At 35.9% G+C, this 141233-nt stretch overlaps 3 protein-coding genes across 5 annotated transcripts; 1 reads left to right on the forward strand and 2 right to left on the reverse strand.

The window, feature by feature from the left end:
* Positions 1-35338: 35338 nt before the first annotated feature.
* Positions 35339-58872, reverse strand: MS3_00005413 (uncharacterized protein). Its single transcript, XM_051213486.1, has 5 exons — positions 57900-58872; positions 52632-53233; positions 42270-42509; positions 40925-41221; positions 35339-38464 (listed from the first exon to the last, which is right to left on the reverse strand). Exons 1-5 carry the CDS (start codon positions 58297-58299, stop codon positions 37880-37882), a joined length of 2124 nt encoding a protein of 707 aa, XP_051069467.1. The 5' UTR covers positions 58300-58872; the 3' UTR covers positions 35339-37879.
* Positions 58873-86175: 27303 nt separating this feature from the next.
* Positions 86176-89600, forward strand: UQCC1 (Ubiquinol-cytochrome-c reductase complex assembly factor 1). 2 transcript variants are annotated; one of them, XM_012944921.2, is made up of 3 exons: positions 86176-86358; positions 88587-89154; positions 89191-89600. In XM_012944921.2, exons 2-3 carry the CDS (start codon positions 88795-88797, stop codon positions 89572-89574), a joined length of 744 nt encoding a protein of 247 aa, XP_012800375.2. In that variant the 5' UTR covers positions 86176-86358; positions 88587-88794; the 3' UTR covers positions 89575-89600. The 2 variants fall into 2 exon arrangements, with proteins under 2 accessions (XP_012800375.2, XP_051069468.1); XM_051213487.1 differs by having other exon boundaries at positions 86176-88760; positions 88809-89600.
* Positions 89601-97452: 7852 nt separating this feature from the next.
* On the reverse strand, positions 97453-116206 carry ABCA3_10 (ATP-binding cassette sub- A member 3). 2 transcript variants are annotated; one of them, XM_051213488.1, is made up of 8 exons: positions 116016-116206; positions 115915-115982; positions 115601-115880; positions 113616-113859; positions 109261-109512; positions 107480-107610; positions 106261-106369; positions 97453-104903 (listed from the first exon to the last, which is right to left on the reverse strand). In XM_051213488.1, the coding sequence occupies exon 8, from the start codon at positions 99673-99675 to the stop codon at positions 97648-97650; it is 2028 nt and encodes a 675-aa protein (XP_051069469.1). In that variant the 5' UTR covers positions 99676-104903; positions 106261-106369; positions 107480-107610; positions 109261-109512; positions 113616-113859; positions 115601-115880; positions 115915-115982; positions 116016-116206; the 3' UTR covers positions 97453-97647. The 2 variants fall into 2 exon arrangements, with proteins under 2 accessions (XP_051069469.1, XP_051069470.1); XM_051213489.1 differs by having other exon boundaries at positions 104658-104903; positions 115915-116206.
* Between the last annotated feature and the right edge of the window lie 25027 nt (positions 116207-141233).

Raw genomic sequence — 141233 nt, forward strand, 5'->3', positions numbered from 1 at the left:
AGTTTACTATCAAGTTATACTCATAAAAGTTCGTTTAAGCGTTTCATAATGGTTACTAGCGAAATCCTATAAGTTGTAAAGGATGAGTTTGCTGAAATGATACCATGCGATACAATATACTAAATTGTGATAAGAATAGTAACTGTTCATAAAGTCATGTTTAGGAAAGCTTTTTATATAACTTTATGTAATAATAAACGAATTGACATAATTATCTAGATTATTCGTCATAACACTAATTTGTTTGGGTGTGTTTTGTTCATGAAACGAGATTCTGCGTATTAAATTAACTTAAACTATGCTCAGCATGACTCTCAGCATGTGATTTATCATAATTCTAGGTATTTTTCATGTGTGTGACTTTTTGTTAATTAGTAGACAAAATGGGTGAACAATCAATATATCAATATGTGTATTTCCGAATAGTGTCGCTGTCATGTTCTGGGTTTATTAAATCTTCACCTGTACCAATCTTGCGTGGATCACCCAACCGCATCATGTAGCAAGAGCTAACTTAGATGCCTGAAGGGAAGAAGAAAGTAAGTATTGGAAGCAAATATAAAAAAGATGAATAGGGACTGGAAAGAACTGGGAAGGATTTTCCATGGCCGAGTTGGATGGAGAATGCTGGTGGGTGGCCTTTGCTCCTCCACGCGGGTAAACAGGAGAAAGTAAGTATGTAATGGAGGATGGCTTGATTCAGTTGGACGTTAGCCAACAAGGCTTACAATAAAATAATTCAAATACAATCGTAAGGTTCAAAATTCGCTGTAAACAATTCATATCCAATGAAATATTTGAAGTAAGTTTGAATGGAATAACGAATGTATCGAGAAATAATGAGGTGGCTCATAACAAACATCGATAGATTGGAAACTGGTCAGTTTGACTTCGAATTTGAAGAGAGAAGAAACCATTGCAATTTTTATGATAGATCAGATGAAAATAGAACAAATATTACATTCGATGAATTTTCTTTTAACAATTCCAATAAACTTACCTTTCAACCGAACTAACAGCATATCTGTATTATCTTGGATATTATTAGAATATTTGTAAGAGGAATCAGCACTCCTACTAGATTGTGGAAGTTGTGATTATATAGTGTACAGGGTTAGAAGAGGACATAATGACAGCCTAATTTCATATTGCCATTCATCATGGCCTAGATAAATATTTATATTCCCAAAGGTGAAAACGTCTGTAAAATCGAAAATACATTTAAAAGATAGACCACTTGGAATTTTCGTGACTGGAAGGTACTGTCTTAATTATGTCGAAGGTCTTACAATCTACTTGATGTTAGTGGTCGCATCAAAGGAGAGCAAATGCTGATTACAAATGTTTCGTTCATAATGATTACTAGTAAAATTCTGAATACATTTCAAGGAGAAGTATAAAACAACTGTATGAACATGGTTTAAAATATTATGAAGTGAGATTCAGATTCTCCACAATCACAGAATGATAAATATCCCAGAAATCTCCAATACTAGTTCATTGTTAATCAGTAATTGGAATTAAGTTGGTTCGAAATGTTTATTATGCTTTTCCAGTGAGTTTGAATTGTTTCTTCATCACATAAGATTAGTTTGAGTTTCTTAACATTTGAGTTATGAAGTGACTATCCAATACGAAATTAAACGTACCTCCACTTCAAAACAGAAAACTCGTATCGGTATTTAATCTCTACTTCTGTACATGCAATATCGAGTACACTGGATAGAGAGACACAAAAACATATTTAAAAAGGGTATTTGAATTCCAGGTACATGTGCCAATTTACGGATTAATTCGTTATTCATAGTTCCTAGTCCAAAAATGTATGTTCTTTTCAACAAGTTGAGTGAATATCTCTCTCATCTGATTATTGTTGTGTTTCGAATGTAAAGTTGTGTTTACAAATGAAACTAATCGTGATTAGCTTTTTGTTATAATCAAACAATTATCTGTGATTCTATCTGTTTCACATTCCAACTCTTCATGTCCAGTATGCTGTTGATACACATAATGGATAAATACACATGTTTGATGCTAATACACAATGCGAAGAGATCTGATTTCCAAGTCACATATAATGCATTGATTTAATTTGTTTCTGATCATTTAGTTTATGAAATATAACCAAGCGAAACAAATGCAGAAATGGAAATTGGACAAGAGATATATTTATTATTCAGATCATTATCGATCCAAATAATGAAGAAAATCAAAATCCAGTAACAGAGGTACATACATATAGAATAATTCGCTAAATAGGATGCATCGATGTTATGACCTATATAAGTGATTTATTTAACCTTTCAATTAACTGAACATGTGTGTAAATTCGTGACTGGACCGGACTACATGGATTATTCAATGTTAATCGGGCATGCTAATGAATATTAATTTCTAGGTAATCATGATATTACTGTTGAGTTACTGTAAGAAATGGGGTAGTGTAAATGTGCTTTGAGTTCCTAGTTACTTCAGGTTATGAGAGCAAAAGTTTGTCTTATGTCCAACGATTCACTCTTTAAAATCGCTTGCGTACTAACATTGTATTATATACATTATGAATATTATTTACGAATTCCGCTCCTCGTTTTGTCGATTTGGTCACGTACATTACTCTGATTTTTGTATGAAACGAACTTCGGAATCTGGAGAGCACATGGGTTGACTTCGATAAAACTAGGAGGAAATTCTCAACAGATTTTACTAAAAAGAACGTTACTAATCTGATACTTTATGTTGATAGTTGTGTTCGCAATATTTTGTGGTAGTGCTAATTTCCAGTTAACCGTACATGACGATAATTTAGAAGTGATCGAGATTTCACCAAACCCATAAATAATTGTTGCTTTCAAATGATATCAGTCTGATGATGATGATGATGATGATGATGATGATGATGATGATGATGATGATGATGATGATGATGATGATGATGATGATGATGATGATGATGATGATGATGATGATGATGATGATGATGATGATGATGATGATGATGATGATGATGATGATGATGATGATGATGATGATGATGATGATGATGATGATGATGATGATGATGATGATGATGATGATGATGATGATGATGATGATGATGATGATGATGATGATGATGATGATGATGATGATGATGATGATGATGATGATGATGATGATGATGATGATGATGATGATGATGATGATATTTTAGTTGGTTTAATATGCATTTGAAGATGGTTCGGTCGCAAGTAATAAAGCTGATTCATATTACTTACATACTTACTTACTTGCTTACGCCTTTTACTCTAAATGGAACATAGGCCACCGACCAGCACTCTCCATCCCACTTTGTCCTGGGCCTTCTTTTCTAGTCCCATCCAATTCTCGTTCATTTTTCGCATGTCTATCTCCATTTCTCGGCGTAATGTGTTCTTTGGTCTTCCTCTTTTCCTTTGACCTTCAGGTTTCCATGTGAGGGCTTGTCTTGTGACGCAATTGGGTGCTTTCCTCAATGTGTGTCCTATCAACTTCCAGCGCTTCTTCCTGATTTCTTCCTCCACTGGGATCTGGTTTGTTCTCTCCCACAGTATGTTGTTGCTAATAGTGTCCGGCCAATGGATTTGAAGTATTTTGCGTAGACAATTGTTAATGAACACCTGTATTTTCTGGATGATGGCTTTTGTAGTTCTCCAGGTTTCTGCCCCATACAGTAGAACTGTCTTGACATTTGTATTGAAAATCCTGACCTTGGTGTTGGTTGACAGTTGCTTTGAGCTCCAGATGTTCTTCAGTTGTAAATATGCTGCCCTTGCTTTGCCGATTCGCGCCTTCACATCTGCATCAGACCCACCATGTTCATCAATGATGCTGCCCAAACAAGTAAAGGTTTTTACATCTTCCAAATCTTCTCCGTCAATTGTGATTGGATTGGTGCATTCTGTGTTGTATCGGAGAATCCTGCTTTTCTCTTTGTGTATATTGAGATCTATTGCTGCTGAGGCTGCTGCCACACTGTTTGTCTTCTCCTGCATCTGTTGTTGTGTTTGGGATAGAAGGGCCAGATCATCTGCGAAGTCTAGATCATCCAACTGCATCTTAGATGTCCATTGTATCCCGCGCTTCCTTCAGACGTTGACGTCTTCATGATCCAGTCGATCACCAGGAGAAAGAGAAAGGGTGAGAGTAAGCAACCTTGCCTAACACCGGTCTTCACTTCGAACGACTTTGTCAACTCTCCTCCATGCACGATTTTGCAGTGTAATCCATCATATGAACTCTGTATGATATTGACTATCTTCTGAGGCACGCCGTAGTGTCGAAGAAGTTTCCATAGTGTTGTTCTGTCCACGCTATCAAATGCCTTTTCGTAGTCAATGGATTTGATGTAGAGTGATGAATTCCATTCAATTGATTGTTCCACAATGATCCGTAGAGTTGCGATTTGGTTTGTACACGATCTATCCTTACGGAATCCTGCCTGTTGGTCACGAAGTTGGGCGTCTACGCAGTCCTTCATCCTGTTTAACAATACCCTGTTGAAGACTTTTCCCGGTATTGAGAGAAGAGTGATGCCCCTGTAGTTATCACAGTTGCTGAGATCGCCTTTCTTCGGTATTTTGATCAGAAGTCCCTCTTTCCAGTCTGTTGGTACTTGTTCCTCATCCCAAATCTTATTGAAGAGGATGTGGAGTATCCTTGCAGTTGCCGCTACGTCCGCCTTTAGTGCCTCTGCTGGGATGTTGTCCGGTCCTGCTGCTTTGCCACTCTTGATTTGTCTGATGGCCATGCTGATTTCTTCAATTGTTGGTGGGCCAACATTGATTGGGAGGTCCGTGGGTGCTGCTTCGATGTTGGGTGGGTTCAGTGGAGCTGGTCGATTCAACAGTTCTTTGAAGTGTTCTACCCACCTGTTTTGTTGCTCTTCAATGTTGGTGATTACCTTGTCTTCCTTGCTTTTCACTGGTCGTTCTGGTTTGCGGCGATTTCCAGAGAGTTTCTTTGTCGTGTCATACAATTGTCTCATGTTTCCTTCGCTTGCAGCCTTTTCCGCCGTCGTTGCTAAATCTTCCACATATTTACGTTTGTCGGTTCTGATGCTCCTCTTCACTTGCTTGTCTACTTCTGTGTATTCAGCTTGTGCCTTGGCTTTTTCTGCTCTTGTTCGGCTGGTATTGATTGCTGCCTTCTTGTTCCTCCTTTCTTGAATCTTATCCAGTGTATCAACAGTGATCCATTCCTTGTGGTGGTGCTTCTTGTGACCCAGGACCTCATGACATGTTGAAGTGATTGCCTCTTTGATCCCCTTCCAGTTGCTCTCCACAGTAGTTCCTTCTCCATTGAGTAGATCATGAAGGGCCTGGAACTTATTGCTGAGGACTATCTTGAATTTGTTGAGTTTGTTAGTATCCTGGAGAAAGGCCGTATTGAACTTTTGCGATACTGTCTGCCCCGTTGTCCAGTGCTTCTTGAGTTTCAATTTCATCTTGGCGACCATCAAGTGATGATCTGATGCTGTATCAGCTCCTCTCTTGGTTCTCACGTCCTCTATAGTCCTCCTGAACGTTTTGTTGATGCAAATATGGTCGATTTGGTTTTGTGTAGAGTGATCCGGTGAAGTCCATGTGGTTTTGTGTATGTCTTTATGTGGGAATATGGTGCCGCCTATGACCAGCTTATTGAAGGCACATAGATTTGCAAATCTCTCACCATTTTCGTTTCTTTCTCCCAGTCCGTGTCGTCCCATGATGTCTTCATATCCAGTGTTGTCCGTTCCAACCTTGGCGTTGAAAACTCCCATCAGAATGGTCAGGTCCTTTGTTGGGCACTTCTCGATGATTGACTGCAGCCTGTCGTAGAATTGATCTTTAGCGTCTTCATTGTAGTCGTTGGTAGGCGCATAGCATTGGATGATGTTCATTGAAATGCCCTCTTTCTTTGTTTTGAAGGAGGCTTTGATGATCCTTGGTCCATGAGATTCCCATCCTATAAGTGCATTTTGTGCTTGTTTGGACAGCATCAATGCAACTCCTTGTGTATGTGGAGCATTTTCTTCTTCATGGCCGGAGTATAACAGAAGCTTCCCTGAAGCTAGTCGTTGTTGTCCAACTTGCGTACAATGTGTTTCGCTGATCCCAAGCACCTCTAGGTTGTATCTTCTCATTTCTGCAGCAATTTGGAAGGCTCTCCCAGTGTCCCACATTGTACGAACATTCCATGTACCTAAATAAATGGTGGCTCTGGTTGTCAGAAGGGGCATCGGCCTCGTAACTTCTGAAGGAATTCGGCTTTCATCATGAGGCGTCATAATTCTTCTAAATGAAGACCTTCTAACTCCCAGGGCAGAGTTTAAAAGGTTTGAATAATTTTTTCTGGTTAGCGTTTTTTTAGCGAGTTAGTTTTCTACGGGGGGGACGCTAACCCCATGCCCAACCCTCCTCCTTTATCCGGGCTTGGGACCGGCAGTAGCCCCCGGAGGGACTCCAGGCGGAGTTGATTCACATTAGTAATTTCCAGTATTCAAACTATCATTCCATCTAGTTGAATTAACCCCAAACAATAAATTGTCTTCAAAATACACAAATGATGAGGAGCAATTCGTCGATCACCTGATAATTGCTTCGAATTGTTTAATTGCCAACATAACTGTTGATATATCCAATATGATTTGTGGTGATAGTGATTTAGTTTCAGAATTTAGGTAATTTGATATTTAATATACATATATATATTGTCGAATTGTCGACAGTTAGCATAGTGTTATCATATTGAAACGTACTGTTGTAGGATATTGTTAGTTGACCATTTTCCACCTTGTTAAAAGACCAATTAATTTATTGTTTTGCCGATTATCTTCTCAATTTCGTGTCGTCATATCAACCCTGTTTATTTGTAGAATACGAACTGTATGTTATTGAAAATCCCATGTATTTACAGACTTTATGATTATCAATCAATGTGGAAAATAATTCATATGAGATTAAGTCAAGATTTCATTTGTGAAATGTTTCATTTTGCGAACAAACGAGGTGACAAGTCGTAACTTCAGTGTGAATTCGTTCAACGAATATAATGGTGGATGGTCGCGCAATGTTGTGGGTTGGTTGATGTTAGATATTAACGTCATTGGATGCTGATGATGCGTCTGTGCGCTATACTGAATGTCTTGTGTTCAAGCTCCGCGTGCGGTATCTTAAATGAGTACTTTTTAGGAGTCTCTTACTAGGACGAAACAGCCGTCTAATTCTTCCAGGTTTTCAATGATGGTCTAACATTCATCCACTCGTGATATCAATTGAAACTCAAATGAAATATAATTCTTAGAAAGTGTGTTGTCTGTTTCTGAAATGCATGTTAGTTGATAATTCTTATTGGCCTTTCGAATATCTGACTCAGGTTGGATCGTTTGATTATGGTTATCAACCTATACACTTTGTCGTTCCTCATATATAATTATCGACATAAATAGCGTTAGTGAATAACGGAATTAAAAATAAGTCAAATACGAGAATCAGGTTTTGAATACGTGTATTCTGTACTATCGTTCATCAGAAAAGACAATCAGAGAAGCGTAGCGAAGGAAGCGGAGAGTAAAGAGCGGAACGAAATGATGCATGGTGTAGAAGGTATTTAAACTAACTCGATTTAACCAAGCGTTAATAGATATTTATAATCAGACAAAAATAAGTTACAGACATGTGATGAGTAAAATTGGAAATGCACACACATACGCCCACATAAAAGCAGTCGTGGTCGATAAGCGAATAGTTAACAAAGTCAAAATGTGACTCAAGATGGATGAATAAATTGGTCTGTCCAAATGTGGCCTTCACATATCAACCGATACTACAAAGTCAATAACGAATACTAATGAGTGTTCAATTTAAGAGTGAGTTACAAGAATAAATGAGATTGATCAACAGAATAGCTTTAGGATGATTTTATATCTGAGAGAAGATGGATTTGAAATCTGTATGAAGCAATCAAAGAAATGTGGTGTTCCGTCAGCTCGAAATGACATCATTATTTATAACAAACTGTATGTTATAATATTTCAATAGGAGTATCCGAATATTCAGAAACTCATATGATTAATCTAATCTTACTCAAGTCATACATTTTTGAAAACTAAAGAGTACATCACTTATATATGTTTTTGCAACTTGATAACATTTTTATGATTATCCGTGAATTCAAGCATCTTTGTTTGTATCCTATATTAATGGTTCTTTTAATATTACTGCTAATCTCCTAATTTTATGCACACATATTGTCCTGGTGATTGTAGATAGTGTTACAGAAATTTATGGAGTGATATTCTTAGAAAACCTATGGTTTTGTATAATATTCACTAGTCGATTCCGATTACTGATTATTCCGTTGTTGTAATCAACAAATAATCTAATATAAGATTTTAGTATTTAGTTAGTTCTTCATTGCTTATGCACCAATAGTAATAATAATAATATATTGAGCTCTTTTGATCTGTCCTTAATCTGAGTTAAGACTTTTTCTGCCATATTTCTATTGAATTTAAATGTCATGTTACTATCACTAATGTCCGGACAGACGGAGAGAACACAAAAAAATAATATTGTTCAAGGATATGTGAACTTTATGACATATAGTTGTTTTGTGATTATTATTGGAGAGACTGCATAAATGTAACTATTTTAAAAAAATGATACTTGTCTTATAAAATAACGATCGAATATTAGGATTTTTCGTGAATACTCACTTAACTTTTGATCGAGTTAAGTTTTCAGAGTTAGATGATTTGAATATGAAGGTTTTATTATCTTGCTAGACAATAATATATACTCGAATTCATAAAGATTGAACTTTTCATATCAGTGTTGTTTATGTCAAAAGTGTTAGATTAACAATTTGATATCCGATTTAGTGAAAACGTCGATTATTATGTAGATGTTGATAGTGTTGAATGGTTGAATATCATAATTATATAGTTTAACTAGAAAATCAATAATCATACAACGTAACTAGTAAAGACTAATAAAACAATATAACTAGAATTTATATTTTAACATTAGAGAAAGTAAGAAAGAAACAATACCCCTCAAGAATACTATCAGTATTAAGCATAGAACATCACATGGAAATAGTCGACCAAGTGAGCACTCGTACAAATTATACTTTTAATGAAACATAAAATAAATGTTAACCAAGTTTATTTATTTTCAATTTATTCCAAATTATACAAATTGACTATAAAAGTAATTTAATGTCATGAGTCAATTGAAGCTAGACCACCATGGAAAACCTAGGAGCACTGGACGGTCGTTTCGTTCTATTGTGGGACTCCTCAGCATTGATCGGTTTAGGGTTCGAATCCCTGTAGGCGAGGTCGTGGATGAGCATTGATGAGGAGTTTACTGGAAACAGAAATTGTTTCTCATCTGATCACGTAAATTATATATTAAAAATTAAAAACACGAAGTTCAGCGAAGGGATCTCTTTTCAACGAATTTATTATCACAATGTACAATCGTATATACATGAGAAATTTTTGTTAAAGTACCAGTTCCGTGAAGACATGTGAATACGAATAACCAAGATGACGTAATAGAAAGATTATAAATACCAGATTACGTAATAAGAACAATAATAATAAGAAGAAGAATAAAAATAATGGACTTAGTAAATTAGCAATGAATTATAACATGAATGTAGTAAGATGATTAAAATGTTTTTGTTACAATAATTAAAGATCATGGAGATGTGAAATAAATAAAGCGATAAAATGAGCATTTATGAATAAAATAATAAGAATATGAGACATAAGTAAAAGGGGAATGCAGTAATAATAATAATAATAATAATAATAATAATAATAATAATAATATGAATTAAGGTCGAGATGACGGTTACGATAAGGCGTACTTCTTTTGTACGCATAGTTCTGGTTTGAGCTCATAGATGGTAAGAGCTTCAGCTATTTTTAGGAGTTGGATACGAAGAAATGTAGGTAGATTTCAACGAATCATATATACAACCTTAGAATCAAATTGTGGATCTGTAGAATGATTACAATAGAATTGCTAACTGCTTTCCTCTCACTCTTGTAGAACCAAACTGGAACGTGTTGCCGTATCCTAGTTGAAATTGGAATTATCTGTCAATAAATTATATATTCTATCTTAAATAATTTTCCTACCAGTTTGAAATAAAATGTTTATAATTGAATTCTATCAAATTTTATTCCTTTTATTCTATATTTCTATAGAATTCATTCTTAGATGTGATTCAAATTAGAATAAATGATAAATTATTGCATGTCTTAGTTATATTTTTATAACTGAAATACACATTAAGATTAATTTTCATATTCTTATTCAAAATATTGTGTAATGATAGATTTAACTTTTTCTCTTGATGAAAAGAAGTACAAAATAAAGATTATTTTCAACAGTTTCATTTTTCTTCTCAGTATTTGCACATAAACGATGTATCTAGATCAAAAGTGAATAAATTTCATATAAACATAGATGAAAGAAAAAATTTTTTTTATAAATCTTTCGATCATTTGATTTATGTCAATAGATTTTTTATGTTACTATACAATCATATATTAATTAAGGTGAAGGAAACGTTAGTGGGCGAGTAATCTCAGAATGACCAAGATAAAATTATCATTATTTATTTATTTATCTGAACACATAAATATTGGTACAAGGGAGCACCAGATATATATGCGCCACAAAAAACAATGAGAATGCGAAGGGAAAAAGAATGTAAGGTGGGTATGAGAGAAAAGAAAGAGAAAAGAACAATAACAAACACGGATTAGTTTATGATAGTGTGATATTAATAATAATAATAGTGTGGGAACGAAAAGGTACAACGAGAAGAATTCTTTGAGTTAAGAAAGTTACAACCACTTTTTATGAAGAAAGTAAAAGGTTACAGCAGGATCGCCACTGGCTTCTATTATGAGCCATATCTGATAACGTCTCTAGCCACTGTGTAGCACCATCTCTCGGACCCCAACCGGAGAGTCGTGAAGGACCGTCACAAGCCAGTCCTTTGCAGCTTTCTTCCATACCACGACACCATGTCATATACTGACCACCTCTCCGCTTTCTCCAACCAGTCCCAGAGTCGGCAAATAATGCACGACGTGGAATTCTCTGGGAGGACATTCGTAGAACATGTCCAAGCCACCGTTGTCGATGTCTCACGATGGTGACACCAATTGCATTATCGTCTCTGTGTCCGAACACACGATGCCGAACCTGTACATTACTAACATGGAGTTGCCACTGGATGTCAGCAATCCTTCGGAGACAACGATGATCGAAAACAGAGAGTCGTCTAACGTCCTCAACTCGGAGAGGCCAGGTTTCACAAGCATAGAGCAGAACTGCTCTCACCGACGCGAATGCATCACATTTTCCAGATCAACTCCGTCTTCTCATTATTCTATCGAAATTTATAAAAGGGACAGATTGCTTTAAATGAGCAAATCGGTTGTAGTATATTTTGTATAAAAAATTTGTTCCAGAATCTTGAAAATTAAAAAATAGAACTATTTTAAAGTGAAGGAATCCCTTTTGTTTTAGTTTATGGTTTCAACAGAGTTTCAGTCGTTTTTTGCCTTATATATTAAAATTAAATCCACATGTTTTAAAGTGCTAATGTTTTTTTAGTCAGATAATTAACTTTTAGTATCAGAAGGGGTTTTGTGTAGATTGTAGTAATTTCAATAGTTTAGATCATGAGTCAGTTGAAGCTAGACTACCATGGAAAACCTGGAAGCACTGGACGGCCGTTTCGTCCCACCGTGGGACTCCTCAGCAGTGCGCACCCACTACCCTGCCTCACGGAATTCGAACCTAGGACCTACCAATGCTGAGGAGTCCCACAAAAGGACGAACCAGTCGTTCAGTGCTTCCAGGTTTTTCATGTTGGTCTAGCTTCAATTGACTCATGATCTCAACTACTGAAATTACTTTTTATCTAATAACTTTCAATTTTTAGGTCTTTTTAATCAACACTGAAATATTAGTAGAGAGTAATTTAATATATTATTTACAGTATAAAATCGGAACATCACATATTGTTGCATAAAACTCTCACTTTGTTCACTCTACTTAAAGTCATTTGCCCATATTTTACAATAATTAGTTCTGTCATGATTGTTGTTAGTCATTTTGATTATATCAGAAGTGAATTTATACAAATTAGAAATGTAAGCGTAACTATTCTCTATTAGTGAACTTAATTACTGTATATATATTCCATACAAAATCAAATTCTAAAAATATTTTATTTATAAAATTATTATTTAAGCAAATAATTCATGGGAAATTCATATTCATCAGTTTCGAAGTTTCATAATATGCAGTAAATTTTAAAATGAAGTTAACTTATTGACTGACACATTGAAAATAAGTACACGATGAAGTACATTAAATTAATTGAATTCTATAAATATTTGTCATTCTCATTATGTACGTATTATTCCATATTCAACATAAAATAGAATTTTTTTAATAGAGATCATGAACCGATTGATGTTAGACCACCTTTGGAAACCTGGAAGCACTAGACGGCCGTTTCGTCCTATCGTGAGACTCCTCAGCAGTGCGCACCCACGATCACGCTCGCGGGATTCGAACCCAGGGCCTTCGGTCTCGCGTAGTGGAGATTATACTGGTAACTAACATGTGCTCACTAGTGATTAGCTTCGTGGGGGAATTCTCGGAGTTCTAGTGAAAAGGCGTGACCAGTGGAGCTAATCCATGTCTGGTGGGGACAGGTATCTACCTCAGAACAATGAAAGATGGTCGCGCAATTTCGTGGATTGATTGATGTTAGAAACTATCACCATTGGATGCCGGCTCAATGGTCGAGTGTGTTTAGCGTTTGTGCGCGAGACCGAAGGCCCTGGGTTCGAATATTGTTTGTTTAAGTAGAATGAATCTAGTTTTTGTTATTTAAATGACATTCATTATTATTTTACATAAGAATTCCTAATTATTGTGTACAGTATAATGTAACAACTGATTATTTATTTTATTCATAGCGAAGATTAATGAAGCAGAATATTGTTAAAAAAAAGAAGCCAGTTATTCAATGAATCGACAGTAATTGACAAGGATTTCGGTAAACGAAGGAAATAAATTTCATTTGAATGAAACACTTCCAAATGAATAAACTATTAAACAAATACTAAAAATAGAAGTTATTTGTAAATCATATAGAAATATAGAAAAGAGCGCTTGTATTTGTAATACAGCCTATCTTTTAACAATATTTACAAATGTTTCATTATGTATTTCAATGTGAAACTTTAGCCAAATACATTGAAACTGAAAGAAGTGGTTTGGAAAATTGTTATATTATCAGTATACTTATTATTATTATTATTAGCTTTATTCAGTATTATATTTTTGGTACAATATAGAATTCTCAGTACAAAGTATTTCAACATGTTTCCGTTTCTTACTTCTTCGTGGACCCTGATGATAAATATTATGTGATCCCCAATAAGAAGTTGGCAGCCCAGTCAATCGACATCTAAATAATGTACATTCTTTGTACTGCATATTGACAGCAACCACAATATCTCTGATTGGTCCTTTTATAACTTGTACAACGAAAGGTTGTACACTTTTTCAGAAACGCACCTGAATAGGTTATGCGATTAATTCCCATAATGATGTATTAAAACAAACAAAATTAGATAAGTTGTTGAGATAACTAGATGATAGAAACAGGTAGCCCAGATATTCAATTAGGCCGATATCACAAAACTAGGTAACAGTTGCTTTTCTTATAACTACATAAATAATTTCAAAATGTATTAGCATTGAATATCATTTGCTAAACTGAGTGAACTAATCATGTAAAAGACAGGTAAAATTCTAGTATTAAATGACTGAAAGTTGTCAGTTTGAAGTTAAATGGTACTTTATAAAAAAAATCATTTTTATATGAGTAGTATATATACGTCAAAACATAAGATAATTACACCATTAATAATCATCAAGTATTTTGAGCACATACCTCACTTTTTCTCTCGGTAGATTAAACACTATATACATAGTTATTTACTTTATCATTTGCAAACAGAAGATATCCTACCAAAATATTAATATAATGATATCAGAATTCATATACTGCAATTGTTTATGACAACTGACAGGTTTTCAGTCAAGCAATAGAAAGATTCTTTTTGAATCACAATCTAGGTGTATTTGTTACCCACTAGTAAGCATATGAATTAAAATAATGCAATTCGAATATAAAAGAAACCTAGTTCAGTAGGTCAAGAACAACAAAGAGCTTGGAAAAAATATGTGTCAAACAGAATTGACACACCATATTAACATGACAGAACGAATAATTCAAGCTCGTTTTCTATTTAAAAAACTGTGTTAATTGACAATTAGCTCATCAATATAATGAACATAATTCTCAATCTTTGACGAAATATAGTTAACGCCCTCTATTCTTTAATACTATAACTGATTAACACTTGTAATAAATAGTAGTTGTTCACTTTTAAAGGCGGCAAATAAACAACAAAATAGTTCATCTTAAATTTACTTTTTATGTCTCAATTGAGTATCATATAATATATCAGTTGAACTAGCCAAGTAATGAGGTCAAGCATGTGCAATTAATGATTCTGTTTGTAATCGAAATTTAAGCTTTCAAGATAATAAAAATGCTATGCATGACATTATCTCATTAAGGTGAAGAAATAATAAATCGTTCGTTTTATAAATGACAGCGTTATTATTCAAGCCGACATTTATAAAAAGGTAGATTATTGAATAAATTTCAATGTTTTGAACAATATAAGAAAGCTGAACACCCAGATATTAATATTACAATAGATACTGAGATCGTAATCAATCTTAAATAAAAAACTAAACTGACGAAGAAACGTATAGGGTAACAGTAAATAGTAATCTATAAAAATGTAGTCCAATTTCATTAATTCAACACATCAACAGTTGAAAATAAGAGATTATTTCATACAACCACCAAAATGCACTATAAAATCAGTATAATTTTATATTCAATCATATGAATACTGTAGTTTGTTTAATTCAATATAAAAGTCCTTGAAGTTATAATGATTAAAACGTTAAACTATGGAAAAAAAATTAATGTGATACTGAAGTACTACCAGATAAGCACTAAACTCTGCTATGTAGATGCCTTTTTTTATTGAAAATAATGCATTTGAAATTATTAATTCAAATTTGTTTCTGGCTTTATTCAAACTCGTCAATTTTGTTTAGTCATATTAACAATTCCTAATAAAGTCCATATTCTATTTACATGGTTGTAGTGTATTTTTAAAGAATGTTACATGACATTTAAATCCTAATGTAAACTTTCATCCAAGTTGTGATTGAATAACATTCTTAGTTTTGATGACATCTCTGCATTAAGAAAATGTTTAGTTCTCGATTTAGTAAAATGACCTATCAAATGAAGTGTTCAACAATCAAATATCATACTATAGTAACACAGTACATGCTTGGGACATGATAAATACTTAATCAAGTTTACAGTCGTATAGTGAATCGATTTGACATTGATAAAACCAGTTGTGTGAAGTTATCTAACCTTTTCATGTGTAAATGTAATGGTATTGATTATATTGTAAGTAATCAATCACATTTAATTTCGTCCTCTCATCTATGTACATCTTACATCCACATGCTTGTCCACTTTTGTTTATCTATATTATCCTCGTCTATTTGAACGATAGAAGCTAAACACAGTAAATTACATAAACGATTTTACTCAATTCATTCGCATACGCTTGAGTGATTGCCTGATGCTACAAAAATGTATGAAACATAGTCATTTGGTGGTTCTTAGGATTTAAGCGTTCATATTATTGCACTCACAATTGCATATCTAGAGAATAATTATATATAAAAGAAACCTACTTTTATAAAATCTTAACCATATAATATCAAACCTTATAGATAGACAGAGCAATTGAGTCTTAAAGTTAGACAGTTCACTACTGAGTTAGAAACAAGACTAGTTTTCAATCTACTACACTAATTCCTGATTGATAATACCCTTTAGAATTCATGTGATTGGTAAGATGTTTTGATAATACTAAAATAATTTTATAAATTCCTCCCTTGTGGATAATAAACAAATTTAGTGTGGAATCTAAGCATTTAGTGATTTGTACAATTTATTTGAAATAAATGAATTTACTACGGGAACAAATAGTTGCTGAAGATTTTAAAAATTATTATTAAATTAAACAAAAATAAAGCGTTTTGATGTTTTCAACAGTGATTCATAGAGAAATTAGGTGTTACAATTATTAACACAATATCACTTAATTCCCTAAGAGACTATTATACAAGTCAAATAAATGTAAGTTGAGTTGTACAGTTTTAGTAAATACTGTCAAAAAGAAACCTTTATTCATTGAATCTTCATGAATTCTTATTCCGTGATACATTTTGTGACTTTATGGCCCCCTAGTTATCAAGTAATTTATTCGCCAATACGACTAAACTAATGACGTTCTACCGGTCTGACCAACATAGCGTCCTACTGGTTCGTTGCTCGCCTAGCCCGTCTAGTTGAGTCCAAAATGCCAACAACAGCATCCACTATACGAATCATTTAGTTCAGACATACTTCGTTTATATACCAGCCAAACAGACCGCATCGCACCATAAAATAGGAAATAACATTTATATAAAATAAAGCCACAAAGTGGCTATGAATGTGGGAGACAGTAATTAATAAATGGTGTATAATTTAAGAACAGTGAATCGCACAATAATAACCTATGGATCAAAATGACTCTTATAATAAGGGGAATATAGATGTTCACAGTTTAGTAACTGAATAGTTATACCATAAGAATATATAGATAATATTAGTCCATTAATAGTTCTCAGAATTTACTCGTAATGTAACCTTCACTAGGATATAACAATACAATTATAGATTATTATTTAACACTTTAAACTTTATCTGGTCACTAAGCAACTATACATTCAATTCCTTTCATGCAAGAATCTACTTCAAATTAAATTTACAAAACTAACTTTATTATAGAAACTAAATTGGACACAATTTATATATTTAAAATTTACAAATTTTTTATTCATTATTCACGGTACAAACAATATTAAAATGTAAATGTTATACTGACATAACAGTCCTAAAATCATTTCAACTTATCCGTATGAATAACTAAAATTGATATATTATGTAACAAATCTAGTTAAAATTAAGTGTATGAATATCCAATCGACTTAATCACAAATAAAGTTTATTTTGTTTAAAATAAAAAGAACAAGATTTGAAAGATAAATATCCTCATAGTAAACTAAATGAGTGTCCATTTTGTTTTACTGGTAGAATGAATGTAAAATCAAAAAACAAATTACATTTTCTTCATGAAATTACTGTAGTTACGACATCGTTCTTTTTTCTTTCTTCAAACTGAAATACTTTGTTACCATAGTACATTTTTACTGGATAATTCTATTCAATGAAAAAACTGGTTAAATTCTTTCTGATGATTTGAAATCCACGTTTATTCTTATGTTTCTAATATTCAAACTTTCCTGGAGAAAATAAGAATGAACGTTATAAAAGAAAGTGTAATGTTAGGTGATTTGGATAAATTTGAAAATAACTTTTTCAATCAATCGATTATAATTTACATTCTTTGTGTATTCAGTCTATGACATTTCCTCTGTAATTATATTCAATCCAGAATCTTATGAAGCTATGTAAGTCAATTCTATGCGGTTTTGTGATTGATTTTTATGAGATTTTAAATTTTTCCCTTCTTCTGGTTGTCATCATGAATCCAGAATAAGATCTTTACCTTGATTAACCAGTGTAAACCAAATATAAGTTATTCCTTTTGTCTGTATAACATTCTATCCGACACAACTGATAAGCGTATAGAAGTAAGAATATGATTATTTTCTCAATGCATATAAAGATACTGATACCGTAAGGAATAGCAATGATTTGTTGAATTTATATTTTTTTCTTTTCAGTGCTCTCTAATTTTCAGCTTCATGTAACCATATAAGTCTCACAAATCTTTATTACATAAACGTTAAACAGTTTGACTGATAATCAAATAAAAATTTAGAATCATATATGAAGGTGGTTTTTGTAGATATTTTGTTTGTTCTGAAGTTACTTTTTATCGAAAATTGAAAGTAGCTAAACAAAATCCATTGAAAATCAGAAAGGATTAATGGTTATTTTTTATATTTAATAAATCCTTAACAAACCCATACTATTTTAAATCTTTAAGGATAACAGTTAGCAGAGTGCAGTTATACAAATAAGTTAAAACTCAATAGTTCTCGTTTTCCATATGTAATACAAACGGATCTTTGTCAAAAGTTATTGTTAAATCAATGTCTCACTCAAAACCTTATTAACTTCTAAAACCAAGATTTTTTTAGTGGAATTTCACTAAAAAACGATATCTGTTATTAGGTTTTGTATGGATTTTTGTTTATCTTGAAAGCACGTTTAAAAATATTATAGTCAGTCTCATAGAATCGTTGTTTCAATAATATGTTTCAGAAGAATAATGATATTCTTGATTTGCTTTATTTAACGTTTTAAACTGTAGTGTCAGTTACTATGTTAAGCCCATATAACTTATTTTACCTTCTGGACAGGCCAATTTATCTTTTCTTCTTGAATCACGTTTTGACCTTGTTAATTATTTACTTATCAACCCCGACTTCTTATATGGGTGTACGTGTATACATTTCTTATCCTATGCGTCACATGTCTATAACCTATTTATATCTGGTTATAAATTTCGATTAACGCTAGATTAAATGGGAGTTGGCTCATTTGACTTTTCCACTGCACGTCATTTGGCTTCTCTCTCTTCTCTTCGCTTCATTCCTATGATTGTCTCTCCAGATCAATGATTTTACAAAATATATATTCAAAATCCATTCTCGTATTTGGCTTATTTAATTCCATTATTAACTAACGATAATTATATACGAGGATTGATGATATATATATTGACAGTAATCATTCATACAATCTAATTGGAGTCAGATCCCAGACTACAAGAAAAACAAAGTAAGAATTTCAACTATTCTCTCGGATAGAAAGTGTACTCAGTTTATTAGTTTATAAACACGATATTTCGTTTCCTTCATACTAAATCAAGTCATCTACAAGGATGATAAAGTGGTGCTTCGATTCAAATTACCAAAGACTTCTATCCAGACATTTATAGGTTAAACTTGGTTAAGAACCATAAACCTCGAAGATTAAGATTTTAAACTAGTAATCAACTAAGTTAATTTTGTTTCGTTTCGGTAGATATATTTTAAATTCATAAAATCCCGTCTTTTGCAATATCTAACATTTAAAGTTGCATAGTAAACGAGACTTAGTGGGGAAAACCAATTTATTATTTTTTGCATAATTACACAAGACTTTCGTAAAATAAAAAATCAGACATTCAATACAATAATTGCACACCTTCCTTCAGTTGTCCTGTATACACATTTTCATCCTTCAAATTTAGTTGTCATTTGAATTCCTCCCTATTTTAATTTCTATTTTATTTAATTCAGTCTTCTCAACCTTCTGATGACAATGATTCTACTTCTGATTGATGCTACATACTTCTTATATCTGTCAATATAAGTAGATTATAGCGTAATAGTAGACAGATATTACAGACATAGTCAAGTAAATATGACGAAACGGCCGTCCAGTGCTTCCAGGTTTTCCATGGTGGTCTAGCTTCAATTGACTCATGATTCCAATCTGTGAAATTTCTAAAATCTCCACAAACCCCTTCTGATAATATTCATCTGCTCATTAGTGACTGACTTCAAGAGATACTCCTGGAGTTCTAGTGAGAAGCCGTTACGAGTGGAGTTCAACCAGGTCTGTTGTGAGATATCAACTCACTTAAGACAATGGCAGATGGTGTCGCAACTTCGTGGATTGGTTGGAGTTAGACATTAACACCAATGGATGCCAGCTCAGTGGACTAGTTGGTTAAGCGCCTGGCGCGAGACTGATAGGTCCTGAGTTCGAATTTCGTGGGGTGCGGGATCGTGGATGCTCATTGCTGAGGAGTCCCATACTAGGACGAAATGGCCGTTCAGTGCTTCGAGGCTTTCCATCGTTATCTAGCTTCAATTGACTTATGATTTCAATCTGTGCAATAAATTTTAATTTTAAAAAATCACTTTGATAAAATGACATTTCTCTTATAAGTATTCATAAGGGGAAGGGTTAGTATGGATAATATGAAATGTTTTGAATTCATGTTAATAATTCTACTATCACCTTTATTATTTGCGTTTTATCATTCTTGCACCATCAGTAGATATCCCTAATCACTCACTCTATAAACGTGGAAAAGTGAAGCTTGTAAATTATCTAATTTTTAACGAACTATTTTAAATTTTTTATAAACATTTGTTTACATTTCAATAAACAGTTAGAGGTAAATCTCACTACAATTATGAAGATTTTAGATTTTAATTATTTTGTTAAAGATACTTAGACAAGTTGTCATTTACATTTAGATCTTTGATATTAATTTCAATTTGATTTTTTATACCTAAACGTTTATATCCATTCTATTTCTAATTAGAATAACTCAGTTTTATTATTGGTAAATAATGAAACTGTTAACTGTTAACTGGGAAAAGGAAATAATCCGTTTAGTATAAATGTATGAAGTTTCACCTCATATATGAATGAATTGCAACATTGTATCAGAAGGGCTTTTATGGAAATTGTAGTAAATTTAACCCCTCCTAATACTAATCAACATATGCTCACTAGTGAATGGATTCAAGAGGTATTTCCTGGAGTTCTAGTGAGAAGCAGTGATCAGTGGAGTTCGACTGGGTCACTTGTGAGGTAGTAACTCCCTGATGACAATAGCAGACGGTGTTGCAACTTCGTGGATTAGTTGACGTTAGACATTAACACCTCTGAATGAGAACTCAGTGGTCTAGTGGCTGAGCGCTCGCGCCCAAGACTGATAAGTCCTGCGTTTGAATCCCGCGAGCCAGGGTCGTGGATGTGAACCGGTGGTGAGCCCCACAATAGGACGAAACGACGGTTCAGTGCTTTCAGGTTTTCCATGGTATTTTAGCTTCAACTGACTCATGATCTCAACTTTTGAAATTGTAACACTGTTATTTGTCTAAAATCTATAAGTATGTATAAAGACTAATCATTCAGTAAAATATTCATAATGATGAATAGAAAAATCCAAAGATTTAATTTTTTCAAACGCTTTCAACCAACCAACTTTACTAGTATAATATGATGAACTTTTTCCACCTTTTATCTTTTAGATTTTCCATTCATAATTAAACATTTAAATTTTTTAAAGTACTCTTATCCAAGCATTTTAATTCAAAATAAAAACCAAGCAACCCTTTTAGATCGATACAGTACAGTTCATATAAATTATTACTTTTAAGAATGTGAATAGGGAAATAACATTAACTGAAACAGAGTAATAGTATATATTGATCATGTATTGTCAATTCAAATCGGCTACTGGTATATATTAATACAAAATATCAAAAGGTTTTGCAACAGTATAATCACCATTTTTATAAACTAATGAATAAATTGTATTGGAATATTTGAAGTTGGATGGGAATGATTTGACTAACCTTAATCTATGTAATGGAAAAAAAAGTGAGGTAATTCTCAAGTATGTGTGAGTAATGACGCTTAAGTAACTAAGATCTACAGATAAGCAACAAAATTTGAAATTTACTTTTCAATTGAAGAAATTTTTCTTAGAAAAAATAAACGCTATAAGCTAACGAATTAAATGAATTGTAAAAGTAAATCTGTGTTTAAGTTATGTTCGATAATGAACACTGTTAAGTACAGAGCAACTCTATTAGCTTGATGAGTAGATTTCCACAATACTTAACTAACTACTTTATTTATTACAAACTTAAAATAATTGATTTTCTTATAAATTCAGTTTCATTGTTGTTTAACTAAATGAATGAACTCGACAAAACTTCTGACCAACTGTTTTTTTCTCTCCAACCATTAAAGGAATCTTTATTCCATCTGTTTAGCCATAAAATGATTATAGATGTTTTTAGAGTACAGAAAGCTTTGAATAGAACTTGAATACTAGTTGATTCAGTTCTAAAATCCATTTATCCGACTTAAAAGTATCCTATGTTTTCATTGCATTGATTGAGTAAAATGTATACCGTTAAGTAATAAATATTCATCGATTGTTCTTAGCCAAATTATCATAAAGAAAAGATACATCAAAAACAAGTGTATTACAATCAAATGTCCAAGCAAGTTTTTTTTATTTCTTCTAACAGTCTAAAGTAATGAAATGTATACACACAACAGATTCATTTAAATTAATAATTTTTAGTAGAACCGGACTTTATATAGATAGATCTTGCCATGTATATCGTTTACTCAACCAATCAAATGTTGAATTCTTAGTAAACCCATTTGCAAAAAAAAATCAATTACATCATAAAAACAGGTTGTAATATACCTCAAAGTTTATTTAAATTATATTTCTATGCATCATATGTGGACTTAAAGGCAATCAAAACTCTCAGCTAACATATATCATAATTCTTTGTGAGAAGTCGAATTTGATCACACGTTTTAAAATGAATGTTGAGCTATATTTTTGAATACCTATAATAATATCTCGCCAGTCACTATACTCTAGAAATAAAAAAAAGCGTTGTTACGGCTTTTAATGATCTGTCAATCTACCATTTCATTTAGTACACGTCAAATGTCGGTCTACTAACTTAAAGTTTTAGAGTTCAATAAAATAGTTTGCAAGACACCACAAAACTGTATAAGTACACACAAAATATATGGTGATAGTCGTTTCGAGAAAATCTAAAACAATAAGGTTATTGCAATATTTGTACAACTTAAAAAATAAATGTGTATAGAAAGATCAGTAAATGAGACGTTACAACCAGTTCTCTAGTTCAATTCATGATGAATCTCAATTTCTGCTTTGAAGAGAAATGGTTTATTTACAAAGGGTTTTATCATTTTATTGTTCCTTACGTAAATTAGAAGCATAGTAATCTAGAACATTTAGTTTTCATTGATTTTGTAGAAAGAATATTAAACATATAAACGTTCTCCACAAATTGATTGTTTGAAGATAGTGAGTTACACTACTTCTAGGTACTTTATTTTGTATCAAATTTTTGAGATTTTGGTTACTATGATTATCTTAACTTTTTTTTGCTATTCATTTTATTAATTTAATTTGGGGTGCGTAAATATAAGAAATTGTTTTGATATACATTTATTTCAATCTCTACATTAACTGAGACAGCATAACTTACACAACATATTACATCATATGTTTGTTAGTTATATATATATTGTAACCTGATTAATACCATAGCTATATGAAGCGTCTTAAGTATTTATGAAGTATTTGTAACCACCTATTTAATATTTCATTTGAATTTTTGATATAAAAAAAACATTTTTACATTTTATTTTGCCATTTTACTTATTTATTTTATTCGAACACATAAATATTGGTATAAGAGGGCACCAAATATGTATGCCCCACATATTTTCATTATCATTATATTTGAGTGTGGGCTATGATACTGCGCGGGCACCCAAACCGAAGCAGGTGGTTTTCTTAGAGGACCACACCCCGAGCCTTCGACCTGAAGGTCTGACCCACAAGGCAGTGTAGCATCGTAAGGAGATGCAGTCAAATGGAAGCCGGTGACCAACGACTGGTTCATACGCCATTTGTTCCTTCAGGATACTGGAGCCCATGTGCACCATTGATTTGGAATCAAGGTTTTCCAACTCGCCTAGGTGGACTCTCCATGTCCATGTCATCTAAATTTCAAAGGGTTGAACTTCTACCAGGAGATTCACTTGTTGACTTTGAATATGCCGATGACACAGTTCTATTTGGTGAAGACGCTGACAAAATGCAGAGTCTTCTGACCACTCTAAGCAACAATGCAAGCATGTTCGGGATGCGATTCTCCCCCTCGAAATGCAAAATGTTGCTTCAGGATTGGGTTGCATTGACACCCGAGCTAATGATAGGGAGTGAAGTAATTGAGCTTGTCGATCGCTTCACTTATCTTGGAAGTCTCATCAGCCCTTGTGGTCTGGTGTGTGACGAAATCTCAGCACGGATACAGAAGGCTCGACTAGCTTTTTCCAGCTTGCGTCATTTATGGCGTAGGCGAGATATCCGTCTATCAACCAAAGGACATGTTTACTGCGCAGCAGTTCGTCCCGTCCTACTTTATGGCAGTTAAACATGGCCGGTAAGAGTAGAGGATATTCATAGGTTAGTAGTATTTGATCATAGGTGTCTTCGAAACATTGCTCGTATATCCTGGGACCATCGAGTAAGTAACGCAGTTGTTAGGAAACGAGTACTAGGTAAGGATGGCAAATCAATTGATGAAGCAGTGAAACTTCATCAGTTGAGGTGGCTTGGACACGTGTTACGTATGCTCAACCACCAACTGCCTCGATGTGCGATGTTTGTTGTATAGGAGTAGGTTGGAAGAAAGCTAGAGGCGGCCAAACCAAGACATGGCACAAGTCCATGAAGTCACTGACAAGTGGACTGAGTCATGTTGGTAGGTGTAGACTACCTGGTTGGGGACCGCGAGATGATAGCAACCGATGGTTAGAGACCCTGAATGACATGGCTCAAAATCGTTTGCAATGGCGCAGGTGTATACACTCTTTGTGTCCTCCCAAATTTTGATCTCCTTATTCCTCCTCGTCTCTTTTTTTCTCTTCCCAAATTTATTTTACTGTATTATACTCTTTAAATAACATCTCCAAACACTAATTTTCCCGATTACTGTTTATACTCTTGCTACCTCTACCACTGCGGGATTTGAATCGACCACTGCATCTCTATGCTAATATGGTGTGACAACTCGAACTGATGTACGTACGTACGAAGTTGTATGTTGTTACTGACTGACTGACTGATCAACCCGGTTAAAGCACCGGACATTCGCTTTTCGTCCTTTCAATTTCATAAACAACACCCCCGCCACGAGAAGGCAATGAGTAGGACTTCCCTGTCAGATGCTGTATACGCGTGGCCATGTGAGAGCATTTGGAGAGGGTGAGCGGACTCTCCCCACTCTCGGCCATAGCAGGGCATTTGGGGGCTTATTTTGCTATAGAGAAAACCATCATATGAAATATGGTCATTAATATTTTTACAGATAATTCCCATTTAAACATTAAAAATTTAAAACATGAAGTTCAGCGAAGAGATCTCTTTTTAACGAATTTATTATCAAGTTGTACAATCATATATGTATGGAATTTTTTGTTCTTTGTTTTTTGTTAAAGTACTAATTCCATGAAGAAATTTGAACCCGAATAACCAAGATGACGTAATAGAAAGATTAGAATACCAGATTACGTAATAAGAATAATAAGAATAGATTTAGTGAATACCATAAGATGATTAAAATGTTTTTGTTACAATAATTAAAGATCATAAGAGGTGTAAAATAAATAAAGTGATATAATGAGCATTTGTGAATAAAATAATAAGAATATGAGACATAAGCAAAGGGGAATGCAGTAATAATAATAATAATAATAATATGAATTAAGGTCGAGATGACGGTTACGATAAGGCGTACTTCTTTTGTACGCATAGTTCTGGTTTGAGCTCATAGATGGTAAGAGCTTCAGCTATTTTTAGGAGTTGGATACGAAGAAATATAGGCAGATTTGAACGAATCATATATACAACCTTAGAATCAAATTGGGAATCTGTAGAATGATTACAATCGATTAGGTGTTCAAGTTTAGAACTTCTAACTGCTTTCCTCTCACCCGAGTTGAAAGTGAGCTCTGGCTACGTCCAATGTGCCTTACTCATTAATATTTTTTTTCAAATCAATATAAGTTTCTCAGTCAAACTTGATTTTTAATTGAACAAAATCATTCATTTGTTTACATCAGTGTGTATATTTAATATATTAGTCCCTTTGTGTCAATCTGATTTCTACTTTACTTTTACTCATTATCATAGTCTTGTGAACAAAACGGTAATATGCAGGGAATTAACATAATAGAAATAACTCTTACGAACATTATTTCTTTTTAGCAATTTACCTTCCACATACATTGAGTAGAAAAAAAATAATTAAGGTACTTCAAATACCTTAAATTATGTAAAAACAGATTTAACAGTAAAGTATTACACTTTATTATTCATTTTAACGTCTAATTCATTTTCATTTGAATATGAAGTGTTTTAGCAAGCCTTCTTAAATAGATTGAGAAGGTGGAATAGATTTCTAGCTTTGTGGTGGTCGGTATTCAATATAATCCTTAAACGTCTTATACAGTTCGTCTCGATAACCGTCACTAGATAACGCCCCAACAGCATATTAATCAGAAGGCGAATACGAAGTGTTGATTACGTTTATTATGGGACCACACACAGATATCCCAAATTACAGGTGCGTTAAGCAAGCATTAAAGAGTAGTGCTGAAAAACAAGAAGGCAAGCGAGGGAGTGAGTCAGCGAATATGAGTACGAGTAATCGAGTACAGATAAGCGAGATCAATGAACATGAATAAAATGGACATAGTGAAATTAATGAATCATCGAATCAATTAAACGGTCAATGGTAAGGCTAGCAGTGTGAATAAATGCGTAGGCAATAAGCAATGCTCAAGCATACATGTTCATACATTCGCAACAATAATAAGGATACAATGATATAGATAAGTTGTTGTTGTACGGATGACTTAGTTCGTTAATCAGTTAACCAAATGACCTAACCGAATTAAATATGAACAAACTCAATTGCACGTGAGTTGCTATAATATCTCTCCCCCAGCAAACAGTTTAACTGGACGATTTTGATGGAGTTTTGTTCTCTTATTAATTGAATAGTAATAATTAATGATATGAACATTTTAAAAAAATGTGGGATATATTTCTTTTAATTTTCAAGTGTTGTATAGTGAAATGATGTTTTTCGAATATGTATCTAAAACATAAACTGTTTTAAACATCAGCTTTAAAAAACATATGATAACTGTTTTCTACATGAAAACAGTGTAACCTAATAATTTTTGCCCCCAAATGTCCTGGTATGGCCGAGAGTGGGGAGAGTCCGCTCACCCTCTCCAAATGCTTTCACATGGCCACGTGTATATAGCCTCTGACAGGGAAGTCCTACTCATTGCCTTCTCGTGGCGGGGGTGTTGTTTACGAAACTGTCCGGCGCTTTAACCGGGTTGGTGGACATGGAGAGTCCACCTAGGGGAGTTGGAAAACCTTGATTCCAAATCAATGGTGCACATGGGCTCCAGTATCCTGAAGGAACAAATGGCGTATGAACCAGCCGTTGGTCACCGGCTTCCATTTGACTGCATCTCCTTACGATGCTACACTGTCTTGTGGGTCAGACCTTCAGGTCGAAGGCTCGGGGTGTGGTCCTCTAAGAAAACCACCTGCTTCGGTTTGGGTACCCGCGCAGTATCATAGCCTTCACACATATCAAATGAGATTTGTGTGGCACATATGTATTTGGTACCTCCTTGTACCAATATCTATGTGTTAAAATAAATAGATAAATAATTTATGTATAAATGAATATGATAAGATTTTTCTGTCAATGTCACAAGTTTACATGATACTTGACACAATAGAATCTGTCCTACGTCCATCATCACTTAACAGAATCCAAACAAGTATCAATCTAAGTTCAAAAACCATAGTCAGCTCAGTGAGAAAAAATAATGAAAGGACAAAAAGAAGTTAAAGTTATTATTATTAAAATTTTATCTTACAATTACAGAATAGCTAACAAATTCCTAACATCCTACCACATATCTCTTTACTGGAAATTACTAAGCTGAGAATTTTCTTAGATATTTTTTAGGATTTTGACTTTGATAAAATCCCTAATCAGCTGTTATTCATAAATTGCATGCATGAAACATAATTCAGTTGTGAAATCTATAGCTGTGCTTTAATAGAGTTTTTGTGCATCTGTAATGATGCAAATAATACATTGTGAATGATTGAACTTCTGTACTTCTGATTCTTTGTTCAATCTTATATTTCCCATTTGCAGAATAAATAAATTTCACTAATGACAACAGGAAAGCAACAGTCCAAATAAATTTCTATAATGTCAAAAGGCCATAATAATAAATATCATGCAACCACACCATTTTTACACCATCCTCCATTACAGAAACCGATAAAACGTTATTTCCATAGTTTGTGTCGCATGTCATACAGTCATTTCATGTTTCACCTTATAAGGACAAAAGTTTCATAATTATTTTACTTATCAATTGAAAATGTTTGACTGAAAATCTGTGTTTTTTTATAGATATGTCAGACATTGATAGATCTTACAGAAAAGTCCATTTTGTTCTAAGCACTTCATTTCATTAAATATAGTGATAAAATTCGTTGGACAGATCATTAATTATTTGAAACCATCTTTAAATCGGCAAGTATTATTCATCTTGATATCTACTTTGTTATCAGACTAATGAAGCTGATTAACTGCAAAAGTAAGTACTTATCATATGGGGAATTATTATCCAACATATTCTTGTCAATATAATGTTTGCTTTATTATTTGAGTGATTAAAGTTCTTTTTATTTATTTCGGTTTCTTTGATTATAGAACAATCATACACATGGCTTTTAGTACATAGTTGCCATTTTATAAAAAAATTCCCCTTTCTGAAATCAAAGGTAGTTTAATGTTTCTACATATAATAATTACTGATTCTAAATATGTTTACCGATAAACCCACTTATATCATTCTAGATAATATACAGTAAAACTTGTTGTTATGGTTACATAAAATTTACGCATCAACATATTCTACTTTATTCTGCTTATGAAAGCTATATTTTATCTCTTTTAGAAGTAATACAATTAAATTCTCCATCCACATATGAATAATTTAAGATATTCAATGAGCGAAAATTTTGCATTTTCCCGAGTAACTTTCCATACTGTTTCGTTTATTGTCGTTGGCGTCCTCTTAAAAAGGTTCTTTTTTACGTGGTGGGGTCACTAACCCCATGTTCATTCCTCCTCTACCCGGGCTTGGGACCGGAAGTAACATTAGGAGAGTTACGAGCAGATTTACAGTGCATTAGACCACAACCATCATAAAAATATGCAAGTATTTCTAAACAATCGTCTACGCAAGATACTCACTGTTCGTTTACCGAATTCTATCAGCAACAACTTACTGTCACAGAGAACAAACTAGTTTCCCTATGAAAGGGAAATTGAGAGAAGACATTGGAAGTCGATAGGACATACATTGGAAAAATAATTAAACCGCATCACGAAGCAAGCACTAACTTGAAATTTAGAAGGGAATAGGAAAGTAAGAAGTTCAACGAATACATTGCACCGACAATCGGAAGGAGACATAAAAAGGATGAATAGGAACTGGAAACAACTGGAAAGAATTGTCCAATTCAGAATTGGATGGAGAATATTTGTTGGCGGCCTGTGCTCCTCTACTAGGGGTAAAAGGTGTAAGTAAGGAAATAAGTCTCATACTTTTATTGTTTAATAGTAACATTAAATGTTTCTGTTTGTGCTTATTGTTGTGACTTTAAGTCCGGCGAGTTATCACATAATTTCTTCACCAATCGAAATACGACTAATTCACTCTTGTACTGTTCTAAACCAATGACGGTCGACAGGTCTGACCAGCATAGCGTCCTTATTGATCTTTCGCTCACCTAGCCCGTCTAGTTGAGTCCAAAATGCCAACAACAGCATCCACTATACGAATCATTTAGTTCAGACATACTTCGTTTATATACCAGCCAAACAGACCGCATCGCACCATAAAATAGGAAATAACATTTATATAAAATAAAGCCAAGAAGTGGCTGTGAATGTGGGAGACAGTAATTAATAAACGGAGTATAATTTAAGAACAGTAGATCGCACAATAATGATCTATAGATCAAAATGACTCTTATAATAATGGGAATATAGATATACACAGTCTAGTAACTGAATAGGTATACCATAAGAATATATAGATATTATTCCATTAATAGTTTTCAGAATTTACTAGGATATAACACTTATAGCTGATAACTGATGATTTCAATTTTTGTTCAATATAAATTAAAAGGAAAAGAAAAAATTTACTTTATCAAATAAAAATGTTCAATAACGCTTATTATTCAATGGATGAACTCATCTGATTGAAACAACCCTAAGATTGATAAAAAACCTGTAGTGTTTTATGAATACGAATGATTTATGATTACTTTAGTTCGTTTTATGAACCTTTTTACTGAGATTTCATAAATGAACTGTACAAAACCATAAGTGAATGTAGAAGAAAACTCGTCTTGATTTGAACTTAGTTGTAAACTTGTTCACTTAATATTTCCATGATTATTTATCACCAGAATTGTTGATTTTGATAATCTTGTTAAGAGATATTTTGTTGTGTTTTCCTATGGAGTAATGACACACGACTTTGTGTCAGTTACACCTTGCTTCTAATTCCCTTCTTTTTATTCTTCTTTTTTGAAGTACATCTATCCATTGATGTATATATTCAACGAAAATATCATGTTTATGGTCAGTTTAAAAACAAATCAATTTAAAAATACACTCATTTAACATACATGGTAATATTGTCTAATGAATTTAATAACAGATTAAACATATTGAAACGTTTAAAGTGATAAGAAAACAATAAGTTATGTAAATATATCTAAGAGAGTCTTGTAAAACCACTGGACAATGAAGGCTGTATTATAAATTATGTTACTGTGTATATCATTACTGTAGAACTAATAAGTATCCAAGTAAATTATACACACATATTGTTTAATAACATATCAGAACCAAATATGTATAATTTCAGTTTTTCGTTAGGTAAACAGAAATTAACACACACAAAAATGTTTCTAATGCATCGGTAATAAGTTTAATCATGAATTGAAAATTGTAAAAACTATAATTCATAAACAGTATAACAGAAAATTAACTCTCAGAATCAACTAAAAGAAATAAAGTATAACTTGATGATATTTTTCATTTTGAAGAAGAGATTTTATGAAGTTAACTTTCATCATAAATTGATACTCAATAAAGAGGCTTTAAATAACAGAATGCATTAGATAATTATTTCATCATCAAATGTATTCATTTCATGTGGAATTTAACCAAGGATATATGTATACTGTAAACACGAATTACTAAAATCACTAAATCAAAATTCGATAATTTATACTTCTGATTTCAATCAATTCAGTAATATACGTTTAATGAATAAAAATTTCAAACTTCACCAATTATAGGTTCTTAACTAAATCATTTTAACCTCATATGAATTCCTGCTTCCTGTATCCTATTTCTTGATCTTTATATTTAAATCCTAAGTAAAATAAGTCATAAAATGTGAAGTAATGATGTTTATATAAAAATTATAAAAGGAAATAAACCACAAGCAAGCCATATTTATTAGAAAAGTAATTATGGTAAGGAGACATTTCATTTTAAATGGATTTTTTTTCTAATGATGAATTCAAATAAAAATAAATAATCGAAAACATGATTAAAATAGACACACAACAAACTGGATATGATATTCTTTTTTTATTTGTTAAGTTATTGATAAATTGATTTTCAGGAAGAATTTGTTTTGACTAGTTTCACTATTCCTACCAATATTAAATAAAGAAAAGCTTATCGAACTATTTAGAAGGTCAGATTCACAATCTCTCTCTCTCAGGATGCCAGCTCAATGGTTTACAGGTTAAGCGTATGCACGTGAGAACGAAAAATCCTGAGTCCGAAGACCGCGAGTGGGATCTTGCATGGGCACTAATGAGGAGTCCTATATTAGAACGAAACGGTCATCCAGTGCTTTCAGGTTTTTCATAGTAGTCTAGTTTCAATTGACTCATGATCTCAACTATTGAAATTACTATAACATCCGCTAAAGCCGCTTATGATGTGCATCAACATATATTCACTAGTGACCGGCTTCAACAGGTATTTCCTGGAATTCTAGTGAGAAGCAGTAACCAGTGGAGTTCAACCGGGTCTGTTATGAGATAGTAACTCACTGATGACAATGGTGGATGTGTTGCTTAATTTCGTGGATTAGTTAAAGTCAGACATTAATACCGTTAGATGCCAGCTGGCTCAGTGATCTAGTTGTTAAGCGCTCGTTCGCGAGACTGATAGGTCCGGGGTTCGAACCCCGTGAGTCGTGGTCGTAGATGCACACTGCTGAGGAGTCCCATACTAGGCTTTCCATGATGGTCTAGCTTTAATTGACTCATGATCTCAACTATTAAATTACTAAAATCTCCACAAAACCCTCTTCTGATAAAAAAACCTTATCATTTAATAAACAATTTTTTGAAATATAAAACGCGATTTCAACAAAATAATCTTAAATAATAAATCTTAATTGTTACAAGAACGTTATTTATTTCAAAGTGGGAAATTTGTAATACCCTAAATTATTTCAATTTTATGATATAAAAGTAATTGAAATCTTTTTGATTGTGTTCATTTCCTATTGTTAAATATTTTGTTTGTTCTTAAAACTTTTATTCAACAAAAAATCCTACATTTAGATCACATGTTACTTAATTTAGTTTAGATATTTCTTTCATACGCTTTAAGGTGATCTATTTTATTTACTCAATACAGATAATGATAAACGGTAGTTCTTGAAATTTGATCAATGTAAAAATATAGTGAATAGTTAGTAGGATTGTATAGTTGAGTAGAATATTCTCTGCATTGTGAAAGAAGTTATTAAACTTGTCTTTGGATGACTGTATCCCAACTATCATTATTTTCCTACAAACTGTTTTCGAATAGATAATACTGATTAAATGTCACATTCTCGAACATAGCACACTTTCAACTCTATCAGAAACCGGAGTATGGGGATTCAGTGATTAACATTCTCATCTCCAATCACTTGTTGTTACCAAACTTTCATGAACGCTTCCAGTAAACTGCCTCCACGGCACGTAAACGTCTGATACTCAATCAATTTAAATCATGATCATGAAGCATCTTTGAAAAACTTACCTGGAACTCACGAGGCTGTGATTAAGTGGATAAGTGATATGACTGAACATAATAATAAGTAAAATTGATTTACCTCACCAAGTTTAAAACAAAATTTTGACCTTAAGCGTTATTTAAAATCATACAATCCTATAAGGAGTGTTAGATAATATATTCAGAGAGATGCCCTGATAATCGACCGATACATTAATGATGTTGTTTTTTTTCATTTGTACAAGTAAATAAGGTTTCTGGCACACAACCGCTACAACTTCAGCAAGTGGAAGTTAGGTTCTGTTAAAACCTTGAAGAATTCGATTGTATATACTCTATGTCTTATGTCATCCAAATATTTATAAAGTAAACTATTATAAGCTCATATTCTACATAATTACTACGTCTTGAAAAACGTTTAAAAAATTTATGGTAACATCTTCCTTGTCTACCAATGTAACTGCCATGTTTGATATGTACAATACTATTCACGAAGTCTGAGTTAACATGAGGAAGAAATCTTGCAACTTTCGATTGTGCTGATAAACTTAATGTCTTATACAAGGTGATCACTTTAGTAATAGAATATGTTCAGATGATTTGGTTGTTTAGCCTTCTATTTATCACCACTACCATTAAAAACTTTTTTTAATTCAAATCCATATGTCAAATCACATCACTTGTTTCGGGTAAATGAAGAGCTTAAAAAAATTGTTAAGCGAAACATAATATTTTCAATCTAAAATAATCCAAACTGATTGTTGGATTTTCGAACTAGACTATGTAAGAAATTCATTACTGAGTTGTATATTTATTCACTAGTAGATAAATTAATAAATTATATCCATAGTTTAGAAAGTATTCAACTCTGGAATATAAACTAACGACTACTTTCAAATACAATTGATATAACATCAACAAAACATAAGTAATGTATATGGTTCGCTAAAGATATTTGTTTCGTATATTGTACATTGAATATATATATATATATATATATATATATATATATATATACATTTTGTTATATAACGAAGAATTCATTAGGTACTTATGAACAGTATCACCAATTAAGGAATCCTGATTTTCCCATTCAACATCATTCATTCGTTAAGCTAAATCTGGTCTTAACTTTATTGAATTTTGTTAAATATTATATTTTGCATATTCTTCCTTTTATTATGAAATTTTGCCCCGTTTTGAAGATTCACTTGAGCTACATCAAGATAAATATATCAATCTTTAATTTACAATCACAATATTCTTTGTAATTTTATAGTGTTAGAAGCTGATACAAAACCTTGAAGTAAAATAATGAATTCAATTGGTTTTGTAAATCTCCATGGGCTTACTCTGTTTAAAATTATCTAAGAAATTAAATATATTCGATGAACAGAACTAAAAATGGATAATGGCTAACACTGGAATCCAGGACTCGTCAGCTGGATGTACCTGCATCTCCGAGTTGATACTTACTCCACTTCAAACGCCATCACACTAACCACTTAGCTAATGAGTCCTGATAGTCACTTGCTTGTGCAATGAGATGAAGTTCAAATTCACTTGGTATTGTTTACTTGAATATTCCCATTGATCTTCACGACTGCAACTGATCAGTCTCTTATCAGCATATATGCATCCTGTGTGGATTGCTAGCCACCATCCACCTTTGTTATAATGCCTCTAACTTAAATCAATATCAAGGAAATCCACACTTGTTGCACATATGTTAATAAGAGACTGATCAATTGCAATCGTGAACCTCAACAGGAAGATTCAAGTAAACATTCCCAAGTGAAATCAAACTAATTAATGTTTAGTAATATTGTTATTATTATTTAAATAATTTTAATTAGTCATAAAGAAGATTCCAGTTGCATTAAATTATTAAGTGAATATGGTAACAGTTTTAGTTTGTTACAGAAATCAAATATCACTGAAAATCATATGATTAGTTAATAATAATACTTTTTAATTATTCATCACGGTTCATTGGTTGACTTTTATTAATATTATGAATATTACATGAATAGTACAGTTATTAATTCCTACTTTTCATGATGTATAGTGATAGTAGCCTGGGTAATGAAAACATCATTCTAACCTGGAGATTTCAACTATATTATATAGTATCAGATGGGTTTTGTAGATATTATAGTGATTTGAATGGTTTAGATCATGAGTCAGTTGAAGCCAGACCACCATGGAAAACCTAGAAGCGATGGAAGGCCATTTCATCCTAATGTGGGACTCCTCAGCAGCGCGCATCCACGACCTCGCTCCCTGCGAGATTCCAACCCAGGACCTACTGGTTTCGCGCGCGAGCACTTAATCACTAAACCACTGACCCGGTATCCAACGGTGATGATGTCTAACTTCAACTAATCCACAAAATTGAGCGACACATCCACCATTGTCTTCAGTGAGTTACTATCTCACAACAGTAGGTCCTGGGTTGGAATCTTGCAGGGGGAGAGGTCGTGGATGCACACTACCGAGGAGTTCCACAATGGGATGAAACGGCCGTTCAGTGCTTCCAGGTTTTCCATGGTGATCTAGTTTCAACTGACTCATGATCTTAACCATTAAAATTATATTGTATAGATTGTTACTAAGCCACATAATATATTTGTAATACCCCAATGAGTAGAAAAATTAAATTTTCTGACTTTTTGTAACTCAATGTAAGCCGCTTATTTGAAGAATAAGTTAATTAATTTAACTAACCCAAGTTTAAACAGTAGAAAGGAACAAAGCAAATATATTTAGTACGATCAGTCAAAAAACAGATCTGACCAACTTAATGTCATATCACCCCGGTCACAATAATTTATGTGTAACATGCTTGTGTATTTGTATGTGTTAATGAGTGAAAAATGTAACATTTTTAATATGAAAGGAGAGAGCAAACAACAGAAAAAAATAAGACTATTATAACCGAAGAGAATTAAAAAAAGAACGGTAGCATATAGTTAACATTTTACAACTTAATGATGTTTTGAATTTGTAAATACTGTAATAAGCCCTTGAGTTTCAGATTTGTTAGAAATGAATAATTATGATTGTTAGTTACATATGCTCATAGACCGTTATAAATTACTTACATAATAGTGATAAACTCAAACCGAAACAACATAGTGGTTAACATAATTTTTTTTCGTTTTCTATCTTTTTAAGAAGCGAGAGATGAATACATTGGAATCCATGTATCTAGTGTATGATGGATGAAAAATTTGTTACATCAGCTAACTGAGTATGGAAGCCAGATAGTGGCTATTAAAGACATTTATAAGATGTATTTACAGTTTTTATTCACGTTAAACAAAATTAAATGATATACATCAATCGTTTCCCAAATTTTAAATTGGAAACTATTACTTTATCAGCGCATTCTCTAAATTACTGCTTACATTTGATTTATTCAACACAGAAATTCAATATTACTGGAGTATTAAGACAAACGTAGTATCGTGTGACATTCAATTAAGACTAAATTTTCTAGCTATAATCCTTATGAAAAGTTTTACAAATCATATCTCAGTCAATTTCAAATGAACAAGTGAGAGTAATTAAAGAGGAAGAATGTATTTGTAAAATCTCAGCGAATGAATTTTGAAGAAAATCTAGCGCTTCCCCTGGCAATCTGGTCAAAGCTTTTTCAAGGAAATATAATCAAACATCAAAATTATCGAATATAAATAGGTACATGGTTTTCCGGTTCACTGTATACTGAATAGGTTATTCAATCAATGTTAACAATGTATAAAGTAGGTATTTACATTAGTGTGTAAGAGACGTGTGGTGTGAAAACGAAAGGTGTTAAGATAATAGATTGTGTGTATACGTAAGTGATAAGAAATTTTATTCACTATATAATGTCTTCGGTCGGTGAATATTAAGAAAACATATAATTTTTTATATATAATATGAATCGAAAATGTCACATGATGCATTAAATTGCCAGGTGAAACGTTGGATTTACTTCAAAATTCATTCGCTAAGATTTTACAAATACATTCTTCCTCTTTAATGTCTCACATTAACTCGGCGCCAAAATACTGTGAAACTATTCGATCAAATTTAGACAAAAGTTCTTAAGTGAGAATAATGTCTTACATTTTGTGCGTTTTTTTTAAGTTCAACTTATCAAGAAAGCAGTATAGTAAATTCACATCATTTTCAAATTCAGTGAACAATTAATCAACATCCTTTTTTACTTCGAATATAATTGTCTTCGGATAACTTTGAACATATTTACCTTAAATGAGTTACAAGAAACTTATGATAGATGTTCATAAGTAAATAGTTCCGAAAAGGTTTTGTAGCGAACAAGAACATGAGTGGAGACAATCGAATGCATTTGGCGCAAAATTACAGGACTTGTTAATAAAATCTAACAATCAAATAGTAAATGTTTAATTTGCGAAATGTCCATCAGTTGTCTCAAAATGACTCAGACTTCATTGATCTTGCGTTTTCATACAAATTGCATTCTGTTTCCATTCTTTACCGTTTGATCCTCTTGTTTCTCTGTTGCCAGACATTCTGTTCACGACTAACATCATATACTATTTATGTCGGCAAAAGTAGCACACACCAAGGTTTTACCTCATATTTACCTGTATAATATAATTGTTTTACTCGAAACAGTAATTTTTAGATGATAAAGGCAAAGAATGTATGTCATGTTCAAAATTAAATAAGCAATAATTATAAATAATGCTCAAATAAAACTTTTTATGAATCTAAGAAAGTAATTCGAAACTATAAAAGAATAAATCTTAAGATTTCTCAGATTGTCTATCTTTCCAAAGAGTTTTTTTAAACCATTCACGAGTAAATGAAATTGATGGTGCATTTGGCTCTTCAATTCTTGATAAATCATCCATAGAACTTTTCCAATTATTTTTTAAATATACACTATTATGTGTCGAAAGGTAATTCTTGTTTTCATTTTGCTTTGAAATAGTCGTATCAACTGGTGATAAAGGTGTTATATCATCTGGAAGTTTAACAGTTTTAAAATTTGAATTTGTAACAACAGGTCTTTTAAATTTGGCTTGTGCTAGTCGAACATAGTGTAAACGTTTGCCTGATAAATCTTGAATATCACTGAGTTCTGGTGGTATTTGATCTTGTTGCATATCGGATCGTTTCCCCAAAAGTCCAGACCATAAACCACAATAAGCACTAGCTAGACTTAACTGTTCAGAGTTCAATTTATTTTCTTCAGCTGAACACTCATTGAAGTTATTGTTATTTAACATCTCTTGGCTGATCATTCGGTTATCAAATTTAAGCGATTTTAAATCAGGTGACTTTGATCGAGTATAATCTTTTTCTATTGAATTAATCAGTAACAAGACCTGAAATGAAAGTGAAAATTAAGTATTAACTTCTGTTTTGTACACGTCTTTTAAGACATTTGCCATTATCTGTTCCCTATTAAACATCATTAGAATTATTTAAGTAGTATAATTAGACTTCAGATATTGTTATTTTATATATTTGAATACCTGTCTATTATTATGTGCTAGAATTTGCCTAAAACCACAGAATAACGGATTCTATCTCATAATGTGAAAACAGTTAATGTTGTAGAATAATGAGACTTTATCTCTTTTCATCTGCTTTGACTTTCAAATATACATTAGTTTTCTAAGTAAAATATTTCGTATTTTAAGTTCAACTGACATTTTCTTGATGATTAATTTACTGTTACTTCTACATTTCTTTTTTCAGTTTTTTTCCCAATTAATCTGTAAACTTCACAAATATTCCTCATTCTCTCTACCATTATTCACATAACTACAATAACACGTTCACAATTGATTGATCACTGGGTGGTGATCAATGTCATGCTTGTCTAGTCCTTATTAGTGCAGATCGAATGCTATCGATCATGTTGCAATGTGGCCACCAGTCTAGGTGACTCGACACTGCGGGCACTATGTATTGAGATTTAGATGGTGGTTGGAGGTAGTCAACAGGAAACCCTGGACCCGGGTTTCGTGCTACTTGGCACTCGTTAGCAGTGTCGAGTCACCTAGACTGGTGGCCACATTGCAACATGATCGATAGCATTCGATCTGCACTAATAAGGACTAGACAAGCATGACATTGATCACCACCCAGTGATCAATCAATTGTGATTACATCTCAGTCCTACAGGAGGTTAGTCAAGGCTCGGATAGCTCAGTGGTAACGTCTCTGACTGTGAAGCTGGGTGACACGAGATCGAATCCGCCAGGGAGCACCAGTTCCCTCAAGATTACAGGTACACCTTGCTGACGAGTGCCAAGTAGCACGAAACCCGGGTCTAGGGTTTCCTGTCGACTACCTCCAACCACCATCTAAATCACAATAACACGTTATCATACATTTTAGTGAGCATCTATATTTTAAAACTATTACTACAATATTCTTACAATTATTTGGATTATTATTGTCGTTTAACTCCTCCTCCCCCAAAAAAATCCATCGGTTCTTCCATTCTAATGATTATTCCTATTCTAAATTTTCAGAACATCTTGTTCTACAATAATTTGTTCACCATCACCATTATTATAATCAATTAACTATCGGGTTTTGTAATTACTACCAAGCTTATCATTTTGTCTACCCTATTAATATATATATTCCTACTGGCTTGACCTCATCATGATCTCACCCACACTGTTTCTGTATAAATTGAATATATTCACTTGTGGAAATTGATTTTAGCCATCTCCCATCAGTCAGTTAAATAACTTTACAACATTATATTTGTAAAATATTTAGTTGAAAATATTTTTCAGTATTTGAAAGAGTAAACTAAAAATAATTAGTCCACTTGATCACATAACATTATTTATTCTTGCTTCATAAAAGATTGTCAACGAAAAGGATATTGTTTATCTGGATGTGTCACTCAATTTCGTGGATTAGTTGAAGTTAGAAATGAACACAATTGGATGCCGGCCGGTTCAGTGGTCTATTGGTTAAGCGCTCGCGCACGAGGGACGAGATCGTGGATGTGCGTTACTGAGGAGTCCCATACTAGGACGAAGTGGCCATCCAAAGCTTCAAGGTTTTTCATGGTTATCTGGCTTCAATTGACTCATGATTTCAACTAGTGATAGTTAAAAATGGTTCATTATGTGAATGACTTAAGTTATCTTGATAAATCAATTGAAAATAGCAAATCACATTCACAACTTATAATGTTTCATCAGCTGACTTAGAATTATGTATACTCTACGGTATTGTATAATGATATTCCCATTCAGTTTAAGATTTCATACAATCAATGTCAAAATAGTATTTTATACCAGCTAACAGTGATATATATAAACAATAAAAGTAAACATTAGTAAAAAGTAACATGTTTTACTCTATTCGTGTTTGTGTATTTCAGTGAAGCTTGTCATCACAAATAGAGGAAAAACAAGTGTTCTGCCTTTTGAAATGTTAGATACCTAACCCTCTTATTATCAAGAATAATAACATCTATGTTTAATAGACGGAATTTAATTAGAACATATGTGAGTAGTGGGTTCCATCGCTAGTCAGTACTCAACAAACAAATACAAGCATTAATAAGACTTCTAATCAAGGAGACTATCTGTCAACAGTGACTGAATAATATACTTCAGAAATGTAAACAGTGTCAAGTTTTAAACCCTCACAAATGATAATATCTCATAGATAATTTTTTAACTAAAAGATTTCTAAGGCATCATTTTCCTATCAAATAAACTTGAACAGGATTAGTAACCCAAATTATATGTAAATGTGAACAAAACTGTTGAAATGGAAAATAAATAAATGGTTATATAACTACATACATTTGACCATATTTCATAAGTCGCTCTAGCTTTCAGAGACTTGACTCCTTCACAAGCTAAGTCTGAATGTTCGGTAAAAAGAACTGGATAGAGAGAAAACAGAATTTCTGTGACAAAATTCGAACTCAATCCTGTTACTCTACCAAATTTCACTTGTTTGTTTGTCTCCGATTTTGTATAAGAATTTTGCATTACTTTGGAGGTATGCTCTTCCGTTTTGCCAAGTGTTTTTGGTGAAGTCGGTTGTGATGTGGCTTCCTCGCGGACTGAATTATCTTGTTTTTCATTTTCCTTTATCTAATATAAGAATTGTCAAAAATTATAAAATAGTATTGATATCTATAGGTTGAGTGACTAAATGGTTAGTTTAAAATAAGTATTAAAAAAATAAGGAGACAGATTTCAGTCTTATACAGGCAAAAAGCTATGAAATAATCAGTTCATAATTTTGAAGCATTTAAAGTGATTGTATGCAAAACGTTAGAACCAAATTGTCAATTATGCAAGCTGGGATAGATCTCTGTATGAAGATGAGAAGTACTTTAGTTTAATCAACTTAGTTTACTGTTCACTTGCACCTGTTCGTTTATTACTGTATACTTTATGAAAAGGCTTATATATTCGTTCAGGAAATGAATTAGTCAAAAAGTTACATGTGATTATCACAATAAAGCAATGATTGTACATTATATGTAAAGATAAATAGTCAGTGACTGGATAATCTTCATTTGTTCTTGAAGCGTTTGGAAATTGAATCATAAAAGCAGATGCTTTTCTGAAATTCTGAAAGCTCAAAACATGTCTAATATGAACATAAGATTATGATAACTACTTTTCTTACTGTTTCATTTTGAAATTATTCACTGTTTAAAACTTGCGTGAATCATAATCAGTTCTCGTATCATAGAATTTAAGAAAATGAACTGATGTAACTGACTATTGATCTAATAAACATTGACCTACGATACACAATCTCTTGGCCAATAATTATATCTATATAAGTCAGACCAAGGAGAGAATTCGCTTTGCTCCAAGAAACAATTTACTTGTCAATCAATATTCAAAATTTTATTATATCAAGAAATGATCAAACGTAACGACATGTGAAAAACTGAGTTAACATTATTCATAAATTCAACTTTATTTATGAGTAAAACCTTTAAATGAATGAGTATTTTTTCGTGTGATAGTTAACAAACGTTCATCTTCATTTCAGATCACGTATTTTCCGGATTTGCTTACCACTTTTAGAAAATTAGAATCTGAAAGATTTGAGTAGCTGATATTTAGACCATATAATGTAAACGATATTATATAACTAGTATAATAACCATAAAAAACTTACTACTTCTAGTTTCATGGAATTCATATCACAAGTATGCCCATCGTCATCCACAGAATCAGATTCTTCAAATTGTAAGGGCATATCCTCTGAATATTGGTTATTGAAAGGATTAAATAAACAAGCCAATCTGCATAGTGATACTCTTGATTGTTTAGATACACATGATGGAGAGTATGCACTATATTGTTTCATCAGTGCAGTCAATATGTGCATACGATTGTGCGAATTAAATGTATACTCCTGGAAAAATAATATTAAAGAAAATGAATCAATCCAATGTACCTTTGTAATATCTTTACTGTGATTTGTGCACTTAGATAAAAGTGAAATGACTTCGCACATTTATTTTAATCATCTATAATAAGAACTAAAACTATGATACTATCATTCGTTAGATTTTAAAAATCGTTTTCACTCAGAATTTTCAATTATAAATTAATGTATTTAATCGTCATCTAAAAATTGGCAGATACTGACTTATCAAAAAATAAAGATTTCGGTATTCGAAAGATCCATAGATGTCAAGTTTCATATAGTGAAAGTCCTCGGAAATTTTCTATAATCCTGTAACATACGATAAAACAAGAACTTATTACCAAACTTATCGTTGTCATCTTATATTGGAATAATGTACTGTCATGACTGTGTCGTTTATTCTCATAACTGAAAGAACAAAGAAACCCTGTAGTTCCCACGATGTGAAGTAAGAATCATAAGATTAGTACAAATGAAGACTTATTAAACCCAAAACACGACGGCGACCCTATTCAGAAATACACATATTGATATATTAATTGTTCATCCATTTTGTCTACTAATTAAGAAAAAGTCACATACATGAAAAATACCTAGAATTATAATAAATCACATGCTGAGTGTCATACTAAGCATAGCTTAGTATCCTGTTATATCAGATACATTATTTACAATCAAAAGATTCATACACAAATTATGCTTGGAATTATCTAGATAATGATGTCAATTTATTCATTAATACATAAAGTTATATAAAAAGCTTTCCTAAAAATGGCTTTATGAACAGTTACTATTCTTATCACAATTTAGTATATTGTATCGCATGGTATCACTTCAGCAAACTCATCCTTTACAACTTATAGGATTTCGCTAGTAACCATTATGAAACGCTTAAACGAACTTTTATGAGTATAACTTGATAGTAAACTGATTTAATGGGCGATTTGTGAAGTGAATGAATATGATGGATCATGAATATAACTCGGACTGTATTTTTGCGGAAATATACTAACTTACTTACTTACACCTGCTAACCCTCATGTGCCGCTCATCAGCATTCTTCATACAAATCTATCATGGACAATCCTCTCCAGTTGTTTCCAGTTCTTGTTCATCCTTCTCATGTCTACTTTTAGTTATTGGTGCAATGTTATCTTCAGTCTTCCTCCTTTCCAGTTCCCTTCGAAATTACAAGTCACTGCTTGCTTCGTAATGCACTTTGATGATTTCCTCAATGTATATCCTATTCACTTCCAATATCATTTCTCGATTTCCTTTCCATCTGGAAACTCGTCTGTCCTCTATCATATTAGACGGTTGCTGATGATATCCAGTCAACAGACATTGAGTATCTCACGTAGACAACTGTTTAGAAATACTTGTACTATTCGGATGATGGTTGTAGTGGTTGTGCAAGTTTCATCTCTTTATAGTAGAACTGTGTTGACATTCGTATTGAAGATCGTGACCTTGATGTTGGCTGACAGTTGTTTTAAGTTTCACATGTTCTTCGCTTGTAGGAATGAGGACCTTGCTTTGCCAATCCTCATATTTACGTCTGCGCCAGATCCTCCTTGTTCATCGATGATGTTGGTGAGAAGCTACGTGAAACTTTCCACCTCTTCCATAGCTCCTCCATTAAGTGAGATTGGATTGGTTTTCTCCCTGTTGTATTTTATGATCCTGCTTTTTCACTTGTGTGTGCTGAGGCTGCTGTCACACCAAATGTTTTCATCTGCATTTGCTGATGCACATGGGATAGAAGAGCTAGGTCTTATTCGAAGTCCAAATCCTCTAATTGATTTCGAGCTGTCCATTGTATTCCGTGTTTCCATTCAGATTTAGAGGTCTTCATAATCTGGTCAACCACCAGATGAAAGAAAGAGAGTGAGATTAAGCATGTTTGTCCGACTTCGATCCTTACTCGGAATGTGTCTGTCAGCTGTCCTCCATTCACGAATTTACATTGTATTTCGTTGCATGAATTCCGGTTGATGCTGACGAGTTTCTCAGGTACTTTATAATGTCGAGGGAGCTTTCATAATGCTCTCCTATCCAGACTGTCAAACGCTTTTTCGTAGACAAAGAAGTTGTGTGACGAGTTCCATTTAACTGAATGTCCAACGATGATTCCTAGTGTCACGATTCGGTTTTTGCATAACCAATCCTTACGGAATCCAGTCTGTCAATCTCATAGTTGGGTGTTTATTGAATCTTCTTTTTGGTTCAGCAACACTGTTGAAAAACGTTTCTGGTACCGATGCCTATGTAATTCCCACGCTTGGCAGAGCTCTTTCCTTCAGTATCTTGATGAGGTGTCTTTCTTCCCAGTCTGTCAGCACTTGTTCCTCCTCTCATTTCTTCCCGAATAGAGTATGGAGCTTGTTTGTAGTTACTTTTATGTCTGAATTCAGTGCTTGAGCTGGTATATTGTCAGGTCCAGCTGCTTTTCTACACTTGGTTTGTCTGATAATCATGCTGATTTCTTCTATCATTGGTGACGTAACATATACGGTAAGGTCTATGTGTGCTGCTTCGGTGTGCGGTGGATTCAATGGAGCTGGCCTATTCAGAAGTCCCTCGAAGTGCTCTACCCACATATTCCTCTGTTCTTGAATCTCAATGATTGACTTGCATTGGTCGCTCTGGTTTATTATGTTTGCCTACCAGGTTCTTCGTTGTGTCATATAGTTGTCTCATACTGCTTTCGTTTGCAGCATTTTCCGCTGTCGTTGCCAGGTCTTGCATGTAATATATTGCAGAAATATACTTCGCACAAATCAATCTCAAATAATATCTATACATTAAAAATTGTAGTTCATCATCCAGCAGTTTCAGATAACGTACTTTAACATGTATCTGTCCACCATCCAAATTTTACAGGCGAGAAATCAGTCTGATCGTGTAACTGAACTTATCGGAGAAAGATTATTAGCGTCAGTTATCCGTTCAGGAAATTTGAAGTCAAATCAGGATTTTGTTATATTGTTATCGATTTATTATTATTAGTCAATACGATTAGACTTACTCCTGGATAACATCATATAAAAACGGAAGTGGTAATTTGAACTTAATTCTTTCAAATCAATAATTGATATCAATAAGTTAAAACATAAAAAGACGTTTTTCTAGTTATTTTCCTAAATACAATTCTTTGCGAGGTGATTCTCACAGAACGTATGCATCCTAAAATGTTGTTTATATTTTAAGTCTATCATTTTGATAATGTATGTTCAACAGATCAGCAGCATTTAATGTAACAAAGCCAGTATCTTAAATTATATGTGTCAACAAAATGAAATTTAAGTGAACGACTAAAGTCCAGAAAGTTTTCTACCGATATAGTAATACCCCTTATTACAGTCTGAAACCAATCTATAATTACAGAGTAAATGTCAGCAGTACCTATTGTGTTAAAAACGACGAAAGTTAGGAATTCGCAAGTTTGTTGTACGTTAAAAGTCGTTTACTCTTTAACTTTTCTTCTTGCTAATTCGTAATTTTATTTTATACGGCAAGAACAATATGTCCTCACAACATTATAATAATGCAATCATGACCAGTGTTTCTAACTTCTAATCCAAAACCTGAGTTGTCCAACAGTTTCTTAAATCATTCTTTCCAAAACCTCTCATCTCAAATTTATTGGCTGATTAAGAAAGTCGTTTCGATGAATATGTGAGAGTTTTTGTAGGTGAAAATAAAGTAGACAAAAGGATTTAATATCATGAAAATTGATACTGATCTGATTAGTAATGATGTAATTTTTTCAAATGATTGACTGTATCACATGTGATACATTAATGAAGTCAATTCACCAAACGTATATTTGAAACAGAATATACATTTCATAATTGTTTCACATCAAATCCACCAACTAATTTCAACTATATTCAGCATAGAAATATTTTTTAGTCAGTTGTACTTAGGAATATCCCAAGAAACAAACTCATACTTCCTGAGAAATAGCTTGACAAAATGTGAAGCATTAACTCTAACAGATTTGGAGAGGTATTTCGTCAGTATTTCGTGAGTCGAACATACTGTAACAAAAAACCAATTGTTGTAATCAGTAAACTATTTTTATTCTATGAACATAATTCATAATAAATAAATTAAATTTCCATATAAGCCATTTTCCTTTTCATATGTTACTGAACATTTCACATCATTCGCTAAGTCAGTTATAGACAATATACGTTATGATGAAAATATGTATGCATTTTAAGTTCATACTAGACTTCAATAGAGTGAGAGAAAATCAACAAGATGTCAGACAGGGTAAATATAATTTGCAATCTTTATTAGCGGGAAGGTAAATACAAGAAATATAATTGGAAATTAACTAACATAGTTGAAGAATAAAAAGCCTATTGACATTAATCTGTTGACTTAATAGAAAAGAAATAATATGGAATGTTCATACATCCACGCTGAATAACTTTCAATTATCATCTGATTTCTGTAAAGAAGGATTACACTTATAAGCAAAGATGGATAGTGGCTAACAGTGAAATACAAGATGCGTGTTTTGTCAGCTGGGTGTTCCTATATCTCAGAGTTGATGCTTACTCCGCGACTCGAACCCACTACCATTCTCTTCGAAAGCCATCGCGTTATTCACCTAGCTGCTGAGTCCTGATAGTCACTTGCTTGTGCAATGAGATGAAGTTCAAATTCACTTGGTATTGTTTACTTGAATATTCGCATTGATCTTCACGACTACAACTGATCAGTCTCTTATCAGTATATATGCATCCTGTGTGGATTGCTAGCCACCATCCACCTTTGTTATAATGCCTCTAACTTAAATCAATATCAAGGAAATCCACACTTGTTGCACATATGCCAATAAGAGACTGATCAATTGCAGTCGTAAAGATCAGTGGGAATATTCAAGTAAACAATACCAAGTGAATTTAAGGATTACAGTTGACTAACATTTTTTACCTAAGAAGTCCATATCTATAAGCATAATCCAGAGTGGTAGAAAAGAGCTTCGTAAACTAATGTGATATTTTCAATCGGCTTGTTTTATCTTTTTTCCAATTTAATCGTATTTCGATCAAGAATTCACATTAAAATATATTTTCACACTTAAAATTTAGTTTTAATCTAAAAATCTTGATTCACATTCAATAAAGATGAAGATCGTTACTATATCCCTTCAATTAATTACATTAGAATAAATATATTATTTGTTATATCCAAATGAGTGTAAAAATTTTATTTCCGACGTTTCGTGACTTGACATAGGCCACTTCTTAAGAGTAAATAGAAAACAGTAGTGCCTTGGTACCACTTAAAATTGTGTTAATTTAATTCGTTTATTTATCTACTATAAAGAAGTAGCTTACATTGAGTCACGAAACAATAGAAATTCAATTTTCCTACTTTTTGGGATATTAGAAAACATATATTTATGATTATTTCTCTACCTAATGCTTAATTTATTTGAAACTATCATGTCCAATCTTGGCAATGATACCCACTAGTTACACTATGCTTTGTTTCAAGATCATTATAATGTTAACTAGTAACATGGGTAACATTGATTTGATTTTATTCAAATAACGATAATAAACATTCTCCAATATTTGATTATATGTAGTAAAATTCCAGATCAAAGTATAAAGTATGTAATATTCTGAAAAAAAATGTGAATTACTTCAATAGTTTAAACAGTTTTAGTATTTTGTCGTATTATATTACATATAGTTGTATACATTTTTCTTATTATCTATCCAGCTTTAATATTTTCATGTATAATAAATCCCATCCAATGGTATGTTTTAAAGTATTCTACATACATATTCACATTATTACACACTATACTAGAATTTTACTTCTATTGTTTATATTTTAGACCGAAAGGATTAGGAAAGCATAAAAGTTGACTGGAAATATGATATATTTCTTTAAAAGTTTATTTAAAAGGGTTAAATGATCATGGTAGTAGATAAGCACCGCCATATCTACTGGTAAATCAACCATAAAATAAGTATTTCTTTATAAGACTACAAAAAAGATGATATAGCACTTGTATTACTATTGCCCTTAGGCAGTCATCCGTTTTACTCAATATTTTGTCAAAAAATCACTCTTCATCTCTACATGATAACCAGTTAAAAAATGTTGAGACACTTGTTATGATACAGTTAGTGAATATCAATTCAACTGCATACCCTTTTCCCATATTTAAGTGATTTAAATATCCCATGGGATACACAATAAACTATATGAGATTTGGTAATATTTTATTGTGAATTATTTTAAATTCTGATATAAAACAGAATGAATAAAAACATTAAGTATCAGTATTATAATCTTAATTTGTACAAATATGGATATGTACTAAAAATGAAATCCTGAAGAAATATCTAATTTTAGCGTTAGTCACTAGATGATTACAAACGTTTTACCATTATCCATCAATCTCTTTACTACTCACTATAAACATGATATCGATGGATAATTACTAGTCATTCGCAATTAACATTTGTTCATAATAATAATAATAACAAATACCTATTTATTTATCTATTTCCTGTGAATATTTTTTATCAGAAGAGGAAGACCAGTCAAATAGCAATGAAAATGAGGAGATACAACTTAGCAGTACTGGGAATCAGCGAAACCCACTGGACCCAAGCTGGACAGAAAAGGCTAGCTACGGGAGAGATGCTGCTATACTCCGGTCACGAAGAGGACAATGCTCCACACACTCAGGGAGTCGCTTTTATGCTGTCCAAAGTAGCACGAAATGCGCTTGTAGGATGGGAATCTCACGGATCCAGAATCATCAAAGCATCATTCAAAACAAAGAAGGAGGGGATCACAATGAATATTATCCAATGTTATGCACCCACCAATGATAGCAACGACGAAATTAAAGATCAATTCTACGACCGGCTGCAGTCAATAATTGAGAAATGCCCAAGAAAGGACCTAACTATTCTGATGGGAGATCTAAATGCCAAAGTCGGAATAGACAACACTGGATATGAAGATATTATGGGACGACATGGACTGGGTGAGAGAAACGAAAATGGGGAAAGATTTGCAAATCTATATGCGTTCAACAAATTGGTCATAGGAGGCACAATATTTCCACATAAGCGTATACACAAGGCTACATGGATCTCACCGGACCACACTACAGAGAACCAAATAGATCATATTTGCATCAACAAAAAGTTCCGAAGGACAATGGAAGATGTGAGAACCAGAAGAGGTGCTGACGTAGCTTCAGATCACCACCTAGTTGTGACCAATTTAAAACTGAAGCTAAAAAAGAACTGAACAAGTGGACAAACAGCACTACAAAGGTTCAATACAGCCTTCCTTCGAGATACTGACAAACTCAATGAATTCAAGATAGCTCTCAACAACAGATTCCAAGCCTTTCAAGATCTACTGAAGGAAGAAGAAACCACCATGGAGGACAACTGGAAAGGCATCAAAGAAACATTGACTTCAACGTGTCAAGAGGTTCTGGGTCTAAAGAAATACCATCATAAGGAATGGATCTCTACAGAAACACTGGACAAGATCAAAGAAAGGAAGAACAAGAAGACAGTAATTAACAACAGCCGAACACGAGCAGAGAAAGTCCAAGCACAAGCTGAATACATAGAAGCAAACAAGCAAGTGAAGAGGAGTATTAGAGCCGACAAGAAGAAATACGTTGAAGAACTAGCAACGACGGCAAAAAAGCTGCTAGAGAAGGAAATATGAAACAGCTTCACGATACAACGAAGAAACGAGCAGGGAATATATAGTAAACCAGAGAGGCCGGTCAAAGACAAAGAAGGCAAGCCAATCACCGAAATTCAACAACAGCGTAACAGATGGGTAGAATACTTCAAGGAACTCCTGAATAGGCCGGCTCCAATGAATCCACCGAACATCGAAGCAACACACACAGATCTTCCTATAGATGTCAATCCACCAACGACGGAAGAAATCAGAATAGCCATCAGACAAATCAAGAAAGGGAAAGCAGCAGGACCCGACAACATACCAGCTGAGGCACTGAAGTCAGACATCGAAGTACCTACAAACATGCTTCACCTTCTATTCAAAAAGATGTTGGAGGAGGAACAAGTGCCGATGGACTGGAAAGAAGGACACCTCATCAAGATTCCAAAGAAAGGAGATCTGAGCAAATGTGAAAACTACAGAGGCATTACACTACTGTCAATACCAGGGAAAGTCTTCAACAGAGTTTTGCTGAACCGGATGAAGGATGCAGTAGACGCCCAACTTCGAGATCAACAAGCTGGATTCCGTAAGGATCGGTCGTGCACAGACCAAATTGCGACACTACGGATCATCGTCGAACAATCAGTTGAGTGGGACTCGTCACTATACATCAACTTCATTGATTATGAAAAGGCATTCGACAGTGTAGATAGGAGGACATTGTGGAAACTTCTTCGACACTATGGAGTTCCTGAGAAGATTGTCAATATTATCCGGAACTCATACGACGGACTACAGTGCAAAGTAGTGCATGGAGGACAACTGACAGACGCATTCCAAGTATGGACCGGAGTCAGACAAGGCTGTCTACTCTCTCCCTTCCTCTTTATTCTGGTGGTCGACTGGATTATGAAGACCTCGACATCTGAAGGAAAACACGGAATACAATGGACAGCTCAGAACCAATTAGACGATTTGGACTTCGCAGATGACCTAGCCCTCCTATCGCATACACATGAACAAATGCAGATAAAGACAGCCAGTGTAGCAGCAGTCTCTGCATCAGTAGGCCTCAGCATACACAAGGGCAAATCCAAGGTCCGCAAATTCAAAGCGGAGAACAGCAATCCAATCACTCTTGATGGCGAAACTCTGGGAGATGTAGAATCCTTCACATACCTGTGAAGCATCATCGATAAACAAGGAGGCTCAGATGCAGACGTAAAGGCAAGGATTGGCAAAGCAAGGGTCGCATTCCTACAATTTAAAAACATATGGAACTCAAAACAACTTTCAACCAATATCAAAGTGAAAATCTTCAATACGAACGTCAAGGCAGTTCTACTGTATGGAGCTGAAACTTGGAGAACTACAACATCCACCATCAAGAAGGTACAAGTATTTATAAATAGCTGTCTACGCAAGATACTCAACATCCATTGGCCGGATACCATCAGCAATAGCCTTGTGTGGGAGAGAACAAACCAGCTTCCAGCTGAAGAGGAAATTCGGAAAAGATGATGGAAATGGATAGGACATACATTACGCAAATCGTCAAACTGCATCACGAGGCAAGCCCTAACTTGGAATCCTGAAGGGAAGTGGAAAAGAGGAAGGCCAAAGAACACATTGCGTCGGATAATAGAAGCAGATATGGAAAGGATGAATAACAACTGGAAGGAGGTGGAAAGGATTGCCCAGGACAGGGTTGGATGGAGAATGCTGGTAAGCGGCCCATGCTCCTTCACGAGGAGTAACAGGCGTAAATAAGTAAGTAAGTTTTGCGTAGATTTTTAGAAATTTCAGTAGTTGAAATCATGAGTTAATTGAAGCTAGGGCACCATGGAAAACCTGGAAGCACTAAACGGTCGTGTCGTCCTAGTTTGGGACCAGGTCTGTTGTGAGATATCAATTCACTGAAGACAATGGTGTACGGTGGTACAATTTTGTGGATTGGTTGAAGTTAGTCATTAACACCGTTAGACGCTGACTCAGTGGTCTAATTGGTTAAGCGCCTGGCGTGAGACCGATAGGTCCCGGGTTCGAATCTCGCGGGAGACAGGATCGTGGATGTGTACTGCTGAGGAGTCCCATACTAGGACGAAATGGCTGTTCAGTGCTTCCAGATTTAAGATAGTGGTCTAGCTTCAATTGACTCATGATTTCAACTATTGAAATATTTTTTCTCTCAGATTACCCAAATGATTTTAAGTTTATCAGACTCAGTAATTGATTTGTTTGTTTATTTTTGTTTTGCAAACACTGTTGAAATCTTACCTCAGAATGGAATCTAACGATCTACTCAAAATCTTTCCAATACTATTATAATAATTATTATTTTCTTCTTCTATAAAATACAACTTAGAAAATTACAATATTAAAATGTTTATTAATATAACTTACAGGAAATTTTTTATTGAAATATAATTCATTTATAAATTGATTTGATTGTTTTTTTGTAATTGTATATTGATTACATAATTTAATATGATTTAAATAATCAATTTTATTGATTTCATTAGAATTTAATAATTCATTACAATATATCGTTGAATTATATAATATCACTGGATTAAAATTTTCTTCATTTATTATATTTAATACATTTTTTTGATAAATTTGATAAATAGTCAATAAAAAAATTTCAAAAATACTAATTAAATTCATTGATTCATTGAAATAATTCATTGATAATTGTTTTTTTGTATTTTGTTTTATTAATTTATTATTACTATTATTAGTTAATTTTATATTATTTTCTGATTTCATTAATAATTCATTAGATGATTGAATTATCATTTGTGATTTTGTTTTAATTGTATGTTTATTTACATTAATTAATTTATTTGATTGATTATTCATTAATTGTGAATAATCTTCATTTTGTTTTAATAATAATAATGAAGGAGGAATTTTACCAACATTTTTGAATTTCATAAATTTTATATCCAGTTTATTAGTTGTTATTGGTTTGTTTTGATGAGATTTTTTTGATCCAAAAAAAACTATAAAGGAAAATGAGGAAATTTTTAAGAAGAAATTTAATTATAAAGAATAATTAATTAAAGACTAATAGTTTATTTGTTTGTTTTACTAAATAAAAATAGTTTATTTGAATAAATAAACAAAGTTTATCAGTAGTTTAGATCATGAGCCAGTTGAAGCTACATCACCATGGAAAACCTAGAACCGGCCATTTTGTTCTACTGTGGGACTCCTTGGCAGTGCGCATCCACAACTCCGCCTCACGGGATTCAAACTCAGGACCTATCGTTCTCGCGCACGAGCGCTTAACCATTAGACCACTGAACTGGCTAGCATCCAACGGTGTTAATGTCTATCTTCAACCAATTCACGAAACTGAGAGACACATCCACCATTGTCGTCGACAACTTACTATCTCACAACTAATCCGATTGAACTTTACAAAATTTAAAAAAGAACCAATAAGATATATGAAAATATGTATGATTTTTATGAATATTCGTCAAGATTAGAACAAATAGTTTGACAAAATTTAGGCGTGCAGTGTAGAAAATTCGCTTTATGTGAAACTTATATTTGAGATAATCTCAGCGATTGAAATTCAATATAATTCTAACGTTTCGTCTAGCAAACTTGTCTGGACTTCTTCAAGGTAATTGTCGAAATCATCAAAGAAATACTTAGCGTCTTAACAATCAAATCAGATCAAATCTATACTGTGTTAATCCAATCATGTTTGGATGTTTATTTTTAGTAAATAGAATAATATGGGTCAGTTAAATGTGAATCATTTGAAAAGTTCATGAAGTAAAGATAAATGATTGAGCGAATTGTCTGTGCGTATATGTGTATGTGAAAGATTGAGTCAATTAATAGTTGATATTAGGTGTTAATATGTTTTTATTTGAAGAAAAATAAAAATATCATTCATTAATAACTAAATGAATTTGTGAACAGTGATCGGCTGAAGAACACTATTTGCAAAGCTGCTGCGAAGAACGGTTTATTTAGAGTCGAAAACTTTTTTAAGGATATCTGTAAAATAAATAACCAAATCAAAAACTTGGATGAACTCTAATTTAGTTATTTATTCTCTGGAGAAGAGGCTTACATTAAGTCACAAAACGTTAGAAAATCTAATTTTTCTACTCATCGGGATATTACAATTATATTATTTATTTAAAAGAAAACCTTTGATTCATCTTTCCACATTTAGTGTATTTGTATAATATCTAAAAAAATACTTTGAAAGTTATTTGACTTCTACTTTAGTTATACATATTTAAATGAGAAATACTTAATTATAATACTTGTTTATTGAAAGAAATTAGCTTTATTTAATAAACTGTATTCTAAACATATTTTTTTCAGAGAGGGGTTTTGTGAATATTATAGTAATTTCAATAGTTGAGACCATGAGACAATTAAACCTAGACCACCATGGAAAACCTGGAAACACTGGACGGTTATTTCGCTCTATTGTGGGACTCCTCACTAGTGCTCATCCACGACAAAAATGTAAAATACTGATCCTAGGAAATAATTTTTTATAGTAAACAACTAAAAAACAATATTAAAATAGGAACTATTTTTATTATATAATAAATTAATAGTTCAACTAGGTTTATGAAGAATTAATTGTTTTACACTAACAAAAAAAATTCAATTTAATTACAAATCACATTTGTTTCCCTTTAAAACAAAATTGTTTCAGATTGATTTTTGATTAAACAATAAAATCATTTCCTTTTTCAGTATGATAGTTATTTCTTTTTTTTTTTTAAAAAATAACTAAAAAGCGATCAATTAATTAAGGACAACTTGTATGTTACTAAGCTTTTCTCAAATGTAATAAAATAAGTTTGTCCAAATTTTGGTCCATTTATTAAATAAAAGAAAGAAAAGAAAAAATTGATTAAGATTTTAGGATTAAAATGAGTTTAGAAAAGTAATTTCTTCTCTTTCATATAACTAGGAAAATTCTGTTAAAGAAAGTATCATGATAAAATAAACGGTATGGTTCACCTAATTGATTTATTTTATGATAAAGCGAACAAATAAAGAAGAATTAAGTCAGTTATTGCAAATAGTATTTCAATGTGATTATAATAGTATTAGTAAAAATAACATTTGTTACCTCTTAGTGACTAATCAATATATGTGTTTGATCCTTTAAAGTTCTATCTCATTTAATAACTCATTCAATATCAATGTCATTGAGACGACGTATTTGACGTGAGTCCCAAACAATACCTTTAAGATTTTATGTACTTGCTGTTGATAGATTTGAAATTATAAACAAACTGTATTTTACTAATTGCCTTCATTACCTTACGCTGGAAACATTACCTCTATAATTTTAGCTATGGCATTTGTAGAATTTCTACCAAAAAACTACACTTCATTTTGCAACTTAAATCAATGATTTTCAAGTTATCAGATGATATTTAATGCAGAATTAAAACTAGAAGAATCTTACTTACTTACTTATGCTTGTTACCTCTCATGGAGGAGCATAGGCCACCAACCAACATTCTACATAAAACTCTGTCTTGGACAATCCTTCCCAGCTGTTTCCAGCTCCTGTTCATCCTTTTCATATTTGCTCCCAATTCTCAGAGCAGAGTGAACTTTGGCCCTCCTCCTTTTCAGTTCCCTCAGAAATTACAAGTCAGTGCTTGCTTCGTGATTCCGTTTGATGATTTCCTCAATGTATGTCCTATTCACTTTCAATATCATTTCCCGATTCCCCTTCCATCTGGAAACTCGTCTATTCTCTTTCACAGTAGACGGTTGCTGATGATATCCAGTCAACAGACATTGAGTATCTCACGTAGACAATTGTTTAGAAATACTTGTACTATTCGGATGATGGTTGTAGTGGTTGTGCAAGTTTCATCTCCCTATAGTATTGAAGATTCTGACTTTGATGTTGGTTAACAGTTGTCGTGAGTTTCATATGTTCTTCAAGTGTAGAAATGCTATCCTTGCTTTACCAATCCTCGCCTTTACATCTGCATCGGATCATCCTTGGTCATCGAAGCTTCTTCTCAGGTAAGTGTCTTTTTACACCTCTTCCAGAGTTTCTCCATCAAGTGACATTGGTTTGGTGCTCACTGAATTGTATTCGAACCTTGCTTTTTCCCTTGTGTATATTGAGGCCCACTGATGCAGACGTTTCTGCGACACTGGTTGTCTTGACTTGCATTTGTTCGTGTGTAAAGGATAGAAAAGCTAGGTTATCTGTGAAGTCCAAATCATCTAGTTGCATACAACCTGTCCATTGTATTCCTTACTTCATAAAAATCTTAAAATGTTATCACATAGTGTTTATCAGTCATTTTCATTCTTATGACACACAAATCTCCATTTTCAATATTATTCCGTTTATCTTGTTATTTACTGAAACTGTATGGTGAAATTCTAAAAATCTTTTGTCTTTAGTTCTTTTTTAAATTGCTTAATATTGAACCTGTTCAGCAGATAAATGAATTACCAAAAAACTCAATTATTATCCAACTTTATATTCTGTTAAAGTTTTATATTTATTATAATAATTATGTATTTGATGACAACAATTCATTATCAGCACAGAATATGCGATATTGGAACGAATTCCAGTTTAATGTTCATGTAATTTGCGATTACACAAATTATATGCATTAAAAAAATTATATCTAAAAACGATTAGGCGCCTCAAACTTCTTTTTCACCAATTTTGATTTTAATAACACTTTTAGTCACACCATAATATCGTCTGCACATGAATTTCAATTTCGTTTCTTTAAATGCAAAACAAATAGGAAAACAGCACAAGAACAGTGGTGGTTGCACTCGGATTTTACAATAATTTGCTTCTCAGTTGTTCAACTAACATAATTAATTTATTAAAACAAATCTAATATATGAAACTTTATGACAAAATTTATAAAGTTGAAAAGTAGATTCTGTTAATGTTTTAAACACAACTGTTTTATTTAAGAAATAACCTCATTGATGTCTACCTAAACCTTAGATAAAAACGTTTTTTGACAAATATCAATATAATTATCACCGATAGGAATATATTTTTGGCGAGACCCATAATTTATGTACGAACCAATCAGATATAAGGTTTCAGATCTCGGATTTTGGCATGAAATTCACTCATCCATTTGGCTGAATAGAATCTTAACATTATAGCTGATGTTAGTTCGTGATGAAAACTCTAAATCTAATTCCTAACTTTAACCATTAACTGTAAATTATAATTTGAATACCTCACACTAATTTATAACCTTCATTTGGTCCTAGTTATTAGATGGACATTCTCAAGATCAGTCTAGCGTTGCTCAAAGGTCGTCCATAAATTATAGTCTCACCATATTTTTTTAAGTGCTCGCGCGCGAAGCCAGTAGGTCCTAGGTTCGAATCCCGCAGGGGGCGGGTTCGCGGATGCGCACTGCTGAGGAGTCCCATACTAGGACGAAACGGCCATCCAGTGCTTCCAGGTTTTCAATGGTGGTCTAGCTTCAACTGGCTCATGATTTCAACCTGTGAAACTATAAGTAAATATGAGTAAAATAATCAAACCATGGTGGTCTAGTTTCAAATGACTCATGATTTCAACCATTGAAATTACTATAATATTCACACACAAAAAATACCCTACTGACATTCACAATAGTCTAAGATTTTGAAACTTACTAAATAAACAAAAGTATACATAAATAATTGTTGGTAATAATTCAATTGTAATGAATTGTAAATCATTAAGTAGATTTTTTCTATGTATATTTGATTGATTGATTGTATCTGGCTTATTAGAACAATCATCTTCATTAACATCATATAACATGATTAAATTTTCACAAATCCATTGAGCAACTTCATTGGCACCATTTTTAATTATTTGTTTAGAATTTTTTGGTATCATTTCAAGTAATAAATTTTCAATACCACCAATTAATAATGGATTATAATCAATGAATTTTTCATCAGTATTATCTGTTAATAATATTGAATCATTTTGAGATTGAATCTTTTTACGATAATGATGCAATGAATTGAACCAAATCTGTATTGGTTGCGGTATACGCATAGGCATTGTCTTCAGTTGATATTAGTTGTTTTCTTTTAAATTTGTATTCACTTTATTACAGGAGTAATACTAATAATAATATTTACAAAAATCTATATGAGAATAAATTTTTCCATTACCAAAACTTAGCATTAAACTTTATGTATCGTTCTTCAATATATATATATGTTGAGCAACAGTGTAATGTTGTTTATACTTAAAGCAGTCATGCCAGCCAGTTAGAGTATGGGATAACTTTGACAGTTTACATTAGATTTCTCTAGAATCATGATAATCCAAAAGTCAACATATACACACATTTGAAGGTATATGAGTACTATCAGCTTGCTCTCTATATGTCTACACTGTTTTATATTGTATAATGATGAATACACATACATATTCCTGATATGTGTGTGTGTGTGAGTTTGTATTTGTGTTTGTCATACGATCATTTTGTTCAATCTTTTTTTTTTCTTATTCACATACTGTGTCCCATTCCTTACTTCTTAGTAGTAGTATTAATATTTTGGAAGAGAATAGGAATATTAAATTTACCAATGCCTAACTTTCAATTCATGAAAATTATTTTAATGTTAACACACTTATTAGAAATTATCTTCTGTATAAATATTTATAAATTAATATTACTTACCAACTTTATAATAAATAATAAATTAAAATCAGACAGGGGTTTTGTGGAGATTGTAGCAATTTCAATAGTTCAGATCATGAGTCAATTGAAGCTAGATCACCATGGAAAACCTGGAAGCATTTTATCCTATTGTGGGACTCCTCAGCAGTGCACATCCACAACCCCACCTCACGGAATTCGGACCATGAACCTATCAGTCTCGCACACGAGCGCTTAACCAGCATCCAACGGTGTGAATGTCTAACTTCAACTAACACATCCATCATTGTCATCATTGAGTTACAATAGACCCGGTTGAACTCCACTGGTCACTGCTTCTCACTAGAACTCCAGGATATACACCTTGAAGCTAGTCACTAGTGAGCATATGTTGTTCAGTATCAGAAGGGGTTTTGTGGATGTGCACTGCTGAGGAGTCCCACAATAGGATAAAATGCTTCCAGGTTTTCCATGGTGATCTAGCTTCAATTGACTCATGATCTGAACTATTGAAATTGCTACTATCTCCACAAAACCCCTCTCTAATACAAGATATGTAATGGAGTAATATTGTTTTCATTTAGGTGAACATAATCCATTACTCTAATATTCAGTTATATTAGATACACATATACATATTAAACATAAATCAATCAAGGTGATTTACAATTCAATTATTTATCAGGATGGATTACACAATTAATCATAATAAATGATAAATAAAAATGTATAAATTAATAGTAAAATGGAAATTTTTGACATTTTATGATAATCGATTAAATAAAGCAAGAATAGATTGGTTAAATATTATTTTAGATTCGCATTAGTTACTCATACATTAACATAGAAAAATATAATGCAATAAACAATTGATGCTATAACTATACATATATATATGTTAACATGGATGATATGAGTTTTCACTTGACTATCATTCTATAAACATTCATTAAATAGGGAAATAAACCATAATCATTTATTCGAACATTTTAACAAGTTTTTCTTGTGAATAATTTTCTAATCCGGTGTCATAATTTTTAATCGTGAATTATTTATTACTTAATGATAATAAGAAAGCTTAAGTAATATGATACTCTAATCAATCAAAAAGACAAAGAAAAATTATTATCAGTATAGAGTTGTGTAGATTGTTAAATTTCATTGAAATCATGAACTAATCTAAACTAGACTACCATTGAAAAACTGGGAGTGCTAGATAGCCATTTCGTTTTATTATCTCCACAACCCTATACTGGCAATCATGTGTCCACTAGTGATTAGCTTCGAGAGGAAACCGGAGTTTTTGCGAGAAACTGTAACTAGTTGGGCTAAACCGTGCCGGGCGTGTATCAGTTATCCACTAAAAACAACGAAAGGTGATCGATTAGAGTTAGATTTGAACACCGTCAGATGATTTAGAAGTTAAGTGAGGCTAAAGATGCTGGGTTCGATTCATAACTTCGGTGTCGTGGATGAGCATCTCTGAGGATTCTTAGACTAGAACGATACTCCTATCCATCACTTACAGGTTTTCAATAATAGTATAACTTAGATCGGTTTCTGATTTTAATGAAAGAAAAATAAACCTGATGGAAGTACCCAACTAATCAGACCTGAGGAATTTAGGGATCCTTTAACTCAGAGAGAACTAACTTGTTGAATCCTAAATGCTGTGAAGTAAATTATGCATGATAATTTACACACACGATTAATCTAGTGAACCTAAACTTGTTATGGTGATTTGTGTTTACATAAAGTAAAGAAAACTATTAAAACAAAACATGACACCAATGACTAAAATCATTTCAAAAATGGTTTTATCAAGTGGTCGAATTTCCACGATTGTTTATCTCCAAAACCAGTAAATAAACATTACATACAAAACAAAATATTTAAGATAATGATTACTCGTTAATAAAATATTCCGCAGGATTATGTTTTCCAAAACGCAGGCATAAATATTATTCACATTTAAAAGACAATAAGTTTCATGTGAAATAAACAGTATGATAATGTTGCAGTAATTAGGGCGAGTAATTCGCAGTCAAACCATCAATGTCGCTTAACATAACTACATAATAACAGGCCTCTCTCTTGACCTTAGTTGTCTGAAATCTAAAATTTCAAGGAAATATCATAAAATGTACATAAATGTAATTCATAAATATATGATATACATTATCACGCTTGAACTGGTTTTGTTTCTTACATCCCATGATTATGTAACTACGATTGGATGTGTATACACACATGCATAACTGGATTAATCCAATGTTATCCAACCTGACTTGATAAAGAAAGTGTATAGTGAGGAAGGCATAAACGAAGTATATAGTAAAGACATAGGGAAGTGTGTAGAAAGATATTCATCTTATTTACAAAAGGGGCGTAAAGACAAACACATGGTTAGTATTCAAACTAAACAATTCGAAAAGATTATGTTTAAATATGGTAATTCATACCATTATTTATATGTAGATAAATTTCAGGAAACAACTTATCTAGTGGGTAAGATTATTAATCCCAGTTTTTAGGATTATGTTATTGAACACTGTGTTGGTATCTGTTTTACATTATTCTTATATGACACATTCCTTACCATAAATCATATATATGTATCGTACTTCTCTAAACCTTCATTTTTCGTTATTTTTTTCGAACGAAATACATAGATTTAAATTGAACCTTATTGTTTGTAATATCCTTATGACTTTTACAACATAGGTTTGCATTGGCCTATGTGTTTCTACTTCGAAACTTTGAAATAACATCACTTCTCTCAGAATTTGAGATGAGTCATACATCAGAATTACAGCTATCCAGAACTGAAGAGTTCATTTATTCGTAATGTAAATGTGAAAGTCTCCAAAACTAAAGATACTTGACAAATCTTAAGAGGCATTTGTACCATGTTAAATGAGACTAAATCACCGCAAGAAAAATGGTTCCACACGGTAAACATATATATTTAATAGATATTATCCTACAGTTGATGTAAATACATGAAACTCAAGAGTTTAAGAACATGATTTAGTTTAAAACGAAAGCAAAGAGGTGGAATGAAAATAGTGTTTTGTTTCACATATGCTGATATATATATATATATATATATATATATATATATATATATGTAGAGAGAGAGAAAGAACGTCACAAAGAAATGACCTATACACTTGTGGTGTATGTATAATGTGATAAATGCTTTCCACATATCTACATGTTTTATTCATATCTCCAACGGCCTTATTCAGTCTTTATACACTGATCCATTCACATCCATTAAAGTATCTTATGGAGAGATCAGGGGACTTTTATTCCGTTAAATACACAAAATTCTAATATAACTTACAAACTATTTAATGTCAGTATTGATGGGTCAATTATCTTAACTAATTATGGATGGGTTGTAATTACTCATGAATATAAATTATCAATGTAATTCCTTCGGTGGATAGAGGTCAGAAGATGGTGTAATACATCAGAAACTATTAGTTGTTTTATAAATAAAAATTAAACATCCATACACAAAAGATGCATAATTAAATTCACTTTCAACGCCAAATAATTGTCGGATATCTTGTAGATTATTCATGAACCTATAGTATTACGGTTCTATTGTATATGCTATTAATTTCTTATCTAAAACATATAATATGGGTGTCATTTTCGGTTTATGCTAATATTCACTCCATTTATATTAAAATGCTTTCAGAACAATAACCGTTGTCTCTTCTCACAGACCATTATTCATTGACGTTCTAGATTTACTGTAGTTTATTCTTTATACAAATAAAATACCGAGTTGAAAATTATTTACAATATTTATTTCGCTTACACAGCTCTTACCTCCCTGCGCTGTTTATCAAAATACAAGCATTTGTTTTCGGATAGTCAGTACTGTGTTGGTTCATAAAAACTAATGCTTCACGTTAAAAACAACCACAGAAATCAAATGTTTTCACAAAGTAACATTATCTGGTATACCAGCCTGAGACAAAACAAACTAAACAACTATTTCGTCCTAATGTTTAAACATTACTGAGCTCACCGTAAGACCCGAATGTGCTGGATTCAATCAACTATGCACAGTTAAGTAAGCACACTGGAGAATAGACCTTGACTTGAACATAACAGTCATCCAGTGCTCACTAGTTTCAATTGTCTCCCATGTGACTCTACTGGATGATAAGACTGTATTCTGATTATCAGAATGGGTTTTGTGGAGATTTTTAGGAATTTCACTGGTTGAAATCATGAGACAATTGAAGCTAGACTACCATGGAAAACCTCAAAGCACTGGATGGCCGTTTCGTCCTAGTATGGGACTCCTCAGCAGTGCGCATCCACGATCCCGCACTCCGCGAGATTCGGACCCAGGAACTATCAGTCTCTCGCCAGGCGCCTAACCAACTAGACCACTGAGCCGACATCCAACGGTAATAATGTCCAACTTCGACCAATCCACGAAGTTGCGCCACCGTACGCCATTGTCTTCAGTGAGTTCCTATCTCACAACAGACCTGGTTGAACTCCACTGGGATCGTGGATGCGCACTTCTGAGGAGTCCCATACTAGGACGAAACGGCCGTCCAGTGCTTCCAGGTTTTCTATGGTAGTCTAGCTTCAATTGACTCATGAATTCAACCAGTGTATTCTAATTATCAGAATACTTGCGAAAGACATTGTTGAGTAATGGTTTTCGCATAAATCCGTGCAATTATCAGTGTTATAATAAATGTGATGATCTATTTTTGTTCAACTTCAAATAATTCAAAGAGGATCCAACGAAGAAGTAAAGTCAAGGATTAGCAAAGCAAATACAACACTTCTACAGTTGAAGAACATATGCAAGTCATTACAACTGTTAACCAACATCAAAGTCACGATCTTCAATACGAATGTCATGACATGTTTATTATAGAGAGATGAAACTTGCACAACCACTACAACCATCATCCGAATAGTACAAGTATTTCTAAACAATTGTCTACGTGAGATACTCAATGTCTGTTGACTGGATATCATCAGCAACCGTCTACTGTGAAAGAGAATAGACGAGTTTCCAGATGGAAGGGGAATCGGGAAATGATATTGAAAGTGAATAGGACATACATTGAGGAAATCATCAAACGGAATCACGAAGCAAGCACTGACTTGTAATTTCTGAGGGAACTGAAAAGGAGGAGGGCCAAAGTTCACTCTGCTCTGAGGATTGGAAGCAAATATGAAAAGGATGAACAGGAGCTGGAAACAGCTGGGAAGGATTGTCCAAGACAGAGTTTTATGTAGAATGTTGGTTGGTGGTCTATGCTCCTCCATGAGAGTTAACAGGCTTAAGTATTATTAGCGAGCTAATTTGTCCACTGTTTTGCTCCAGTGTACAGGCAAATTTATATAAACGAATTTTGACTATGACCGTTACTTTATGAACTATTGTTGGGTTGCCTTATTTAAAAGTCACATAGAATACAGCTTACTAGGTTCATATTCAGAAAACTCATATGTGAATGAGATTGTTGATACGCTAAACTGATAATTTTTCCAAGTTGTATCACTTTTTATTTCTTTAAGAAAACATTCACTAATAAGTGTAATTAAGTAGTTTATGGGTTAATTCCAAAAGTTTTATTGAGAATTTGTGTCTAGTGTAGAACAACAATCCTGGAATAACTTTAGCTAGTCATCTCATTCTTTCAAAATACGCTGAATTCGGGAATGAAAACCACTCAACTTAATAGTAAGACATGCATTGAGAATATTGAACTTCGGGGATCAATAGTAAACACCTCGGAAAAGTCCCTAATTAAGGTAAAATGGCTTTCCACTATTCTCTGACTTTTGGGGGTTCTCCTTATTACGTCATTTTGTAACTACATGTCCTTCAAACATGACGTTTTATTGAAAACTGGTAAAACCTAAAATTTAATAACACTTCGGTAATTATTTGAATCGAATTCAAATGTTTCCATTTAACGTTCATAAATTTAATGTTTAGACATGTGTTATCTATTAGTTTATTCGAAAAGTATAAATCTTTAACAATTTGAACATGAAAACGGTGAGGTCTATGAAATTAAAATTGGGTGATTTTCAAGCAAGTTAGGTTTTATAGTTGTAAATAGGGTGAATAGAATTCATTTGACGACCGGGACTAAAATAAATATTATTTTTATGTGATTTTAAATGTTTCATCCTCAGAATCAATATACGAAAAGTATAAATTCACTTGATATGGTTTACTTGGATCTTTTCATTGATGTTCACGACTGCAAATGATCATTCTCTTATTGGCATAAATGCATACTGTAAGTATTGCCTTAATTCGCAAGCATTCCAAGAAAAGATGGATAGTGGCTAGCAGAGGAATACAAGACGCGCGTTTTGTCCTAGTTAAGACCAGTCAGGTGGATCTACCTGCATATTAGAGTTGATGTTCACTCCAGGACTCCAACTCAGTACTGTTTATGTCAAACACCATCGCGTTACTCAATTAGCTACTGAGTCCTGATAACCACTTTTGCAGTGATAGCCACTATCCATCTTTATTAAAAGTATGCATTATGTTATAACTTGTGAACCTGTGTGCCCTGTATATTGGATAACGCAACGATACCGCCAATCAGAAAGCAGTGAATTATCGATTGAACCAGTGACGCATAAAACACGTGCGAGCAGTCTAGAGTCCTTATTGGTCTCACTTCCTGTCCAGCCCAGCCAGTTAAGTCCAGAACACCAATCTGAGCTTCTGCAATATGAATCATTTATTTCAAACATACTAGGTTTATATATCAACCAGATAGACCACAACGTACCATAAAATAGAAAATAACATTTGTACAAGATTTGACCAAAAGTGTCTATGAATGAGGGAGGTAGTGACTAACAGACAGGGAATAATTCAATAATGGTAAATCGTATAACAACAGTTGATTGGTCAAAATAAAACTCATAATAAGAGGGACATGAATATGAAGTTTAGTTATATAACAATTACACGATAAAAATATACTCATAGTATTGGTCCCAAAAATTACCATTCATTATTCCTATCGGGATATAACACATTTGATCGGAGAATCTAGCGTAGAAAAGTTGTGTGATTAAGAATAAATAGGGTACTTAGGAGATGAAACACATTTTATAGAAATTGTGAAGACTAGACCTTAGAAGGACTAATAGTCAGTTGCATTTTATCTCTCCAGTGAAATTTTACAAGGATAATTGATCGACTGTGTAAAGAAAGGATAGAAAATGGTTTAAAATGCAGTTTTCACCCCATAAACTCCATTAATTTCCATGGTAATAATGAAACGATTGATACGCTAAAACATTATTTTCTCATGGTATAATAATCTGAGCAGAAGATTTTGAGTACAATTTTTCTGACGGAATAGATGAAGTTTTCAATTTAAGAAAATTGTATAGCTATTTTTTAAAATGAAAGTCATACTCTCAGCTAATGTGTATTGTTTGTGAACGATCGAAAACTAAGTGGTCAGTTTAATTACTATAAAGTTTTAAGGAAATCATAATCAGCTTTCTATATTAATAAACCGGATTTCTGCATTAAGATTTCATATATATTTATAAATACCGAATTCTAAGGTTTTTGAGGACGAATTACTTCCTTAACTGATTAATTTTCATGTTATTAACAAATGCCTATTTTATACTGATCAAAAGTATTTTTAGTATGCGAAGTGTTATATATCATATGTTAGTAGTGAACGTTAAATTTATGACATCTAATTACTTGTATGTACTTGGATTAACAATTATCTGTCATGTATTCAGTGGCTATTTGGTCCTCATAAATTCTCCAAGCTTTACTCTACCGGAGATAATCGATATAAGATGTATTGACAATTTGTACTGCTAAGTATATAAGATAAAATATGAACCACAAGTTATGAAACTACTAATTTACATAATAAATTTGAACGGAATCTAACTGACATCAGTCAAAGAATCAATGAAAAATAGTGAATACCAAGGAGTTGTTCAATCTCTTCAAAATTACCCTAAACAGTATTCATATATTACAATCCATTACATATCACTTAAAATCTTTGGTTAATTAACCTTTCTTATGAACAAAATAATAAATAGAAAGATAGAATACTGTTATGTTTTGCTTAAAAAAAGTATGTATCGCTTCAATTATATTCTATATAAAATGATTCCTACTGTTTCTCTATATAGTGTTTCATGAATAAAGTAATTTCATACATTTGTTTTGATAACTATTTGAAGATGTATAATATGATTATATTATGAATCTGTTAGGTACCGGTAAGCATAATGAATGGTAACTTTTGGGGTCCATATATAGACCTGTACTATGCCTATATTTTTATCGTATAGTTGTTAAATAACTAAACTATTCATATTCATGTCCCTGTTATTATGAGCTTTATTTTGACCTATGAACTATTATTATACGATTCATCATTTTTGAATTATGTCCTGTCTATTGATTACTACCTCCCACATTCACAGCTACATTTGGCCAAATCTTGTACAAGTGTTGTTTCCCATTTTATTGGCACGATGTGGTCTGTTTGATTGGTATATTAACCCTGTATACTTGAAATAAATGATCCATATTGCAGAGGCTGAGATTGGTGTTCTGGACTTAACTGGATGGGCTAGGCGGGAAGCAGGACCGGTAAAGACTGTAGACTGCTCGTATGGGTTTACGCGTTATTGGTCCGGTCGATAATTCACTGCTCTCCAATTGGCGGTATCATTATGTATACATTCGCAGGGCACTCAGGCCACAAGCTATAACAGAATCAATTAAAGTATTTGAAATTTACTATTGAAAAATCTCCAAACACTAACAACTCTGTAACTTATCCATGAATATTAAATTCACCGGTGTAGGACATATTTGGAAGTTATCTTCAGTATATTGATTTCTTCATCTTTTCTACACGGAATGGAATTGATTTTAATATTTTCTAACAGGTTGTTAATGATATTCTATTGTAGTACAACACTAATTTTAATATGATTCTTATACATTACATTATTTTTGTCAAATATTCACTTTTTCAATCAAATAAAATTAGCTAAATATTTTTATATAATTTCTAAAATTAAATTTTCAAAATTTATCTTCCTTCGTCAATCATATGAAACATTGACATAATAACTATCCATAATTGAATATTTTATTAATTACATATACGATATATATTAATAAATGGTGAATGTTTTCATCTGCTAAGACATAGATACTTCAAAATTATGTTATATATAAGTAAGAAAAGTCATTTAATAAATATTATTATTATTATCAGAAGGAGTTTTGTGGAGATTGTAGTAATTTCAATACTTGGGATAATGAGTCAATTGAAGCTAGGCCACCATGGAAAATCTGAAAGCACTAGACGACCGTTTCGTCCTAGTGCGGGACTCCTCAGCAGTGCCAATTCATGATCCCATCTCGAACTCAGGACGTATCAGTCTCGAGAGCGAGCAATTAACCAGTAGATCACTGAGCCAGCCGGCATTTAACGGTGTTAATGTCTAACTTCAACAAATCCACCAAATTGAGTGACACATCCATCATTGTCATCAGTGAGTTACTATCTCACAACAGACCTGGTTGAACTCCACTGGTCACTGCTTCTCAGTAGAAGTCCAGGATATACACCTTGAAGCTAGCCACTAGTGAGCATATGTTGATTAGTATCAGAAGGGGTGTTAGATCTATCGAAGCGTCCAAGTCACCCGATTGAGATACGCGCAAAACCGAAGTTTCCAAAACAACGATTTGTCTACAATAGCGGTTCTTTATTAAATAATACACAAAATTTAGTTACAAACCTAAACTTGTGAGGTGTCTAGGCGTTTAAACGCGTCCTTCAAGAATGAATATAACAAAGGCTTCGGTAGTACAAAGGACAGCTGATAGCTGTGTCTAAATTTGATAACAGTTTACGAACAACCGAAACCCGAACCAAGAGCAAACAATATAGAAACTGTTGCGTTTAAACAAATGCACAAAACTGTGGATAACGGCTACAGCGATTAGGATACAGTAATTATAATTCTAAATACAGTGATAAATACAATAAACGTTGTATGTATGTGTGAACATTTCAGAGTTTTACAGTACAACTTGCGTTACAAAATAAGTGTGAAAATTGTCGGGAATATAACTGCTTACTGAAGATAAATAAGTAGTATAAGATAACAGACAAAAGAGTAGAAAGGGAACGAGTAGGATCAATGTAAGACAAACTTAACAAGGGGTTTTGTGGAGATTGTAGTGATTTCAATAGTTGAGACCATGAGTCGATTAAAGCTAGACCACCATGGAAAACTTGGAGACACTGGACGGCCTTTTCGTCCTATTTTGGGACTCCTGAGTTCAAACCCCGTGAGGCAAGGTTATGGATGCTCACTCCTGAGGAGTCCCGTATTAGGACGAAACGGCCATTTAGTGCTTCGAGGTTTTCCATGATGATCTAGCTTCAATTGACTCATGAATTCAACGATTAACATCTACTATTATAATATCCACAAAATCCCTCTCTGAATATAAAATTGTTAAATTCATTAATGCATGGTTTATTTTGATCTTTGTAAAATATCACAATAATTATGAACTTAATCGATATCTATAAAAATTCTGTAATATTTTAATTAAAAATTTAATTAACTTTGATGTTATTAGACGGATACATGTAAAAAAGTTATACTCAAAGAATAAAACATACATATATCAGTTTAACTAGTTTATCTAGTTAATCATATAACCTAAATTTAATTAAAATATAGTAAAAATTCATTGAAAATAAACTAATTAATATTCTACTTTTGGATATTAGAAAAAAAAATCAACATTTTAAACAAAAGAAAATTTTTTGATTAATTATTGATTAGTTCGTTTGTTTGTATAGATTCATGAAATATATATGTCCAATAGTTGTTTGATTATATTCCTATATAGGTATTATTAACAAGGTTTGATTTGATAAATTCGAATAAATTGAGCATTGGGTAGATTGTTATAAATAAATAATATATTTGTAATATCCCAATGAGTAGAAAATTTGGTTATATATTCTCTGAAGAAGTGACTTACACTAAGTCATGAAACGTCAGAAAATCTAATTTTCTACTCAATCGGATATTACAAATGTTGGGATATTCGGAAAAATATACCAATAATTATTATGTTATTCTAATAATGTGCTTGGACTTTAAATGGACATTCCCTATTGGTCAGTATTTATTTCACTCGTTAAATATTATACAAATGTTGTTTTCTGTTTTATGGTACGATGTGGTCTGTTTGGTTGGTATATAAACAGAGTATGTCTGAAATATAATTATTCATACCCCAGAGGCTAAGACTTGCGTTCCGGACTCAACTGGCTGGGCCAGACAGCGAAGCAGGGCTAGGTCGCCCTTACATGTTTACGCGTCATTGATCCGATCGATAATACGCTGCGCGTCTAATATGAAGTCCACAAGCCATAACAACAAATATATTATTTATTTATATTCCTATATAGTTTTAATTCAAAACTTTCGTATCATTCATAAATACTATAAATATGGTTACTCAGTTGACTATGTAATGAGATTTATAAACTGTAAAATATTACTTCGTATATCATTCATAAAATTATATGTACTATGAATCATTATAACATAAAGTATCTTTTCACGATTAATCTGGTTTATTGATACTCTAATTGGAAGTCTGTAGAAATGATTGTTCAAGTTTTCAATGATGGTCTAACTTAGATTACTGCATGATTTAAACGAAATTCAAAATAATTTATTTTTCAGGTTGATAGTAATGAAACTGATGGATTTATGTCAGAATATAAGTAAGGTTGTTATTAGGATCTTTTACTTGGTCATTCTTAACATAAATGATTAACCATTAAAACTTCTTTCATAGCATATTAAATGTTATTCGTTATACATTACCGGTGGGAATTGAGTAAACCCATGGTTTCAACAGTACTAGTTTTGCATGTACTTTTAACTTGATTATTTCTTTATTTGCTCAAATATTGAAATTCCTCTTGAAAGCTTTATAATGTTGATTGTTTGTGTTTTAATGTTTAAGATTCCTACCAAATAAATTAGATTAAGATATTTAACCTCAGCTCTACTTCATTAAGCTTGGTTTATATCGTCAATGTGTTAAATGAAACTAAAGTATCTTAAACTCTGATTCATAGACAATTGTGTATAAACACCTGTACTTTTTTGATGATGGTTGTGGTAGTTTCCCAAGTTTCAGCTCTCGAATTCAATCAACCACCAGATGGACGAGAAGATAGAAGAATAAACACTTTTACCTGGCACCAGTCTTCACTTGGAATACATATGTCAGCTGTCCTCTATGTACGACGTTGTAGTGTAGTCCGTCGTATGAATTCCGTATGATGGTTACAAACTTATCAGGTACATCATAGTGTGGGAGGAATTTCTGTGAGGTTATCCTATTCACGCTTTATCATAGCCAAGGAAATCGATACACTGCGATCATTCCCATGCAAGTGATTGTTTAACAATGATCCATAATTTCGTGATTTGGTCTCTCTCATTTAGTTGAACAACACTCTGCTGAAGTAGCGCGGTGCTTCTGTAGTTCTCACATTTGCTCAGATCTCGTTTCTTTGGTATCTCGATTAAGTTCTCTTCTTTTCAGTTCATTGGCACTTGTTCGTCCTCCCAGATCTTCCTAAATAGAATGCGGAGCATGTTTGCGACTGCTTCTATGTTGACTGATATGTTGTCTGGTCCTTCTGCTTTCCCACTCTTGATTTGTCTGATGACCATTCTGATTTCTACGATTGTTGGTAGGGTAACATCTATAGGAAGGTCTGTAGGTGCCGCTTTCATGTCCGGTGGGTTTTTACGATAAGTGGAAGTATTCAAATTAATGTACTGAGGATTCCCGAAATAGTGCAATCTAAGGCAGATAGAACTACAGAAGCACAAATGAGCGTACTATATTTAGAGTTTGTAGTCAGAGGGACATCAAGTACAAAGGAATCATCAGTTAGTTCAAATTCTAAAGTTTGGTAGGGCTGCTATGTCCAACAGTTCTTCAGAGTGTTTTATCCACCATTCCAACTGGTCTCGAATCTCATTGGCTGGTCTATCTTCTATGTTCTTGGCTGATCGATCTTACCTATTTCTCTGCTATCTTCTAAGTCATATTATGTAGTTGTCTCATATTTCCTTCTCTTGCAACACTTTCCGCTTTCATTGCTATGTCATCCACATACTTCCGCCTATCAGCTCTAATGCTCTTCTTTACGCACTTGTTTATTTCTGGGCATTCGACCTGTAGCTTGGCGTTTTATATCCTATTTTCTTCTGTTTTTAATTGCTGTCTTTTTGTTCTTTCTATCTTGAATCCTGACTAAGGTTTCGATAAAGATCCATTTCTTATGATGACGCTTCTTGTGGTCGAGCACTTTCTGACAGTTTGAGATTATTACTTCATTAGTCCCTTTCCAGCTGTTATTACTAGTAACTTCCTCTTCCTTGAGGAGATCATATAAGGCCTGAAACATATTACTGAGAGCTGCCTTGAATTTGTTGAGTTTGTCGGTATCTCACAAAAGGTTTTATTAAACTTTCGTATTACATTTTTCAACTGTCCAGTGCTTATTCGGCTTCTCTCTTTGTTCGTTATTCTTTCATGAATCTTCTAAATTTTGCTCACGACCATCACATAAGTGTGGCTCACAATATTCACTTTCAAATGTGAGTTCGTTGTCATGTACCCACATTTTTATTTTCAAATTGTTAGATCTATAAGAACATAAAAATCTAAGTTCAAAATAATGAGTTTGTCAATGGAACAGTCTTATTATAAAAGATATGCAATTACACAAAGATTAATGACAACATATCATAGCCTGAATGACAGCTGGTATGTGTCAAAAGTCAATGATCTCTATTAGGAATCGAATGGCTATTAAGAACAATAAATATACAAGCTGTTGAGGTTTGAACAAAGGTTCAAGTGTTCACGGAATGTAACTGCAATAAAAATAAACTGCAGCCAGTTTATGCAAATACTTAAGAGTATTGTTCGACTACAGATAAACGTTGCACGGAATATGCTCAAAGCTTATCAGAGATTAAGCTGGCTACTAGATACTAATATGTAGTATAAAGCAATGGAAAAGGAGCTGGATAAGAAGAGAATAGAAACAGAGGTTGAAGACAAACTCATACAAATAAGTGACATTCTTAAACCGTATTAAGCCGTCACTCAATCAATCATACGCTATCACATCATATGAAGAATATTAGTTTAAAATCAATGTTTGATGGAACAGTTTATTACTTAGAGCACTTGGCTCACGCGCTCACGATATGTGATAAGTGGCCACACAGACGAACCAAACGTTAATAGATCAAGTTATCTGAAACCTACCTATTATATAAGCTTGTGCCAATTATTTATTGGCGGTCGATGCATCAGAAAGTGAGCAGCAAAAATTCCCCAAAGTATTTTTAACAGGTGAAAGGAAATGGAATAGTTGTCAGGTGCCAGTTCAACAGAGTCACTGTAGTTCCTGCGCCATGTAATAAACCCCACGAGACATAACACCAGCGCCCACATCGATGACTGAGATAGCGCAACACACAGTGAACAATACCTTAAAAACCCGATAGTTTCTCGAGTTCATCACTTTTTAACGTTAACTTATGAAAAGTCAGAAATAGCCTTACCGCTAACCAACTTTGAAAGAATAATCTCAGACCCTAGTTATAAAAAGTGATGATATCTTTCAAAAATCTTAAGAGTACCTTAAGTGCAAATACCACACTGTTTCTTCCGGACGTCTGGCGCTGTTAACAGTTGTGTCGAATGCTTCAACCATTGCTGTTGGTCTTCAGGGACGTATTAACAAGCAGTAAAAACCCTTGTTACTTTACAAGAGACCTAATAATCCCCAAACACGACGCGATACATCTAGTTGAAGGTTGCAGTTATCTGTCTATTTATTAAACACTTTATACATATGGTCAAGGGGAGTAACGTCATGGTGAATTCAGGTGACGAATTGCTTACTAAAGACTGGGGTACTAATCATGATGAATATATACCACACACTTCCCGGTACAGATTACCATGAAATAATAAGACCGAAAAAGGTTGATGCTGATGTGATGTTTGAATGAACTAATAATTCCTTTGTACTTGTGGAATGCTTGATTTCGAATTCCAAATACAGTACATTCGTTTGTGGCTATCCGGTACTTCTTGATCCGATTACATTATTTCTGGGATTCTTAGTTCATACTAAAATTCAAATACTCTTGATTATCACAGCTGACTTGAGCGAATATCGATCTTCCTTTAATCACCACAGGAGTAGTAATGATGTTTTGACAGATGTGCTTCATCCTTTGGTATGTAGTGACTTACTTTTATCACGAGAACACGATTGGTTTAATGAAAACAATTATTATTATAGCCAATTGTACCAGTGACTGTTTTAATGTGCTCTTTGTTTAACTGTGCTAAAAACATCCATTATACTTAGTTCGATTGTGACCTCGCGCGAATCCGGTTACGCTCAGTAACCAAGTTTGTATCCTGGCACGATCTCGGTATTCTTTCGATACCACGAGATCGCCAGCAAATATATCTCGACTTGGTCCATTAACTGCCTTCTGATATTTGGCTTCCGGGGGATTTTATGGATATCCTGGCACGCGTTCCTTTGTAGTGGTGTTCATAGTCTACCGCGACTCGACTCCACGCTACAAGTAGAACAAGATATAATGCCCCCACTTTTGAGAACTTTCAAAGTATAATTCATCCAAGCATAAAAACCACATTAAAGCTTAGTAAGGACAAACTGGTTCGGAAAATTACAAGCGGAGACGTACATAAAATAGACGGCCACATGTCTTTAACGTTGAACTCCGATGGTTCAATAATAGAATCAATGCTCCCAGAACACTTCAGAGCGTTTCATATGATGGTACTGCTATTCTCTCCTGTTGTGGCTTCTCCTATCACAAACCAGCTACTCCTACTGCTTAGTTTTCTTAGACACTACTTCACTCAGCAGGTTCCCAGATCAGAAATGGTTGAACAGGAAGGTAATTATGTTCCAAATAAACAAGGTTTAATGAAATTAGGAATCACAACGATAAAAACGTTTCTGTGTCTATAGTTTTTGCATAAGAAGACATTAGGGTCTTCCTCAAGTCTCTCCTAGCGTAGGTTGATTGATAAATAGTCCGTCAGCATGCCCCAACACAATCCTGCATGCAAAATGTTTTGATCCAATCAGTATTCCTCTAACATCTCCCGAGTTCTCCCCCCCTCTTCCATATATTTTAGCTTACATACAAAATTCGTGCAGCCATATTTCATATTTCTTTATTTAATAAACGTTTGTTATTTAACGCTGGCTAAAATTTATGTTTATTACTTTGTTCTGTAATTGTGTGATGCCACACTCCTTACAATAAGGTCTTCTTTGACCAGAGTCAAGATTATCTGATGGTTGTCGGCTAAATACGTTTGTTGTCTGAATTAGCTAGAGAGTAATTCCACTAATTTTCAGGAGCCTGAAAACTGTATTTATTGAATTTTTTACAGTAGCACGTTGTTTTGTACCAGATTACATTGTGAGTCAGCCCCATCGTTGAAATAATGTTCACTACTCACTATAATCCATTATCAACACAGACATGAATTTTATTGTGCTTACATATTGATCAGATCTAACTGTTAGCCAAAGGTGCTTTGTACTCTCTGATGTGATGAAATGTACACTCAATGACTTTTGTAACGACAAAATAAAGGTCACCCTTTTTTATTTGTAACAATTTATATTTAACCACATTTGTACTCAATATCTGTTGTTTCCCTGCGTCAGTTGTAAAAAACAGATATAATTATTTGGTTTTACTGATGCATGTACACACTACCACTGCCATTAAAAATAAACGCTATTTCTGTTTTCTATTCTTCTACTTCATTAACCTCGGCCTGTAACTGAAGAATGTAATAGTATTGCATTATCCTTTTTGGCTATTTCACAATACGTTGGAGTTTTGGCACAGATCACCACTGAATAATGCTATCGCATTTAATCTCTCTCACTACGCCATTGGTGCCATCACATGCAGATGAACCTTCATTAATCAAGTGAACTCATTTATGGTGGTTACTTCGGAAGAAGCTTACAAGTAACAATTGTTTCATTAAAATTGTTACCATTTCGTTATTTAATCTACCGTTCTTGTTGTAGGTGTAATTTGTTTCCGTTTCGCTGTAATCCTAAACAGACACTTAGATTTACAGCGTTCATTCTTTTTGGTATTTAAATAGTAACTTGACATATTGTTATATCTCGAGTAAGCTCTTTTACCGGGATTAACCACAGTGTCAAAGAACGCATTGAATTGGCTCAGTCAAACTGATCGTCTGTCTTTAGATGGTTTATCAATTCCAGACCAAATATCCTAGTTTCTTTTCTATAGATACAGCCGTAGTTAATATAGTCTAGATGAGTAGTTTCCCCACTGATCCAACATATATAATCCAATGTTCTACTCATACACTAGCTTGTTTAAATTGATTAACTGGGAAGATAACAATCATTTCGCCAAAAATTGCAGTAGCAAGAGGTTTTTTAAATAATTTGTCAAATATTGAGTTGCTAATTTTAGAGTCACAGTAAAGAATGCTATGGACGAAGATGTACAAATTCAAAGTCATCTTTTTCAACTGTTGATATAAATGTTAGATGTCAAGAATATTCAAACATCTTTTTGTCACCCTACGGTAAATTCATGATCAAACTATTCCATCAATAAATTAAGGTCAGACGAATGGCTGCCGAGAGTATTTGGAAATCAACTGATAAACACCTACAGACACCAATACAAAACTTCACAGCAATTAGACAGAGCTTTGACTGGCTTACAGTGAAGTTCAAACATAAACAGATTTTAAGTTTACCAAAAGAATATTTCGACCATATGGAGAACATTCTAACAGAAACCACTGACGATTTACAGCTAAAAGATGATATTACGAAGCGGCAGATTTTCGTTCCTGGGAAACAGCAGAGGAGACATTTCACCACCATCCTTTTGCAGTTAGTTTATTTACTCGAACACATAGATATCGGCATAAGGAGCCACCAAATATATGTGCGCCACACATCATCCCTCGATTTGTGTTGGAGCTGGAATACTACGCAGACACCCGAACTGGAGCCAGAGGTTCTACCATACTCCAAGCCTTTGACCTAGAGACCCAATCCACGAGGGAATGTAGCAACGTTAGGAGATGCTATTACGCTCCGTATACAACAACCTGGCTAAAGCATCGGACATTTGCTTTCCGTTCTCCCAATTTCATAAAAGCAACCGTACCGAAGGAAAACAGTTGGTGGCTGAATATGCGTGGTCATGTGGCAACGTTTCGAGAGGGAGAGTGGACCCTTCCACCATCAGTCATATCAGGGCCTTTTGAGGCTATTTTTCAAAGGGTTACAGCTTTTAAAAATCTGGTATTTGTCTGATTCATGTCCCATCTGCAATAATCAAAGTAATAGAGCTAAAAATAAATAGTATGTTTCGTACGGCACATGGCATTATCTCAGTGTTTTTTAAACTAACGTAATCTCTATACCTGTGTTTTGTTGACACGTCAGTTGACAAGCTGGACTATCAGTAAATGAAAATGAATCATACTAGGGCTAAGCGACCTAAAGTTGGCAGTTCAGCTGACAGCTCAAAGAAAAATGAAGCTGGTGAACATTAGCCACACGACTATAGTATCATCAGACCGTTTGTCTTTCTGTCACATTGAGCGTAAACAGAAGCCTCAACTATCCATTTTTCATATAAAGCACAGGAAATAGCAATTAGCATCCCAAAAGGATCTGGATTAGTCATATCGTCTTGGTAATAATCTTCAATTAAATTGAATTCAGTTACCTCAATAATGTATTTATTCGGCTATGTTTGTAATTGTCAACGTAAATCACATCAATCAGGCTGGGTAAACTGTAGACTACGTCCCATTGGAGTTGGTGAAATGGTCTTCATCTCCTCGGAAGGCTGAAGTTTATATCGTCTCATAACGTCCCGTCGAGCATTACACCGATGAAGCTTATGAAAATTTGGCTCTGTCACTATGACAGGAAACAGTTGAATATTCGTCTAGCGACGTTCTCATGTCAGATTCCGTCACCTGGGCCAGACAGAGAAAACACGTGTAGCCAGATAGCTGTAAACAGAGTGGTGGACTACATTTTAAGAACGATGAAATATGTACACTTATACTAATCAGTGCATCTCCTTTAATTAATAAAATACCAGATCTAATAACAACTGTTTTGATTGGTGGGTTATGAATGAAATTAATAACAAAAACTTGGTGCACCTACTCAATAATGAGTATAGAAATGAGCATAGATTATTATGCCATGTACCGTGAAAGGCTTAGCCATAAATAAGATAAAGGATGTATGATCGATTTGCACTACTTTTTTTAATGTGATGAGATTATAAGATAGTATACAAAGCATATTAGCGCGGATTATAGCTTACTGAGCGTGTTACTTACATGATTTATGTGAAGAGCACCCTGTTTAAGCCTGAAACAAGCAACACACTCCAAAGTATCCACAAATGAGTCAACGTTAGACGTCGATTCCAAACTGACTTTTGGTTATTTCAACCCTCCTGAAATTGACTGGAAGATAGGTATTGACCATACTAACATGGAGAAATAGTTGCCGACATCAAAGTCTACGGATGGAAATAGTATGTCACTCAACCCACATACTATAACGTTATGTAAAATCTGGTGTTTCGTTACATTATGGTAACATAAGTCGGCAACGTGTACTCTATTAATGACTACGTGATGATTTACTCCAACATAACGATCTTCACACTAAATATAGAGTACAAGTAACATATAAAGACGTCAAGGTTGCAGCCTCTGAAGAGAGAGTAGCTCAGACTGCTCAATACAAAACTGTAAAATGTTTCCCTTTTTGTGCTTTATTACCATTAAAGTTATTGAGCTAGTAGACCATCAGATCATGTCATCTCTGTCGAGGGTTGACATTTACTCCAGTTGGACCGGGACAGTGTGACCTTCTAGCTCAAACTGAAGTCACAACTCTCAGTTAACACCTAACTTGGACCCCCATTTCACAATGTCCGTGCACTGTAATCACTTTGATGACTGTGTAGCACAAAGATGACATTACTGAAGAAATTTATTAGTAAGGCTAGAGGAACTTAGATACAACCACTGCCGTATGGACCAGCCCATGGCATGCCAAATACGTTTAAGATAATCGCTCCAAAAATCACCCGGAAAATAGGTCCATCATTACTGTATGCTGATGGTTGTACTGTTATTGACTTGAACTACGAAGTCAGTCAGTGTCGCTGACTGATTTCTTTCCGTGAGTTTCAAATAATAGCTACATTTAGATTCATCAGTTTAACTGAAGTATAGATGTTTGACCGTGCAGAAAATCATTCGTGACCACATAAAGTTATTGCTCACTTGGTAGATAGAAGGTGAAAAAATCAATGTTTGTGAGCTGCTGCAATCATTCAGTGTCATGGACAAAATGTCAACGTTCTAAGTAATGCGATGACGTTCCTCTGCAGGATGATAAACAGCAAACGATATATCTTAGTTCGATAACAACCGAAAAGGTATTTAAAAAAACGTGGGTATAAGGTGAGTGTCGTATAGGAGTGATTTCTATTGTATTGATGAGAAAAGCTATCAGTGTCATGGTAAGAGCAACAAAATCGCTTTCAGTGCACCTAAAACTCGCTAGATTCCATGAAAGACACTTTTACGCGATGGTTATATCGCCAGACTGGTGATTAAACTGGCAGACTGCAAATCGTTGAGTATGTTATCACCTAATAAACAACGAAATAGTCTTTTAAATAACAACCACCATGAAAGAGTATTTCAAGCACTAGGTAATCTGGTTGGTAAGGTTTGCTTAGATAGTTATGCCGATTGTACAGATGATACTTTGTGGTTGTTAGATTCCAACGATTTAGTATAACGGCGCTAAAAAATAACAATGTGCTAGCTTTACAATACTGGTTAGTCGTTAGTGCGTTGGTGGATCTCCATATTTTTGGAACCATTTACGTCTTTTGTAATTTCCTACATCAATGCGCTAGATCAATATTTCATCAGGTGTAACATGATTTGGTTAAGAATCGCGAATCAGGAATGGCAATTCACAAGTATTTTGGCACCACCATGATGTAACAACAAAAGACATACGAGGAACATATGACTTCGTTCAACTAAATGATTAATACCTCCGAAATCTCAGAAAGGTTTATAACTGGCTTTAACAAAAACATGGTTAACTTCGTATTGTGTAGCAAATTCAATCCGTAAATAGAATGGAAGATGATAGAATGTAGCCATAAGTGTTTTACTTGTTGCTAGAAAGTTGTAGGCATCGGTTATGTTCAGAGTGGGTATTGCCTATTTCAACTTGTCATGACTGGTTGAGGGTATACCAGCCTTCATGAGTTCGTAGTGTTCACAGTCGAAATCTCAAAGAGTCATTTAAAGTCAATTCAGGTGCATTTCTGATCTTCTTAAATGCAAAAATAACATTCGTTCTTGAATAATTGTCCATTAGAAAACTGCCGTTATACTCGCCTCATTGGTGATCGTATTGGACCCCAAAAATAACGTAGTATCAGCAAATACAATATATGTGTACATCACCAACATAGATGATCTGTGTTTAGGATTAGGTCTATTATTAGACCATAATTCTACAAATGATTAAAAGCCTACTCGAGTTATACGGGAATGATGTGATCAACCAGCCAACGTCAAAGTCACATTATACAGTTCTAGGTGGTTAAGCTCCCAGTTGTCGAAATGTTCCGGTTAATATGAGTAAGCAGTTTAAACGGGTGACGATGAACAGACTTTGTCAGAGGGTGTTCAATGAATTTCGAGGCGTAAGATGGGCTGTGTCTAGTCATTACATGCATGTGAGGAGTTTTCTGCAATTACTTGTAGATCAGTGAATACTGCCTCATAGATTGAAGAAGCATGGTTCACTTTTAAATGTGCGCTTAGTTTGCTTACGTCCCCATTTATACCATGCTTAGTACCGCGTAAATCAAGTAAGGATCAGCCAAGGACGATTAAAAAGTACTGGATTATCTTTATTTGTAAAGGCTCCTAATGGTACTTATCCTTCTACCGTAGGACTAGGAAATCTTGAGAAGCATTGGCAGGGCTAGACTTTCATATGAAGAACGCTTATTTAGGAATTGTGAAAATATCCCGATAAGCTTGTTCTGGTTTACGAGGCAAACGCAAAGAAGTGGGATGGGATCTCATCACTTTTGGTACGACAAACTTCATTGATGTTGGGAATAAGCAATGTTTTATACCGAGGTTGCTGAAAGGGCCAAAAATTAATCATGACAATATCAGTTTGTGGATAGACCTTGTGGTCGCTCAGATAGCAGCTGTATTACAACTACTGCAACATCTCAAACCAGATAAGTCCAGTGTTTCTTACTATATTCGTCCTAAGGTTACGTGAAGTGAACCTCTCGCAGAGCTCTTTGATGTCTTTGAGGTAGTCGAAGCCGTCAAAAAACTAGAAAGAATCAATTAACAGTCCAGTGCACAAAGAGTGGAGTAGAGGCTTGGTAACTACTGACTGGTCAGTCTAACATATGTGGTCGTCAAATTAATGGAGAAGATTGTTCTCTCGGCTATTTCGAACTGTGTGGAGGGAAATGATCTTTTAGCGATGAAACAACATGGATTTAAGAAAAAACCTTCATGCTTGAAGGGTTGATCTAATGACTTTCCGTATACTGAACGACGATGGTTGAGATGAAGATTTTATACTTCTCTTCCATCTAAGACTAATCATCTGAGGGAACATTTTTGAAGGTTTAAAACTGAGGTCGAGTCGTTTGCACATGAGTTTCCGTTTCTCACACCGCTTAGTCAATGACTGAATTATCCACCAGAGTAGGTAAACTCAACACTTTTCGTTGACGCTTGCTAGGACATGATTTCAAATACAAGGCAGTCGCTAAAACTATACGATGGAAAACGTTAATAAGCCGATTATTTGCATTCTAAACCATGAACTCTAAAATTTCTATTACTGTCTTACTTCCATTCTTAAATGTGATTAGCTGTCCAATCAAACAATGTAGAGTTCTTTTGTGCATATGATGTCTGTGATATTGCTGTTTATGCATTGCACACTCCTTTTTCTCAACCTCCTATTCTGTCCTGTAATGTCATCACCCCCATCTGGTTCATGTAAAACTTCCTGCATCTAACCGCATACGTCATTAACATTTATGAAGTACCGTTGATTATGGTTGCTTCCATTTTCAACATGGCCGTTTATTATGACTTCATGTTTTATAGTATTCCAGTCAGTGATGATTTTACCTCTCACCTAGCAATCAGCATGTATGATTGAAACACCTTTGTATCAAGTATTGTTTTCAACCTGTTTATAACTGTAGCAACACGGCGAACAAGCTATTTGTATTTTGGTAAAAGGATTTTAAATACCTTTAGGTACTGCAACTGGTTGTGATACGACGTTCTAACTACTGCCATTTATATAGCGAGACAAAAATTAAAACCTTCTAAACACATGTTTGCCTAGGTTATTAATTCTGCGACACATGTTTTCTTGCAATCATTCGGCCTATTTGACCAAGTAAACCATAGGTATGCTTAAGATGATTGCTTTCGACCACTATCCTAACCAGTTCGATAAAGACAGCTGGGATGCACTTGAGAAAATGCTCTTTTGCCATATTCACAAGATAGTTGTATCTAAACAGCACTACTGGTATAATGACACTCAGACTGACATCTTAAAAGCTATAATGAAGATAAATCCTGCGGAATATCAGTACCGTTTGTGTTCTGATATGCTAGGAAGCCTAAAATATTAGTCTCTATTACGCTTTTCTGTGTTGATTTGCTGACGAAGATTTGGATTGCTCAGTATTCAGAATTTGCGCTTCTTAGCTTACTTGGTCCTTTACAGAGGCTATCAGTCCGTGATCCCATACATACATATGGATCTACCAATGTATTAAGATAAAAACAAGTGAAGCTTATAATGTATTTGTTTGTTTGAATGACAGGACAAATAAATGGGATGTTTCTTAGGTGAGCTTTATAATTTTTACATCTATTCCTAAATATCAATGTATACCTTTATTCCTTTTCGAGCGGCTTACGTTGAAATTATTATTTACTGTATAATTAGCTGAATTAACAGGTATTTACCAATCTAACTGTACGTTTGTAACCGGGCAAACATTTCTACATCACCTTTAGTACAAAACCTGCATATAGCTTGAGACTATATTTCCAGAGCCTATGTATAGACACTGGCGACGAATATATTAATATGAAGAACAGTGGTGTAATGGATTTTGAATCGCTTTATGTCTGCGAAATAAAACAAAAGTTACTAAGAAAGACGTTTATATAGAGCTTAAAATCCAGGTATTTATCGATGACTTCAATATGACATCCCCAAAACTTTGGGGAATATTTTGAGGTTTTTATTAAATAAGGTCAACACACTTTCTCAAAAGTTTCTGTTGGAACTTCATGGATGTTTTTCTAAACGTATATGAATTTTCATCGAAATCTTTAGATACCAGTCCTAAATTCATTTTTAATATTCTAAACATTAGTAATTTAAATAAACTAACTCTCCAAGCCACCTTTTTATGGCTATCCTAGTTATTCCAACACTGGTACGGTAACTTTCCTCTGTGTTTTTTCCAAGTTATCTAGGTCATATTTTAAACAGGACCTTGCAGCTTGGGTGAACTTGTTAGGTTTGACTCTGCATAATTTTGTATGTACTGTAGTGGCCATACGTGTATCTAGCTTGGTAAGTGCTAATCTTAACGCGTACATGGTTCTCAACCTACAAGCAGCGTGGTCATCGTAGTTATTCGTTGTTCAAAGGTTGTGGCTCATTATTGCTCTTAGAATATCGTGAGACAAGTTTAAGAGCTATGGCGTTCCCTGACGGAAGGTTGTAGTGACTTATACATACGTGTTCACTGCGTTTCTATAGCGTGTTCGCTGTTTAACAAGCCATTGGTCTTCACGAAAGTCACAATAACCTGTCCGATAGTTCTCTTCAGTATTCTAGCCGGAGGCTAACGTATCTGTGGTTTGAAGAGAGTTATCTCGATCTTGTCTTATGAACTGGAGAAAGTGGCATCTTTCCAGCCGCTGTCCTAGTGAAATCTTGAGTGTTGTTTTATGCTGAGCAGCCATTTACATTGGGGGCTGATCCGAAAGTCAGGAAAGTATGCATCTGTTTTATTGATTTTTTGTATCACAATCACTTGATGCAATGAGTACCCAATTGTGGTTGAAATCCACAGGAAGCAGAAGATTTAGTGACATCGCTTCTAGGGCTAGTCTTCCGTTGACAGGAGGCTCATAGGTAAACTACTTCGAAGTGGTCAACCATAACTTCTGTTTTGTTCTGGTATTCCTCTATCATTTGGGACACACTCCCTTCCGTAATTACAACTGGAAATAATTAAGTATGTTCTGGTTCTGTAATCGATAAATAAGAGTAGTGTTTCGGCTGTTTGGTTAATGTTTTTTCCGATTGTCTTCTACATTTCCTCTGAACGACATGAATTGTTTCAGGGCACTTATTCCGCATGGAATTGCCAAGTCCCTTCTCTTTTGCTGTGCCAAAATTAACATCAATATCTCTGTCTTTTCTTCTTTCCGAGCAAACGTCTAGTCTCACAGTTCATCCAGGTAATGTGGCATTTCTTTCTTTTTGGTGCAACTTAGTGTATAAATGGCTTTTGACCGGTTGTATAACTGCCGAAAGCGACACTATGCTTGTTCTATTGATGTTCCTTAGTCAACTGATCGCTTACATATCTGCCTTCCATATGTTCGAAAAAGCCTGAGCGTTTGGTTGGTAGACCACAGCAATAATAAACTTAAATATGATCATATGAACGGTGCTTCCTACAGGCGAACTTCACGGTCAGTGAAAAGTGAGTCCACGGTAGAAGAGTATGGTGAAATCTACAATGTCCTGGACCGCATATGGTTCGGTTGTGGTTTCTAATATTCAATAATCGAGTGATCTTCTTGATGACTTAGTCTCCAGGTCACCCATATTTGTAGACGGTACATAGATAACCTGTTAAGGGGTTTCTTAACTTGCTTAGTCATAATTTCATTGAGAGGAAGTCATCCACTTTACAGTCAGGGCTATAGTGCACTACAACAAGTCCTCAGTTGTTAGCAGGATATGGATTGCATTACATCACGTTCTGGACAGGATTGTGTTGAGGGTGCTGATTGGCTAGTTCCTAGCCAACCAGCACTAGAGGATACTTGGAAAATACTCGAAAATCTTATTTTACTAAAATTAAAAAAATATACCAATGTTTTTCTTATTGTGACCCCTACCTTCATTCAACCCAGTCTATTTGGAACACGATCACTTCTCTGTTCAACCATGTTCTGGTTTGGAGGCTTATAGAGTGAATTAGTATCAAAAATTACTTAACAGTAATAGTAGCTAGGTCGTAATAACTGAGATCATAACTCCTGTCTTAAGCCTTGAATTCTAGTCGGTCTAGCACCAATTCACATGTCTTCACATCGTGTGTCACTATCACGATACATGTTACACAGGAAAAGGATTACGCCCCCAACGGCCCCAGTTTGATATTACAGTTCTGGAAAGCGAGACACCCATCGCTTGCATCATATACCACCCGTGTTTTAGAAGCTGTGATGACATTAAAGTTTTCATGTCAACTACATCTCTAAGCTATAACATTTTATTCAGTAGGCAACGAGTATTCGTATGACAAATAATCACTTGCGCTCAACAAATTCCCATGCCACCCACATTAATTTATGAATCGCTTAACTCGGAACTCTGACGATGGGACAATTCTTAAGAATCAGGGTTGATTTCTCCATTTCATTGAGGTTTGTTGATTTCTACTTCTGCTAACCGTCTTTTACTACAGTCAGAAAGATTTAGACCAGCGTGTTCTGGCCTGTTTGTAACAACATCTGCATCAGTAGGTTTCTCAGTATATGGCAACGCGTTTGAAACTAGTATGTTGTCAGGCCTCTAGTGTAGGATGCGGATTACACTAACAGCATCCTCTGTATCTGACTGACTCGTGTCTTCTAAAGTTTCCAACTTTTCGTTTGTTCTGTTTGCAAAAGTTTTTTGTAACAACACATTTTACGTAGACACCGTGACTGTGTTTCTCTGCTCTTTTAATAAGCAGTTGCTGTTTGTTCAATGCTCATTTTGTGGTAACATTTTCCGCGGGAACCGCACTGCGCGCTACTCTCTTTTGTAAAATATCAGGTTGGTCATCCATTGCGTTAATTTGCCCCGATTAATTTATGACGACGCAAAAGTTTGCGAGAGAATAATGGTGATGTAGAATCGACCTGAGATGCTAAGCAGACTAATACATTTTGTGAAGCGACCTGAAACAGAGGTTATATGAAGATGGCAAACAAGCTGAGTAACTGTTATGCAAAATTGATGAGCGGTGACAATTTTCCTTACCTGCTTGCTTGTTTTGAACCTCACGGAAACATTTCCGTGAGATCAGTGAGTAGCACAAAGCTATTAAGAAAGCTGGATATAGACCTCAACCGATCTATTATCAGTGAAATGATTTGGGTTAAATTGGTTACTTCAAGTGGTGTTGGTCAAGACTGTCCGCTTTTCCCATTTTTAGTTGACTTTGTCATGGAGATGACACTTTCATCCGAATTTGAAGGGTTCATCTTCCACTAGGATATCCACTTGTTGACTTGAATACGCAGGTGGTATAGTTCTATTTGTTGAAGGATCTGAACAAATGCAGTCTCATGATCACTTTGAAAAAACAGTGAAAGTATGTTTGGGACGTGGTTCTCTCCTTCCAAGCGTAAAATGTCACTTCAGGATTGGCTTGCGTTGGCTCTTGAATTAGTGATAAGGAGTGAAGTTGTTGATTGCATTGACAACTTCACTTATCTTGGGAGTTTGATCATTCCTGATTGTCTGGTGTCTGACGAAATCTCGTCACGGGTTTAGAAGTGTCAATTGATTTTTGGCAACTTGTGGCGCAGGCAAGATATCCGTCTTTCAACCAAAGGGGGGGGTTACTGCGCAGCAGTTCTCTCCGTTCTATTTTATAGATGTGAAATATGGCTATTAAGAGTGGGGGATACTCGTAGTTTGTTAGTAATCAATCATAGGTGTCTACGTAGCGTTGCTCGTATATTTTGGGAACACTAAGTAAGCAATGCACAATTTAGAGTACTGGGTAAAGATGACAAGTCGATTAATGAATTAGTAAGTCTTTATCGACTGAGGTTGTCGGTTCATGTGTTACGTACGCCCAACCACCGCCTACTTTGTAGATGACATTTTCTGGTGGAGTAAGTTAGAAGGATGCTAGGAGTGGCCAAACCAAGACATGGCATCAGTACATGAAATCATTGACACTAGGACTGAGCCACGTTAATAGATATATAATACCTGGTTGGAGTCTGCGCGGCTATTGTAACCGGTGGTTAGAGGCTGAATAACATGGATCGAATTCGTTTGGAATGGCATAGGTGCATCCATTCTTTGTCCTCTAAATTGTGAGATTATGAATTTCTCATAATTTTTTTATTTCACTATTTTATATTTTTTCGAATCGAATCTTCGATGCCTAATTTTTCTTATTACCACAGATACTGTTACTACTAATATTCTAGGATTTGGCCTGACTTTATCTCTGTTTAATAGGGTATAACAAGTTGAATTTATCTACCATTTTCTACGTTTTCACTGCCTGTAGACACTAACTACTAGGTTGGGATTTGCGCGATAACAGCGATCTGTCGCTAAAGTGTTTGTGTGACTGCTCCGAATTCTTCACAGTGTGGTAGGCACCTTCCACTCTATTTTTCCCGCGGTCTAGCCTTCGATCCTTTCTCTATACATAAGTTTCCATTCAATATTTGCGTTCTATATTCCTTATGTTCGTCCACTTATATCTTCGCGATCTCCTTTGATTTCTATCTCTTCGTGTTAATGTAGTATGGCTGTTTGCACCAACGCACTTTTTTCCAGGCACTATAGTGATGACTGCTTACTGATTATTCCTCTCCAACCCATCTTTAAGGTGCGCCCGTCCCCTAATCTTTTCTATTTTTATAACTATAATTTCAATAACCGTAAATATTAAGAAACCCGGCCAACTAATCGTTGTCACTGTTCATAACTCTGATATCATTGCACTAATCGTCACCTGAGAATTGTCGTTTCAAGTAGCGACAAATTTAATTAAGTTCAAAAAGCTTCTTACTGTCTGTGCAACACGTCTACTTAGATTTTACGACATCTGAGAATTTAGATTTAATTAGAAGTAGTTCGCAAAATGAATTTTTCGTATAACTAGTGTAGTCTTGATTTTCAATCACTTACGTTTTAAGTTCTAATCTTAGAATTTATATTATTTTAAATTTTGTTCACTGGTCAAAATACATTGGATTATTGTGCTTAAAGTTTTATGTTTAAATATTGAGCCCAATTTTTTCCTGTTTTAGCAGTAAAATCTGGAAAGGCCATTATAAAACAACTTTGTCTGACTCCGTTTCACCACTCAGATTTTGGTTGTGGTATAGTGCCATTAATGCCCTAAATTCATTACCATATCAGTTAACTAAGTTGGTTTTCGCCAACCTTTTAGAACTGAAAGTTGTCTAATACAAAGGACAAAAGTAAACGCGTAACTTTTCTCCTGTTATTTTAAATATGAATTTGCAAAGGCTGCGGATTTTTAATCTATGGAGGAACGTTAACCATGTGTCTGCTCGTTTTTCACATCCACATAAACCAAACTTTATTCAATCAACAGCACTGACAAAGACAAAATATTTCCTTGGATTAACTGATAAACTACGATATTCAAACATAATCCTTCGTATTTCTGGTGAAAACTTATTCATAATCTGTGCGGAATACCCCGTATTTGAGGATTTTGTGCAACATCTTAAACTCCCAGACACGTTTCAAACGTGGTTCTCATTAACCACACTACACATATGGATGTGCTACGTGCGTCTACGCCAAGAAGGACAAGAAGGGTATCTCATAAAAAAATGGATGGATAGAGTATTATCAGTATTACCTTTAACTAGTTTTTCTTAGGCTCTTTGGGAAGATATGAAACGCAGAGTGTGTGCATTCAAAATCTTAACGAAAAGGCATAAGCAGATTAAAGTCTTTCGTGGGCAATACTTTGGCAATATGGTCGGATATGATGAAGCTTTACTATCCTGCTTAGACTCACATTTAGCTAGTGCGTTGTGGAGTAATATATGGTTCTGTTGTCCAACAACTACCTTTCAAGAAATCGAGATATTGATTAAGTATGTCAGGAAACAGTTAGAACACTTGGAAAAAATTCCGTCAGATGTTTTTCTTGAACACGGTACTCCAACGTTTTTACCATTAATGCAAGATGAAATAGATGTTTCCCTTGCTAAAGAACGTGTGAGATATTGTTTAACTTTTCCCGAACATCTTAAATAAATAAAACATTTTAAAATATCTATTAATTTTCTATGTTGATATTATTTCTGTACCGTGTTCGGTATTGACAAAGGAATATTTATTTCACTTAAAGATTATCTGTTAAGGTCGTCATATATCCAGCTGCATAGTTCGTACTAACTTTATTTAAGTTAATCACACGGTACCACCATCAAGTTTGTTGGCATATAATCTTATTGTTGCCACTGGCTACTATAAGAATATTTTTGAACGCTGATTCACTGGATCCTGGATCAGACCTGTGGATTAAAAAGTCTACCAGCGTTCCTCGAGGAAAACTATTTTTTTCAGTTCAAACAGTAGGGTCGTTGTCTGAGCAACAACTGTGACAATCGTAAATGGGAAATATAACTCTGTACCACTATACGGATGTTTGCAAATTATAGTTCCAATGAAGCAGTGGAAATTTGTTTTGTCGGCTCGACCACTTTTCATGTGTATCCATTCAGAAACTATGGTACCGATATCCATTCTCATTGATGTTGCTGTACAAAACACCGAGTATGAAGCAAAACTAAGTGATCATGTCCCCACTTGTGTTCTGGTAGCCTTTTAAGGTACAGAAGCAATCAAGTTTGAGTTCTGATAAATACTGAGCACCTAAATGCGCATATCGGATAGCAAAAACCGTCTTTACAATTTTCTCAAATGGCAGTTACTTTTTGACTAGTACTGACTTTATACTATCCATACACTCAAACTGAAATACATACTTTTCTTGGGGAAATACCACTCCCCTGAACATACAACTTAAATATTTAACACACAAAATACTGAAACAGCAGAGTGCATCCCCGTGATAGTCTGTGTACAAATTAAGTTCGTGCCCCTTCCTACCCCCCTCAGCATCACAAATGTCATGTGCGCTACTGGTAACTTTCTTCATGTTTCTTCACAACATTGTCGCTGTCTTTTGTGGCTACCTTTGGAGCATCTAATTATTTATTGTACATTCTCTAGTTCACGTACCGAACTCGCGTTTCAGTTGTCGAATAATTCTCTGTTCTAAACACGGTACTGTGTGAAGTTTAAGTGCACCTACTCAAGGACTTTTAAACCTAGTACCCGAGTTGGAAGTAGCAGTTGTTCAAGACCATTTCAATCAATGGCAAGAAAAACTTATTATCCGTCAATCAATCTGAGTTGGCTGCGACCCCAACTAACAATTTTCCAGAAACTACTTCCCTAGATGGAGTGGGTGAATTCAAAAGACAATTACTAGTAATTTTCATCAAACTTCCAAACTCCTCCGTCGTTAAGTGCGAACCTACCTTATATGGGGGACTTTTGGGCGAACTTCAGTTACATGAGAGCCACTCGACCTTTCCCAGAGGTGTAAACAAAATCCTGGTCAGGTGTTTGTTTGGATTATGTGAAAAAGCAAATTTAAGTTTCCTCAGCATTTCAAAACAAAGTGATTGTTGTGTCCGTTTTCTAAAAGAATTTGCGTAATACACGTGATAGCTATCAGTATAAATTTACAGGTGCCGAAATAGTCTTTTATTATACTAACTAGTTTATTTTAGCTTTTGTGCTCTCGATACTCTCTACTAGTAGTTAGGTTGGAAGTTGGATAGGAGTAGCCACATCAAGACAAAATGTAATTTACTTTCAGTCTGTGTCGTATTGCGAAGTCCGTACCTTATTGGTGTCAGGCCGATAACCGACTGGCAAACCTTAGGTAGTCTCAAGATCAGTCAGTTACTTATACTATCTGTCCTTTATTTGCAACATAGTTTTACCTTGTGGTTCCTATTGTTTTTGAGCTACATTTATAATGTTTAACTTCACTGCTAGTCATCATTATTGTATCCACTCTACTCTTCGCCTTATTACTTTCCTTTAAATATACTCGACAAATACAAATATTATACTTTACATTCCGTATGATTAACTGATATATGTATCGATAATTTCTTGGAACTCGTCATGTATTGCAAGCCAACCACCTTTTTCTTTCTTGATAGTAGATATGCCTTCGATATGGTGAACAAGACTTAGGGAAAAACGGTTTCCTTGAAGCGATCGGATATCTCGAAAGCCCCGTTAGAAAGAGAACCTTAGGCAGAATGAAATACAACCACCTCTCTCAGTTGTTCAAAATCACCAGCTGGGTTAGATAATATTTTACGAAATTAACGTTGATCTACAACCCACCTATCAGTCGTTAAGCACTCCGAGTGACATGGTTCAGTCGGTCACAATGGTACAGATGGATCTTGAGTTCCAGTATTTCTCTATAAACTCAGCTCATTCTGTCTCCTAGCACAAAGTTCCCAGTGTTCAGTCTTCCTCGTTATTATTGCGACTATTATATATCAATTTCTTTTGTCGTTTATCTTGTCAATTCCATTTCTTTGTGCTCCTATGGTATGGCAAACTTGGACAATCCATATTTGTGACAAGTTCCATGTTATGATTGATTGAATCTCTCTTCGACAACATAATGTAAACAACAATAATAATATGACGATTTGTTTCAGAGAAACCACACTGGTTGATGACATATGGACTAAGTAGATTCAATCTTGGTGGTGTGGCATCCGAAATGACCAAGTAATCTGTATATATGTGAATAACAACCAAAGTAACTAATGTTAACGTCCTACTTTGGTTTGGGGCAACAGGCATTATGCTAGCTCACATAACAATCAAATGATCACTACGACCGGGTAAATTACCCTCCTAAATTATATTCACAATTAGTTTGTAACACTCATTCTTACCTGAGTTTGTGTCTGTTCACTTCTATTCCCACTTTTTGTAGTTTTTATTTTTCAACTCATAGAGCAGCTCACCGATGGCGGAAAACCTATCCAGACTAATCGACCTGAAGTAATTGACGGGTTCAAAGTTAAATACTACCACCAAATACAAGTTCTGTACCAGCCTTTCCGCGACCACGTGCGCCACATGAACTGGCCTTCTTGACCGTTCGCTCAGTAACCTAGGTCGGATAACAGATAGGGGTTGGCCGTCTTATCTTAACATGGATGTCTGTTTTCTATTTGACCGGCGTTCGAAAGTTTAGTGAGCTTCTACACATCCGCTCTCCATATGTCGATTCGGAAAACTTGTGTAATATGCTTTTACCCGAAGACCTGTGATCTTCCTGACGTCCATGTCACACCAAGCACCAGAGTTGAAACAAAAACCCTGCATAAACTGCAACTAACATCTTAAGGCCCCTACATACTAACACCTCAGGCAGAGTGGGAACACAAAACCAAACCTCTCATTGTTCCATTCAAGCAGTGAGCTTGGCATGGTTGCCCGACCCCACCATTCCTTATCAACTTCTTCACCGGTGACATTCTGTAAACAGCTCTAGTGGTAGGAGGTGATAGTGGTCAGGATCTGCTACCTGGAGACTCCATGGTTGGGGTCCGGGAAATATTGCAACACAGCGGCTTAAGACGTTATCAGAAATGGCCCAGTATAAAAGTAATTGACAGGACTGGTATAATCTACTCTTACTTTCTTCATATAAGTGAGAGGAACCTCGTGCTGAAACAATCTTCGGTTCTGTTTTTCTTAACTGAACTGCTCCCATTATTGTTTTATTCTTATCCACTTATTTTTATCGGCATATTACTTTTTTATTTACCATCAAAAGGTGTAGCAACTTGTACCGATGCATAAATGTTCTAGGTCCAAGGTTGGTAATTACTGACTACTGGTTGATATTAATCATCAAAATAACAATGTGATGAGAAACCATAAATATCTATTGAATTCTTCACTTAATAAGCCATTTATTTGATTCTATTTTAAGATCGTGTTAATACTATGAATAAACAATCGTGTTTATTCGTATTTTTGTTTTTTGAGATATCAAATATCTCTCTTTGAAGACCACCCGACCGTTGTTGCTACCTTGACGTGGTGGTCGGGCTTGCCTATCGTGATGAAGCGACCGAGCTATACTGGCTGGAACAACCGTTCCTCAAGGTCCTACCATGTCAGACAGGTCGGTTGAAGAGCGGTAAGACTAAAAGCAACAAACCCAAGGTCCGAAGGCGAAGTCGTTCTGCTGACTGTATAGAGGTGTGACAGCAGTAAGGTGTTTCCTTCAGACAACCAGCATGATAGCGATGCTGCCTTCCCACAAGGTGGGGTGGGGTTAGAAAAGGTCGACCCTAAAAATGCACACCTCACGGATTTCCGTCTCCGGCGGTAAGGCCCTTTGAAGAACGGAGCTAACATGTCAAAAACCTCCCACGAAAAGGCCGTGCGCGACCGGCCTCAAGCAGTTGTCCCTTGGGCACTGCGGTCACACTCTCAGGTCACTGAGACCGCCTCTAATCCAATTTCCTTTTCAGGTACCTCCAGAAGAACCCTTCTACGGTGTGGACAATTGTGAAGTGATAACCGCCCTCATACCTCTAACAGCACCCACGACCACTGTATTCATAATCAACCTTCCTCTTCAATTCCTATTATTCCTCCTACATCGACTTCCAACTCTAAACTTCCTCTTTCGGCTTCCTCCTCAAGTGTCACCATAGCCAGCGATTCTAGTGCTCAAAACTGTCCCAGGTCTACTGAAACCTCGCTCCAAACTACACATTGGAGCCTTCAACATACGCACCCTATGTCAAATCGGTCAGTAGGCTTCCTTGGCTAAAACCCTAGAGTCTCTTTCCATTGATGTATGCTGTGTCTCCGAAACACGCATACAGGATTCCAGTGTGGTCATTCACTTGACCTCACCTCGGCAAAACGGAGAGCCAACGAGATACACCCTCCGTGTATCTGGTAACCCGATGGCCAGTTCTCGTGGACTGGCAGGTGTAGGCATAGCACTAAGCATGAGGGCCGAACAAGCACTATTAGAGTGGATCCCCGTCAACAGTCGTCTATGTGCTGTTCGGCTAAACGGCTCCGTAAGAACTCGGAAGGATAGGGACACACGTCGTTACCTTTTCGTCGTTTCTGCCTACGCTCCCACTGACTGCAGCTCAGATGATGTGAAAGATGAATTTTACAGAAAGCTTTCTGAACTTCTTCAGAAAGCTAAACGCCCAGACATAGTACTCATAGGGGGTGACTTTAATGCTCAGATAGGTAGCTTAAACCAAACAGAAAGGCATTTAGGTGGATATTTTAGCATTCCGGCACAGCGAACAGATAATGGTGACCGTCTACTGCAACTGTGCTCAGACAATCGCTTATTTTTAGCAAACACAAATTTTGAGCATAAGGAGAGACATCGTCTAACATGGCGACCCCTACACCAAACCAACGATGGACTCAAATAGACTATATTGCCATCAGTCACCGTTGGAGAGGGTCGGTAGAAGATTGTCGCTCATTCTGGAGTACCTGCTTGGACTCCGACCACGCCCTAATACGGGCACGCATCTGCTTGCGCCTCACTGGACGCAAAAAAGCCACATTAAAAAGACCCATTAGAACTGAATTGAGTAACGAGAAAACCAAAAGTAGGTTCCAAGAACAACTGAGTTCACAATTAGGTAGTTCTGAAGACGAGGCTGACCCAGATGTTGCTTGGAAAGACATACAAGCAGCTGTGGAAACAGCAGTGACATCTATTTGCGACTTAAACCACAGAGTTACAAAGAACCAGTGGATTTCTTCAAAGTCTATCACACTGATGGATTCTCGCAAACTCGTCCCATCAGGTTCCGAACATGATGAAGAGCGACAACAAATCAGATCTAGGTTAAGAAGAAGTCTAAGAAACGACCGTGAGCAGTGGTGGGCAACGAAAGCAAAAGAGACGGAAAAGGCGGCGACTATAGGGAACACAAGACAGCTTTACAGACTAATAAAAGAAACTGGAATTAATAAGCCAAGTGTAAGTGAGATTATATCGGAAAAAGACGATACTCTCATCTGCTCCCAGTCCAGACGTTTAGAACGATGGGCGGAACATTTCAGAGAACAGTTCAGCTGGCCTTCAGCTACTCTACAACTACCCTCCATTCCCAGACAGTGTGAATGGAACATTGAAGTAGGTCCCCCAACTCTTGCTGAAGTTCAAAAGGCTATGGTTAATCTGAGACGAGGAAGGGCAGCTGGTCCAGATGGACTGGCTCCAGAGATCTTTAAGGATGGTGGTCCAATTTTAGCGATTAGGTTGACTAATATTTTAGCTAAGATCTGGGAGTTGGACGTTATCCCATCTAACTGGTCACAATCACTTATAGTCCCAATATATAAGAAAGGGTCAAAATCATCCTGTGACAACCACAGAGGGATTAGTTTAACTAATATAGTATCTGAAATACTAGCTTCGATAATTATCAGATGCCTAACTAAGACTCGTGAACTGCAAACACGAGAGAATCAAGCTGGCTCCAGACCTGGTCGTGGCTGCATCGACCACATATTCACCATTTGTCAGGTTCTAGAACATAGGCATACTTATCGACGTCCGACAATGGTGGTCTTTCTCGACTTAAAAGCAGCATTTGACTCGGTAGACCGCGAGATTCTGTGGCAGTGTCTGTCATTGAAAGGCGTACCCCAGAAGTACATAAACCTTGTAAAGGCTCTTTACTCGAACACTACTAGTCGAGTCAGAGCTTATGGCGAACTGTCATCTACTTTTGCAACCTCAAGTGGTGTACGTCAAGGCTGTCCACTATCCCCATTTTTGTTTAACTTCATCATAGATCTACTGATGGAAATAACGTTCCCGTCGACTGAATTTTCGGATATTGATCTCCTGCCAGGAGGTCCACTTATCGACTTAGAATACGCAGATGATATAGTCCTGTTTGGTGAAGACGCTGACAAAATGCAGAGTCTTTTGGTGGCACTAAGCAACAATGCCAGGATGTTTGGAATGCGCTTCTCTCCCTCTAAATGCAAGTTGTTGCTTCAGGACTGGTCTGCGTCAACACCTGAACTAAGGATAGGGAATGAAGTAGTCGAACACGTCGACAACTTCACTTATCGTGGAAGTCTGATCAGCCCTAATGGTTTGGTATCTGACGAAATCTCAGCACGGATTCGAAAAGCTCGCTTGGCTTTTGCCAACTTGCGTCACCTATGGCGAAGGCGAGATATCCGTCTATCAATAAAAGGACGAGTATACTGCGCGGCAGTCCGTTCTGTTTTAATTTACGGCAGCGAAACATGGCCATTAAGAGTAGAAGACACTCGTAAGCTATTAGTATTTGACCACAGATGCCTTAGAAATATTGCTGGCATCTGCTGGGATCACCGGGTAAGTAATAGTGAGGTTAGACGCAGGGTATTAGGAAATAATGGTAAATCAGTTGATGAGGTTGTAAATCTTCATCGACTGAGATGGTTAGGCCACGTGTTACGTATGCCTGAACACCGATTACCACGACGTGCAAGGCTATCCGGTATTGGAGATGGTTGGAGAAAGTTAGGGGCGGCCAAACCAAAACGTGGCATCAGTGCTTGAAGTCACTAACTTCTAGTCTGAGCCATGTTGGTAGATGCAGACTACTTGGTTGGGTTCCGCGTGACTATCGTAACCAATGGTTGGAGACTCTTGGTGACATGGCTCAGAATCGATCACAATGGCGTCGGTGTATACACTCTCTGTCTTCCCTTAAACTAAGAGATTAAAATCACTTCATATCTTTCTTTCTACGAACCAATTCTTTCTTCTTGTACTATATCTCTATATGCAATCTTTCTCTTATATATTACCACCTTTGACCCAACCACTGCTATGAATCCGGTGTTCATCTTGTTGTGCTGATGCGTATGGCAACCTGGACCGATGCACATATGTGCCTGGTCCTACGTTGTAGCTGACTGACTGACTGACTGATACTCACCCTCCTTCCTCTATGTCATGTTCTCATTATGATTTTACTATTTATTTATTTGAACACAAATATATTGGTACAGGAGTGCGCCAAATATATATGCGCTACACAAAACAATGAGAATTTAGAAGAAAAAAATGAGGAACGTAAAAAAAATTTAAAAAAAACAATAAGAGATCGGTGTAAGGGATTGTAGTAACAATCATAGTCATAATGAGGGAACGGAAAGGTACAATCAGAACAAATCTTTCAGTTAAGGTAGAAACAACCACTTTTATGAAGAAAGTAAAAGGTTACAGCAGGATCGCCACTGGCTTCTATTATGAGCCATATCTGATAACGTCTCTAGCCACTGTGTAGCACCATCTCTCGGACCCCAACCGGAGAGTCGTGAAGGACCGTCACAAGCCAGTCCTTTGCAGCTTTCTTCCATACCACGACACCATGTCATATACTGACCACCTCTCCGCTTTCTCCAACCAGTCCCAGAGTCGGCAAATAATGCACGACGTGGAATTCTCTGGGAGGACATTCGTAGAACATGTCCAAGCCACCGTTGTCGATGTCTCACGATGGTGACACCAATTGCATTATCGTCTCTGTGTCCGAACACACGATGCCGAACCTGTACATTACTAACATGGAGTTGCCACTGGATGTCAGCAATCCTTCGGAGACAACGATGATCGAACACAGAGAGTCGTCTAACGTCCTCAACTCGGAGAGGCCAGGTTTCACAAGCATAGAGCAAAACTGCTCTCACCGACGAGTTGTAAATCCGAACTTTTACAGCCAGACTAACATCACGAAGGCGCCAAAGATGGCCCAGATTGACATGAGCCGCTCTGGCTTTCACTATACGTGCATTGATCTCATCACTCACACCCCCACCAGCACTTATGCAGCTACCCAGATACACGAACTTCTCGACCACTTCTATCTGCTCACCATCCAGGGTGAGTACAGGATTAGAATCCTGCCAGTCTTGTAGAAGTACTTTGCACTTCGAAGGTGCAAAGCACATACCATGCCTACGGACATTGATCGCCAACTGATTAAGTGCGGATTGCATGGCTTGGGCATTATCGCGCGGTAAGACAATATCATCCGCATACTCAAGGTCGAGAAGTCTTTCTCCAGGCAACAGATCCACACCACCATTACTTACATCCATCAGAGCTGTTTCCAGAATGTCGTCGATGGCAAAGTTGAAGAGGAATGGTGAGATTGGGCAACCCTGTCTAACCCCACTGCTCGAATGGAACAATGGAGAGAGGTGGTTGTATGCCCTCATTCTGCCTAAGGTGTTTGTATATAGGGCCTTTAAGATGTTAATAAACTTCTCATGCACACCCTTCTTCAATAGACAATCCCAGAGAACAGTCCTATCCAACGAATCGAAGGCAGCCCTGATGTCAAGAAACACTACGATTGTTGGCCTTTGATAAGTATGGAGGTGTTCTAACATTTGGCGGAGGGTGAAGTTATGATCAATACATCCTCGACCAGAACGAAATCCAGCCTGCTCCTCGCGAGTCAATCTTTTTCGGGTTTTTAACAACCTATGAAGTATGACGGAAGCCAATAGCTTGGACGCAATCGGAAGTAGACTTATCCTCCGATAGCTGTTACAGGAACGACGTGAACCCTTTTTAAAGATAGGGACAACTATCGACTCACTCCATGACGTTGGTACACTCTCTAGTCCCCAGATCTTTGTAAACAACGTCGTCAGTCCCTTAACCAGAAAGTCACCACCATCTTTAAAAAGAACCGGAGGTAAGTCATCTGGGTCAGGTGATTTGTAGCGCTTCAAGAGTTGGAGTTCCTTGTGGACTTCCGCCTCATTTGGTGGATCAGTCGTCACAAGCCATGGGGGACAGGACAGTCTGACCGATGCTGCCGGAGCAGAGGGCCAGTTGAACTGCCCTTCAAAAAATTCTGCCCATCGTCCAAGACGTCGATGGATATTAGTGATTGGCATCCCGTCATCCTCACAGATTGTTTCGCTCACACCAGACTTCTTGCTGCCAGTGGCTCGGATGAGTTGGAAGAGCTTCCGGTAATTACTAGATGCAGCTGCTGCTTCCAGCTCATTAGCACGCTCCGACCACCAGGCTTCTCGGTCCTTACGCAAGCTTTGCCCAATTTCGCTACGTAACAACCTTCGTTTGTGGTCAAACTCACGGTCACCCGGAGTAGACCGACGGGCTTCAATGAGTTGTAAGGAGCCTGAAGAAACCCAGTGCTTATAAGCGGGACGTTTCGCAAACCCACAACTTACTGTACCCGCCATTTTCATGGCGTCATGCAATTACAACCAATTCTCATCTATACTTTTCGGTGGAATGGTAGCTAGCCTAGAAGCTAGCTCGGTTTGATACTTACTTGCAACAGAAGTTGCAACCAACTTGCTAACATCAATCCGTTGGTGGCGGTCACTTCGTTGTCCACTGAAAAGTAAGGCGAGATTGGCGCAGACCAAGGCATGATCAGAGTCCAGATAGGTACTCCAAAAGGAGCGGCAGTCTTGTACACAACCACGCTAGTGGTAGATGATCGCGATGTGATCAATCTGAGTCCAGGCTTGAGATGCAGAGGGAGGACGCCAGATGGCACATCGGCGATGACTGTGCCGAAAGTTAGTGCTAGCCAGAAACAGGTTGTGGTCTGTGCATAGTTGCAGTAGACGGTCTCCGTTATCTGTCCTGCGACCAACAAGTCCCCATGGGCCACCTAAACGACTCTCTTCTGTGCCTAGACGCCCGACCTGAGCATTCAAGTCTCCGGCTAGTACTACAATATCTGTCGAACGCACTTTCTGGAGAAGAACAGATAACTGGTGGTAAAACCCATCCTTGATTGCATCCGGGCTGCAATCTGTCGGAGCATAGGCGGAGATGACGAAAAGACATCGTTTCTCACGCCGATTTCTTCTCACTTTGATGGAACTCTCTAATCTAACAACACATAACCGACTGTTAATGGGGATCCAATCGACTAGTGCTGCCTCAGCTCTAGCGATTAGTGCGACACCAACGCCAGCAAGACCAGACGAAGACGCCACAGAGTCCCCGGATAAGCGCACGTAAAACAAGCTTTTCGAAGCGACAGATGGAGATCGAATTTGTAGTACTTCACCAGAGTCTTGAATACGGGTCTCGGATAGACAGCAAACATCGATATTAAGACTTCCCAAAGAGATAGCCAGCTCTATCTGTTGTCCGACCTGCATAAATGTGCGAACGTTGAAGGCAGCCAGTTTGAATGGTGCACGTGGTTTCAGAAAAACTGCTTCAGTCCTCGTATTCGGTGGTAACATACAATTTTCAACCGGACAGTGGCTGCTGTATAAGTCGAAAAAAATAAGTAGACAGAGTACGAATAAAAGAGGGTGAATAATGATGTAGTAAATAATAATAACAATAATAATAATATTTGAATCATTTGAATGTTCGTCGAAGCAAGAGAATTAGTTTCCATGATCATAGACAGTTCAGTTCATTAATTGTGTGTGGGCTGTGATACTGCCTGGGTGCCCAAGCCGAAGCAGGTGGTTTCCTTAGGAGGCCACACCCCGAGCCTTTGACCTAACGGTCTAACCCACAAGGCAGTGGAGCACCGTGAGGAGATGCAGTCCCATGGTAGCCGGGTGACCGAAAATTGGTTCATACGCCATTTGTTCCCGCAGGATACTGGAGCCCATGTGCACCATTCACTTGGAATCCAGTTAAAGCGCCAGACATTCCCTTTTCGTCCTCTCATTTTCGTAAACAACACCCCCGCCACGAGAAGGCAGTGAGTAGGGCTTCCCTGGCAGAGGCTATATACGCGTGGCCGTGTGAGAGTATTTCGAGAGGCAGGGCGAACCCACTCCGCTCTCGGCCATACCAGGGCATTATGAAGTGTATAAATATTCTAGTACCCCTTTGTAAAAATATTTGAGCTTAAGTAACCAAATTTTAAAAATATGTCAAGGTGAAGTCATTGTAACACTACAATACACTCAAAAATGTCAGGTCTACAAATTTTTTAGCGAAAACCCATCCGTTAGATTCTTAAAAAAGGAACTTCTGAACATCTCGATATTTGACCATCGTCACCTCTGGAAGATTACTCACAGTTTATGCTAAAAAACTTGATCTAACCTAGCTTAAACGGGGAGCCAACGAGATACACCCTCCCTTTATCTGGCGGCCTGAATGCTAGATCTCGTGAACTAGCGGGTTTGGGCATAGCATTAAATATGAGGGCAGAACAAGCACTATTGGGATGCATCCCTGTTAACAGTCGCTTATGTGCTATTCGGATAAACAGCTCCGTAAGAACTCGGAAGGATAGGGACACATGTCGTTTCTACCTACACTCCCACTGACTGCAGCCCGGACGAAGTGAGATGAATTTTACAGGAAGCTTCAAAAAGCTAAACACTCAGACATAGTACTTGTAGCAGGTGACTCTAACGCCAAAGTGGTTAGCTTAAAACAAACAGAAATACATTTAGGTAGGTATTTAGGTATTCCGGATCAGCGAACAGATAATGGTAATCGTCTGCTGCAACTGTGCTCAAACAATCGTCTATTTTTAACAAGCACTAATTTTAAGCATAAGAAGAGACATCGTCTAACGTAACGATCTCTTGCAACAAACCAACGATGGACTCCAATAGGCCATATTGCCACCAGTCATCCTTGGAGAAGCCAGATAGAAGACTGCTGCTCGTTCTGGGGTGCATGTTTAGACTCTATTCACGCTCTAATACGAGCACGCATTCACCTGCGCCTCACTGGATGCAGAAAAGCCACATTAAACAGACCCATTAGAAATGAAGTCAGCGATGAGAAGGGCAAAGGTAAATTTTAGGAGCAAACGAAGTCACACTTAGGCAATTCTGAAAGCAAGGCTGATCCAGATGTTACTTGTAAAGATATACTAACAGCTGTGGAAACAACAGTGACATCTATTAGTGATTTGAACCAAAGGGCCACGAAAAATCAGTGGATTTCTACAAAGTCTATTGCCCTGATAGACCCTCGCAAACTCATCCCATCAGGCTCCGAACACGATGAAGAGCAAAAGCAAATCAGATCTAGGCTAACCAAAAGCAAAAGATATGGGAAAGACAGCGGCTGTATGTAACACAAGACGGCTTTTCGGACTAATAGAAGAGACCGGGATTAAGAAGTTAAGTGTAAGTGAGACAATCTAGGAAATAACGGCACTCTTAGATATTTAGAATGATGGGTTGAACACTAAGGAGCAGTTCAGCTGCTCTACAGCTACCCACCATCTCCAAACAGCCTGAGTGGAACACTGAAGTAGGTCCGCCGACTCTAATCGAAGTTTAAAAAGCTATAGCTAATCTGAAACGAGGAAGAGCAGCTGGTCCAGATGAATTGGCTCCAGAGGTCTCTAAGTATGGTGGTCCAGTTTTAACGATTAGGTTAGCTAATATTTTAACTAAAATCCGGGAGTTGGACGTAATCCTATCTGACTGATCACAATCACTAATTGTCCCAATATATAAGAGGCCAAAATCATCCTGTGACTATCATAGTACATTAGTTTGACTAATATAACATCTAAAATACTAGCCTCAATAACTACAGGACGCCCAACAAAGACTCGTGAACTGCAAACACGTGAAAATCAGGCTGGCTTCAGACCTGGTCGTGGCCGCATCGACCACAGATTCAACATTCGTCAGATTTTAGAACACAGGCATGCCTATCAGTATCCCATATGATAGCTTTCCTTGACTTAAAAGTAGCATTTGACTCTAGACCGAGATGTTCTGTGGCAGTGTCTGTCATTGAAAGGCGTACCTCAGAAGTACGTAAATCTTGTGAAGTCTCTTTACTCGAACACTACCAGTCGAGTTAGAGCTTATGGCGAACTGTCGTCCGATTTCACAACTTCAAGTGGTGTCCGACAAGGCTGTTCACTATCTCCATTTTTGTTTAATTTCATCATAGACCTACTGCTGGAAATAACGTTCTCGTCGACTGAGTTTTCAGGAATTGATCTCCTACCAGGAGATACACTTACTTAGAATACACAGATGACATAGTCCCGTCTGGTGAAGACGCTAATAAAATGCAGAGTTTTTTGGTAGCACTCAGCAACAATGCCAGAATGTTTGGAATGCGTTTCTCCACCTCTAAATGCAAATTATTGCTTCAGGACTGACCTGTGTCAACACCTGAACTAAGGATAGGGAATGAAGTAGTCGAACACGTCGACAACTTCACTTATCTTGGAAGTCTGTTCGGCACTAATTGATTGGTGCCTGACAAAATCTGCACGGATTCAGAAAGCTCGTTTGGCTTTTGCCAACTTACTTCACCTATGGTGAAGGCAAGATATCCGTCGACTGAGATGGTTGGGCCAAGTATTTTACATGCCAAACCATCGACTACCACGACGCACAATGCTGACCAGTGTTGGAGACGGATGGAAGTTAGGGGCGACCAAACCAAAACGTGGCATCAGTCCATAAGGTCACTAAGTCCTGGTCTGAGCCATGTCGGTAGACCCAGACTACTTGGTTGGGGTCTGCGCGACTATCATAACCAGTGACTGGAAACTCTATGTGACGACTCAGAATCGATCACAATGGCGTAGGTGTATACGCTCTTTGTCTTCCCATAAACCGTGAGATGAAAATTACTTTATACCTTTCTTTCTACGAACCAATTCTTTCTCTTTGTATTGTATCCTTATATGAAATCTTTCTTTTATATATTACCATCATTGAGATAACTACTTCTGTGGATTTAGTGATCATCTTGTTGTGCTAATGAGGTGTGGCAACTTCTACCGATGCGTATACGTGCCTGGTCCTACGTTTCAGCTGGCTAACTGACCTGTACTTTATCCTATCGACTGTGCACTACCGTGGCTTTCAGTAGACAAGGGACGTGTTTGTAACTTAGATTTCTTATGAACTATTCTCTAGCCCAAACGCATTCTAAAGCTTATAGAACGCAGGCATCATATTGTAGTTAGGTGAATAACATGAAATAGTTTGACCCCGAAACAATGAGGAAATATAGGAATCATGAGGCTGTCGTTTTCGATTACGGGAAACTCAACTATTGCATTGGTGTGCGGAGTTTCAGCCTTTCCTGTTTATCAATATTGAACTAGCGAAACTAAGTAAGACTAACTTCTGAATAATATGTGGCAGGTTAGCTTTAATATTATTAAGCAAGGATTTTACATACAGAATCATTTTAAACTACATTAGAAAGACGCTAAAATACTTTTGATATGTACAGTAAATTTATGAGGAAACGTAAATATATTATAGAATGTATGCCTATATATCTTATTCAAAGTTATCAGAGATCATTTTTAGACAATTTCAATTTCGTAGAACATAAAGATGAATAAAGTGTCTCAAAATCACTGGTGTATGCACCATGAAAGGCGGGAAATAATCCTACCAAATAAATCACATAAAATAGCATTTGTAGTGTATACAGTTTATGAATGTGGATTTGATGAAAAAGCCTTGATATCCCACACCTAAAAACAGAAACAACCGTAAACTAGTCAGTAATTAAAGCTACAGAAAAACATGCATCATACATATACACAATTTCAATAACACGTTATTTTTCCAATTGAGAGTTGATGACATTCGGGAATTCAAGCAGCTAGGTATCAAAATACAATGTTTTGTGCTATGAAATGCCTATATTCAACCAAAACAACGCTGACTGATAGTCATACACTTGAACCTAATCATTCTTAACAGGTTTAACGATAGTACAATTACAGCAATTACTGCCATAGTGAAAGCGACGGCATAGTCAGCAAATAAACTCGTACTAGTGATGGTGAAGATTTGTAGCTCAGGTGGATGAAAGCTCCACGACCAAACCATCCAGCTCAGAGAACAAAACTCCACCAAAATCGTACTAGTGATTCTTCTTGACTATCATAGCGCTTAATTATTATACACTACTGACTAGCTATTGTGTAACTTATATACCTCATTTAGATTTTCATATAGGATCTATACACATTAACAATATAGAGGCCAATATAATCAACGTCCAGTAAGCTTGTTTTGCCACATTCAAGTAAAATAAACGTAGAGACTCGGTCGAACCTAGTGTGAAGCAAACAGCATGCTAACCATGTTTATTTGAACTGTTAGAATAAATTTCACGCTAAATATTTCATGTGTGAAATGTATTCAACAACTCTCTAAAGGAATTCATCATGTTTGTTCGTAACAGAAAGAAATCTAAACAACACCTGTACAGGGAGATAATCAAGGTGAACAATACCATATTATTTTACCTTATCAATGAAATGCTCTTTATAAAATTCGACGTAACATTAAACTAAGGTTTCCAAGAGTTTTGTACGGTTATTTAATTACGCTTAAACACAGAATGTAATTGGTGGAATGCTCCAATGGCTAAAATTATGAATATTGGAAAAAAGTTCTGTTTGTTCAAAAAAGTCTAACCTAACTTTAGCTTGTCAGTTCACTGCTATCCACAGAATGGTATCACCACACTGAATTCTCTTTTTTTTTAGTCCAGTCCAAAACATGTCTTAGAAATATAACATTGAAGTTATATTTTCACAAATCACTGCTAACGAAACGGTTTTCCAGCTGTTATTATACATAACTTATGCTATGGTCATTATTATTGGCTTAATGTGAACTTGAGTACATGAATTACCAAAAACCCAACGATCGAAATATCACTTCAGTAATATGCTTGTTTATACCATGATAGAACGTCTGATAATGAAAGTTGTAGACAGAAGACATACTTATTAGTGAAGAAGTTTGTTTGCTAGAGTCATGATTCTAGTTATTACTACTTTAAATTTAAAAAAACTACATATTTGTTGCAGTTACCTTGATAATCCGATCTTTCCCAACCGTTAGAAGTAAGTTCAAGGATTCCTCTACACGAATACATGTAACAGGATGGCGAGCGTCAAACGAAATAGCCAAACTCCTGCGGCTAAAAGATAACGAAACAAAGTCAGTTAATAATTATTAAGCTATGTTGTTTTGCCTGACAAAAATTTACCATATTCATTTATTTAAACACAAAAACATTGGCTCAAAGAGACTCCAAAATATATATGCGTCACACAAATCATTGAATTTGTGTGGGCTGGGATAATACTCGTTTGCTAAAACTGAAGCGAGTGGTTTTCTTAGACGGCCACTCCCCGAGTTTCTGACCCCGAGGTTTAATCCACAAGGGAGTGGAGCTACGTTAGGAGATGCAGTCCCATGGTAGCCAGCGGCCAAGAATAGGTTAATATGCCATTTGTTCTTCCAGGATCCTGGAACCTATGTGCACAACTGGTTTGGAGTCATGATTTTCCAAATTCCCTAGGTGGATCCTCCGTATCCGCTAAACCGGTTGAAGCGCTGGGCGTTCCAATTTTCGTCCTTTCAATTTTGTAAACAACACTCTCAATATGAAGATGCAGTGGGTACGACTTTCCTAGCAGTAGCTGTATACGCTAGGCCATGTGGAGAGCGAGGGCGGACTCTCTCTACCTAGAGGGGGATGAAAATGTACCATAACAAGGGAAATAACTGGACACCAATATAAAACAAGAACTTTAGGAATAGACTTTACAATTCTCATATATTAGATGGAATATTACCAAATCAACAATATCAAACGTTCAACTTTAAGGTTTATTACTAATGAATTCGTCAAGCATAAAAGTGCACCTGACAAATAGTCCGCGTGCTGATGGTACAAACTTTGTACGAGGGAATTTCGAAACGCTCGCCATACTTCATAACTCAAGTGCACTTTCGTTAGAAAACTGATAAAACGGACAAACATTGATCTTGAATACTAATTATCCACAGAATGAAATGACTCTCGCAGTGAATTAAACGACTCGATAACCAAAATACAGACGATCGATATTTGTCAACGCTAAATATACTACTTGATAGCTCGGAACAAAGTAGAAAGGACAGAAATTTGAATTTGACTGAATGCAGTGGACCCTAATTACTAATATTAGAGCCACAGTTACCGCTATTTACAAATACATAATTTTATTTGGATAAAAAATAGACCAACTTTAAAATCACATACTCTGAATCAGTTATTAAAGGAAAGCATTGATTGCATATACGAACATCTTTTTCAAAACCCATACACGGTAGATTAGACCGATAAGGAGAACATTTGTCACAAACAGCATGACCACATCTACGACAGTGATGCTAAAAGTAGTGAAGGAAAAATATGGGTCGAAATTAAACACCAACTTAAACAACATAAAGTATGATGTAATATAGAGTTCGGAGGAAAAATAATCGTGTCTATCGGCTATCGCAAAGAAAAGAATGAACATCTCCATGCCCCTGGATTATCTCATTTAAATTTCAAATCCTCTACAAAAATAAAAACAGATGCTAGAGGCTTCCTGGCCTCCTATCGTATCTTGATTTCATTACATATTAGAAAATAACTCTCTGACTCTAACTTCTTAGGAAGTAAAATTTTGTTGACGAAATAGTTTTAACAATATAAATTGGAAAAGTACTAAAATTGCATATCGTAGACAACTCCGACTTCGAGATAATGAATATAAATTCACAAAGCATTACTACGAAGAAATGCAATGATTTCAACGCCCGGACATATTACGCTAGCAAATATGGGTGAAAAACATGGGGAGCGTTCCGGTCATGGTAGTAATAAGGTAGAACTTGATACTTAATGGCGCAAATCCCACAGACAACTGCAAACATTCAGGAAAAACTATAGTTGAGAACGAACCTGTCTTCCAACGTTTTGTTCAAAAGACCAGTCAATAGGATAGTTGTACTTAATAATGCATGACTAACTGTAAGGTTTCAGTTTTTAATCTTTCCTCACATATTAAATCCCCACTTACAACGAGATGCTTTGGTACAGAAGTGTCACTTAACACGAATTCGCAAATAGAAAACTTAACCACAACAAATATAGACAATTGAGAAGCTTTTGAGTAAAGTCTGTTCAACAAAACCATGTTGACCACCATAATCGATCTGTTAGCAGGACATAGACTGGATTAAAGCATGCTCAATGCACGAATGCTTTGCTGCACGCTGATTAGCTTATTCTTATCCAATCAGCACTAGTCGATACTTGGAGAATACTCTAGAATCTTCTCATGTAAAAACTATAAATATACTAACGTTTTCCCTATTGTGCTTCTTGCTTCTATCTAACCTTGTTATTTGGAATATAATCTCTTTCCTGTTCGACCGTGTTCTGATTTGGGGACTTGTCGAGTGATTTGGTGTCCAAAAATACTAAGCAATAGGAATAGCTGGGTTATAACCGTAAGAGAGAAATATAACACGATCACACTAGTAAAATTGATTTGAAATATAACCAACAGAATTAACTGAACGTGGAGATTTGAAGCGCATACATTGACTATAAGGTGTGCCGTAAGTTAATAAATGATTACCAACATGACACGAAAACTATAAGGGGGAGATTTACCACAACACATACTGACTTACACTAGAGACCACGTGATCTTACATATAAGTTATATTCTCAGTCAGTACAAATTTACTGGAATTCGATAAAACAGTGAACTCCTCATTCTTTCATCTTAAGTCGTCTCCGATTATTTAGAATACGATTCTCTTAAGTGGCGATCACTGTCCTAACAGATGTTAGCTGGAGAGTTAAAAACAAATAGGAAGGTTACAAGCTGTTGTCTTTGTAACCTTCAGCTTTTCTCAAAAGCTATGACAATCATTCTAGAATGAATAATGTGATGCTGATAATTTGTTTAACATTCACTGAATTGAAAGAGCTGCATTGCATTAATGAGCATACGTTTAACGAAACTGTACAAAAATGAATACCTGACGCACACCAACCGACATGTTGTTCCACATTTTACGGACATTCCAGAAAAATGGCCCGCTACAGCTATGACAGATATCTGATTCTGACCAGTTAGGACTTTCTATGCGTGAAGGGTCCATAAACCAGAAAATCAGATAACCATCGAGACCACCGGATATAAGTAGTCCTTTGTACTTACTGTCCTTGACGTTTGCAGAAGAGGCACCCATACTCCACCAACATATTGACGATACTTCTTTGGAATGCCCCTTGATGCATAATTAGTATAATATAAATTATAACCATTAATATACGATTAGATCATTTATAGTTTAGTAACAAATATTTTTTAAAAGTATTCAGTTAATTTATTGTTGAAAAGAATTCCCAGAAAATACTGTGACCAAATGGGTAGGGACTTATAAAACCTACGCTATGCTATATCGTGAAACGCAACCGAAACAGGCCTGTTAAATTTAAATAACAAATCAGACAGTCAATACCTTAGGTGAAAGTCAGTTAGCCAGCTGAAACGTAGGACCAGGCACGTATACGCATCGGTAGAAGTTGCCACACCTCATTAGCACAACAAGATGATCACTAAATCCACAGAAGTAGTTATCTCAATGATGGTAATATATAAAAGAAAGATTTCATATAAGGATACAATACAAAGAGAAAGAATTGGTTCGTAGAAAGAAAGGTATAAAGTAATTTTCATCTCACGGTTTATGGGAAGACAAAGAGCGTATACACCTACGCCATTGTGATCGATTCTGAGTCGTCACATAGAGTTTCCAGTCACTGGTTATGATAGTCGCGCAGACCCCAACCAAGTAGTCTGGATCTACCGACATGGCTCAGACCAGGACCTAGTGACCTTATGGACTGATGCCACGTTTTGGTTTGGTCGCCCCTAACTTCCATCCGTCTCCAACACTGGTCAGCATTGTGCGTCGTGGTAGTCGATGGTTTGGCATGTAAAATACTTGGCCCAACCATCTCAGTCGACGGATATCTTGCCTTCACCATAGGTGAAGTAAGTTGGCAAAAGCCAAACGAGCTTTCTGAATCCGTGCAGATTTTGTCAGGCACCAATCAATTAGTGCCGAACAGACTTCCAAGATAAGTGAAGTTGTCGACGTGTTCGACCACTTCATTCCCTATCCTTAGTTCAGGTGTTGACACAGGTCAGTCCTGAAGCAATAATTTGCATTTAGAGGTGGAGAAACGCATTCCAAACATTCTGGCATTGTTGCTGAGTGCTACCAAAAAACTCTGCATTTTATTAGCGTCTTCACCAGACGGGACTATGTCATCTGTGTATTCTAAGTAAGTGTATCTCCTGGTAGGAGATCAATTCCTGAAAACTCAGTCGACGAGAACGTTATTTCCAGCAGTAGGTCTATGATGAAATTAAACAAAAATGGAGATAGTGAACAGCCTTGTCGGACACCACTTGAAGTTGTGAAATCGGACGACAGTTCGCCATAAGCTCTAACTCGACTGGTAGTGTTCGAGTAAAGAGACTTCACAAGATTTACGTACTTCTGAGGTACGCCTTTCAATGACAGACACTGCCACAGAACATCTCGGTCTAGAGTCAAATGCTGCTTTTAAGTCAAGGAAAGCTATCATATGGGATACTGATAGGCATGCCTGTGTTCTAAAATCTGACGAATGTTGAATCTGTGGTCGATGCGGCCACGACCAGGTCTGAAGCCAGCCTGATTTTCACGTGTTTGCAGTTCACGAGTCTTTGTTGAGCGTCCTGTAGTTATTGAGGCTAGTATTTTAGATGTTATATTAGTCAAACTAATGTACTATGATAGTCACAGGATGATTTTGGCCTCTTATATATTGGGACAATTAGTGATTGTGATCAGTCAGATGGGATTACGTCCAACTCCCGGATTTTAGTTAAAATATTAGCTAACCTAATCGTTAAAACTGGACCACCATACTTAGAGACCTCTGGAGCCAATTCATCTGGACCAGCTGCTCTTCCTCGTTTCAGATTAGCTATAGCTTTTTAAACTTCGATTAGAGTCGGCGGACCTACTTCAGTGTTCCACTCAGGCTGTTTGGAGATGGTGGGTAGCTGTAGAGCAGCTGAACTGCTCCTTAGTGTTCAACCCATCATTCTAAATATCTAAGAGTGCCGTTATTTCCTAGATTGTCTCACTTACACTTAACTTCTTAATCCCGGTCTCTTCTATTAGTCCGAAAAGCCGTCTTGTGTTACATACAGCCTCTGTCTTTCCCATATCTTTTGCTTTTGGTTAGCCTAGATCTGATTTGCTTTTGCTCTTCATCGTGTTCGGAGCCTGATGGGATGAGTTTGCGAGGGTCTATCAGGGCAATAGACTTTGTAGAAATCCACTGATTTTTCGTGGCCCTTTGGTTCAAATCACTAATAGATGGCACTGTTGTTTCCACAGCTGTTAGTATATCTTTACAAGTAACATCTGGATCAGCCTTGCTTTCAGAATTGCCTAAGTGTGACTTCGTTTGCTCCTAAAATTTACCTTTGCCCTTCTCATCGCTGACTTCATTTCTAATGGGTCTGTTTAATGTGGCTTTTCTGCATCCAGTGAGGCGCAGGTGAATGCGTGCTCGTATTAGAGCGTGAATAGAGTCTAAACATGCACCCCAGAACGAGCAGCAGTCTTCTATCTGGCTTCTCCAAGGATGACTGGTGGCAATATGGCCTATTGGAGTCCATCGTTGGTTTGTTGCAAGAGATCGTTACGTTAGACGATGTCTCTTCTTATGCTTAAAATTAGTGCTTGTTAAAAATAGACGATTGTTTGAGCACAGTTGCAGCAGACGATTACCATTATCTGTTCGCTGATCCGGAATACCTAAATACCTACCTAAATGTATTTCTGTTTGTTTTAAGCTAACCACTTTGGCGTTAGAGTCACCTGCTACAAGTACTATGTCTGAGTGTTTAGCTTTTTGAAGCTTCCTGTAAAATTCATCTCACTTCGTCCGGGCTGCAGTCAGTGGGAGTGTAGGTAGAAACGACATGTGTCCCTATCCTTCCGAGTTCTTACGGAGCTGTTTATCCGAATAGCACATAAGCGACTGTTAACAGGGATGCATCCCAATAGTGCTTGTTCTGCCCTCATATTTAATGCTATGCCCAAACCCGCTAGTTCACGAGATCTAGCATTCAGGCCGCCAGATAAAGGGAGGGTGTATCTCGTTGGCTCCCCGTTTAAGCTAGGTTAGATCAAGTTTTTAGCATAAACTGTGAGTAATCTTCCAGAGGTGACGATGGTCAAATATCGAGATGTTCAGAAGTTCCTTTTTTAAGAATCTAACGGATGGTTTTTCGCTAAAAAATTTGTAGACCTGACATTTTTGAGTGTATTGTAGTGTTACAATGACTTCACCTTGACATATTTTTAAAATTTGGTTACTTAAGCTCAAATATTTTTACAAAGGGGTACTAGAATATTTATACACTTCATAATGAGAACATGACATAGAGGAAGGAGGGTGAGTATGGTAAATAAAAAAGTAATATGCCGATAAAAATAAGTGGATAAGAATAACACAATAATGGGAGCAGTTCAGTTAAGAAAAACAGAACCGAAGATTGTTTCAGCACGAGGTTCCTCTCACTTATATGAAGAAAGTAAGAGTAGATTATACCAGTCCTGTCAATTACTTTTATACTGGGCCATTTCTGATAACGTCTTAAGCCGCTGTGTTGCAATATTTCCCGGACCCCAACCATGGAGTCTCCAGGTAGCAGATCCTGACCACTATCACCTCCTACCACTAGAGCTGTTTACAGAATGTCACCGGTGAAGAAGTTGATAAGGAATGGTGGGGTCGGGCAACCATGCCAAGCTCACTGCTTGAATGGAACAATGAGAGGTTTGGTTTTGTGTTCCCACTCTGCCTGAGGTGTTAGTATGTAGGGGCCTTAAGATGTTAGTTGCAGTTTATGCAGGGTTTTTGTTTCAACTCTGGTGCTTGGTGTGACATGGACGTCAGGAAGATCACAGGTCTTCGGGTAAAAGCATATTACACAAGTTTTCCGAATCGACATATGGAGAGCGGATGTGTAGAAGCTCACTAAACTTTCGAACGCCGGTCAAATAGAAAACAGACATCCATGTTAAGATAAGACGGCCAACCCCTATCTGTTATCCGACCTAGGTTACTGAGCGAACGGTCAAGAAGGCCAGTTCATGTGGCGCACGTGGTCGCAGAAAGTCTGATACAGAACTTGTATTTGGTGGTGGTATTTAACTTTCAAATCTGACCCTATATCCTTCCAAATTTCAAAATAGTGTTAAACAACTTAGGGTGTAAATAATGGAAATTAAACCAAAGAAGAAAATAGTGCACTCACTTGCAACTCAAAAGATGAACCTTTAGCTCCACCAATATCCCAGAAGATAACAGAACGGTCGGCACTGCAAGAAAATAGACGAGAATTTACACTATCCCAAGCCAGAAAGGATACTGACTGCTCATGACCACGGAGTTCACGAATTACACGACACGTTACTTGACCATTGACTTGATTAATGCTCAGTAAAGTAATGCGACCGCTGCTATCACCAACAAACACGTAGTGTGAGCCAACATCATATCTGTAGTCGAGAAAACGTAAATCCCATAAGTAACAGTAAAACCGTCCGACTATAACAACTACAACGGTCAAGAAATTGAGAAATGAAGATAAAAGGTTTATGTAAAAGTATGAAGCAAAAAGATGCTGAATCCTACAAGACCATAAACATGGACGTATCTATATTTGTGATACGTCCATGCATTGTGCTAATAATTTACACTACTCTGACTTTAGTACCATGAACAAGACTATTATGTTATCTTTTTGCCTCACCATCTAAATTAAAAACATATTTTGCAGAAGAAAATATTTTAGATGTAGACGCAGCATAATCCATAAAGATACATTGGATTTATCGATAATATATCAACAAGAAATGATTAGAGTTTTTAAACTGAGTGATTGTCATTGACGCAAAATACCACAAAAATGTATTGAGATTGCGTGAAGTATTCACATTAAGTAGTTTACTATGATTGATTGATTTGATTTTCATGAGTTTTAATATCCCCAACAAGGTTTTAGGGTGGATATGGAAAAGCGCCGGTGATTTCGTATCCTACTAGATGTTTGGATACTACCTAGGTATAAGCTGATGCGATAAAAGATACTAACACCATAATATACAACGATTTGTTAACAAGTTTCCGGAGGCAAGATAGCACTAGCCAAGTAATTAGTTGCTAGCTTTTAAAATGAAGATTGTACATGGTAAATAGTGTTGAACTATATCCAACTTATCAGAGATGTACAATCCCCAAATAAAACTTATGAGGAAGGAAAACGATATCAACTGGGATGGTTTTTCAGTGCATTATATTATTTAGTGTGATTTTGTCCATGGACTCACAACACATTTTTACTATTATTTTTGTTTACTGACAAAAACTCAATCCATAAATTCTAATCAAGACAATTGATGCATAATCGATGAACTTATGTGTATTTTGAGTTTATTATACTAAGGTCATTATCAGCAAGCTTTAACTACGAAACTGGTCCTTTTGCTTTAGTTAACAGGGCAGGACAGAAGATAGCCTCGTTCATTGTATCGAAGTGGTTGAAAAAAAGTGTACGAAAGTAATACAACTCATAAGCTTTGATACTAATTTGAGTGAACTTGAATACTAAATGTGTGGTCAGATATGGTGATATCTCCATAAAAGTCGTAAGTTGTAGTTGAGTGCGACTAACTAGATAGAGTAAATGATAGATGTTCATTTATGCTAGTTAGAATACGGGATTATGTAAGCCTCTAGACATCGATGGAAACTGGATCGCTCCGAAAGCGACTCGTTTCCAAACAAGCAGAAGTATTTAAGTAAGAAATGATTTGCATACACTATATACAATAAATTTATTTGTGCATGAAGTGGTATATAAGTTAACTGAACATATTTGATTTTACGGTGACTTTTGTTATTATATACGCGATTTCACTTGGAACTTTGTTAAAGATATTGTGCTTGACAGACACTACAATAGCAGACCTTTGCTACGGTCGAACATAACAGATACTCAATATATTCCGTGTTTCGCAGAACACATGTACACGGATCCTTAACACAAAAGTCTAAAAAACTATCCTTTAGTCTCACTCGAGATATGAGAAACGATTTTTTCAACAAAAGAGAATTCTTTTGTGTTTCATTAATAAGTCCGCAAAAGTCTAGAGAGTAATGTTTTAGATCCCACGTAAATATTTGCCAACCAAACCACACAAAGTAGGCAAGCTGTCATGATAAAAACAATCCACCTACTCCAAACAAGTGGCTGAGTGCTCTAAATTATGTTCACATATACGTCTACCACTATTGGTCGAATACCATGCGACAGTACGATCTTTTGAAGCAGATACAACCCAACCCATATCTGGGGTGCAAACGATCCCAGTTGTCCTAGCAGTATGAGAGAGATAGTCTCTTTTGTGTTCAATATGATTCAAATCTTCAGCAACGTCATATTCTACAACCGTCCCATTCTCCAAACCAACGAATAATCTGTGTAATTCGGCAGAATACGTGATACAGGTAATGGGACCTAGTAATCAAAGCACTAATGTAATGGAACGTACTGGGTAGCAGCTCGATAACTGTTGGCCAGAACTTCCCAGTATCTCTCCTGACCCAAATCCTCAAAGTGCTAAAAATTTAGTCAGGAAAATATGCAACTTGCCGATCCTCTGATCCTGTGACAATAGAGTCTCTACCAGGAATAAAGATCGCATCATTTACACCACAAGAGAGTCCGTCGATTTTGAATACTAGTTCCGGCTTCGTAATCTGGCGAGAAGGATCCTGAATAACAGCTGCCATCTGTAAGAACGTAGCACGCTAGTCAAATAGCCACGTTTTTGTAGCTCACTGTCATGTTCAAGTACACGAACTGAATTAAGATTCAAGAAAGAAGGCACAAGACGTATTTTGTTACTCGAATAATGTATTTCTGTATTTTCAGTATATAATCTTGCATGAATCGACTGAAGAGTGAACACTACATCACTCAGCATATTTTAAGGGTTGGTCACACATTTCAAAAAGTAATATACAACAGACATACCGTTTGTTCTTGATTTGTGAAACGATATATTATGTTATTTTCGTTTTAATGACCTACTGGTAATTCATAATAAGATGTTATCCTTAGTCCTTAAGAATATGTCAAGTTTCCTCCTAGAGGACTCCTGGGAAGTCGCTTGGACTAGTTCAGTCGGCAGCGAATTCCAGCATTTGACAACTCTTAAGGAGTAGAAGTTGTGTCTTTAGTCCGTTCTCCTATGTTGTATCTCCGGTTTCTGGGTGTTACTCCTTAGGTTTGTGTTGGAGCTAAACTTTAGTAGGTGTTTAAAGGGATGTCCAGAAGTGTTAGGTCACCTCTAAGACGCCTATACTGTAGTGGGTAAAGTCTAAGTGACTGGAGACGCTCTTCATAGGGCTTGAATTTGGGTCCTCAAACCGTTGGATACACTACAGAGTGTCCTTATCCTTTTGGAGTGAGGGAGGATATAATATGTTTCCGTGCTCTAAATGGGGACAAATAAAACTGTTGAAGATTATGTGGAAAGTTCTACCATCAAACTGGCCAAAAATGCGCTTCAATGTTATCAGTGCAAGGTTTGCTCGAAAAGCATTTCTGTCACAGTTAGCGTAGGACTTTAAATTGTAGGGTACCAAGACTCCTAAATTTTTTCAACTCGGGATACTACTAGAGAGGAGTTTCTTGGGTTGTAACTGTAGTCTACAACATACCGCAGATGGACCACTTTACACTTTGAAGTGTTAAAGGTTAGTCCGTTATCGTCCGCCCAACTTTGAAGCCGAGTCGGATCCTCCTGAAGTACTTGTATATCGTCTTGGTTGCGTATCTCTCTCCAAGGTTTCACGTCATCAGCAACAAGTACACCTTGTACAATGATATTTCTTCCAAGGAAAAACTTCTCACGAGATTCTTCAGGGGTGTTTCGGATGAGATCGCGCCCAGAATACAGTGTGTCGGGCAGTATTCTTACGTTCCCATCGGATTTCAGTTAACGACTAGCTAACAGGACACCCTCTACGTCGGTAGAATTCTTAAGTGTTGCACGAAGTAGCCTCAGGTGATTTTGATGCTAAGATTCTTTTCCCCAAGTGAGTCGCGTGACCGTCAAAGGCTCTGTTCTAGGAAGTTCAAGCTTCTTGTTCAATTCTCCCCAGAGCATCATGTCACTTTTGTCCTACAAACTGAGAGGAAGGTCAGGGTTGTCTTTGAGGTTCATGGTTATGGGAGAGTCATCACGAACCGTTATTGTTTTACCAGGTTTTCCGTTGAGTTCAGGTTCAGCACCTTGTTGTTTGGAGGTCGAAGCGCATTTCCGATTCCTAGGCTCTTTCATGACCGGACGGATATTCTTGGGGGTAGATTGTGCGACCAAATTACCAGTTGATTTTCGTACAGTATTTGGGATGTTCAGCTTAGACGATGACTCCTGATCCTTTTTAGCTCTGTTAATGTGGTTCCAATCACCTACAGAGTTTTTGGGAACCACTGTTGCATTCAAGGACCATGAGCTGGGAGACCCGAGTTTGCTAATGGAGTCTATTACCGTAGACGTTATGATGGTGCTGAGTTTTAGCATGTCATCACTAGTGCTAATGCATGCTCCATCCATAGTAGACCTGTCGACGTCCCTATTCTTGTTTTCGTTGCGCCTCCTTGTTTGTCTACCCATTTTATGACTGTCTTTTTCCAAGTTTGCTGACAACTTATTCCTCAGACCTGTCAATAGGACAATGATGTTACTCAGCAAAACTACATCATCCGTGTTGTATGTAACACATACCCACTTATGATCCGACTTGCTGACTCTGTTTTAAGCAGTTGGTGTGAGATCTGTGCACGCTTCATGGAACCAACCTTTGCAATCACCGCCCTGCATACCAGATGTAACAGCAAGACGGCATCCAGGTCGTTTGCATGAATTTTTCATGACTATATTGACGTAAACTGTATTACGGATGCTAGAAAAAGCCTAAGACCGTTAAACAAGACACTTAAAAGCACACTAAAAATGGGCAAAAACGAATAAAAACGGATGTGATGGACTGAACTAGCCTTCACGTGAAAAACTGAAAAAAACGAATAGTAAGCTGAGGCAAAGTCACAGTTAACTATTAAATTTGGTGAAACTAAAAAAAGTAACCTACCGGACGTATAGCTTAGAATAGATTCTTTAGATCATAAATGGTACTTATGTTGTGTAAGAACACAGCAAAAGTTTGAGAAATGCAAATCGCATTAGGACTAAACTTCTCGTCTGAATTTCAGTGAAGTACACTGACTCACTTTTCAGAAATAGCCCCAGTGGATTCGTAGCAGTATATGAATCCCTAGAACAGGTGGATATAAAGAGCCGTTCGCTGAATAAATTGGTTTCATATCAACGTTATTCGAGTACATTTCAACGAGATTATCCCAGTGCCAACATCAGCAGATAATGATTGGCTCGTAATATATATTTCATTTTGGTTTATCATCGAGTATAATACATAAACTCTTTAGTCGTTGCAGGTGCTTGTGCTGGTGAATAAACTAAAAATAGCAGTTTGATAAGCCCTTGACATTGATACTCACCTCATTATTTTTACTGTACACACTCCTAACTGACGCTGCTTTGCCAAGCATCATTAACAAATCACGTTTCAACACGCCTCGTTGAGAATCTCTTGTGCAAAACTAGTCTGTTTAGGTTGCACATACTTAAACGCATCGGCCGATATTAAAAGTTATCTTCGCATCTTTTCATTTTCAGCTTCTGATCTGGTTGAACTTTGGATTTTTACATAAAGAGAAAATTAGGATAATAGCATTGACAAACACTAAAAATCCATGACATCTTCATTGATGAGTCTCTATGTGATCTGGTGCATCAATTTGTAAACTATGTCTTTTACCTTCAGCAAATCATTATTTCCGCAAATGCTGTAAACTAAAGTACCATATTCAAGAATGGGATGATATACTTTTGACTTATTAGCAATCTAGATTCGATGTTTTTGAAATCGATCACAATGAATCATACAAGCATTCTTGCTTTTAATACTTGAGATGCAATGTCCTCGAAAATTTTCGTACTGTTGCCATTCCTTAAACCCGAGTCGCAAACAATGTTTTTAGGTTTCAAAACGTGCTTGTGTAGTATCAGATTTAGGTTAGGGCTGCAATTAATGTAAATGAATCCACTTTTATTAACATTCAGTGTCAGATTCCGCAACACGGCCTATTCGTATAACTTGTTCTTGTATTCTTGGATTACTGTTGAAATATAGCCTTCTTTGGTAGGAGACGAGAATGAATAACCCAAGCTTAGGCCGTCAGCAGAAGAGAATCTTGAGCATATCTGGAAAGGTTTGAACTGGTCTAGGCGTGTCCATTTCTGGGGGAATCCAGTAGTAAGATTCCTTAAAGCTGTTAAAAATTATACATTATTGTGCCTCTTTCTCAAGTTTAGCTGAACATGTTTGAGACAATTCTGACGATATTGTGAACTTTGATGATGATGACGAATTAAGAAGAGAGAAATGGACGGAAAATCGTTGCAGATATATGATAAATAAATGCGTAAATGTAAAATGGGACCAACATTTGTCCGTTTGAGGAATTTTTTAATTGTGGATTTTTTGGACAGATACACTTTACATACCAAAGTAATATACGGCCTTCCATATTCAGGATCAAACAATTAGAATGAGTATTGCATATTTTACATATAAAATGAAAGTCGGCATCAGTTTAAATAGGAGGGTTGAAACGAGAATTAATGCCACCCAGAATTAATGTGATACTTTATGATCAATATGTGTGGGACAGTTTTAAGGTGAAAGCACTGGCCAGAAGCTATAGCGAACTCACCGAATTGAACGGGAAGCTCCGGAAAAAGGATTACAGCATCCGAAGGCAATTCAAGGGATTATATGCAAATTTTGCAGCTTCATTCCTCATCTGATGCGACTATACGTTTTTGAAAGTGTTAGATTGAGGTTCAAATTAAACAATTAATTCCAATAAGTATGTGAGTTATAGCGTCCAGATACAATTTCATGAATGGCATGTACAATTTCAAGTATTATTCGTTGTCATATAGGATTATTTATCTTTTGAAAGTGCTAGATTAAGGTTCTGTTAAATGGTCAAAACAGTTATATAATTATGTTCACATGACTACGTGATTTGAAGTTGTTGGATTGTAATCCTAACGTACAACAAAACATATACCGAATGTTAATATTTCTGGAAAGATTTGTTTTCCATAATGTCAACAGAAAATACTGTTTTATTCTCGGCTAAGACTAGAAGAGAAGACCACATGCCTCGGTAGGCGAGTAACGTTCTGCTGTTTGAGCGCTGGGTTGTTATCGAATGCCTACTGTCAGGTATGGACTTAAGCGTCTGAAGTTGCTTGTAATAGAACGACTTGGTAAAGTAGCGAGACCAACGTAAAGTGGGAAACAAGCTTCCCAGACGTACGATACATTGTAGAAAACCTCAATATCATTGAATGATTTTGCCAGTACCAATCATAAAGAGCCAGAGATAAACAAAATTTTCCACCTCACAAACGTGAGTGGATCGTTACCGAAACGCCACCGACCAATGTTTGCTGGTTAGTAACGCCATCCTCCACCCATAATGATGTTAAATAATAATTATCTATTTTCAAATAAGGATATTTTAGGCGAGGCGCCTCATTTTATAGACAAGACCAGGCCGTTACAAATGCAACAGGATTTACCGTAATACATTATCCAGTTAGATTGATATGTTATAAGACACACTGGTCGTAGAAACAGGAGGACAAACATGAATATAAGACTCGGACGTCTACTGAGTTAGTGCGCTTTATAAAGGTCATGTGACGAGCAGCTGGTGACCAAGAATAGATGTGAGTGAAGTCCAGAGCTGTTTGTAACAAGAAGTAATGCAGTAAATACATAAAATGTCAATTAAAAACGTCGACTTTAACGTATTGTTTTGATCTTGATAGTGTCCCCAAGTATCAAAGTTAACAGTCCTTTAGTAAACACAACCTCAAATCCTTCTGAAATATCCAGGTATTAATGAAGATTTAAGACCAATTATATAATCGATATGTGTTTTTGGTCTAGCCTGTTATCCTAATCGCTGCAATACTAGACATTATCCTAAAATTGCGGGCTTGTCATGATGTGACTATCTAATCTGTGAGATCTTACGTAGAAGTCCCATCATTGTTTACACTGACTCATCGTATAGTAAGAAACAACAATATAGCGTCTAATATTTCTGAATAACACATTTGGGATGAAGAAAGTATAATATATTTAAGGTGAATTAAGACAAGTTATACAGAATGACTGAGGGGTTGAGCCATTAAATCCGATTGAATAAATGTTCCTGCATTCACTATTCTTGAATTTTTCCTGGTGTTACATATTAAAAGTAAATCTCCCCAGTAAATATATGTTCAGATTCGAAGATAGTGTAGTTAGGGTCCGATACCACTACAATATATCACGAGGATGCTGGAGAAGAGGGTAAAGGAGGGAAGGAGGATGAGAAGATAGAGGTGGTCCAAAAGAGCTGAAATTCTAAGATTATGCATGTTTTAAAATGTATTAAGAGAAGCACAATGTTTGAATATACAACTGGCTTTCTTATGACATTTGTTAACATTTTAATCACAACTCGGTAGAAAATGAAACCAATTCGAGGTTACAAACATAAATCACAGATGTATTTGGGATAGAAAATTAACATCGATACTGTTGGTTTGTCATACTATTCCACTAGATCATAAGGGGCCATAATTTAACAAACTTTTCTGCCCTGCAGACACAGGTGGATTGAGGTTCTCTCCCCACCATCATGTTTGCTGGTCAGTAACGCCACCCGCCCTCTTTTATGATGTTAGGCTCTCTTACGTCTGTGGTATGTTTGAATATTGCTTTAATATAAGCCCCAAGTTGTACACCTTGTTGGAATGCACTGTTTGTATTAGTTACATGTCACAAGCAGTTCAAACAGCTTAAGCTTTTGTATCGAGTGTTAGACGTTCACTTAGTATATCACACCGCTATGAAGTTAACTAACGGTACAAGTTATAAGATACTGGTCAGATAGTGTATAGCTTGGAGATGGGTAAGGACAGGTAGCCAGTCAAAGAGTATAAGAGCTTAAGGTTGCATAATTTCTGATTAAGATGATAAGTAAGAAAACAAAACATTTGAATCCTAGTGATTTTGAAAATTAAAACTTTAAACTGATGGACTATGATTTAGAAGGAACTCAGTAATTTGGGATATTATAAGCTTCTTATGATCGGCCATAGTTTCACAGAATCCATATGTCTAAGGAGTTATGTTTCCACTCGAAAAAACAATTTAAAAACGGACATAGAAGTTCATGGAAAAAATGATCTGACAACAAACATTAAGAAGATTCGAAGCTGAATGCGAGGAATAGGAGCACAAGGGCAGGACTAACTATGAATAGTGAGAGAAGGGAAGCCGTTTGATTCATTATTTGGTCATACATATATGAAGCGCAATGGAAGTCCGTTATATTCATGATCGGTCTATGTTTGAGGTGGTAGTACACAAATTTTGAAAAGACTGAGCTCAGTTTCTATTTTAAAACATTCTCCAATATGAAACTCGTTAGCCGTCTACATTTAGAAACAATCAAGGAGGCATGTTCTTCAAATCATAAGATTCCTGTGAGCCCAATATCCTAATCGTGCACCTATTTGAGTATTTGAGGTTTAGAATTATTTAAGTAAAGCGGTAGTTTATTTGGATGTTTTCCAAAATGCTTGTTATCACTTTGAGCAGTGACTGCTATATTTTGCTCCTGATAGATGGGTTATTGGCGTCACTTTAAATCTGTGAAACACTTTCACCATTAGCTTCAGGTTTAAAGCTGTTCAGAGCACAAACATGGTATCCGAAATTTAAAGATTTTACATATGTCATTTACATACATGGGAAATAAAAGTGAACCTGACACACTTTCGCAGATAACTTCACTAGTTATTGACCATGGTGTTGTGGGTCGTTGTATCTTACAATACCGCTCAGTTAAGAATGAAGCGAACCATGAATATAGTAGGTTGCTGATTCCGAAGGACTTCAATTTAACGAGAGGCCTCTTGTGTCGGACCTTATCGAAAGCTTTCTTTAAGTCTAAGGATAGGACCAACACAAGAAGTTCGTTGTATCTCTTCAGAGTTATGTCATTCAAGTCATCTACTAGGTCTTTATCGCATGACCTGAACACCAGAAACCCATGTTATGAGGTCGAGATGAAGTTATTAGTGAGTAGATGTTGAACTGTCTCAGTGTTAACTAATTCTTCCATCACTCTCGATACTACTGAAATCATGTTTATGGACCGGTAATTTCCAACACTTGCTGAAGGTCCTCATTTGATCTTGAGAATGGCATGTGTAATTTACCAGGCAGTATGGCAACATGCTCTAGAGAATGATATCGCAAATAGTTTAAATATAACGCACAGATCATCACATCCATATTTTAGCATACTAGCTGGAATATCATCTGGTCCTCCAATGAAGTAGTGTTTCAGCATGTTGATTGCCTTAGAAAGATTCTGAACATTGAATTGTACACTAGTTATTTCACTGGAAGGTATTGGAGTGGACCGTAATTAATTTAGTGAATTTTGTTTGCTATTGATTAACAAAATGATTCATTAAATAGTTCTGTAATAAGTATAGGATCATCATACAATTAACTTTCCCTGATAAATATGTTTCCTTATTTCGATTTTGAGCGTTTAAGTGTATTTTGGAGGTGTTCGATAAGTGTGGAGGATTCATTATTGTTCCACAGCACCCTTTTACTGTTCAACTGTTTTCGTGTACATATTGTCTCTGCCTGAAGAATTATTAACGTCATTATAGATAAAGAGAAAAAGTCGTCAAGGTTGTGGGATTCGGTGAAACATTTTAGAATACTTATTTGAGTACGAACCAATTTATACAGATATTTAAAAAACTTAAGTCTCCGATATTCCAGGGGTCCGATTTTGTCGAAGATATTACTGATATTGTTACAGGGTATATTATTTAGTGTATCGGTATTGTTTACAGTGAAGAAGGTACACGAATCAGTGCTTTTTAGACAGTTTCGGAAGTTTTTTCAATCAAATTTGTTATAGTCTCTATGATGTGTGGCAGTTTCACGCCTAGAAGTTGTATTTTTTATATCACGTCTAAGGATGACAATATTATGGTCACTACCTGGAAACGTTTTACCAATATGTACAGTATTAGGAATGAGGTTACCAGCAAAGACTGACTCCAAGATATTTTGAAGTCTGATAGGGCTACCACATATTGAATCTACTGTTTAATCTCTAAGTGCTTAGTAAATGAGTCAAACCGTTTTGGTGCTTTGACGTGAAGCCAAGAAGTTTGAGGCATGTCGAAATCCCCATAAATAGGCTTGTCTGTGAATGGTGGGGACGAAGCTAGTATAAATACTTCTTATAATGGTATTTCCCTGTTAATAAATTAGGTTGACGGTGAACATAGATAAAAAATAAGGTACTGAATTTGAGAGCTTCAGAAAATCTACACAGAATCCTTTATTTTGTTTAATTTCGGTATATCACATAAGAGTAATTGTTAGCTGTGTTGAGCATATGTAAAGCAGCCTGCGAATCGCCTTCGTAACCCACTAATTTCATATAGGTAATAGTTACCACGAAACATCCTTGAATGAGAAATACTACTGGCAGTCAGTGCCTCAGATATGATTATAATTTTTGGCTAATAAAAAGATGCAAACAGAGCTAAACCGGTCTTTTTATTACAGATCCACGAAGCATTTATAAAACATATATTAAACAAATGGTCGACTAAATTAAAGTGAGTGAGAGCATCTCAAGTAAGGGAATTATTGTAATCCTCAGGGAGGCGATATGTACTTAAAGTAAGGAAGTGGTCGTTCTTCGGTAGCCCGTCTTTTTAGAGGACGATATATCACAGGAGTTAGTGAAGTCACTCGGAGAGTTTAATCAGAAGGAAGGATTAGGAATGCTATCAAATTGAAGCTTCACAGGGGAAGAGATTTTGATGGAGTTTTGTTATCTGAGCTGGACGAAGAGAGTTTGCATTTTGTATGTGGTTTGGAATGGTTTGGGCTAAACGACTAACCAAGGGTAACACTATCAACTGCACTCCAAAAAATATTTCCTAAGTTGACTGTGCATTGTACTGTGATTCTCAGTGTAGTTACGGTCGCAAATCTCTTAGCTTGGGTTAAAGCTGTTTTTATTTGTGTGTATGGTCAGTCATGCTAGATTCTGTACAAACCACTTTATTTACTCTTCTCAGGCCATATTTTGACCTTGTCAGTTATCCACTTGTTAACCCTGACTGCCTTCATATGATCGTGTTTGTGTCAATTGCATGTCCTATTCATTACGTGTCTGCAACTTATTTTTTCTAAATGTAATCATTGAGTGGCGCCTGATCAAAATGAGCTAGCTCGTTCGCCTTCACTGCTGCGCATCAATTCGCCTCTTTGATTGTATGTCTGAACCTATGAGTATATGAAATATAAGTATTCACAGTGCATTCTCGTATTTGGCTTGTCTTATTCTCTTATTCACTAACGCAAATTAAGTTGATAAAGATATACGGGGGTTGGAGGAGTGTATATCTCGATAACATTTGTTTAATTACGGCTCCTTATGGTTTAGTGGGATGTCACGAACTTATGGTATTGATGCTGATTTATCACGCAAAATACCTCTTTTAATCGTGTTACGAACGATGAATTGGTTTCACTTCCTACTCAGAAATCCTATTACAAGCAAACCAGACAATTTGCTAATATGCGAAGCCTACTCAAGACCCTATAATACCTGAAAAAAAATAATACAAAAAAAACGAAAAGGGCTCTGATAGCTTCGGTAATAAAAGGAAGATAGCCAATTGCATATCACAATACTATTTCTAGCACTGTATTTTATTTTATAACCACACATAATCCCATGCTCTCAGCTCCTTTCCGAATTGCCTCCATTTGTCAGTTGTATGTCCACTCACACCTTGTTAACACTTATTTTCTTTAACTTATTAAAATGCTCTTTCTTAACAAATACCTTAACAAAAGAAAATTAGGTGAGTATTCATACCTTAAACATTCCTTCATGAATATTGGCTACTCTGCTTCTCGTCATTTCTTTTACTTGCTCCCTCTTTCAGTCCCCTTGTGATATGGAACGAAAGATTTCATCCTGCACCATCCTCAAAGCCTTAGACATTCCAAAGGGACATAAGGTTGCGACATTTAGAAGCTCCCACCTTCAATGGACCTGTCCTTGACCATCAGTTGCACATTTGCAGCGCAACTTTCATGAAGCGCGCCAACTGTGATACTGCTTAAAACCATCTACATTCATATCTTATAAATTATCAACCCAGCTATGTAATTTACTACAGTGGATATTGTATCATTTGTATCAATTTGATCTTGCCTGTAAACTGGCATGCCTCATGTAACAAACTGTTATTTGAGAATAAATTATTATTATTACTTATTATACAATCAAACCGGAGTCAGATCTGTATCGACTGCTATCAAACGCAACTCAATTTCGTAAATGTGGCCTTCAGCTTAGCAACCAATCAGAATGAGGCGGGAATTATTATATCCGCCATCTTTGTAAGCAATTGTGGTCGGTTTTCTTCGTTCTGTGCTTTTTTCAGCTACTTCTTTTGTGTAGCCACAGAATTCAATGTTTCAGTGTGCTAAAATGCAGAAGTTAATGTAATACTCTGAGTGTTGGACCAAAATTTTCCATCATTTTGCTTTGTTTTCTGGGCTTTGACTGCTACTACTGAAGTTTTCGTGCCTTAAAGTAACCCTCGTGCTATTGATAGAAGAAACCAGACAAGTAGTGAATAGGTCTTTATTTCGATCTTAGCGCGGTCACAGTGGAGCGTGGGATTATCTGTTCAGACAAACAAAGGCTCTCAACATTCAATATAAGATAATAGGGAATATAACGCTTATACAAAACAAGGAAGTGAATGAATACTTGAACAATACTGTTTTGGCATATACTTGGTTGTTTGGGGTCAACTCTTAACCAACCAACCTAAGCTGTTACATTAGCTTCCCCCTAGAATCGACTTCCGTAGGAACGTCGGTTCGATTAACCTAACTATCGAAGACACCTTAGTTCTATTTCTCATCCCAAGGGAAAATTATCAACTCCCTCACTGTTTGACTTACAATCAGTGACGACTGACGCTGTCAACGATAGCCCATGGATATCTCTTCTTTACTAGCTTGTCATCTTATTTTGTAGCATGTGATTTCTTCTACAACTATCGACGACGGTCTGCTGCGTGCTTTCAAGAGAAAGTGTGAGAATGTGGAATAAGAATATCTGAGGAAGTGCCGCGAGCGGGCTACCCAACACCATGTTGGTGAGGTACGATTTTTCCGTGCTCAGACCGGCTATCAGGTGTTTACTCACCTGCCTCTTGAGTCGCCCTCAAGTAAAAAGTAAAGAAGAATCTACTTCAAAGGTAATGGTGAAAATCAAGCAAACCTGAAGAACTGCTCCACTGCCTGCATAAAATAATAAGATACAAAATGGAAATACATAAATGTAATTGATAATTGTTCGGTTCCATGTAAGTGCTTGGTCTCCAGAACGGATTGGTATTCTGGAAGGGAATATACATAGTGTAGATATCTTGTGCACGAAAAACCATGAAAAAAAATACTCTTTTGTAATGCATATATGTAAAAGGGTGAACTTGCTAGAAGTTGGACTCTTTAACAAAATCGATCAAACGCGTGACCTTGAGCCTGTGATGACCGCGTTTTACAACTAGATGCGTAACCAAGGGTGCATCAGAATACTCCACGAAACGGAAAAGAATATACGGTTAAGAAGCAAAAGAAACTGGGTAGAGTATGCGGATCAAGTACAGTTGTGTTAAATACCCTTTTCTGGTTTGATTTAGGTATGCATGATATATTGAAGCAATATATCGTCAATTCATCCAAGTAACGAATTGGTTTGCACCTCAGAAGTGTGTAAGTCCTATTACTCATTAGTATTATGAGTGATTAATTGGTGTAAGGAAATATTGAAGTCACTTCCTCCGTGGTCTGATGTGGCTTAACGGCTAAGCACGCGGTCTAGCATTCAGGAGGGCAGAGGTTCGAGTGCGTGTGGGGCCTGCGCTTTTGTTCACCAGACCCACCTTCAATACGATGTTTGTTGCCCGTAAGTCGCGCACATATGAGAGAAAAAAAATGACAAGAGGACAGATTGATATATCAAAGTGCCATATTGGAAAAGTATAAGTTCTTTGTTTACATTAATATTATCACTATAGAAAAAAAACTACAAGTTTAGTAAATTTCCATTTTACGTTATATTTAAACTAACGAATATATATATATATCAGTTATTGACATAAAATGTCTTTTTTATAACGCTAATGTTAAGTTCCAGGACTTTGTATGGGCCACTAATAATAATTGGTTTAACGTTAGCATAGTCGTGATATTCATATTGTCAGTTCAATGTTATGATTACTAAACAGTTCCCTTATAAGTTGTTTAAAATTAGGTATGTGGAATCAATGCGGCTGACATAGTAACCTTACAGTAACGCACTGTACTATATCTTCACGGTTATTGATTCTTAAATGTCAGAAATTTAAAAAAATCTGAATATTGCCAATAAAGATGGGTTATATGATCACACTAAAAAGCATGCTGCAGGGAAACTGGTTAAGTCATTACGTAAGTTTCCTAAACATGAAAAAAAAATGATGAGAACTTTAATAAGTACTTGACCATGGTTTAATCCGAAATGTTTTGTCTAGAAAACTACTTATTAATGGTAGTATTAATCGTATCAAGCTACTAAACATATCCTCAACCGAAAACTTTTAGAAGTAGTTCATATGGTATATATGCATAGCCAGTCTACGTGAAAAATGTATATAAATATATAAGAAGTACAGCCAACATAGTTAATTAACCAGAAAAAGAAATTATAAAACTCGCCTGGGTTGCTTTTTGAATTCGTTGTATTTGCCAGTGTTAGTTGTATGAGTTTGATTAAAATCCTCAGCCATCGTTTCGGAATACCTAGCTTATGTGTCCAGTATTTAAAAAAAAATATTTAACATAACACGTATATATCAAAGGTAAAAGGTCTGGGGAGTTGTCGGTGAGGCGGAATGAGGAAAAAAATATTTTTAAGTAGATGCAGGGTGTGATTAGCTGCGTGGTTAGATTTTATCCTGCAGCCGAAACTGTCAACATCCTTGACTGACTAATTGGATGTGCCCAGCGAACCGTTTTAGTCATTTGTAAAGATTTATTATCTTTACATTTCGATTCCGTAATGGATTTGTCAGTTAAACGATCTAACAACACGTACAGTGGTTCATGATCTAGATAAGCCGGCTTTAGCCTATCAATACTGTGTCGATGTTTCCTTGTTTTTCTATCACGAAATATTTAGATTTTCTTGAGACGACTTTGAAAGGACCTTCAAATGGAGGACTGAGTGGTGCTTTTATTTTGTCACATCTTATCCAGACGTGCGTGCAATTGCTTAGGTCTTTAGGTATATATACGGCGCGCGATTGTTCACGAGTATTAATCGGCTTAAGTTTAGACATGTGGTCCCGTAGTTGATCTACATAATTTTCTAAATTAAGTTTTTGACTGTTAGTATTAGGGTTAATAAATTCACCTGGTAGTCTCAGAGTTGTTCCGAAAACCAGTTCCGCAGCTGAACACTGTGCGTCAGTTTTGACAGATGTTCGTATTCCCAACATAACTAACGGTAGGAATTCTGTCCACTGATTGGGGTTTGAGTGAGATATAAGGGCGATTTTTAGCTGATGGTGAAAACGTTCTACCATCCCATTAGCCTGAGGATGATATGCAGTGCAGCGTATCCTATTGGAGCCTAGAAGTTTAGCCAAGTTATTAAATAGTTCGGATTCGAATTGCGCTCCTCTATCCGTCGTTATTGTTATGGGTGTACCAAAAATGGTTACCCAGTTCTGCATGAAAACTTTGGCTACTGTTTCCGCTGTGATGTCCGCTATCGGGATGGCTATAGGGAATCTGGTAAATCGATCTATGCATGTAAACAGATAATTAAAACCGTTTGAACGTGGTAAAGGACCTACCAAGTCGATATGCACATGGGCAAAACGTGCATCTGGTTGCGAGAAAACACCTATGGGTGAATTTGTGTGACGATTAATCTTTGATTGTTGGCATGCTGAACACTCTCTAACCCATTTGTGTACATCCTTCTGTAAATTCGGCCATATATATCTGGCATTGATTAGTTTTGTTGAAGCTTTCGCGCCAGGATGAGACAAAGAATGAAAGTTATTATATATCAACTTTCGCATATTTTTGGGAACGAAAAGTCGCGGCATTGCCTTGGTCGTGTCACAATAAATTAGAATACCATCGATAGGTGATGAGAATTGTTTTAAATTAAGACTTGAATTGTTTGTTTTAAGTAGGTTTTGTAATTCCAGGTCCTGCTCTTGTTCGTGTCTCAACGTCTCGAAGTTTACTGTAGACTGCTGTAGCACGTTCATTTCTAGTCTGGATAAAGCATCTGCCGCCTGATTGTCCTGACCTTTGACATGTCGGATATCGCTTGTGAACTGTGATATATAGTCAAGGTGTCGGACTTCTCGAGGTGAGTATTTATCGGCTCTCGCTTTTAATGCATTCGTCAGAGGTTTGTGATCCGCAAAGACTATAAATTCCCTACCTTCTAACATGTGTCGGAAGTGTTTAATGGTCAGGTAGATTGCAAGAAGTTCTCGCCCGAAGGTAGAATACCTTGTTTCGGCTGGAGCGAGTCTTTTCGAGAAGAAAGCAATTGGTTTCCAGGCGTTTTTAACCAGTTGGTCAAGGGTACCGCCTACTGCTTTATCTGAAGCATCCACCATCAAAGCAAGTGGGGAAAGAGAATTCGGACATATCAACGTAGTTGCTTGAGCCAGTTTATCTTTAAGCTGTTTAATAGCTTCGATGGCGTCAGAAGACAGTTTGAATTCTTTTGGTTTTCCTTTAAGTGAATCTGTCAAAGGTTGCATTAATTGTGCACAACCTGGTATGAATCTGAGATAAAAGTTAATTAGGCCTAGAAAACTTCTCAGTTGTGTTAGAGAACTAGGTATGGGGTATTGTTTGATGGTATCCACTTCTTTTTTGATAGGTTTAATCCCTTCTGGGCTTATTGTGTGACCGAGAAATTCTAAAGTTTGAACACCGAAAACACACTTTGATGTATGTTTATTCCATGTTCATCCAGTCTTTTCAACACTGCTTGTACATGCTGTTCGTGTGATTGCAAATCGGGGCTGGCAATTAACAAGTCGTCTATATACCCCTGCGCAAATGGCATATCTCGAAGTAGGTTATCTATGAATCTTTGAAATGTCTGTGCCGCATTTCTCAGGCCGAATGGCATGCGTACAAACTCGAATAAGCCAAAGGGTGTTGTAATAGCTGTCTTGGGAATATCTTCATCAGCCACCGGGATATTGTGATATGCCCTGACTAGGTCAATTTTAGTGAATATGTTCATACCCTGTAAACCGTTGGTGAAATCTTGGGTATGAGGTATTGGATACCTATCTGGTACGGTTTGACGGTTTAGGGCTCTGTAATCCCCGCACGGTCGCCAGTCACCTTCATTCTTCTTTGGGGCCATATGCAAGGGGGATGCTCATTGACTATCAGAGGGACGGATAATACCCAATTGTAGCATATAATCAAACTCGGCCCTAGCGATTTTGAGCTTATCTGGTGCTAGTCTCCTGGGTTTTGCAAAAACCGGTGCACCTTCGGTTTTGATAGTGTGACTTACTTTTAGTTTGTCTTTAGAAGGCTGTGGGTTTGGTTTAGTTAAGTTTGGAAATTCCGCGAGTATATCTTGGAATTTCGCTGTTGTTACTGGAGGAGTTTGAATCAAGTTAAGAGAGCTGATGTGACTTTCTTTGCCTTTTGTGTAATACGAAGTTTCTTTTAGTGTTAATCGCCATTTCTTGGTGTCAACTAGAAATTCGTATCTCTCTAGAAAGTCCATCCCCAGTATTGCCAGATCTAAGTCGGCTACCGTGAAAACCCAAGGGAATTGCCTCCTGAACCCCAAATCTAGGGTTAAAGTTTTCTGCCCAAATGTCGCGATTTTAGTTTTATTTGCAGCTTGAAGTGTAATTGATGATGTTTCTCGACTAATCTCAGTTTTATGTTGAGGGATGATGCTAAGAGCAGCGCCAGTATCCACCAAGAAATTCAAGCCAGAGTTTCTGTCTCTAACATAAAACAAGCGACTGTTTAGGCGCCCCTCCTCAGTCGTCGCGACCTGGGGAGGGGTTACTCGTTTCCCACTGTCTTAGAATTATGCTTAGGCCAGGCGCATGGTTGCATGCACTTGGTTGAGTTGACACCAAACTTCCAGTGGTACCAACAAAACTGCCCAGATTGTCTAGACATTTGTGACCTGTTTTGTGACTTGGCTCGTGGTCGTTGTGGTGACCTGCTCCTGTTTCTATGACCCATTTGCATTCTGGTGACAGCCTCAGTGAGACTCTTAACACTCGCAATGAGTCCTTCTATGACGGGGTCGTTTGCTGATTCTACTTTTTGTGTGTGATTTATTGTGCCTGATCCAGTTGGAGGACCTCTTTCCATTATTCTGTCGGCTATACGCGCTAAATGAGATAATGAGGTTTCAGGATCTTGTGCATCCAAACAGTGTTGGACGTAGCATGGGAGAGCTTGTATCCATCCTTGTTTTAGGACTGCTTCACCCACTGTGTTATCACCCACTAAGACTTGGAGGTGACGTAAAAACTGTGAAGGCGACCGATCACCTAGTGTTTCACCTTGAAAAAGTCTTTGAATTCTTTGACTATCTGATAATGATAAACGGTTCATTATCTCTCGTCTTAAGATGGTGTATGGTTGTGGTGATGGTGGACTTAAAATCAAGTCACGGACTTCTTTGGCGACTGAAGGAGGAAGGATAGAACACAAATCTCTATAGCGAATCCCTTCAGATTTGATATTGTGTCTCGTGAAATAATGCTCTAGTTGAGCAAACCACAACTCAGGATCACTACGATCAAATTCTGGAAGTCGGGATTTCGTAGTCATAACAGTGTCTATCTCCACTGGTGACAAATCCTCCAGATTATGGGTTTCTATTGAATCTGACATGAGGTATGTGACAAATATAGCAATAAAGTTAGCACGAAAAATGGTTACTATAACACGAATAACTTAAGATAATACGGAATAAACTAGTTATATACTCAAATTAGTTTACGGATAAACAGGTCTACTTTTACGATTAAGTAAAAAAATGTTAATAACAGAAATGAGGTTAAATTTGTGTTCAAAAAGGGCTCACCACTTTCGTGCCTTAAAGTAACCCTCGTGCTATTGATAGAAGAAACCAGACAAGTAGTGAATAGGTCTTTATTTCGATCTTAGCGCGGTCACAGTGGAGCGTGGGATTATCTGTTCAGACAAACAAAGGCTCTCAACATTCAATATAAGATAATAGGGAATATAACGCTTATACAAAACAAGGAAGTGAATGAATACTTGAACAATACTGTTTTGGCATATACTTGGTTGTTTGGGGTCAACTCTTAACCAACCAACCTAAGCTGTTACAAAGTCAATGTATTTCTTCAGCCAAGCTGGCTAGTCTTATCGGTTTGTTTTGACTTGTTTTCTACATATCCATGCCGAAGCTCGTTTTTTTAGCTAAAATAATTGTTGCTGCCGCCTGTGACTCTAACTGTCCGCATGTTCGTTCCTAACTGTCCTTTATGATGTTATCGGCAAAACGAAAGGAAACAATCTCCGGTTTTCAATTTTCTTCAGTACTATGGATAAAACTATCCCACCAACGAGTCAAACTAATACAGAGTGCCCAGTAGTAGGGGATATCAGTATTGTTTTCGAAAGGACTCAGACTTCCGATAACCATAGATGAAGTCACAGATGCTACCAATCTATTGCAGAGGGTTTGTTATGAAAAATATGCCATATAGCAGTAATAGAGCGGCTGTACTCATTACGCAGTGCGTTAAAGCAAGCTTGACATTGAAAAGACGGAAATCTATCAGTGTGTAGTGTATGTTTGCTGTTTTGGCCATAAAAGGAAGCAGAAGGGTCATGATCAGAGAGTAAAAAGGTAATTAACTGTTATTCAGCTCACTTTTTCATACGTCATATTTCACCACTCGCAAATTTGTGTTTTTTACGGTATGATATCAACCGGTACCTAATATGTTCACCCTTACGATGAAAAGTACCTGCAAATTTTCACCTTCATATTCGAATTATTTTTGGACAACTGTCTTCCAGTTTGAGTGCTTCGTACGCCCTGGGAGACTAGATTCCTACATTATTCGTAGTTCCAGTATAACTTTCTCACGCACTAAGTTCAAAGTAGACAATAGTCTTCCTAAATAAGCCTGTTAAGCTGATATCTGTATTTTCTATTTCAGTTAACCGATGAAGACATGTACCACGTGCATCTGCTGTATACTGCCATTTTACTCTAATTCTAACCGTTGTATCTTACTTCAGGAAACTAAAATTTATATATACAGCGAATACAAACTTATTTGTTTTGATGAAGGTAGGGGGGTTCATGAGATTTTTAGCAGGACTGTAATAATATTCTCACTAAAGAGCTAAGCGAGTGCGTAGAAGAATGTTAGGCATCATACAGGGTGCCTTTGAGTTACTAGTGTTCCATTTGTGAGGGTAGGGGCATTGCTTGCTTACCATATGGCATTTGAATAAGGAGCTATAAGATTAGACGCAGGTACGGTTAGGATGTGTAACGCGTGTCCATCCATCAGCTGCCGTGACAACTCATGGTGGTTAGAATAAGTTATGAGAGGACCCGAGTCTGTAGGTTTCCCAACAAAATGACGAAGATATGTACTAAATCACTTAAATTTACTATATATGAACTAGATGCTGAGAGGCTCGTATATCACAAGTTTCTTGCAACGATTAAGTAGATGAAACAAAATAGCATTAGATTTAAAAATTTATTCAGGAACGTTCATGAAGAATCGAATATCAAACAAAGTTTTAAACAAAGTCCCTGTTTAAAAGTTGCACTGGTAGTGTTAAGCTGCAGTTTTTGTTGTTTTTTTCCAAACGAAAGGGTAAAAGAAGTAACTCAAAGAGTACTGGAATTGGTCGTGAGACTTAAATGGACGTCCAGCATCGTTTTTATAATCTGCTGTTAGTTAGGTCTCCCGAAAACAGTTTCATAGGGCTGCGGAGGTAGGCGTGACAAGCTTATTTTGTAAATAGTTTTTAATATTATTTGCATTTATTTTGTCAGTTTTTCACTGTATGTACATTTATCATTAAATGGCTGTACCTGTTTGTTTTAGCGAATGACCTTGAAGACACTTTTCGTTGTGTAACTACATAGCGCGACATACTGTGGCTTGTTAACAAATACATTGTTATACACATATCCCTCTTTCTATTATCGTTTGTGGTCTAGTTAACTGAAATTCAAATCAAATATTACCTACATTTATAGACTGTTAGTGAGAATATACCATACCTTGCATTGGATTACACTACTGGAGAGTTCGTCAACCTGATTGGAATTACCAAGCATTAATGATTGTGGATTTACTGTACCAGACTCAAGCTGAACACGCATCGATCTGGTGAACTTAATTAAGTCCCAATTTTTTATTGTATTTGTAACACCTAACTGGTACATATAAAGATTATTATTGATCTTTAATAACTTTGTTGATAATTTTTACGTTTATACATTGTCTGGTCCACTACAGTGCCGTAGTTCTAAGGGCAAAACAGTTCTTAGGATCTGTGAAGTCCCACTCCTGTTGCATTCTAAATGAGAAAATAGTAGTGAATTTAGTCAGAAATGTGGAATAGATAAATAACCAACTTACATGTTTTTTAAAAAACAATGAATGCAGTTGTGATTTACCTTGAGTTCATGAATATGAGATCAGGTCAGCTACTATTACTTGTGCAAAGCATAACGTAGACTTAGTACCGTATCGCAATGCTTTTATTATTTTGCTCTCATTTGAGTATTCCCATGCATCTGCGTCTAGTTTAACAGGAAGACATACAAACAGAGTTAGTGGCTGATAAACTAAAAGTCCCAGTTGTCAAAAAGATTCTTAACATTTTTCCACAGTCAACTGCATTTAATTGAGACACAGAACACTCATCTTCTAAGACTGTATACTGCTCTTCTGCAGGCAAATAAAAGCTCAGACATTTAGCTATCCTGCTACCGATGTTATTGCTGAGGAAACTGTTTAATGACAGTGGTCTTGAAACATGAACAGTGTTAGACGTACTGTCTACAAATAAACACCAAACGTACTTAAAGCTATCTTATAACATATGACAGCAACAGCATCAAAGGCATGCTTTTTTTTCTTATTTTAAATCAGACCGATTTGAATCAGTATACTCACTAAAACAGGCAGCTCTACCTACTAAACTGGTCCGTTTCGTTACAGGCTTCAAGCACTATACTTAAGTATACTATAATTCTGTCGACCAATCTAAATTATAACGGCAATCAAGAATACTAAACTAAGCAAGTGTCATAATTGTTGTTCCATTTGCACTGACATGTTGCTAAACGGAGTAAAATGGACATAATTCAGCCGATAAAACCAAAACAGGAAATATAGGCCATATGAACTTACCTAACAGAAGACGAAGAATACATATATATTGCGTTCAGACTGAAGACAACAGTTAGTTGTTCATAAAAACATAGTCTACAGTACAACAAACATTTCTTCAGTAACATCATGCACTGACGGTCTATCTGGAAACAATCAACTATGTGATTAACTATGACTTGAGATATCATTCCATCGTTCAATGAACGTACTGTGTAACGCAGTCAGACGTGGCGAATAAAAATTAAAAACAGAGCAAAATTAACAACATAATCTAGTTATTTAATTAAAAATACATTATGAAATGACAAAATATGTGGTTCCTTGAACGCACAGATGACCGTTACTACACTGGGCGATATATTAAGTTTACATGGTTGCGTTGCGGATAAATTCACCCACCTGTATCTGCTACTAAAAGTGAACGAACTCACATTATGGCGTGAATGATAGTGTTTCAAATTTTCTACCGAGCACTATTTGGTTGCATTAAGTTTTACTGAGTCGTGGTGCAAAGGAGTTCCTAGGATTAATGTGTGTGACACCGAAAATAGTAAGGAAAGATGTTGTGGATATCGAAAGAGAACTCAAGCGACTTGTTTATTTATTAGTCATAGATTAACAATACGAAGTATACACCTGAAAGAAAGCGAATAAAGCATAAGGTGGTGAGACTGAGTAATGTAGGATATGGACTACGGAGGCTAGTAAAGGGTGAAGAATTGTACTCAGTGATATAACCATGACGTTCTAATAGGTTATTTACTTACAACGTTAGATGTTTGGTGGCTTATCGTTAAATGTAGCTTGACTTAAGCAAGCTGTGCAAAACATGTAGGAAACTCCGAATCGACCCATAAAGAAGTTTGGGGGGTGTTTAGATTGAGTAAAAGATTGACTTGGCCGAAGGACTGTTGATAACATCTCGGAGACTCGTGTAAGGCATAAAAACCAAAGCATTTATTGTTTAGCATTTTAATATTGCAGCAAAGATGTGTATACAACCCTTCCCAGTTAATAAAATGTTGAAGCAGTAGTGGAATCAATAGCAGTTTCAATATCCTTGAGGAATTTTCTGACTGATCAATCGGACAAGGATTCCTGAGAGCAGTAAACAGATGTCTGCATCCCATACTATTCAACCGGGTAGTGAACGTGTCTGTAGCAAAATCAGAAAAATTATCAGTCACTAACATGATAGAAAACTCCTCCCAACTAAAGACTTTTCTTAATGCTTGTATTGTGAAGTCAGAATTTTATGAATCTCTGAACAGACCACTTACAAAAAATCAATGATAACAAGTGCATAGTGTTTGCGGAGAAGTGAACCACAGTAGTGTGCATGAATTCTTTCCCGGGCATCAGATGATACTGGCCACGGAGTTCATTCAGAAGACTGACGTTTCAGCTTATGATGTTTTCCACAATTGTTCGCTGTATGACATTTATCCACAATTATCTCTGGCCACCAACATGTGGGCCTTGCCGAGGACATCATTTTCTCAACACCTGAATGTCCAATATGAGGATCCTCAGGGACAGATTTACGCAATGAAGGAGTAACAACACGCTCATTTAAACATAATGTACCATCAGGACTAGTGGATAACTCAACCCGTTTTGAAAAATGGACGGGAAATCTACGTTTTACGGTAAAATCCTAATTTTTTCATACAGCACTGATTATAAATCCAAAGTATCTACTAGTTGATATAATGAGATCTGAACGTCTCACTGGTGAAGATTACCCAAAGAAACAGTCTGAAGTATTAAAAGGTCCATCCTGTAGTGATTTTCGAGAAATGCAATTAATAAGTTGAACTTACTTGGTATTCCTGTGTTAAATCGTGCAGTCATAGGCACTCAAAGCAATACTCCATCGTTGAACCATACCAGCTGAGGGACGTGTGAAAATTTTTCAGGATGGTAAGTAAACTTTAAGGCTTCATGACTCGTAACAAAAGCAACTTTCTTCCCAAATAAATATTGACGAAGTTTTTTAACAGCCCGAGACGAAACTAATGCATCTCTCTCAGCTTAGGATAAATATAGCTCAGCAATAGTAAAATTGCGCGAAACAGAGATTTTTGACCTACTTTCCTGCCACAAAATCTCACTATTATCCACAGGTGATAGATCACCAATAAGAACAGAATGTAAACCACGAGAGTGAATTCGGAGAAAAGAATCACTGCGAATAAACTTCAGTAGACTTCGTAAGCATGACTCTCGTTTGTCACTTCATTTCAGTGAATATGATGTCAAGATTTGAAACAAACACTTAACACGGCAGAAAATATTAGGAATAGAACAGGAAAGGTATTAAGGAGCACTGTGCAATTTATTTTTTTTACAGAAATTACACCGGAATTATAAACGCGATACTGGAGACCCCAGAGTCTATGTGGAAGCTGGGGTCAGAACAAGGATAACTTGGCTTTAAACTTTATCCGTTTACAAGCCTAGAAATAACAATTTGGTTACTACGATAATTAAAGGAATAATCGTCAATCAGTGAAGCATACAAACATATAGATCGGTATCGCGTATTTTATCCAAATGAATAAAAATTATGATTCACATTGATATATGGGATAATAATGTCCTTCAATTGGCAGGTCACATTTTAAAGGGATAGTCTACAGTCGCATCAGACCAGATTGACATGGTAGGTTTTTAAGAAATGATTCGATTGGTCAGTTATGGACACAAATAACATGCAGTCACTAGTGAGCGGAGTTCTGTAAGTCTTTTTGGAGATGCTACATACGTCAGTGGAGCTAGGAGCTTTTATATCAGCCTTAAAACCGTTACCATCAACTAGGTGTTCAAAGCACCATAAGCTAGATACAAAAAATCAACGCTTATTTGGATTCACCGTAATATTCTCCTCGGTTAAACGACTCAGTAAAACAATAGTTCTTGGACCATGAACCGCTCTATCCGGACCATGAGCTGCTTTATCCGAACCATGTATAATGAGATGGACTTGATAAACTTCCTCACCTATAAGGTTACTAACCATGTCATTCATCACCTCCTGAAATATGGTCAGTGAACAGCTTAAACCGAATGGAAGGAAGTTTTTTTAACAAGTGAAAGGTATTAATTGACGTCAAAATAAATTAATCCAAGTGAATTCGAGAATAAGCATGTTTTAAGTTAACTTTCGAGAATACCTTAGAACTATGAAGTCAATTAAGAATATCTTCAGCTTCTACCGTAGCGTACGTTTGTCCCAATGAACGGGAGATTAGTGTTAGTTTATGGTCACCACATACTCTAGGAGCCTTGCCATCAGACTTCGGCCGCGTAACAATAGAAGTATACCACGCTGAAGACGGGATCGGTTCAATTATGCGTTACACACACAAATCGTTGAATATCTTATGTATTGCCTCCCAAAGACGATGAGGAATTATTCGTCAATTAAAAAGACTAGATCACTATGTACTTGAAAGTTTATGGGTTGAATTCACATTTCTTCTCTGCACTTGGCACAGGCAGCTACCAAATCTTCAAATAAAGCGTCAGAGTCTTTTTTATAAAATAATAATTGCATATCCATTTTAAGCCTTTCTAAATTTTCTAAACCGATTGTTCATGGTCCTGTTTCACCAACGAAAAATTCACAAGTCGTACATGGAGAAATATAATCTTTAAATAGCTCCTTGCAGCATCCTGGTATAAGTGGTATTTGTCCAGCAATCCTCTATACTGGGACTTCAGTGGGTCGTGCTGTAACATGTAATTTTAACTTTTTGAATGAAATAATGGACTCAATACGGCATGTGGTAACAATCAAATCATAAAATGAACATAGGGTGGTAAATAAACGCCTTTGAATTTGGAAATTACCCTTCGAAGTCGTGGGTGAAATCCCGACTTCATGGTTCATCATCACTAGTCGCAAAGTGGACAGTAGCTTTGCAAACCAACTTCATGTGTCCCATTTAAGCACACTTAAAGCATTTAGCATGACGAAAGACACATAAATTACGCAAGTGAAATTCGCCACAGGACAAGCACTCACTGAACCTGTGCTCACCTGTAACCTGATTTGAAATTCTTTGTTGAATGATTTTCCGTGATTTTAT

The sequence above is a fragment of the Schistosoma haematobium genome, chromosome 3, assembly GCF_000699445.3.
Source record: "Schistosoma haematobium chromosome 3, whole genome shotgun sequence".
Taxonomy (NCBI): Eukaryota; Metazoa; Platyhelminthes; class Trematoda; order Strigeidida; family Schistosomatidae; genus Schistosoma; species Schistosoma haematobium.

What these genes read in the sequence shown, in the direction of transcription:
- MS3_00005413 (XM_051213486.1), bottom strand. Translation starts at nt 58,299, where the DNA reads ATGCCTATGCGTATACCGCAACCAATACAGATTTGGTTCAATTCATTG. An exon ending in ATTTCAATAAAAAATTTCCT is followed by an intron (nt 42,510 to 52,631) that starts GTAAGTTATATT and finishes TTATTTTTCCAG; the next exon opens with GAGTATACATTTAATTCGCA. An exon ending in ATTCCATGAAACTAGAAGTA is followed by an intron (nt 41,222 to 42,269) that starts GTAAGTTTTTTA and finishes TTCTTATATTAG; the next exon opens with ATAAAGGAAAATGAAAAACA.
- UQCC1 (XM_012944921.2), top strand. Translation starts at nt 88,795, where the DNA reads ATGAATTTGCAAAGGCTGCGGATTTTTAATCTATGGAGGAACGTTAAC. An exon ending in TAAAAAAATGGATGGATAGA is followed by an intron (nt 89,155 to 89,190) that starts GTATTATCAGTA and finishes AGTTTTTCTTAG; the next exon opens with GCTCTTTGGGAAGATATGAA.
- ABCA3_10 (XM_051213488.1), bottom strand. Translation starts at nt 99,675, where the DNA reads ATGAAAATGGCGGGTACAGTAAGTTGTGGGTTTGCGAAACGTCCCGCT.